We start from the raw sequence: 144,179 nt of genomic DNA on the forward strand, positions 1-144,179 counted from the left end.
AAACGAACTACAGAGGACAGCAGCTGTGGATGATTACAAGACCCTTTCTATGGTATAGATAAATCACTTCACCACATCAAGCCAAGTGAAGAACACTCTCTAGGAGGTAGGCACATCATTTGCCAAGTGGACAAGAGTTCACTACAAGGCGTGAACCAGAAATCACCAGTTTCGAGAACAGAGAGGCCAGAATAGCGTTATTTTGGCTGCACAGAACTCAGAGAAATGGAAAAGGCTTGGAACAGCTCCTGATTCAAAATATATATAACCTTATCTTAAAAAAAAAAAAAAAAACCCACAGTGGAGGCATTATGATTGGCATGCATGATCTCTGTTTATTTCACTGTTTATTGGTGATTTTACAAAAGACAGAAACAGCAGCCATATGAACTGAAAAGTTTATGGAGCGATACTTTCTGCTTACATATAGACAAATGCAATAATTGTGTTTTGACAGCACCTCACAGAGCAGATGGGCAGTCAGTGGATCTCAGCTTGATCGAGCTGCATTTCACTCAGTGAGGACAAAACTAAGGCCGAAAAACCCAGAAACAAACAAGTGAAGTCAGCTGCAGCAAAGGCCTGGAAAGGGGTGCCATAAAATGAATTCATTCTTATTTGATGTGATGGATCACCCCGACAGCCTGCAAAACTTCAATATTATATTTTCAGTTATGTTAATATATCCAATGCGATTTATTCCTTTGAAAAAAAGTGAGCCAGCACTTCAGTTGCATGTTGACTGTTTACTCGTACTAAAACTTGTATCATTGTCCAAAGAAATTCCTGACCTACCAGTGTGTGGAGAGCATGGCATACTACTAAAGAACTAGTACTAGAGAAATCCTCAGAGGTCCTTCTGTGGGGCAAGAAACTGAAACTAAATGAAGAGCTGCATGATATTTCCTGCAGCAGTGGTTGTCAAGGTGAAACATTGCAGTGGTGCTATGTAAAAGAACTTATGGAAATAATAAAAAAAGTGATCCTCAACAGGAAATGTTGCCTGGATGGTAGCACTAAGATTAACTGGTCAGTGGTTGTTGATCAATGGTCATGAGAATTTGCATAATTAAGATTAAGGAACTGACCTCCCAGCCCATTGTTCCTTCACTAGGCTGGTTTCAGTCATTATGCAAATATACTGTTTATAAGATTGAGGAAACCTGCAGTCAGCTGAGACTGAAGAAGTCACTTGGATGAGTGACGAAACATTTCTCCCACAAAACGCTACGTCCAGATGAACAGAATCAACTTTTGGAGATTTACTTACCTGGATGATCGAGCATGCATCAAGACGAAGCCATCCGATGTATATTCTGATTTTCACCCAGTATCATTTTAGGGCCTCACCCCACCCCAGTGAACCTAGTTGGATAAGCAGATAAAAAACTAAATTGACGGATAAATGGAAATACTACAGAAGGAAAAGGATTTAGACGACAGTAATCTGGTTCTGAATGAATGGCATCACCTGCCCAAACACTCAAAAAATGCACATTTCGTGTAAAGATCTCAAGAGTACATACATGTAACTCTCCTCCCTTTTCCCCCTTTGTTCTTATTCCATTAAGAGTCCCAACAGTTGCTTGCACACACAGCCTATTTGTTCTACTGTCTTCATGCATATTGTGGCACGCTGCAGAGGAACAGAGAATAGAAACAGGCTTTGATTCTCTACTATCTGGCAGCTGCTTTCACCCTGGTTCTCTTCTCCAAGCTGCCTGATTGTCTCTGGCACAGCAGCGGTGGGCGTTGCTGACTTGTTCTATTTGTCTGCATACAATTGTGTTAGCTGGGTTCATCACATGATAACAAAAATGAGAATGAGGGAGAAATAATGTTCATCTATTAGAACCATGTCCTTTCAATAAATACTACTACTATATTCTAGCAGAAAATCCTGATTCTACTGCCCAAAGATCCTAAGTCATTGTCTATTTTGTCTGCTCATCGTTCGTCCAAGGACAGAAGAGGCAGTGAAAAGGCAGCTCCGTAGATAAAGACAACATTAGTACTGTAGCGTGCAGCCAAGTGTTCTGAGTCAAAATTCTCTTCTTCTGTAACCTGCTACAATCACACACACAAATATTTCAAGGATTTCTCTCTGCTGCAGCTTGTATTCTGCTGATTATGTGCCATGGAACAAACCTGATACTAGTCAGCACTGACTTTAGCCAGTGACAAACAACAACGAAAAAGCTCCAACTTGGCAGCGTTTGCCAAGTTTGGCTAAAGTGGTTTAAAGTGGTAAATAATGTGCACTTTACTGTCATCACTACTGGCCATTTAAGGCATTGTTGCTTTCCCGTATGCAGCCTTGGCTAAAGAAAATCTACTTGCAAATACTTGAAACTTGCACAAGATGTGTCCATCACAACAGACACCATCTCAGTCCTGTTTTTTGTCATAGTTATGACTTCCAACCTGAAATTTAAACTGGAAGACCTTCTGGTGATACTGTATTTCAGGCCTAATCACACCTAGAGACTTGTTGACAACCATCTTGCAGCCACCTGCTGTGAGGCAAAAACGTGTTTTCCAAGCACCTGCAAGTGGTTGTTGAAGGTTGCTGGCTGTCACTGTGAAATCAATCGCTGAAACCTCATTCATGCAGGCTTAGAGACCAGGTCAGTGTAGCCAAAAGTGTGTATTCTAATACTGGTTATCAAATGGTTTCTAAAAGCTGGTAGCAGTTACTTGGTGAAATTAGTCACAAGGAGATATGCAGTGCTGAGCCCTTTGTGAATGTTTTGGTCACCAGTACTTTTCATGGACTCTTAGTTGTCTGCCTACACTTGTAAACTACTCACCAAGCAGCAGTGAAAATGTGAAAAGTGCAGCTGGAAAAGGAGACCATTTGCCTTCACAGAAATGTGTTGGTTGCAAAGGTAAGGCCCAGATTGTACTTTGAAGTCGTATGTTCTCCATTTCTAGTTTGCAACACACTTTTGTAAGTTTTACTAGAGTTCAGCAAGCAAATGATAAGTGTTTGTATATAAGTCATTCCCGTTCATGCAAACCAAATGCAGCAAGCAAAAAATAACAAGGTGGTTTTCGGTGCAGCATCCGCTGGAGCCAGTTTCACCTGGTAACAGCCAGCAACTTCCAGCCACAAATCACCAACCGGTCAGGAAGTACACATTCTGCCTGAGCGACTGGAGGTTGCCCGGGAGGTTCCTAGTTCCAGTCCTACCCCAGCATTTTCTAACGACCTCTTTCACTCCTTTAGCACATTAGCATAGAAGATCTGCCACATTAAGTGGTGGTTTGACAACGCTCTGTGAAGGCGGTGTTGTGTCTAACATTGAGGAAACCCCATGGACTTACAACAGGAAGTTCTGTGTTTATTTCAGAAATGCTAGCTTTTCACATGTAGACACGTGTAAAAGTCCACTGGACTCACATCATACGCATTGTGGGGAATTTTTCAAAAAACAGTATTAATGATGTGAAAGGATATGTCTGTGAAGGTTCTCAGTCATCCAGGTCATCGTAGTGTAAGGAGCTTAGAAAGAAAAGCGTCAGGACTTCTTTAAGTTGCTTGCAGATGTTTCACCTCTCCTCCGAGAAGCTTCTTCATTTCAGTTCTGGATCATTAGAGGGTCCATTGTCCCTCTTGGGGGGACACTCCCACAGAGCTTAAATCTGGGACTCTCCACCATTTGACCCTAGAACTGGAGAAGCTTCTCAGATGAGAGGTGAAACGTCTTCAGTCAACTTAAAGAAGTTCAGGCGCTTTTCTTTCCAAGCTCCTTAGATGATGTGAAAGGATATATTTTATAAAAGGTCCTTCCTTAACCAAAACCAGGAAGCAAATGAAAACAGTGTGAGGCAAAGTGCAAAACTCTCTGCTGACAAACTTGTGACTTGTACCCATCATTGCCCTGCCAACCTTTATATCTGCATTTTTCAAAGTCGTCCACTTTCGTGCTATTTGATAGAGCGGTATGAGAACACACAGTGTTATGGGATTTAGCTATAGTGTGCTCTAACATGCTGCAAGACTAATATATTATAAGTACCTTGAATTATATGTTATCGCCATAACAATCTGCCCCTTGCTCTCTGCTTCTGATAATTTCTCTTGCAAGCATTATTACTGTGATAGTTTCAGACAGCTGTCAGGGGGTGAGAAAAAAAACAGTGAGTAGTATTCAGCATACGCCGTTTCTTTTATGTAAATTATAATCTTTTTTCTGAGCTGAAGAATCATTTAGTGGCAGTTTGGCTCCTGTACATGAGAGCTGCATTTGGACACCTGCCTGGCGTTCAGGCAACCTGAACAGAATATATAGCATACTGTCTAAATCTGTTAAAAGACGGAAGTGGCGGCAGCATATGTGTCGCCAACAACCAGCAAGGAACTGACTGTTGTACAACAAAGTGCAATTTCTGCTTGTCGCTGTCAAAAAGCTGTTACTCTGTAGCTTCAGTCAGCAGTTTACTCACCCAGGCTGAAGGGGTTTATGAAAATATAACAACAGGCATTTAACTGAGTGACTGCGCTTCAGACAGATGAGGAAAAAAGAACAAAAAGAAAAGCTTTACCCGGAAGAGGTGATGATGAAGAAGGTGTAACACTAATTTTGACTGTATCATATCAAAAGTCGTACTTTAAATGTTTCTGCCAATGACTGTTCCTTTGATTGTTCAGCAATCCACCAACGCAAGACATTTCTATGATTATAGGTGAGAGACACATTCTGGCTTTCATTCAACCATGCACATAAAATAAACTTGGTTTTGGCTTTGTGACATCCGGACGAAAATAGATCCTCTCTCAATATGCAATTAACAAGCAGTTTGTTTTTATTCGGTGTCACATCACCTAAAAAAGCTTTAAGGATGAAACTAATATGTGCTTTTTTGTATTCCAAACAGTCAAGCTTGTGGAGGATTTGGCTCAAAAACATCGCCACCAGGTCCCTGGTGGCCTGAGGGTGCCACTGCAACACTACAGTCTTGACTTTCCATTTGTGTGTGACAGCGGGGCCATTAATAGCAGCAAAGCCCTGTGGGGAAGCAAGTTAGCTGTAATTATTCAGCTATGAGCAGAACTGGTCTGTCACACTTTCCACAGCTCCCTCGCGGAGCAAATCTTAGGCAAGGAGGAGATTTGGGATATTGCAGTCACACTAGACGGAAGTGTTTCCCCACAGAGTAAAACTGCACTTTCGTAAGGGATCATTGCAAGTTTCACTCAAGACTCTCTAAAAGCTTTATCTCCTACATGTGATTAATACATTTATTACCCTGGTTAATACACATCGAAATAAATGCTCCTGACCTAGTTCTGCAAATATATTATCAAGATTGACAAGATATATCTCGACTCTAAAGGAGAAAAATGGTTCTATTCTTTCATCACATTTTTGTTTTAGGGTTTGTCTCTAGCTTGCATCTTTCCGTTTCATGCTGTGCAATATTCATATCACACATCATCAAAAAGCAGTGAGAGCAATTGCAGGGTTATAATATGATAGAGGTGAATGTGAAGCTGAATGTGCTACTGGTTCAAAAGAGTGCATTATAGCTCCAGAATAAGTGGTTGTAAACTTACAAGAAAGATTACTATATTGAAGATTATCTGCCATTTTCTTGTGATCATTTATAGATTTGTGCAGAGTTTGTAATGTCAACATTTCAGTCAGAACAACACCTCTGAAGATAAAGGGAATGAAAGTATTTCAAATGCTATTTTCACATGAGAAAGACCAAAGAGCTTGTCCACTATTTTGTAAAGGTTAGATTGATTACATGGCAAAACAATATAGATTTAACTGACTCAGTCTAAGATATGATACCACTACCTCTGTAAAACAAAATAGATTTTAACTGGCACTGAGAAATATGAACATATTACTCCAGTATCAGCAAATTTATAGTGGCTGCCTGTTCCATTTTGTATTGATCTTAAAATCTTACTAAGCTTTAAATAGCCATGTTCTGATTTATATGAAGAACTTGTTAGTACTATATGCCTGGGTGCTTACTTAGATTGGTGCATGGAGTGCTGGTTATTCCAAGGTCTCAGTTCATAAACAAAGGTCAGTATTTAGTTTTTTTTATGCTTTTAACAAATCTGATATTTTTTATTAAAAAAAAGAAAAACATGGCTTCTGTGAAGCCATTCGTAACTATCAAGAAAAATGCCACCCACCTGTCTTTTGAGTCATTTTAGATATTGGCTGTATACAAACTAATATTTGTGATGTTTGTCATGTTTTTGTAGCAACAGAATCTTCAGTGAACTTCTATTAATAAAACTCCCCTGATTAATCACAGCTGAATTCATCTGCTGGACTCTACAGTATGTGTGTGCTCTAAATTGGTGTAAAAATGTGCATTTTAATATGTCTAATGATGACCATGATATGTTTATTGGACGCTGGGTCTTCAACTCTTCTGCCTAAATTTAAGAATTTGTTCATACTTGTAGTGTTTATATGATTCCGCAGCTGCACACATATGTATTCATGACTGTATTCATGAAGTAAAACTGTTTTGTTTTTTCTCCATGATGAGATAGAATAAGTACATGCCAATGCTAGAAGTTTAATAATTCATCCTAACTTATTCTCCCATTTCTGCTTCATTTTCATCTCATCAATATTACTCTACCCTCACTGCATGCAAAAATCTCCAGGTTAGGGGTATTTCTGCAGTGGCTTGCACTGTTTGTCTGACCTTGATGGCATTAGACAGCCAATAATTTCTCGGGAACCATACTCAGGTATTGGATTTGCCACTCAGGTTGATGACTCACTCTGTCAATAAAAAAGTGAAAGTGCCGAATGAACTTTGGGTCTCAGCAGCTGCTGTCCTTTGCAGATAATTGTTAGCTTGCTGTGCAGGTTTTATCCCCAGACTGAGCAGAGATGATGAGTTTGCGTGACCTCTGTTTTATCAGATTTCCAATAAGATGTTTGCAGACATATACAGGTGCTGAGTCAAGGATCTGCCTGATCATAGGTTATCCATAGGTTGCCTGTTACTCTAGAGTAGCCAGGAACATATTCTCTCTGTTAAAAAATGACTAGTTTCCCACACAGATTGGGTATATCAATGGTATGATTGTTCCTTTCAGTCATATAATTTGTGCAACAATGTTTGCATATTATTTTGGGACACATTTGAATTTGTCCAACAGGTTGAACACAGTGCTTAGTTTTGAGTTGATTTTTTTCTTCTGTTCATTGTGTTTTTATTCAGTTACATGAATGGATTTCTGTTGTTTGTTCTGCCTGTTTTGCATACCATTTATTGGCACCACTGACTGATACGCATTTTATTGACGCACATATTCTGCCTGCAGGCCTGTCTTCTAAAAATGACACTCTTATACAACTATACAATTTTCTCATCTCTGCATGCAATTTCTCATGTGTCACATTTGCAAGTAAATTAGTAATCAGCATATATGTTTTGCATTTCTTTCTTCTCTAAAATGTCATGTTTTTCTGCAGCTGATGGTGGAGACAACTCATCACCATGATAGTTGAGAAAATGGAAGTGAAGCTTCTAACTTAGCCACTGTTGTGATATGATCTATTTCAACCTGAACTATGTGAAATTAAACTGGTGGAAACAGCAAAAGATTTTTTTAAAAGCAGTGCAAAACTGAAACCTTTGCTCCAATAAGTTTTAAAAATAGTTTAGTAAGAAAGACAACTTAACTATGTATAGCACGTATTAAAACCATTTCACAGCTTTATACACAACAAAAACACGCTGATAAACTATAAAAAGAGCAGAGGGTAATAAAACTTACAGTAGAATCATGCGATACACAAGTGCAAAGTCAGTAATAAAATACTGTGTACTTAAGAAAAAAATATTTAAAAAAATAATTAACAATATTTCTTAAAGCTAACTATGTAGCATGCTTCAGTTCGGCTGGTCATTCCACAACTGCAGAGTCCCTTTTAGTCTCCAAGCATGAGGTGAAAACAGTCAGCAGGTCCTTGCATGAGGATCCCAGGCTGTGCACCAGAGTCCTGAAATCCTGAGATTTTGAATCCAGTTTGCAAGAGTTTCCTAGATGAAGTTAGTTATTACTATCGACTAAAAATAGCATATTTTTTGATGATAGAGATCTGAAGAGATTTGAGCTCCTGGAAAAAAAATCTATGCAAGAATGTGGACATCATGCACACTCCATGCAGAGAGGTACAAACCCCAAATCTTTTGCTGTAAACCACTGTGCTGCCAATTCTGGACCTCTCTGACCGAATGATCTGTAGATGTGTTTATGAAAAAATGGCCGCCCCTCCCTGAGCCTGGTTCTGCCGGAGGTTTCTTCCTGTTAAAAGGGAGTTTTTCCTTCCCACTGTCACCAAAGTGCTTGCTCATAGGGGGTCATTTGATTGTTGGGTTTTTCTCTGTATGTATTATTGTAGGGTTGACCTTACAATATAAAGCGCCTTGAGGCGACTGTTGTTGTGATTTGGCGCTATATAAATAAAATTTAATTGAATTGAATTAAAAGAGTGCACACTGGTTTCTTGCATTTTGTTTAGAAATCAACAATAAAATGATAATGAAACTTTTGGGAGACAGGGCTGTACCCTGAGAATTCCTTTAGCTGTTATTGAATTGCCAACACATGCAAACAAGCAAAGTGCAACTTCACTCATGTTTTCTGTAAATGGCATAAATATCTGTTGGTTTACAACTGTTAACCAGTACACATGAGAAAACTGCTTAACTTTGCCTCAGTAGTAGTTTAGCATAGCAGAACATTTAATGAAAATATAATTTTAAAAAAGAAGTTTTTACCTGTAATTTACCAGACAACACAAAATACATTTTGAAATGATGTTCACGTAATATTTAGTTGGTTTATAACATTATACAAAAAAGTTCACTTTAAAGTCTTTGTGCCTTCGAAAAAAGTATATTTTTAGTAAATCTACACACTGTGCAGGATTTTGTCCCTCCTCATTTTCTCAAGTTGTGCCTTTAAAGAACTTGGTGCCATGAGTAAAAAGATGGCATTGACAAAAATATATAAATAAATGAAATAAAAATTGGATAGCTCATCCATTAAATCCAGCAGTATCGGCAGTAGTATCAGTATTTTTACCGCAGTCAAATGAAGTTTTTTCCTTGCAAGTTTTTCCCTCATACATTTTTGAGGTCCAAGTCTTCCATCTTTAAAAGCTCCACATTTTCAGGGTTTCCACAAGGCAGTCAGGTCTCACCATTGTTCTCCCATCCTGACGATAAACAGAATCAAAATATTATCAAAATCACATATTTTATAATAGGCATTTTAAAATGAACTGTGTCTTTGCACTCACTGAGCGTTTCGGGTGCTGGTGCTCAGGCAAGCATGTCCTTCTTTTATCTCCTTTCCCATGACAAGCTTGCGCTTCATGATTGGATTCTGGATGTCACTGCTTGTGGTCCCACCAGCTCTTCAGCTCTCAGGGACTGCACTAGATCACTGTACCACAGGGTATGTCTGGAAAGCTGCGTCTTATTCACTTGTAGCTTTCATTCATACCTTGACAACACTGAAACAAAGGGAAGATATACAGGTTCCATAAATTCTGAGACCATTATAGCTCTATTTAACAGGCTTACTGGGTAATCCTTAAGGAAGTTAAAAACAAAACAAACTAGCAAAACATTAATGATAATTGTAATGGTGGTATCGTGTCTAGTTTCTTCACCGTTGTTAAATATTATTGAAGTTGCATCAGTAAATGTTCATCACATTGGGCGAAATGAAATATAAATATTTTTAAAGGAGTAAACTTCTTTAAAATCAATCATAGGATTAACAAACTGCAGACAACAAAGTCAAAAGTCACGATTTTTACTTTTAGTGTGAACGGCCATGATTTTGGGTTTGCTTCGCACACTTTACAGTTTAACCGTGAAGTTTTGGCAAATGTTTGCAGGCAGATCAGCATCTTCCATGCAAAGTACATAAAACACCAGCATTATGCTAGAGAACAAAGCAACAGTGAAGAGATTTTCGGTACAGCACCGTATCTTTTTGCAACCAATTTCACCTAGTGAATGCCAGCAACCACTTGCAAACTGGTTGGGGAACACACAGGTTCCTTACTGACTGATGGTTGCCCAGGTGCTGCAAGGTCTGTGTGACCAGGGCTTTATGATATAAGAGCATGTTTTCCTTCTGTAGTGAGCCTTGACCCTGTTGCCTTACACCGGTTATGCTGGCTGCAAACATAACTACTGGAAGCAACACATACAACTCTGTATGGTGTTTTATGTTTATCAGCCAGGCAAGGACCACTTTTAACATAAAAGTATACTCTAAAATGCTCTACCAATAATTTCATGAGTCTTCAGGCCACTACAGTAACAGTGTGAGAAATTAAAAAGCAAAGTAATTTGTCCATTTCAAAACAAAATCAAACATCTCTTCCCTCAGAAAGACTCACTTGAACAAAGATGACCTTTGAGTCATGATCGTTCTTTTTGGAAGACGTGTCATCTCACTGTTCAGTAAGCTCAGTTGGTGCCCTGGTTGAAGTGCTCCAGCACAGTGGCGTTGGTTCTTTCAAACAACCACAGCTGGCTGAGAGAGGCAGGGTCACACGTGTTCATGAAGACTCGCCGCTCACTCGGACTGCTATCAATACAGCTGTTACTGACGGGATGATACAGACTCTTATCCTGGAGGAAAGATAAACATATACATATTATACAAGAAGCTAACTTCTTCACAGGACATTTATTTCCTTCTTTATACAAAGAGAAAAATCTAATATTCTGTGATTAATACACATTTTAAAGCCTTATACTCCACAACGATTAAACCTATTTCTCAAACTTGTTGGTGTTCTATATGGCATATGTACGTATTACTACCGGCAGGATGTTACACTTTGCTCCTGCAAAATTTAAAGTGTCTATCGACCTTTTACCAGGCACACACTGAAATACTTGATATTTCATTTTTTTATTTTTTTTTATTTTTACTTTGGTGACTTTTTAAAAAATATAAAACCTTCCTAAGGCCAGGACAGTTGGAGAGCATTGAATAGGATGAATTAGTAAATACACTAATTTTCTACAAGCAGTGAACTCTAGAATTTCTCTATTTCTGTTCATCATACCTTTCTGTACCGCCAAAGCTGGTTTCCCTTCATGCCGTGGCAGTCATACAGGGTGACCGGGCTGCTGTGGGAGACGGCATCAAAGCACAGCTTCCTTGTATGCATGGGGTCACCCACCCGGATATCCTCCCTCCAGCCAAATGTTAACACCTGCAGGGAGCACATCTGAACTGTAACAACATCTGACTGTCCTTCCTTTGTCTACGTAAAATTTCTACCTTTTTTTCTGTCAGATTGATTTTCTTGTTGAAATTGGGGTTATTATGGTAGTGTTGCAGTGTTACATGGTGTAGAGATAGTAAAGCCGATAAAATAAGCATTTTGGATTTATTTGATTTATACAATAGTTTCTCCACATCAGTGTTCAATCAATCTAGCCCAAATAGTTGGAGTTTACATTTACACTCAGGTCCATAAGTTTGTGGATGATGATACATTTTTTAGTAGTAATGCTGTACAAAACCACAGCAGACTTAATCAATTAAGATATACAGTACACATATGAATCACTTCCTTTTGTCACTAAAGTTTTTACTGTCTCACCAATTAAGAGTTCATTTCCTATGATCTGTTACCAAATCCAAGTTCAACATTTGGAATCAAATCCAGTTTTTATTTTTATTGAACTTTTGATATTAAAAGAAAAATGTTTTGTCATCCTAAAACATATGGACTGCACCCTATGACCATACAAGCTGCAAAATTTTATGGATGTGATAACTGTACACATTTGGTCACCACATTCTAATTAGAAGTTTTGAAAAAACAAGCTGTTTTTCCACAGGTAAGCATATCACTTTGCAAAAGTTAGAATGAGGTAACTCATTCTCACTCACTTACTCACTATGTGTTAACAGACCTCTCTGCATTGAATCATATCTGTTATTAACCTCTGTCTCTCTTCCACGGCATGTCTTTTATCCTGTCTTCCTTCTCTCACCCCAACCGGTCACAGCAGATGGCCCCGCCCCTCCCTGAGCCTGGTTCTAACGGAGGTTTCTTCCTGTTAAAAGGGAGTTTTTCCTTCCCACTGTCGCCAAAGTGCTTGCTCATAGGGAGTCATATGATTGTTGGGTTTTTCTCTGTATCTATGAAGCGCCTTGAGGCGACTTTTGTCGTGATTTGGCGCTATATAAATAAAATTGAATTGAATTGAATTAATAGTACTATTAAAATGTATCTCAATTAAGTGATTAGACTTAATTTTGTACAATTATAGGATATAAAAGACAGGGCCAAATATAATTCAAATATAACAATTTAAATAATGGGACAAATGATCCTTCTTTTGACACCGACGTCTTTTCTCCACCTGTTAATTTTCTTTTTTATTTGCTGTTTGTTTAATTTAGCCCAATTATGGTTTGGCTAAAAATGAATAGCATGACATTAAAAAGGTCCACTTTCTGTCTGTCTGTTTAGTTTGTTTTTCCTCCTTAATATACCTTGTTGGTAAAAACACACTTTCATTAACATGCTACTAAAGTAAGAAAACAAATGAAAATAATTTACCTGAAAAAAACAGCTTGTTAACAACCCATCATGTTGCTAGCACATCATCTCAGAGGTTTTAGGATATGAACTGAAAACCCAATAAGCTCATTTAAGAGGGTGCCCTTACCTGTCCGTGACTCCACCCCACCTCACCACGGCCTTTCACACAGTTCTCCAAGCGGATGGGGCTCCCTGACACAAAGTGTTTGACCTCCATACACATTCCACTGCCCACATTCTGTATCTGAAAAGCACATATACAACTATGATAAACTGACATAAACCAGAAACCCATAAACATGCTGAGATTACAATACACAGTATAATCTCCGCTCTTAGTCCTACACAAGTAAATCCATACACTGACTGTAGTCAGCAGATTGATTTTCAGTTTTATCTTTTTTCTTAAGTTCTTTTTTGTGCACTTCACATGTAAAGGCTTGGAGGCATTTTTTGCCTTCCAGGAGTGTAACTAGGCACCGATAGGAGTTGCAGCTTGTTGGAATAGAGGTCAAAAATACTAAAAAATAGTGTGTTATTACAAACGTGTTTCATCACTGCTTCTTGTCTTTTTATACCACTGAGAATTCTTTAGCGAGTACCTTTATACCTTTTTAACAATTCTCATCAGTCATCTATTTTTCGTAAATCAAAAAACCCTGAAAACATTACAAGTTGAAACCAGTAGAAACGATTTTCCTGCCTTAAGCCAGTTTTTCGTGAACTTGTTACACTCACATAATACATTCATGATGAAATTTTACAGTGAAATTATAGATTTTTGTTAAGTCTTTGGTAAAACTTTGGTAATCTGTTCCTAAAAGAAATTATTTTTGGCTTTGGCTGATCATAGGATAGGGTAACTAGAGTTGTTCATATTTCCAACAGCTTTACTTCTGTGGCTTCAGTTTGGGTACATTGAGAGCAGAATCTGAATATTGTGAATACACTAATTTTTCTTTCCATGAAATGAGTTAGCAAAAGAGCCCTAAGGCATGAAACATGATTCCCAGACAACAAACAGGGAACTAGAAGATGATGATATTTTCAAAAGAAAGCTGGAAAAATACTTTTACCTTTTCATTAAGCAGAGTTAACTTTCATACATTTTGTAATAATTTTCATCTTGATTTGATATAATTACTCATCTTGCTTGTGTTTTTCATTTATTTTTTAGTTTGTGTCTCTATGCATATATCTATTTATTTAATTTCTCTACATATATGAAAGCAGTTTCATGAACTAATCCAGCTCTTACCTCTCCCCAAGCAGCAGCAGGAGGTTCTACTGGTGGATAGTGTTTGGGAAGATCCCAGGCCACTTCATTCATAAACCACTTAAAGCTTTTACAGTTTAATCGGGTCCTCAGCTCTTTCTGCGCTGTCATGTCACCTGCAGACAGGTGCCGATACTCAGGTCGACGCTGGTACACATACTCTGCGTATTCGTCCATCCAAACTTCTGCTACACGTTTTAGATTCTGAAATCAAGTTAAAAAGAGTTTTTTAACTTCTTTAAAATAATTCTTTAAAATAGTTTTTTGTTAGCAGACAATTCAAATTTCATACAATAGGAACCTCTAACACATTATCAATAATGGGAATCATAAAAAAGGTTTAAGGGTCCACTTATGAGTAATGCAAACTTCTTCAATATGTTGTGGCTTTATACTTTAATGCAGCGGTCCCCAACCCCCGGGCCTCGGACCGGTACCGGTCCGTGAGTCGTTTGGTACCGGGCCGCGAGAGTTGAGGCTCAGGTGTGAAATGTATGCTTTTCATGGTTTTTATCGGTTTTCAGCGTTATTTTGTTATCGTTTTTATCGTTAACTCGGTTTTCCTGGGTCTTTTCACGTGTGTTATCTTCTTTTTTTCGGTACTGGTACTAGTTTTATTTTGTTGTATTTATCTGCGACACCTTAAAGGCCGGTCCGTGAAAATATTGTCGGGCATAAACCGGTCCGTGGCGCAAAAAAGGTTGGGGACCGCTGCTTTAATGCATCAACTATGTGTTGTGTCAATGGATTCTGCAGCTGTCTGTGTTTCCACCTGCAAACAAGTACCCTAGTATAGGTCCTTTAGTTCCTGACAGTGAGACCATTTATATGGAGAGCTGCCATGGACTGGTGTGAACTATGTTTACCTAGTATGCTGGGGTTTTTTTTTACTGTATATTTGTCTCTAGGAATCTGCCAAGACAACGGCATTTTATTGTTGCCGTTTTTGACCATTGTATTTGAGCTACATATATTGAAATTGACCTATAGAGTGCTCTCTTTGATTCAGCTTTGATTGAAATGATACCTCAACAAACGGGAAAAAAAGAACTATCCGCTTTTATGTAAAGGGTCAGGTGATTCAGGGACATCAACATTTCAATGAAGCTAAGTTAGAGACTGTTCCTCAGAAAAACAAAACAAAGCCAGTTACTTTCAGTTACACAATGAGCTATACCGAGCCATGTTTCAGGCTGAGAGCAGAGGCATACATAATGAATGGTGTTTGGCTACACCTCAGATGATTAAGCACTTTTAGACAATTTCCAATTCTGTGTAGGTGCTGAAAAAAAAACAAAACAAAAGAACTTAAGCTCATTCTTCACAGTAGCACCTGGAAAGGCTATAAGTTGTAGATAGTGGATACCCTGCATATTGCTGCCTCTTGCCTGGTGGTCTTTTATGAGTGAATGCTGAGCAGACTGTAAAGTACACTGAGATGAAAGTAGTGTACTTAGCAGAGGATGCAGAAAATACAAACCCTGCACCACTCTGTGTGTGCATGCAAATGTATAGCATGTGTGTTTACATGCAGGCTTAATGTATGTTTCTGTTTACTTGTTTAATTGAGCTCAATTAGCTAAAGGTTCATTTAAAGGGTAGCTGATGCATGCAGCTTCACTGCTCAGTGGACTTCAGAGGCACAGAAGTTGCTACTGTGTGTGTGTGTGTGTGTGTTTGTACTTTTATGAATACACACTTACACATACACATATCTACTAAAAACATCCCATCTTCCATATAACGTCATAATTAGCAGAGATCCAAAAATCATGTTTCTGTATTGCTTTTAAACCCTGAGTGTGAATACAACAAAACACTAGTTTGTCAAAAGTCTGTTTACCTAAATGTTTACTCTTGTTTGAAGCATGCTGGTTGACAGTTAATCATTCATTCCTTATTAAAAATCTTACTGGCAACAATAAGAATTTTTTTAAAGGGTAGGGGGTGGTGAGTGTGAGCAAGCATGTGATGGATGCACCATAATCCAGATTGAATACTCCTTCTAGTACTTCTTAGGATATTATAGTATAGCATTATACTATCATATACTACTGTAATTCAGTAAAATCAGAATTATTAGTCTTTTAAAAAATGAAAAAAGGAGCTCCTGGAATGGAAAAAAGATTTTCTTTAATTGATCAGGCTTTTTATCTCATTGACTAGTTCTCTACTAGTTTAAAGAATACAATAAATTGTTGCCCTATGACTTAAATGTATCAGAAGTAATGTTAGAGCCTGTGTATTTTGCTTTTATAGTATGCAGAAAATCCATCACTGATCCACTGCACATAGTGAGAAGAATTACCTTTGCCAAGCTTATCCCACCAGGGACTTTGTAGGGGACATACTTCCTATAGATGTGTCCTACCCTGGAGCAAGGGATGTCCTCCATCCGACCACCACACATCCACAGCTTCAGAGACACAAAGAGAGGGAAAGAACGCTTTCATCTGATGAATCTTTATGGTGTTTCGAAGCTTTGTCCATCAAAGAGATGCACAAAGGTAAAGCAAGGTGAGGGAAGGAGATGACGACAGAGATGAGCAGAAGACTGATGGCTGAGCAGAAGGAGGAATAAGGTACAGTGATTCGAAGAGGCTTATAAATCCTGGGAGACCAACAGGAGAGAGAAGATGTAATAAAGATGAGAGGACAGCAGAGGAGGCAGGGGGCACAAAAACAAATTATGCCAAGATGGTGACCTGACTTCACCTAAGAAGGAGGACCAGATGAGAAAAAGTCTTTCTGATAAATCACTGATACAATGCTTATGTTACGACACTATTAAAATATTATTGGTATTCAAAAAACACAACTGATTTACTAAAACTTCTGCCGTTTTATAGGAAAACAACGTTTTTGCTACTTTTTTAATAGCTTTTGAAGTACCTTTGTCTGAAGTGTTGTCTGAAGCAAAAACAAAGCATCATTGCTTCTTTTTCTTTTTAGCTGTCTATCTGACATAACAGAGACATTCAACAGTGTGTCTTCATTTTAATCCTCCAGCAATAACAAAGGCAACTGATGATTTGCTTACTTGGCTTTCAATGAGGAAAACAGACCATGAGAAGAAAGGGAGGCTATGAAAGGGGCGAGAAATAAAAGACTTAAAGACAGCAGGCAGGATGGAAAATGGGTTTTGTTATAGCAAAACTAAATGAATAGAAATGAGAAGCTCATTTGAAACATAAGTAAATACTATCAACAAAAGTTTGAAGACAGCCAAAGAGAGAGGCAGAGAGAAAGAGTGGTTTGGTGCTGCTGGTCCTGCAGAAAAGTCTGTTAATATGAGACTAAACAGGCTAAACGTGGGAAAAGTTTGACAACTTAGACATGAGCGAAGGAAAAGAACATGTTTTATACATCACATCTAGTTATACAGACATACATTTCAATAGTTTGCGTTTTTTAAATCGTTGAAGGATCGCGGCAAACCCTTTGAATGAACTGAGCCGATCTCTAACTGTAAACCTATTACTACACAGCAGTTCATATGTAGATGTGATAGCAACACAAAGAATTTTTTTCTGTAGTTTCCTGAGATGTGTGGCTCAGTGACTCCCACCCTGCAGAGATGATAACATTGAAACTATAGAGGAACGTAGAGCAGATTGCATCTCAAATGCTGAAGACTGAAATATCAGCTAGTTGTCCTTCCAAGTCATCAAGTGCTGTCAATTCATCAAACCCACTGGCATCTCAAAGATATGCACAGTGTCCTTTGGCACTGAGTTATGGTATTACTCAGACATGTCTCAGTAGCAACATGTCACATATGGATGCTTCTAAAGAATCTCTTGCTGTTACATTTAAATGAACTATTTAATGGCTTTTTTCAAAGTTAATGTTAATGCTGCTAAGGTGTTTATGTAATAAACAAAAAGCTGATCTTTTCTTAAACCTAGCCAGCAACTTATGGGGAAGTGAAAACTAAACTTTTAAGCAAATCAAAATAAAACAGAGCAAAAACAGAATTACCTTTGCTGGTGGATCAAAGCACCATGTGCAAATCTGAGATTCTGCCAGATGTTTTTATTGTTGCACAGCTTTTCATATGGCCTGGTCTAGAACCAAAATCAATAAGCTAGCATACACAAACTTTAGATTATGTGAGGAAAAACATTTTTCAAAATGTGGATTTTGAAGTGGCCTCACTCTCACCTTATGATTTTTGCTGAGTTTTTTATTTTTTGTCCTGTCTACATCCCCTCACCCACAACTGGTCACAGCAGATGGCTGCCCCTCCCTGAGCCTGCTGGTGATTTCTTCCTGTCAAAGGGGAGCTTTTCCTTCCCACTGTCGCCACATGCTTGCTCATTGGGGATTGTCTGACTCTGAGGTTTGCAGCTGAATTACTGTACGGTCTTTACCTTGCAAAAACTGCCTTGAGGCAACTGTTCTTGTGATTTGGTGCCATACAAATACAATTTAAGTGAATTTACAGGAGGCAATGAAAAATAGAAGCAGGTAATTGAATCCCAAATGTTCAAGGAATGTTTAGTGTTTAACTTCAAACAAGTTTGATAATAAAATATTATTATTCAAGGATTTTTAGTGATTAAAATACATTAAAAATATTTTTGGTTTCCAATGGATGAATCATTTTCCATGGGCTGCTCTATGAGATTTTTAGCAGTACCTGCATAACAATACTTTTTTTTCTTCTAGCAGTTTTAATATTGCTTTTGCAATACAAGTAGATGAAATACCTATCCTGTAGGAACTGCCATAAAGACATGAATCTATTTGTGTTGGGTTTTAACTTTATGAGACACTAATGTGTGCCAGTGAATTATTGATATACTTTGAATTATTCTGACAGTCTAAAAATATTAAACTGACAATCTGGTTGGCAACAAAAGGTAAATATTTCAGGTTCTGAAAGCAATTAACATAAACCTTGGCACACATGCCTTGAAAGTTATATTTTGCTTTTCATTATGAAGAAGTTCATTAAACATTAACATGTTTAATTGTTTTGCCAACTGCCGTTTCCAAGGGCAGGAATTAACAGTCAAGCTCAAGCCAAAACATAAAACCTACTCTGGCTCTCTATGTCAGGTTCAAATTTTAACCTCCTAAGAACCGAACTCTTCCATGGCATGCATTTTTAATTTCTCTTTGATATTTGGGCTGATTGGGACCCGATAAATGTAAAAATAAAGAATTTCCAGATTTTTCTTTTTTCCTAATTTTTGTTTCTAAGAAAAATGAGCCACATATGAGGATATTCATATAAAATTTAGATAGAACGGTAGCAGTATAATGTCCTTGTAAGTGGATACCAGGCCCTTGTAGAGCAAAATTGATTGTTTTGGTCTAAATAACCCAAAATGTGATGTCCACATATGTGAATGCCAGGTCCTAGGAGGTTAAACACATTCGGAGCTCAAATTTTAATTAAACTTGCAGACTAAGCTTACAGACATTAAAGCAATAAGACAAAACCACTGACTATCTAGAAATCTACAAAGAAAAAGAGCTATCAGGCCAGTTAATGTTCCTCTATAGCTGCTCGACTTTCATTAATGAGGCGTGTAAGATCGTCACATGAAAATGTGTTTCATGGTCCAAGTAACATTAAGCTCATATATCGTCCAGGCATGAAGTTCTCATGACCCTGTGCTGTTATCACTGTCACTCTAGTACAGCTAGAGTCTCTCTGCTCACATGAGTGTTCACAGCTCAGTTCAAGAAAAGAAACTACAGAACCACTGAATTCACTCCAAATGCATAAATAAAATATGTTGCTGCAAGAAAAAAAATCCAGCACTGACTTAAAGTGCAACAAGAACTTGAGCTGTCTGTACTCCTGTCCAAGAATAAATAAAACATGAATGCATACAGTTTGATTTTCTTCTGTGTTTCAGTGGCCTGGTCATGTGTTTTGCTTCCACTGCATGAATAATAATGATCTAACAAAATGCTCGCAGCACTAAATCTAAAGTCAGTATACAATAGCATCAATTGCATTTTAATGCTCTGGGACTAGAACAACAATCTGAACGGACTGACCTTGTGTGGTTTTTTTTGTTTGTGTGTGTGTGTGTGTGTGTGTGTGTCAGTGTTTTCTTTCAACAGGATGTTTTATGAGATGCCTTATGAGTCTGGCGTGACACCTGGACTAGATTTACACTGGATGGCATTACCTTGGCATGCTGAGGAACCTCGGAATCATCTTTGACTGAGATTTGTCCTTTCACTCACACAGCTTCTTTGTTTTTTAGGGTTTTTTTTAAACCTGCACAGCGTTATAAAAATGAGAGCATTCCGTCTCAGGGTAATGCTGAAAAACTAGTCCAAGCATTTGTTACTACTGTAATCTACTTGCCCTAAACACACTCTGAAATGCCTTCACTTGATCCAAAACACTGCAGCAAGAGTCTTAAGAAGACCTAGAAAGAGAGCTATTTCCCCAACAGAAGCTTCTTGTCAAAACCAGAATCAAGTTAAATCTGCCCAATCTTATCCTGAAAACCTCACAGTGAGCAGACAAAACAGAACATCAGCTTTTGACATTATTCTTCAACCAACTAGAGGCTGGACCAGGGTCACCTGAACTATTACTTTGTAGGCCTACTATAGATTGCTACAGGGCATCCTGAGCACTTCTCCATCCCTTCCTTTCTCTTACTCTCCATCCATTAGCTGTATGTTTTCTCTGTTCCAAAGTTTGAGTTTTGTCCTGTTTATCATTTTATTTCTATCTATCACTACATGTTTCCCCAAAGGGATGAGTTATATTTCTGTCTATATTATAGATCTCATCCCTTGAGTTGACTTTTATTGTGATTTTCTGAAATCACAAGTAAATTTAATTGACCAAAGACCAATATAAAAAAAATCTATAATAAGCAGGAAGGGGAAAAATCCACATCAAACACGATATTTAAGAGCAAATACATATTATTTGATGATGTTGCCGTGGAAACAAGAACCAGAAAGCCAATGTACTTTTTATTCTTTCAATAAGATGATTTTATCACAGGCAAGGGTAGAAAAGTTAGTCTGTAGCTGTCTATGTCCATCCAGTGCTAAATCCATAAATATGAAATAACATTCTTTAAACTTTTTTTTTTCAATTTATGTTTTTAGAAAAGTTTTACCCTGCCAACTGTTTGGAAGTTGGCAAATGTTTTCTTTGAACTAATACCCTTTTTCTGGCTCCATCCATGGAGGTTTAATTATTTCTGCCTCCAGAGCAGCTCTGTCTCCAAATGTTTGCATAAATGAAGCTCGTCCGAAGCAATATAAAGACTCCGCAGTCGGTTTTATGCCTGCACTGTCCCTCTCACCCTCCCTGTGAGGTCACATTGCTTCTGCTCTTTGGGCCTTTATGTTCTGACATTATCTTGGTGTGTGAGCTGGAAATGCTTGGTGTTCCCACACCGCTGTCACCAGGATGGAGCTTTAGATTAACTGTACCACTGAGTAAAGTAATTGTGTTTCACATGCAAGCAGGGCCCGGCTGTCTGTGGGAGCAGCAGTTTGGTTGTAAGGATTAGTATGAGAGCCTGTTAATCTTCTCACCTCAGGAGACTGGCTGTCTGCACTATATCAGCTAATGGGGATCTTAATAAAAAGGAAACCAAATTGAATATCTGAGCATATAAAGTAGACTTAAGAGGCACAGCAAGGCGTGCGCTAATAGGAAAAATTAATAGTGATAATCTTGACCAAAATAATAACCTTGGTAAAGGGTATTATCTTAATGATTACTTAAGTTAGACAGAAAACTGTATTAAAACATAAAAGCTGTTCTCACCAGGCTCAGCCCTGGGCCATTGATGGCATTAGTCTAGGCCTATCATTTGTTTCACATGCCCAGCTTCTAATCCTCACCTTTTGTTCAGACCTAAAGACACTCAACTGCAGTACAATCCATCATATTATAGTTTTAAAAATGGATTATACTTTTGCATCATGACCTATGGGTATCCAGGTATAGGTGACCTTGGTTTTTGGAATTAATCAGTCATTCAGAAACCGATTTTATTTCCACCCAGACATCCGTACATCAGTTTTCCTCTTCTTCATCTTCTTATTTTGTATAGTGTTGTCATTTATGGTAAGCATTGGGCAAGTTCCTTCACTTATATTCACAACTTTATATACCTACAGTGACTTCACCCATTGGTTTCTGGAAATTTAGTCCACACACAAAACAACAAAAACAACAAACAACAAAAACAAATGAGCGCACTGCTATAATCTAATTCTAACCAGTAAACCTTAAGTTGAAAGATAAAGCCAGCACAGAAGCGCTAAAAAATCATTGTCTGACATGGCCATTTACAGCTGGCTCCAAAAACAGGTAAGTCTCCCCATTTCAGACTCCCAAGGTACTACACCCAACTCAATCAAGATTAAAAAAGCATGTTTACAGCCTGGTACACACAATGTTGAGGATTTTGTAGATGCTTTCGCCTTTCATAGAAACTATGCAGTGGCTTAGTGTTATTTTTAAAAAATTATGGGCATATAAACAGCACAAAAAGGAAGGAAATATGTGTTTGGTAATTTTGACTCACACGACAACATTGGCGACTTGTGACAAATGCTGACAAAAGCAATCTGTGACCAGCATGAGGATGAAGTGCCAAGCTGTTGTGGCTGTGAATGTTTCTTCCAGATGCTACTGAGTGAATACATAAATGAAAACATTTGTAAATTGCCAGTATGTCTTGTTTCTTAAGAGTTCAATAATCCAATCCAGTAAATGACACCCAACAGGAGTCAATAGAATCTTTGATTTGAAGTTTTTCATGGGTGCAACCCACATATTCAAAGCTGCTTCTCAACCCACAAATGCAATTTTCCAAATGAGGTACCATTTAAGGATAATTAGACTGGCGTTAATCAACCAAACACATATGTCCTTACTTTTGTGCTAAGCTTAGTCAGATGCAGATGTAGTTGAAAGCATAATATATAGTGTATCTATAGACTATATGTTTTATTAGTTATATTTTTATAATTAAATTGATAAAAATGTGAATGAAAACATGAACAAAATCAAGAGGTCCAGTTCAGTGATTGGTTTACACATTCAATTAACAAGGAAGAGAAAACTGATTTGATCCCAGGAGGAGACACAAATACCTTTGGGGTTGCATCAAGATGGGATAAATCAAAAAAGCTACCCGCTGTGGTGATCCCTTGTGTCTAAAGGGGCAGCCGAAAGTAGTTCTCTTTCACTTGAGTGGCTCAATTTACCGTGGTCTGAACTTACTGTGATACTAAATGAAGCTTATGCGTAAATTCACTAAGGAAGATCCCTAATCAGTCATCTGCCTGCTTTCCTGGCTGTCAAGCTGCTTTCTGTTCATTACATCACTACCACTTTCCCACGCTGTCAATCTCAACACAGTCATCATTACTTTAGTCCAATCATCTCCTTGCCCTTGAGCCAATCAGGCTCTGCGTGTGTTCATTTCTTTCTCCCTTTCAAACTCTCATTCATGCAACCCATCTCCACCTCACAAGCACCTCAGTCAGAGCTCCGCCCAAGCCTCAGTCTTCATCTTCACCACCACCACCACCACCATCGTAAATCCTGTAACTGCTGGGATTTTGTTCTGCTATGCCGTGTCTAATTGAGTCTAATCGCCAAATACGTAAATTTCTATATCTCATGTTCAGTTATTCCAAGTGATTTTTGCTCATGAAAATAAGCTCACTTTGCTTCTGTTTCCAAAACAACCAAGTTGGCAGTGATACACAGCTAAATGAAAGCCTCCAAACATAGGACACATCTTTTATAGGCTACAGTCTGTGCTTTGCACCAACTCATCGGCCCCAGTGACCATACTTCTAATAATGCAAACTTTAAGCTTTAATAATAATAATAATAATGGCTGGACTGGTGTAGTGATTCACTGAGCTGGTGTGAGAAACATACTGATGTTATAAATGTCTGTACAACTATTTGTTCTATCTGATTCTGAGAAACACAAAGGGATTTTCTGTGTTTCTGTCTTCTTCTACTATAAATCTGATCACAGAAATGTTTGGTGAGAAGAGAAGAACACTCCCGTGGACATCTTCCTACCACCTCCACCACCCCCCTCTGTCAACAGCGTTGACGCTAAAGTAGACATAAAAGTAAATAGGCATTACGAGTGTTTTCAGTGCTGTCTGAGCTTGTTAAGATGTGTCTGAAGCGTGTTTAAAAGAGTTAAAAGGAAACATTAGAAATACACTCTCAGCTTGACTCCCAAAGCCAGAACAAAAACAACTCCCTTGGTCCTTTTGAAAAAAAAAAAGTTTAGTACTTTATAGATTTGCTGGAGGGCAATGAAAGGGTTATAACATTGTCTGGGAACACCTTTAATTTCCAGGCAATCTTTTATTTAATTTTTTTTTTTTTTGAACTGATGTAATCATGAAAGGCTAAAACTATGGCAGAGTGGCTCCATACAGAACCATTAACAAACAGGTTACAGGCAAGAATATAATCTGGCTTCACATCCTCAATTTAATGTCAAAAACATAATATAATGGATAATATTATCTATACATATTTACCTTAAAGGAGATCTCATACTGCTCTCCTCCCCAGATCTCCAGACCAGTGTCGTATCCTCCCAGCTCCCAGAACCATTTTCTATCCACAGCAAACAGTCCACCTGCCATCACTGGTGACCTAAAAGACCCAATGTAACACAAACAGTCACTGCTTGCGTTGCATTTCGTGAACAGCTTTTACTTAAAACCCTCACTTATCCATAAAGAGTAGAAGCATCACAGTAATATCAATCCTGCCAAGGACAACATCTAAACAGAAAAATCTAACAGCCCTACCTTTTGTGTGAGTTGAAGTGTGGATTTATTCAAAAGGACAAACATGTTATCAACAGTGCATATAAATACAGCGCTACTTCAGACCCGTTTCATGAATAATGTGCAGGTTAGTATGGTACTTAAGGTCAGTTAGGGCAGCTTTGTTGATTAAAATGACATGGTTAAAAGACGTGTATTACACATGTCAATGCTCTATTTAATAGTAACAGCCACAGAGAGTCACATACCCTTATACTGGAACAATTATTGCATATTTACTGTACCTACGAGCAATGTTCCCTCTAATATTTCATGTGTCTGAGCAAACACACCCTTGGACCACTGTGAGCAACATTAGACGTGTGCACTGTGGTCACGCCAGCATCGAATCCATCCAAGTTACATGGTTTATTAAAATAATAAAATTACAGCATTTACATTTATGTTAGACTACTTTTAATTAACTGCTTTAGCCCACTTACAATGAAAATTTAAAAAAAAATCTTGTTCATGACCTGTGTAGTATGGTAACACTATTGGAAGTAAAAATAACTTGAACTCCAATTTTGAAAACACAACTTTATTTATTTTTTTTATAAAGCTCTGACTTGTATTATGAGTCTGTGGTCTGGGAGAGAGTCCTGTAACTCTGTCTGCAAAATACAGTAAATATTGACCAATGTTGGGCAATTAATTATATAGTTACTTCTTTAAAAAAGTAACTGAGTTATGCAAACAGCAGCTGTTTACCTAAAAATGCAGCCAAGGTGTTTTTTTTTTAAATAAACATTTCAAACAATTTACAGAACAATCAGCTGTTCTGCATCAAGTCTGATGCCACACAAATTATTTGTGCCACTCCAAAAAATAATTTCTGTCCACTATGAGATAAAGGAGAACAACAGCCTGATACCTGCAGGCCTGACAGCAGGAGATGTATCACTGCTGTAACACCTGTAACATTCAGCAGTCGCCTCATTGTTCTGACACACACAACAAAACTATTGACTACACTACACACTAACTACACAAGATTTGCGCTAAACGTCACAAATCTCTCACATCTCAAAACACCGCCGTCACTCCTAAAACTTCCCCCTTTCCTAAACAACTAAATGCCATGTTGCCATATCATTTTTTGATTGGTCGACATGGTACATTTTTCGACCAATAGGAAAGGGTTGGGGGGTTTTTTTGGTTTTGTTTGTTCTCACAGTGGAGAGTGCTTTCGAGCATTTTCCTTATTTTTACCGAGCAGCCAGTCAATTACTGACTAACACTGCAAAACAGAATTATTAAAGTTTTCATTTTAATTTCAATTCAGGTTAGATTTTTTTTTGTGTGCACAACGCAGATTTTCTGTGCGCAGAGACCGTGCCAGCAGTGCGCAATTGCGCACACGCGCAGCTTAGAGGGAACATTGCCTACAAGTCCAGGTATGGTTATAAAACATACAGGTTGAAAAGGAATACATCCATAAACCTTCTCAGTGCCTAGCAGGTCCATATTCAACATCCTCTATGTATTACATCCACTATCCCTCCTCTGCACATGTCCAGACCAACTCAGCTTCACCTCACTAACGTTGTCTCCAAAGTTCACAACCAGAGCTCTTGCTCTGATAAACCCGTTTCTATTCCTGTCCTAACCCCAACCCACTCCCAACAAAAATCTACCAGCTCCATCTTTAACTGTTACAAAATAACACTTTTTAAAAAATGAAACTACATGCTTTGGAAGAAAAAAAAAAGAGTTGATTGTATAGGAAAACATGCATCCTTCTAATATGAATAAAGTTCAGCATCTAACTTGATAGTGAATTAAATCTGCAATGGACAGGTAAAGGAAATTTAACATGCTTGAATGTGGCATTAAACGTTTTCTTGTGGAGTCTAGAGAAGGTTTTCAACCAGCCTGACTCCCTCCTTCACCCTTCAGGCCACCCTTAGAGCAAAATCTACAGCTGCTTTTCTTGCAGTGGTGTTGGTATGTAGTATTCATGGGAATCATGAACTCTGACATTTACACAATATTTTTTAATGCAAAACTAAGCAACCTAGTCAACAAATTATACACCGGAAATGGAACTGTTAGAAGTATAATGGCTCGAAGCTCACCATCCACCTGCTAACAGAATATAAGGAGAAAATGACAGTCTTGAAACAGCTCCCCCAGTGCTTGGACCAAAATCACATAAAGTCTGTTTTTGTGGCCTTGAAGAAAAAAAAAATCTAAGCTGGTCATTGCTTTCAATGGTATATGCCTTTTGGAAGCAAAAATAAAAATGAGTGAGAATATTCAGAGGAATACAGACAGTAAGTCAGAGTGCATGTATTCCAAGTGGCACCCATTTCTCACCAGATAATGAAGATGCTCTGCACAGTACAAAACCAATTAACCCACTATAGCACTGTGGCTTCTGTCTGCTGTGTCAAGATCTGTGCTGCTAAGCACGAGACTTGTTAGCTGTTATGTGGCTGCTGTACATGATTGTTGCTGCTGCACACCTGAGGCACAAAAACTGGGGCAGCAGGTACGCACACAAACACAAGAGTACGTCAGATTTCTTGTGAAGAACTTCACCAACTAGATCCGATCTTTAACCCCCAACTTTCCACTCAACGCCTGACCCCAAATGGTGCAGCACTAAATCAATCAAACACTGAAGCGCATCATTCTCATCTTTCTATCCCCCAAACGAGATGCGGTCCACTTCACTGCAGAAATATCACAGCACACACACTCGCGGGTACACGCAGGTTGTCATAGCTACAAGCTTTTTATCAGGTGGAAATCAGAGGGGAGTGAGCCAGCAGGTAGTCTGCTCTTGCCAAAGTCGTCCCTGAGGAGGATCAATTAAAGGCAAACAGTGCAGCTACTGTACTGTCAGCGGTGAGAAACACTCTAGGGCTTCTCACGCCTCGTGAGCAGTGAGCACAGATATGAGTCCCTTGGTGATAACAGCCAGGTTTCTGCAGTTTTCCCTCTTCAAGGGTGAAAATAATTAAATGAATGAATAAGCAGTGATTACAGAAATCTCTGTACTCCTCTCCAACACTGTTTAATGTCTTTAACACATCATAATTACTCTGGGCACACTGTGTCGGGTTTGCCTCTAACACTCGTGCAGCTTGTTTACGGTCCTTCATTTTTAAAATTAAAATAAAAACCATTTGGCGTGATGAAAACATTTATGCTTCCTGTGCCCTCTGTGGGGCACGCTACCCTAAATTAGCACTCACAGCTCCACAATGCACACACATGATAAACGAATGCCTAAGTGCAGTGTAATAAAATTAACAGATTTTCCAATTTACTTTCTCAATGACAGCAATATTAAACGAAATACTGAAAACTTGGTGGTTTACTCGGTCCATCCCTGCTTTGGCCAGCACATCAAGGTCACTTGATGCTTCCTATAGAACACTGGTATGCCTCTTGGGTCTCTAAATTCCCCTTTTGTTGTTTTAATCACATAAACCTATCAGCATAAGAATATTTTGCCTGGAAACTGTCCCTGCACAATCACTTTTTTGTCCTGGGACATTTGTTGTCTATTGCAATGCTGTCAACCCTCTCTTGTCATGTTAGTTTCAGGCCAAAACAATCAACTAGATTTTTAAATTGCTGTTTTGTCATGTTTTACTTTGTCAGAGGTTTCTTCCTATTAAATGGGTGTTTTTCCTCCCCGTGTTCACCAAGTGTTACAGCAAGGTGGGCCAATGTGTTTGAGGAGCGGATCCAAAAGCATACGTATGGAAGACAAAAAAGGGTAACAAAAGGTGAGCCGTTTATTTAGGCTGGTAGTAAAATCTAGAAATCAAATGGACAATGGTGAACTAAGGCAAAGACCAAAAGCTAAACTAAACTGGAAAAACCTAGAGCTAAACATGAATCTGAACAGGGGCATACCAAGAGCACAAACATGAACTTGAGCAGGAGCATGAAGACACAAGAAAGCCAGAGGGATACAGGGGACTTAAATACACAGGAGGGTAATGAGGGAAGTGAAAACACCCGGGGACAAATGAGCCGGAATGCCAGAGATGAAGTACGACTAAACGCACTAAACATGGAACACCAGACTCTTCACAATAAAACAGGAACAAGAAAGGGACGTAGACAAGACAACACGAGCTTGGCAACACGGAACACGCAGACATGAGACACATGTCAGACTGCACGGAAAACAGAAAAGACACATAAACAAGGAGACAGAGAAGAAACATAACTACACCAAAACTTAACTAAACACTAAATAGAATAATAACACAAGAACTTCACAATGTAACCACCAAAAATACAAAATAAACTCAAAATGCTGAGTCGCGGACCCAGCCTCCCACACTAAGTGTTTGGTCAAGCGGAAATTGTTTGGATTCTCTCTGCATTACTTTATATTTGACCTTTAAACAGCCTCGAGTCTCACAGACTTACATATCATGATTTATCATATCACAGATGATATGATATGATGATACTTTTTAGCCCAATACATAACCAGTCTTCTACACACTGACTATATTAGAGGGATTAATAAAAAAGGTGTTTTACACAGTTATTCACACAGTGTTTTACGCCTACATCAATCAAGATTTAAGAGATTCTGTTTGATCCGACAGGGCAAGAAGGAAAAACAACTCAAATTACACAACACTGCCTGAAAAAAAAAGTGTTGCTCCAAACCATTGGTCTAAATCTACATCAATGTAAATATGAGCACAGTCAGTGTGGAAAAATGTGGGGGTAAGGACTTAATTACAGCTGAGACAAAGTGAAGCAAAGGAGCTGAGACGGAGTTACCAGTCTAATTTCAGCTTCTGTCTTAATTAAGAAAGCTCATCTTGTGGTAAAAAACTTCAGCATTTTGTCGTGTCACAATTATCCTCAGAAACACATCTTTCTTTCTCACACTGTCACATTTGGACACATTGGCAACATACAGCAGGGGAAACCAGTGGATTTTTTTTTTTGCTTCAGTCATAAAAGCAGAATTACCAAAAAGCTGCTGCATGCCAACCAGTCAAATTGCATTTTACATGCATGTCTGTGCATGTGTGTAACATGTTACATTTAACATCTAAAACGGTATTTTGTGAGGTCACAATGACCTTGACTTTTTGACATTTAAGCAGAGTTATTCTAATGGTTATTAGTTATCCTTCTAGTTCATCTAATCACTTCATTCTTGTGTCCAAGTGAAACTTTGAGCCAAACTTGCAGAAGCTCCCTCAAGGACTTCCTGAGAAGGGGACAGACAAGTGAAGAACATAACGCCTCAAAAATTGTTTCCTGTTGTTGTTAAAGTGTCCCAAACCTACAAAACACAGATTATACATATTCATAAGGGAAAAACATCACAAATGGGCATCTGGCACCTGTCTCTAGATGTTCTCACTTGTGAAGCGCTGTTCTATAACAGTGTGATCGTACATAAGAGAACCACTAAGCATACGGTTCAGTTCATCTGTTGCTATATTCTGTATAGTTAGATGAGCACTGCAGTGCACCAGTGAAGTGGCTTCTTGGGAGGGTTTGACTTCCAGTGCAGCATCTGATGTGTGAGAGCATGGATTTTGGGAACAGAAATGTAAAAGACAAAAATGTCTGTACATCATTACTAAATACAGAAGGGAAAAGGTGTTGTCAATATTTAAAGAGAGCCAATTGGATAAATGATGGATGAATATGAAGATGTTTTTTCACCTCTCATGTGAAAGGTTTTAGTTCTACAAGCTGATGGAGGTTCTCAGGCATCGTAGCTCTATCTACTTAATATTCAAACCTCTATTTTAGCTATTTTAGAACTACAATGACTGGATGACTCAGAACCCCACACAGACACCTCAAGCATATAAAATACATAAAAAGACTGCGTTAGGCCACCTCTAGAGGTGGAGAGACTGTTCATCAGCATGGCTAAATACACGGACCAGTTTTAGTTAAAGCAAAAACAAAAGTGGAATCAATTTACATTCTACAGTGTTAAAAATGTATACAAAATTATACAAATGTTTTTAACTACAAAAATGAATGTGTTCATAGTTAGGAGTAGTTTGCATTACAGAACTTTGATGTAATTTGTGTTACTTTCATATTCTGCATAAACCGGCTTATCTGATAAACTTAGCCTTGTGGTAAGGTAGCATAATTTAGCAAAGAGCTAGTAGGCCAAAGTACTCCTTGTTAAAAATATTTTACTGTAATCAATACTTATGTTCAAGCAGACAAAAAAATAAGAGCTGATCTCCACTTTAAAAGACATCCAATATATATGCCTGATTCTGCCATTCTTTTTAAAAATCCAACAGTAACATTACTGGAGTAGGAGTGAATGCATCTTACGTAACTGTTTGAACTACAATATTTTGAAAATGAAAATTGTAAACAAATCAAACAAAAGTCATCTTCTTAATGGAAGTATCAACATCCTTATCAATATAGCAAAAATAGTATCAATTTGGTGATGGGAGGCATCCTGCTAAAAATATTATAATTTCTATAAAGACATTCACTCCCCATATCATGTCTACTTTCTGTCTGGGCAGCCCATTGAATGTGTGATTCTGACAACTCACTTACACCAGAGTAGGGAAAAAATAAGCCTCACAAACCAACATCATCTTTACTCACAAGACAAAGTACGACATACGCCTTTATTAGAAAGAGACTTTCAACAGCTCAGCCTGGATAATGAGAAGATTATGCTCAATAAAAGCATTTTAGAGGAGTGGACTTCAATTACTGTCATTTTATCATTCATCATTTAGGTCATTTAAATAAAATCCTTCAAAATCTAAATGCATATTTAAATGAAATAGGCATGCCGTGGATGGAAAGCTTTAAGTCACTGATTAGATTTAAAGTGCACTACTTTTAAACTTGCATTACTCACTCAAAGGGTTCACTGGGGTCATCCCTCTGCATCTCTGGAGGGATTGGAATCCGTTTGTAGTACATTTCCCAGTCAAACGCCCCTCGCATGGCGTCCCCTGCCTGCGTGTCATAGCCAAAGTTGTCGTGGTCGATGACGTCGATCATTGGACATACAATAGCCTTCCTGTTCTGGGCAATTCGATCTGTGAGATGCACATAGAGAGCCATTTGAATAATGTGAGTTAAATAAAAAAAAAAAAATAAGACAAGTTATGTGTTTGTTTGCTGTATGTGTGTACTTTATGTATGTGCTTGTTGGCTTGTGTACAATGCCCCTTTTCTACTGTGCTTTTGACACACGTCAGACTCAAATCGACAGTCATTAATGAGAGATGCCTGTTTGTTGATGGAGGTCACTCAGTGGAAAAGGCCTGACAAGGGATTCACGATTGATGAAATGCTGTCTCCTGTCCTATCCACTGCGTCCTTAAGATAAATTCCTTTTTTACATTTTCATTCAGGCTTACAAATTTAATTTAAAGCTGATGCGCCAGTTTCTGCTCTAATAGTATATTTACAGTAAAGTTTTAACATGATAAGTAAATAAGAGTAACATCTCTTGAAGTTAAAGTTCTGTGTAGCGTGCTGGCAAACCGCAAGGAACAGCACAAAAGTTGTGATATGGACAATAATATATGAAACTCAGTCTTGGTTAACCCTTGTTTTGTTTGGTCCTCTGTTTGTGTTATCATATTTAGTTTTTGTTTAGAGATTCATCCTTTGGTCATAACCTCTCTATCCCCTTTTTCTCTCCTTTGTTTGTATCTAAACTCACCGGCTACTTTACTGGCTTGGACCTCCCTTTGCTTTCACAACCATCTTAATTCTTCACAGCATAGTAGTAGAGTGAATTTTGAACACTGTTATGCTCAAGTAACCAATCTGAGATGATTTGAGCTTTGTGACATGGTGTGTTATCTTGCTGGAAGGAGCCAGCAGAAGATGAGTACAATGTGTTCATAAAGGGATAGAAAATAATCAGCAACAATATTCAGGTAAGGTGCATCACTTATCAGAGTAGGTGATATTTTTCCAGTCCTGATATCCAGTTTGGATGAGCCCATGTGGAGCCCACATTGTTCACATTGTGGACTGTAGCCTCTGTTTCCTGTTCTTGGCTGAGAGGAAGGGTGCCTGGTGCAGTCTTCTGCTGCTGTAGCCCATTTCAAGGTTTGACACATCGTGCATTAAGAGATGCATGTATTATTGTAGGGTCTACCTTACAATATACAGTGCCTTAAGGTTTGTTGTTGTGAGTTGGCGCTGCATAAATAAAACTGAATTGAACAGAATAGAATAGAGATGCTTTTCTGCATACCCTGGTATGTTCCCTATAGACAATAGTGAATCCTCAGCTTGTCTGACATCAACAACCACGCCAAGTCACTTAGATTAACTTTCTTTTCAATTCTGATGCTCGGTTTGAACTTCAGCAGGTCTTCTTGTCCATGTCTACGTGGCTAATGCACAGAGTTGCTGCCATATGAGTGTGAGTGTATGTTTTCTTCCTTTTACTGACTTCCACATAACATTTACATTTGGATACAGCTGCCAAGATTCTTGGCAACAGCACTCCATAAGTTAAGGTCTTTGATGATCCAGAAGGGGATAGGAAAATTGTCCACCATAGATGTAGTTTTTAAAAATGCAGCTTTATACCTGAATTTGAATTTTTTACAGCAAACAATATAACTTTATATTTGGATTCAACAATTATTAAAATCCAAAAAATATTTATAGTTTCCGCTTCTCTTTCAGATGAAAAATCATGTATCATATCAATATTTGTATTCATAATTGCCAATTCAAAGTAATGATACTGCTGCACCTAATGCAAACCTGCAGTGCAACTACAGTATGTTCACTTTTCCACAGCCTCCAGTCCTAGCTCTTTCACTCCTGACAACAATCAAAGTGCCACAGTGGGCTGTAATGAACATGGCTGCTTGTTTATGTTACGCACTGGCAGACACACGTCCTATTCCCGCTTGATGTGTAAACAGCTTGACAGAGAGGTAACATGGGTCATAAGGTTTGCTGTGAAATGGTTCCAACTGGGAATGGCGCCATGCTGGGAAACCGAGTTGAACATGGGTCCTTAATGGAAAAAGGTAATTGATAAAGTGAGAATGAGGTAGTGAGCAAGTCCATCAGCCAGAAGAGGAAGCACTCAGTCTCGCAGCAGGGATAGTGTGAGTGCGTGTGTGTGTGTGTGCATATATTTCCGTGTTTGAGAATCATTGGCTCTCTCTTAGTGAAAGCAATTTTGCAGCAGTAACGTGACTTTGTACATTCCTGTGCTCCGTGACCTTGGGAGTGATCAAGTTTTCCGAGAGCAATGAAATTTGGAAATTGACATTTGTCAGATTTTGACATTTATAGATGTGTCCTTTTTGTTGCAAAAGTGAGGCATTTTTAAAACAAAAAGTTATTTTTTAAGAAAATTTGCATATTTGTGAAAGTAAAGTAATTTAAAAATATTTGAAAATTAAACTGTCAAAAAGGTTGAAATGTTCTTTTGGAAATTAAGTGATATTTTTGGAGCAATTTTTTAAAGTGAAACGTTTTGGAAAACAGAAATTTCAGGACGTTTTTGTTTATTTTATTAATTTGTTTATTACATGAAAATCACAGTGCTACATTTAAACATTCAGCCAATATTCAAATGCTGAATGAATCTAATATGTTGCCTGGTCTGGCTTTCTGTTGGACATCTTTCTACTAAAAGAAAAGTTGTTTACCAGAATGTCTGTAAACATGTTCTTTTTGTTTAATGCAGTAAATGTTATTATTGTGGCCAAAAGAATTTATAATAATACATCTCTGTAGAAAATGTGGAAATTCATCCTTATATTTTTGATATTTTAATGGTTCAAGAGGGCAATGTGAACTGGGAGTGTGCAAGAAGCTGGTGGATACAACTGATGTATAAAGTAAACACCATTACCATAATGATATATGCTGTAGTTAGCTTGTACACAAAATATCATTAGGCTACAAACTGTGGACACAGCTCTGAGTCACGGCGAGGACCCAGTAGTGCACTTTAACAGTGAATGAGAGACAGCAAGAACGGACAAAAACTTGGTGATTAAACTATGAATTTATTTCTCAAACTGCACCTGTGTGGTGTCTCAGTTTTCAGTGGCACTGCTGTGGGAGATGAGTCTCAGTATGTTGAAAAAAATGTGCCAACAGAAAAGTGAATGCCCTCATTTGTAGTCACCTTACTTTAGTCAACCATAAAGAAAGTAGCTGAGGCAGCAGAATATTAGTCACTGGAAATGTGAACGGGAACAAACCTGGATAAACTATTAAGTGAGTCTGAAACTCTACATACGCACTGCAGTGTTTATGATGTACACATTTTATGTATACATGAACTCATTTTTAAACGTAATGTTTATCCTTAGAACCCTATATCATGGCAGCTCTATCATAACTATGTGATCACAATCACATGCATTTGCTATTTTTATTACAAAAATGTGGTCTGATGTCGTACTTTGAAGGAAGCCGTCAGACTGAATTGCTATTGGGTGTGGAAATAACACCCTATCTGGCTTGCAAATTTTGGTATAAGACCTCGTACCGATTTTTGGATGGGAGATATGTCATCGGCACCTCATGATTGCTGGATGGATGTGTGTAAGCGTGTTTCTCACCCAGCAGTGGAGGCAGCCAGTTGACATTAGCTTCACAGTGTGAGTCGAGGAAGGTGATGACTTCTGCCTTGGCAGCAGCAGCTCCAAGAAGACGAGTTCTGATCAGCCCCTCCCTCTTCTTCGTCCTCAAGATGCGAACCTTAGGCATCCGTTTCATGTACTCCTCCAGTGCCACCTTTAGGTGCTCTGCAAAGAGAGGAAGGTAGAGATGATTTGAGGTAAAGGACCACTGTGCTTCAGTAGATTCTTTATCACTTTTAGTCTTTTAAAACCAATCGACTACTTTTTGCTACCAAAAAGTCGTAATTTTTTTTTTATCAATACCAAGAAAGGAAAGACTCTCATATTTTCAGTTTTCTAAATACAATATTTTAATGCCATTTGAACACTGTAACAAGCCGTACATGCTGTAATTATTTTCATTCTTTTCATACTTTACCTTCATATCGATCAAGCTCAACAACAAAATCCTTCATCACCGTGCTTTGTGTAAGAAGCTGATGTATATGCTTGAGCATTTAGTTTTTCAGCACAACACTGTCCTTTGTACTGCAAATGTTTGTTCAGGATTAAAATAAATACTATAGTAGCATTGATCATTTTGTTGGGAGTAGAAATTTACATAGGGACACATGTCCACAATGCATAGACAACGAACTCTCTCAATGTATTTCTTAAGTGTGAAAGAGTTGTGCTGTGTGTATTACCAGTAACAACATTTCAGTGCTCTTAGTTTTTCCTTGGTCCATCCATTGGTGTTACATCTTCTCTGTATCTGTGTGAGTAAATGTGTGAATGTGTGTGTACCAGTCTTGTGATTTTTCTTTTTCTGTCACTTCTTGTTTTGTTTGGTTATCACCCTCATTGTGCATCTTTGTAGTCTTTGTTTTCCAGCTCCTGTGATTGTGTGCTCAGTCCTAATTGATTCGACCTGTCCTTCCTCACCTACTCAGACAGTAACATCCTGTTGCTCCCATCTGTCCTTTGTCAGTTCAACTGCTGACCTTCCTGCATGTCCTCTTTTATTTTTATCTGAATTACTCTTTGGTAGAATCAGCAGCCATCGGATTTGCCTCTGCTACCTTTCACCATTTCCAGTTAGTTTCCCTTTTTTGTTTGTTCAGCCTGTCTGTGTAGTTCTGTCTCTGCAGTTTGGTTCTCCTTGAATCAAGAACTGGCATGTAACACAAAGACTCGCGACCTACTGAGTTTACCTTCCCTCCTGCCCATGCTCCATGCTGGTAGCCGGGATAGACTCCAACCCAGTGCAATTCTGCACACAATAAGCAGTTTATACAACAGCTGTTTTTTTGGGGTTTTTTTTGCAGAGGTACCAAAATAAAGTTTTGGGATAGGAAAGTTTTACTGTTCACTCACTGTGTCTACTTCACAAACCTTCAAAAAGAAGAAGAAAAATCTGTTCTCTGCTTCAGTTTTCTGCCTGTGGGATTTTGCCATTTTAAATGCAGAAATTACAGACAGAACATTTAACCACAGGAGCAACAAATCAGACTGATGAGATGCAGGGCTGTGATGTTTTACCTATGTAGGACAAATATCTGCAAACATGAGTGAAGGTAATCTCAGTTCAGGAAATAGACAAAACAACAACTTTAGCAATCCATTTAATGAGCAAGATCAGACAGCGTTCAAAACCGGCTGCCAGGAGATGCACGAACAATGAAATGTGAAAATCTCATTGTTAAGATCTCATTTGGACAATTGCTTGCACATATGGCTAGAATAGAAGAATAGTTCTTTATAGCTAAAATGTAACAAGCGAATAAAAGCACATTATAACCTGACATTTGGTTAGGTTAAGTTGTGTCACACATTTTTTGCAGAACAATCTGCAATTTGCTAAAAAAGACTGCTGAAACATTTTGGCTGTTAAAATTCAGTCTGTCATTGTAATCATGTCAATGATCTGTAAATGCATAGTTAAGTGTAAGTACCATTATTCATTGAAATGGGCTGGGATAATGGTCTCCCTGAAGAGAGAAGGCTTTGTTTTTTGTTTGTTTTTTTTACATTTTTCGTTGTTACGTTTTAATGCTCTTCATACAAAATTTAAAGGCCTTTAAAAAAATCGAACCTAAAATGTGAGATATTTTATATTATTAGTATGACTGTCTGTGTAGGTGGCCTGGGCTCTTTTGTTTGTATAATAAGTACAATTAATTGCAACATTTTGACAAACCAGAGCATTACAAGTATGAAATACTATTTTACCCAACTGATATCTTGGATTATTCTATGAAAACACTTAATTCTGTTATGGTGTCATGGTCTTGGGGCTGTGGTATTTTTGTGATTATTTAGAGTGTTTCTCTCTGACTTATGTTAATGATTTGAGTTTTTGATTTTCCATTTCTTTAGTGTAAAGCTACTGTGTGTAGGTATATATCTAACCTTTGCATTAGTTATTTCCTGTTTTGTTTTGGTACTAATTTGGCTCGTGTGCTTTGTATCCAGTTTTACTTTCTCCTCTTGGATTGTGTCTGTTGTGTGCTCCCATGTCTCATTTCCCTGATTGGCCCTCATTGTGTCTGTGTGAGTAAAGAGAGTCCTGTCTTCTGCTCGTCCTTTGTAGGTTTCGCTTTCCTGAATAACTAGGAAGTTGGAATTTCTGAGTTCTGAGATTTCCCACTCAACCAAGAGTTAACAATCCATTCAGAATCAGAATCCTTCACTTAATCCCTAAGGAAATTATGTAGAACAAAAACTCTCTAGCCACATAATTGAAAGGAAATCTATTAAACAGACGAACATTAAGAACAAAGTAAAGGACAAGAAATAAGTAAGAAAAAGTAAGTAAAGAGAAAAGGTAAAGAGAAAAGCCGGAGCAACTGTAACAGGCTGCATGCATTGTTGATGCATGCACACTCATGATGGCGCACATCCAAGATGGCGGCCCTGAATGTAAACAATAGCAAATTTGCGAAACTTTCTATATCTATCTATACTGTCACTGTTGTGTATTTGTGACTCACTACATAAGCCATACTGACCACGCTCTATCCAGTGATGTTTTTAAGCGCAAAAAACTTTTTCGTCACTTTATCTGGAACGAGCTAACTTGGACTCCAGAAGCAATACTCTTAAATTCCGACATCAGAGTTTTGAGTAATCTGGAGCATGGAATATATTCTGAAATCCAAATCCAAGCAAAATCAACAAACTACTGTTTTTGTACAGACCTGTTGTGGGCCTTCTGCCAATAAAGCTGCCTTTTTGTTTAACAAGTCTGAATTTAGGTTCTTTTCGTGCAATTTTATGACATGAAGAATCACAGTTGATTTTCCAATGGGTTGGACATCAAATACCTATGCTCTGTCAGATTCTGTTGGTAAAAGATGAGCATAAAATGCGTAGGAGAGAACCAGCCTCACTGAAGATTGGAATTTGAAGCTTTGGGGACGGCAGTTGTGTTAGCCACACATCGTCAGCTAGAAGAAGATGATGCTTAGAGGCCTGTTTGTTAATTTCCTTTTTCTTTGGTTTAGGCTCTAAAATACCATAAACTTTGTTAGTTTGCTAGGTTTGGGATCAGAGTGTAGTTTGGGTCAAAATACACCCTTTCATAGCATTAAACACTGCAGATATGGCATCAACTCTTCACAAGGTTTCTGTCAGTCCCATGATGCACTAGATTTATGCCATTACTAACACTAAAAAGCAGTATTTGATGCCCTGAATGAGGTTGGCATTTCACACCATGAGATGCCCTAACCCTGACCTTATCCCCAATCCTAACCTTTTCACGTTCAAAAAGCCTAAAACACATAGACATTAAACACAAACGATGCTATTTATACACAATCCCTTAACGTCATTTTTTAATGCTAGGTGTTCATTCTTGAGGATAAAAGCAGAAGCCCAGTGGTTTGAATAGAAAACCTTCTTGAAGTACAGAAAACGTGACATATGGTTTTGACAGCTTCTTTACAAACAGTCACAATACTGCCTGTCTAAAGAAGAAGACAGATAGACTAAGAGTAGCTGAAACGTTGACCTTTTAACGTCATCCTTTAGAAACTCTTTGCTTTCATGCCAAATGCAGAAATCGTACTGAGCTGACTTTGATGGAGAGGAAGAGAAATATAAAATTTCTCTGCCTGCTGCCTTTTTTAAATACATGAAGATGACCTGCAGTAGAAGGAAGAATGACTGCAGATGGTTTTATATTTTCAATATGAAGAAAGGTTAAGAAAGAAGAGCTAAACTTTCAACAGACATTAAAAAGACTGTAAATTGGTAAATAAAACAATCTCCACCCAACCCTCATTCTCCCAACTAATATTCCAGGATTTTATTTATTTATCTTTGTTTTGTTTTATTTCCAGAAGATGAAGCACTTTGGAACAGCAGCAGGGAAGTGGAGCAGGAGGTTGACAGATGAATTGGTGTTTCCATCAGTACTGATGCAGACACTGTACTGGTCAATTGTGGCGAAGAGAGAGCTGAGTGAGGCTGTTGATTTTCTAGATGATGTGCGTTCCTACCCTCACCTATCATCATAAGCTCTGGGTAGTGACCAAAAGAATGAGATCGCGGTGGAAATGGGATAGTGGTGGAAATGAACCTAATCCAAATGGTGGTTGGTCATGTGGATAGGGCAAGGAGCTCAGAGTAGAACATTTCAGTTGAGGTGGTTCGGGCAACTAATTAGGATATCACCTGGGTACCTCTTAGGCCCTGGGCACACCTCGGTGTCACCCCGCCCACCAGTGGTGGTGGCAAAGGAGAGGGAGGTCTGGGTACCTCTGCTTAGACTGCTGCTCAGGTGGACCAGCATCAGAGCAGCTGAAAATGGATGGATGGATGGAAAAGCAACAAGTCACATCAACAAACAGCTAGGAGGATGTGACGGGAATCGCACATTCCTTGTCAAGATTTCGTGTTTTTTTTTTTTTAGACACTACTTCTTGCATCTTTTGGCGTCTCACCTATTCACCTTTCCTGAAACAATCCTATTTCCCCCCAAGCTTAAGCTGGGGATCTTTTGCTTGTTAGGCTAATTTGTAAACCACTAGACTATTTTAACACGACTGATTATAAATGGTTATGGATTTTTTACAGAAACTGTATTTCTTCGCAGATGGTCATAGGGTTTAAAAAAAATAAATAAATAAATAAATAAATAAATAAATAAAAATAATAATAATAATAATAATATATAAAATATAAAATATAATATATATTATATTTATTCACCGTTTTATGAGATGTAGGATTTCTTTCCATTTATGAAAGTCTTTGCACCGATCCATATAGCCACCATTTACTGCACGAATGACGCTTTGAATGACACAAACAAGAAGTACTATGTTACTTATTTGAATAGCTAAATGCTATTAGCAAATGAAAAACTGCAGTCCTCACTTGAGGTTGTCTCCAAAAGCAAGTCAATCCAGTTCTGATGAGTGACATTCAGCGAATGGTCACTTCTGAGTGATAGAAACCAACATTTACATCTAACATTGAGGCTTCAGTGGAGAGCTTCACAAGCTAATGGGTAACTATGGCGTATAAAGTCTATGCCTTTATGTTCTATATCCTTTTGGTGAGGACTTTGACTGATCTGCAACTCCAAGCAAATCCTCTTTGCACTGTAACCAATGACAACTAGTGGTTATGCAGTCAGCTTTTGACTGGACAACTGATTAACTACATTTATTCTATTTTTAATACAAATGGATCAAACTAATCTGATGTATACATGCTGCTGTATTTTTTACATTTACTTCATATGTTTTGCCCACATTGATGTTACTGTTTGAAGACTTTTACTTTTTATTATTCCATCAAAAACTAATCCTAAATTAGTTCTCTTTGCCCTTCCTTGAATTTCATGTTGTTGTTTCCCCTTCCTGCCTTCCATTGGACTGCAGTGAAGATCATTACTTTCAGCCCATGTTACACAGCAGCTGACCTACACTCTATAAAATGTGACATTGCAACAAGGGCGGAAGGTCTCTGTAAGGTCAGCATCAAACTGAGAGGAAAAAGCAGAGTCTCCTCACTTTATGCTCATGCAATAAATCAACCCATTAACTACTGACCATTAAAAGGCTGACTCTTGCTCTTTATGAACACTCACCCCGCTCAAAGTAACGTTTACATCATCCTTCCAATGACAGGAACTGAGGCAAAATTAATCAAAGAACACTCACCCCATGTGTGAAGAGAGCTTGTATGGGGAGAGGTGAGGAAGACAGATCAGAGGATTTAATTATGATTGGTTAATTTTCCCTCAATAAATTGTGATACAGCTCGTACTGTTTACCATAACCAAGGAGGCAATTAATCACTCTAATGAGAGTGAGCTGATGTTGGCAAACACATTAGTCTTTATTAGAATGTGAAGCAGAGGAAACTGGAAGGCTGAGGCGTTGGGGCCATTTCACAGTGTATACAGCAGAGGCATGAATCACTCATCATACAGCAGGCTGGTGATAGGAGTCCAGCCTATTTATTTGGCACAGAGTGGATTCCACCTGAACTCCCGTGATATTATCCATCCATTTTTGTTAGTTTACCTCCCTGGAGTCTGTCACTCACATTTTACATGAACAGTCCTGGAGTTATCCCGCCATCTTTCATCATCTCACATAGGGCCAAACTCAAACATGAATATGTGCTTAGAAGTGACATGACAGCAGCCCTCAGGCTTTTGTATGGTGGCCCTGAGAGGTCAAACACACTGCACCTTAAGAAAACACCATGACACAGAAAAATGCTGCAAAAGCACAAAAAAGGAGAGTTTTTTGGGGAGACAATAACGTGACGGAACAACTGTGGAAGTGAGACCAGAGGGTTCATCTGTGAAAAGATACATTTAATGTGTGTTTTATTTGCATGATTCATATAATATTGTAGAAGCATGTTTGCTAACAGCTTGTCACTTCTGCAGCTGCTCCCTCACATTATTTTCTCCCCCAAAAGACTCCCCTTGTGTTTTGTGAGCTTTCTTCTTATTTTGTATTTATTTAATTTTGTTGTGAGCTTTAACAAAAAAAAATCAGTTGTGTTTTGTGTGCTTTTGTAGAATCTATTAGCTGGTGTTTTTTCACGCTGCAGTGCATTTGACCTCTCACAGCCACCGTACCTTTGTCTCAGTGATGACATGAGGTTAAAATGTCAAATGTGTCAGAATAAACTTGTGGTTTATGTTTGTCTTACTTTGGTTCATGAACTCAAACTACACTGACCAAGTGGAGCCTCCTCATAGGACTAGTGAGTCACTGCATTATCCTTTGAATATATTAGCTGTACTGTTATTATTAAAATGCCTTAATTAAATAAAATGATAGCCCACAAATCCATCACTTTGCTGAATTGTTTTATAACATCTGTAAATTCAATTCAATTCAATTTTATTTATATAGCGCCAAATCACAACAAAAGTCGCCTCAAGGCGCTTCATAGATACAGAGAAAAACCCAACAATCATATGACCCCCTATGAGCAAGCACTTTGGCGACAGTGGGAAGGAAAAACTCCCTTTTAACATGAAGAAACCTCCGGCAGAACCAGGCTCAGGGAGGGGCGGCCATCTGCTGCGACTAATCTTTACTCAACTGAAATCCCAGAAATTACAATTACTAACGAGTGTTGTCTCATATATAGATATGGGTTAGGTTGAATTCCAGAAAGGCTGCATTCATTGTTTTAAAGGATACTAACACTTAATGAAACGTAAGAATATCTGACTTTATGTAACCAAGATGTAACACACACACACACACACACACACACACACCCTCCCCGCCCCCCAAAACACAAACCTCTGAAAGCTAAAAATAACTACTATTAAGTAAGGTTACTTTTTTACTGGATATTTTCATTTTAGCACTCTAATATTGTTCTCATGAAGTATATATAAAGAAATAATAAAAAAAATATTTACACCAAAGAGAGATCAGGTTTTAAGTCGTAGGGCCTATGAGCTCAAAGTCAAACACACAACACTGCAGTCCACACACGAGCAACATCCTTTCTAATGGATTAAAAAAAAAAATCAATTAATGCTGAAACACAGCAGGTCCAACATGGCACACTGAGCTGTTTTCAGGGTGGTGGATTAATCCCTAGAAGAGCTGGCACACCACCAAAGACTGGAGCTGCTTGTTTATTCCCCCAGCAAAATATTCCAGTGCCCTTGTGAACTCCATCACACTCTGTCAATTTTCTTTCCGCGATTTCTGGAATTTCTGCAGCTCTCATGAAATAAATTATTCTCAAGGGAGTGGCTGCGCCTATTGTAGGTCAGTGTTTGCCACTCTGTTAGGGACAGGAAGCACGAGGAAGTGCACGGCAAACAAATGATGTCAAGTTTGCGATCAGTGTTTCGCTGATCTGCATGTAATTTCACATTCTGTTTTACTCCGAGGAAAGCCTGATTAATTTCCTTAAGTAATTTCTTGAGTCAGCATTGGCTGGGGCTGAAGTGAGGAAAGTAAGTCAGGAAAATGCACTGAATGAATAAAACAACACCTCTTGTTCTGCTGCAGCAAGTTTGAAAGACTTAAACTGTCTACTGGGATTTCAACCTTTGCTGCAATGCTAAATTGGTGGTGTATGCCTTTAAGAAATTTGAAGAAGCCTCTGTTACCAGTAACAACGAGCAAATAAATTCTCACTGTAAACCAGCTGTTGGCAGCAATCACTGCTTTCAAACAAAGTAGATCAAACAATGTAGACAGACTAACCGGAATACAATTATTAATTTATTTATTTTATATAGTAGGAGCTTGGTCTGGCCTGATGACGTGAGATACATCCTGAACACAGTCTGCGCACAGACAGAAGAATGGCTGCCTTTATACTTCCATTTGTCAAAGGCTGAGGGTGTGGTACACATCTGCACAAGCTGTCCTCTTTTCATTGGGGACCTGACACGCTGGCTGCAGAAAAAGCTAGCAGTCGATATTCAAATGGATGAGGACAGATGGATGGATAGTCCTTATTAGACGGCAGAAGTTTGGTTGTAAGTCAAAGATTTCACAGGCAGGGGAGCACAGATTTTGTCTCATTTGCGAGCTTTGTGCTTTTGCACTTTGTTTTCAGTCACATTTTAGTTTCACATTTTGCTGCTTGGCACCAACAGCTTGCCAACATTAAGTTTTTTCACATTGTAAACTTTGCACATTGAAAATTATTTTCAGAGGTATTCAGTGCCTTTACATGTGATGCCAAAGGGCCCTGATCAAGAAACCACATGTTTTACGTCAGTGGCATAACCCTTTAACAAGTCAGCATAGGACAGTGCATTCTTCTACCAAATACAATTTCAATCTTTATTAAAATCAGTGATCTTAGAGCATAATCACACCAACACACTGTCACACTATCCTGATCACTATCACACTGCAATCAGGAAAGAAACCGATTAAATCAGCACAGAGTCAGGAAAGAATAAAATAACGTAATAGAGGTTCACACAGACAATAATCGGGTATCAAGCTTTTAAACGGCACCTGGGACTGTGAGATAATAACATTGTATTTTGAGAACATTTTTTGTTTCTTTAGGAATTCATAGTTCAGATGCCACAGCGGCAAGAAATCACAAAGGAGCTCAGAACCAGCCTGTTTTCCATTGCAAAACAGTGTCCTTCAAGTCCTTACAAAAACAGAGTTTACTCATGCCACAGGCATGCCATCGAAGTGCATGAACAGCTTTAAAGTACATTGACAATACCGTAACTGTCAGAAATCAGTAAGAAAAAAAGTATACAAATGACCCACTGTGATGTGTAGTTGTTGTTTTTTTAAATTTATTATCTAAGATCAAAATTAAAACAGATAAACACAACAACTTGATTTTTTTCTTTTTTTTTTTCCTTTTCAAAGCACAACCTCACTGAAAGATTGAAAAGATTTGTCAGTAAGAAAAAAAAAGCTTTTATTATAGATGATAACGTACTGAATAAAAAAAAAATACAAATCCTTGTGTAACTGAAAGTAAACACAATAGCATCTTACTAAAAGAAGGTTATATAATAATAATAATAATAATAATACTTTAAGATTATCTTTAATCTGAACCTTTAATTGTGCAAGAGCTGGAAGTCTGCTGGTTTCATAAGCTCCATCTAAATGTGCTACTTTATTGAGTAGATATGAAAAAAATCAGTGGGAATGACAAATGAAAATAAAACTTGTTTAGAATGAGTATCACTCATCTGGAGATTAACAAATATAACAAAAGAAATGTGGGTTTGTGCAAGGAATGGCTTTATCTATATAAAACAAGCAACCCTTGTATCTTGCCACAAGACTCTTGTGTGCATTCATCATATTGTTTCTAAACTCACCATCAGCCTTTTTACTTCCTTCATTTTTGATCGTGTCTTACTTAGATATAAGAAATACACTTTAACGTTTTTTTAATGTCCATGTTATGACAGTACTACTTTGAAAAAGAGAGAACAAACAAAAAAAAATGTATCATGATGGCAAATATTCCTCACCATTGCTTTGTAATGATGGAAATTGTGTTTCTGTACTTGTGTTTTTCAGTTTTTAGAAGAGCTCAATTTAGTTATAGGAAGAACATATCACTTACTCAATCAGCAGCAAAGAAAGGAAGGCACTAAAGGTTGGCTTAAAAAGAAGTGAATATGGTATGCTGCTTTAAAAAAAAGCAGGCCAAGACTACATTTTACAGGTTTATAACTTAACGCAGAGGCCAGTGTATACAATAGCAGCGCTACAGTATAATTCATTTAGTTTGTCTTCACACAGTAAGCATGACTTATCTGGTTGTCTCCTCTTCAGAAAGACGTTTGAATCGATCAGCTCCCAGTGATGGCTCCACATCTCTAAATGGCAACACTCAATTAGCTGCTTTTGTCCTCTGTCGTCTGTCTCCCTCTCAACCTCCCTCTTCATATCACTCTCTCCCGCGTATCTCCGTCACACTTCACTGAGCGCCATTACCTCATTATCTCCCTTCACCCTCATTCACATTCACTCTCTCTCTCACACACACACACACACACACACACACACACACACACACACACACACACACACACACACACTCTGACTTGAATGAATAAACATGGCAAAATTTGTTCTGTGTTTCTGCAATGCCTCCTCTTTCTCCCCCTTTAGTCACCCCCCATCGGTGCCTGTCCCATAAATCATCTCCTATCTCCTCATCACCATTGCTTCCTCTCCCCACTGCTCCATCATGATGGTGAGGCTGCTACTGTTGATAAGACTGTAGCTTGACACTGCTGACAGTAGCTTTCTCAGGCAGCCAAAACAACAAATCTAACTAGACTGTTCCAAAATTTTAACTGATTGTGTATTCAGTAATGTTTATATAATATCCATAGCTAAATCTATATACTGTATCTATAATAATAATAATAAAAATAATAATGGATTGCATTTATATAGCGCTGTACAATTCCACTATTCATTCACTCTCACATTCACACACTGGTGGAGGCAAGGTGTAGCCACAGCTGCCCTGCGGCAGACTGACAGAAGCGAGGCTGCCATATCGCGCCATCGGCCCCTCTGGCCATCACCAGTAGGCGGAGTGTCTTGCCCAAGGACACAACGACAGAGACTGTCCGAGCCAGGGCTCGAACCGGCAACCTTCCGGTTACAAGACAAACTGCCAACTCTTTGAGCCACGATCGCCCCAGTATCTGTCTCTCTTTATATAGCCAAAAAATGTCAGTGGGTCAGAAGGTGCATGACTCAGCCTGTGTGCCAATAATGACCACCTCAAATGTCTTAAAAACTCCAGGACATATTGCTGTGGAATCTAGTGCAAATAATTAAGACCCAAGAAAATAATCACAATTACAATTTTTGACCTTGAGAAAATAGAAAACGGTCCATGATCAAGCACGTAGAATGGCACAGGAAAAAAGGAAAGTTTAAAGCTTTTGATTGGGTGGACTTTTTACAGCCTACCTCTAAAGTCACTCACTCTTTCCTCTTAGCATATACTAGATCATCTGTAACGTGCACAAGTGAAAGTCAAATAGATAGATGGATAATAGATCAAAATAGATGGATTACCATTAAACTGACTGAGCAGAATGACCACTTTCAAACATTATATAATACAAGTTAGTGCTGATTTATCACGTAATCTAATCGGCATACCATAATGAGACTGACTTATTGCACATAGGATAACTTACTTTCTCTACACTTTCCTCCCCTCAGCCCTAACCAGTCATGGCAGATGGACGCCCCTCCCTGAGCCTGCTTCTGCCTCATGTTTCTTCCTGTTAAAAGGGAGTTTTTCCTTTCCACGTTCGCCAAAGCACTTGTACATAGGGGGCCATTTGTTTGTTGGGGTTTTCTCTGTATTACAGTAGGATTGTTACCTTACATTATGAAGCACCTTGAGGCACCTGTTGTTGCGATTTGGTGCAATATAAATAACTGACCTGAATTGAACTACAATTAGCAAAATGCTAATCTGGGCTATAAAAACCTTGAAGAGCAGCTACATGTTATTATTTTTCAGATTTTCAGTCAACTTGCTGAAAAGAAACAATGTTAGAAATTCTGTATGTTTTTGAAAATGGTCCAGTTCATTCTAGCCTGAGTTGGTTCTTGTTTGCTGTTCTGCGCCATGTTTAATAGCTTGCAATATTAGTAACCAACCATGTCAACAAAATATCCAAATACACACAAAAATAAAAACACACACAAGTACTGAGGGAACCCATCCACCACCAGAACGTTCTTATAAAGGAAGAAAAAATGACATAAACAAATCAAATCACAAGAAAACACATTTGAAAGGCTGTTGAATTTTATAACGAAAATAAATAAAGATAGAGGAAAAACTGAGACATGGCGTAAATCTGACAGATTTCAGCACTCAGACTCTATTAGTGTCACATTTTTCTTTGGCTGGACTCACAGTATTAAAAAAACAACATGAAACAGCATCAGATTCTATCTTGTTGTCATCATTCCAGCCGGCAGAAAAATGGGCCTTCTTTTATTTACTGCTTTATCTTGACAACAAGAGCAACTGGGCAGGTGCAAAAATGTTTCTGGTTTCATTCAACAAGCAGCTGAGACTGGCAGGACTGTGGAACCACACTGGCACATTTGGGAATCATTTTCCATCACAACACAATCAAAATCTGTCAGTGACATATTTCCGCAAAATTAGCAGCAGGCTTCTTGTGGTCAGCTCTACAATTGCTGCAGGTTGGAGGCTGTACTGTTGCCTGCTGTGGAAGCCCTGCTGTGTGACCACCAGACCGCCTCAACATCTGACTGGAGATAGATCAAAAGTCGCTCTGCATAGTTACAGAGTACAGGCCACTCCTTATTTGAAATGAAGTATTGCAGTGATTTGCTCAATTGATCCCATCAGGGAGTAGAAAGTGGGGAAATAATTGGACGATCAATCTGCCAATGGCAGGTCTCCATCACAGAGTAGCTGATGTGCAGTGAGATTGTGATACCACTGAATAGAACTCGGGGTTTGATTCTGAGACACAAGTCCTTTTCATTCAGAATGAAAATCAATTTCACTGACAAAAGCAACAGAGTATTAATAAGAGAGCCGAAGAAATTACAGAACAGACTCCTGATGACAACCAACAAGCATTTTCATCAGTTAAAATTTTCTACCTTTAGTTTCACTGTCACTCAAAAAAACCTGCATGTGTTGAATCATCAGTCAAACCTGATAAAGCAGCAAAAAATTTTAAAAAGTGACTCTACCAAAAATTAAAGCGTACTTGCACTGTTCTTCATTTTTATGCTTCATGTTCTCTTTTTTAAATCACGTGTCCTGTATTCCTCTGTTAATCTGCGGTCTTCTTGTACATCTGTCACTTCTTGCATGGTCTTTGTCTTCTTGCCTTGTTAGTCCCCAAACTGTTCACCTGTGTCACATCAACAATCAGGCCTTTCTGTATATCTAGTCTTGTCTGCCCCGCTATATTTTGACACACACCTGACGTAAGGCTTAAAAACGTCCCTGTGTGTTGGCCCTGTGACAGACTGGCGACCTGTCCAGGGTGTACCCCGCCTCTCGCCCCATGACAGCTGGGATAGGCTCCAGCGCCCCCCCGCGACCCTGAAAAGGATAAGCGGAAGCGAATGGATGGATGGAACCTTAAAGTCAATGGGACCAACAGGATGGCAGGCATGACATGGGATATTTACTTTATTTATTTCTGTGCTAAATCTATGTCATAGGTACATGTTAGTGTATGCCACTCTTTTTCAGGTTTCCTGTTTTCCTCTAATGACAAACGTCTATGAAACCCTATGATGCAATCTACACCACAAACTAATGTGTGACTCCAAAGAAATGTAATTACATATGTCGAGATGTTAGCACATCCCACAATGACCTGTTCTATTGCGTACTGTGTACTCCTATGTATTTAAAGCAGCTTCTCCACAGGGGGATCAGTGAGAGAGTAGTAACCACTGCCTCAAAATAAGGACTCACAGATGTCAGCAAATTCCTGGAGGGAGACTGAAAAGTATTGGAATGGGCATGAGGGAATGTGTAAAAAAAAGGAAAAGCTTGAGGGTCAAATATGTTAGCTGCTAAGAGGAAATAAAAAATGATCACAACAAAAACAGGGATCTATGTCCCAGCACTGTACTTCTTTCTTTCATGGCTGACACCATATATTTAATACTGGGGACATAACCACAAGGTCATTAACACATGTTTCATACACAAGCATAAATGCTGGCAATGACATTTTCACTTTAGTTAGATTAAAAAGATTTTTTATAAAGTTTCACTGCAGAAGTCTAAATCAGTCCTGAAGCAGCAGGGAGCTTGGATGAGATGGACAAACGCAATCGAATGTGAAAAGATATCTGGTGAGCAGAGTCCCAGTGCATTAAATTTTTAATCCAAGCTGTAGATGACATCTTACCTTGCCCTACAAACCTTGACTGAAACACTTTCCTGTCCACTCAAACACATCCTGTCCAGCTGCCAAGAAGCCCTAGGGGAGGGTCATTACCGGTTGGACCATCACCAGATGCTAATGGCAATTGCTGGGTCTCTTCTCAGCCATAATAATAATCAGGCCCCACTGTCTCCCCATAAAGTAGGTAATATTAGTCAAGGCAGGAGAAACTGAAACTCCAATCTTGAGCTGCCACTGGTTTTCTTTCCACTACAAAAGAATTGCAGAAAGTGACAGAGACCAAACAACTTATGCTTCTCCCACATATCACATCAACATCCCTGCAACCAGACATTGTAACTTTGTTAGTGGCTTCAAACAGCATGCCCTGATAAAATTAACTATGTGCAAGGAAGATTGTATAGCTGAGGTTTTTGAGAGGAAGCTGGAAAAGTACCAGAGGCTTTTTGCCAAGACAATGTTGGCAAGGATGTTGCCATCCAGTGGAAGTAGACTGGAGAGGCTTTGCAGGTCGCTCTCTCTACAGTTTACAGCTTGCAGAACATGAGCGGAACGCACAGAAGGTCAGTTATTAGGATTTCAACAGAGCATCAGAAAGAGCTTCCAGGTAGACATGGATCAAGAGGGTAGAGGGATAACGCAGTTTTGCTGTAAGGCAATTCAAGGCTAGGTTTTATCTTCTGTATTTTTCACTCATAATCATGCTTAGAGAGTTTTCAGATAGTTTTTTTATTCAAGTTTCTTTGACAGCCATTACTCTCTCTTATAATAATTTCACTTAAAAATTCGAAGCTGCTTTTTTTCTTTGACCATAGAGATTATTTTTGGACCAACAGTGGGAGACCTATTAAAACATGCCAAGTAGTTTACCCAAGGTAGTTGCTAGAATGACATGAAAAGTTTTCTACTACATCTGTTTTTTCCACTCAGTAGTCATCGAAAAATAGGAGAACAAGTGGATGACTAAACTCTAAAAGCAATTCTTTCAAGGTTGTAACAGTTGTTGCTTTTAAAAAAAAAAAAAAAAAAAAAAGGTTGTACATTAGGGGTTTTTATTGTAACAGTTCTTTTATCATATTATTGGAGGCAGTGTTAGCTAAAGGAAAACAACATTAAATACTAAGACTTCTCATAATGTTTTTCCCCATCATGAATATTCTACAATATGGCATTCAGAGAAAAGTTACGACCATATTCAACACAATAGCAAAACAACTCCTGGAAACTTAGCTCCTTTGAAACCGCACTGTGACATGACCAAAGGAGATGAATGCATAAAACTTTACAATGCGTCAACAAATTCAGTGAGCATCCTGAAAAGTTCCACTTCAACTTTGTCTACGTAGGTGGAGTTGGGTTGAGGTTTTAGTACAAGGACACACTCCTCTGCTACAAATGAACATTCAAAGTTTATTAACCCATTATAACCCATTGGTTGTTTGGTTTTAGGTCAAAATAGCGTAACTCATGAACCAGTGGTGCAATTGAAAATTACCAAAAGTTCTTGAAAGCATCAACTCTGTTTTTTCAATGATATTATGGACATTACGGTACTTTGTAACTAAAAACTGAACAGCTATAAACTGAAACTAGAACCACTGACAAACAGTGGGATGTGAGATCAGTTTCTTAAACATTAATATGTAAATTGTCATGACCATTGATGGGGAAACTCAGTTGCACTCAATGTAATTCAGGTAGTTTTTTTTTTTACACAAATGCAAGAAGGAAGAGTTGTTTTCTCATATTCCATCTTCATTCCTCTTGGAGATATGAGTTACATTTGTGGATACATTTTTTATTATTATTCCCAATTTCCATGCTATCAAGTAAAGTCATTCAACACTGTATGTCACCTCTCTTTGTGAGCCAATAAGCCCTTTCCTTACAGGTTGTCTGTCATACAACCCTCCTCATCTCCATCTAAAAATCACACAGGCTATCAGGAGCGTACCATCCAAATTTCCCTTTGGTCACTACCTCCTGCCTTCAAATGGGATTCTGTTCTAAAATGTTACATCGCATCAGATTCCAGTTATCTACTGAAATGTTATATTGATGGATAGTTTTACTTTAAAATAGTCTCTCCTATTGAAATGCTGCCAGATAATAACTTGCATTGATGCACATCCACTTAATCAGAACAGTGTGGCATGTGTAAAGATGATCGATATAGTCTGCATTTATATTCATCAAAAATCTATGTGTATCTGGAGATAGATGTCTCCTGTATATCTGATGAACTCTCCACGAAAGATTCATTTCACCTCTCTAACGATTTGAAACATCTCGGGCCTGTTATTTCTGACTGAAGTAATTATGCTCTCAAAAATGACTATGCAAATTATAAAGAGATATAATTTTTGCTTCACTTACAAAAACAAACATAAAAATAGAACCTAGCCCTAACAAATGCAATCTGTCTTTTTAGAAAGCTTTAGAAAGCCAAATGATGAGTCCAAGAATGAAAAGCAGAGGTGGGGTTTGGTGACTACAGTTGGATATAAAGACAGATTTAGGAGCTTTGTTGATTTGATCTAACAGCTCTACATTGTAATGCTTACATATAGCAGACATACTGTACATGCATTTCCTCTCTTTGTCTTCCATAGATTCTCTTCCTTGATCTGAGGAGAACGGAGGCAGCTCTCTGTTCTTCTCTGCATATGTGTGTGTGTGTGTGTGTGTGTGTGTGTGTGTGTGTGTGTGTGTGTGTGTGTGTGTGTGTGTGTGTGAGAGTGAGAGTGAGAGAGTGTGTGTGTGAGAGAAAGAGGGAGAGAGAGACAAGTTACAGCTACTTTCCCTGCCATGTCTGGCCATAAATCCGTGAAATGACTTGGGCTCCACCACCAGCATTCATCGCTCATGCTCAACCGCAAATGCTAAGCTGCAAGCGACATAATTCAGCCTTTTACTGAGTGAAACCATCTTTACACAGCAGAGGTGAAACTGTTGAACTTTGTTACAGTTGGAGAATGGAATCGATTTCCAATGTTGAAATAATCATGTCAGAATCCATCTGACTCAGTACTTCTAATGATAATGTAACTATATGGACTTTTTATGTTGATTAGCTTTTAGCCTTAGCCACCACCCTTTGGTTACTTAGGTGTGGTTACTTAATCCCAGACATGAGCCACGTGTGGACCTATTCTAGGTGAGTTTTTGTGCTCTGTTGTAGTCTAGTATTTGTTGTGGATTAGCATTGTCCTGATGAAATAAGCAAAGCTTATACTAAAGCAAAACAAAAATACCCCCAAAAAATCAGTGCCGACTGAGGGCCTGACGATCCCGGGCATCCGATTTTGATTTCTGGCCTTGACCCTTGTGTGCAGATATTTCTCCAGATTCTCAGACTCTTTTGCATAAGTCTTCACAATTTTACATTGAAGGACATTATTCAGATATCCTTTAACATTGTTTGGGTGCGCATTCAGATTGGTGAACTTCCGCACACTTTTTCTTCAGAGAAAATCTGCCTGTCAAAGATTCATCTTTTAGATGAATATGTATATGCTCTGCAAATTACTGCATTTTTTTTTTGTCACATTTTATACGATTACAACGATAAATTGGGATTTAACTTCCCACCAGAATAATCCACAGTAAAATCATATCAGTAAACTTTCATATTTCTTTAAATCTTCATACTGTACAACGTAGAAAGACGAAGAAATAAGGTGAAGGCAAGAGTGAAAATAAGGAGATAAAAAAGTGATCTTGTCAGCTCTGATCACAAAACACATTCACCGGCAGTAGGTCAGCGTAATGGTTGAGCTGTTGTCTATAAATCTGACTGCTGGACTTATACTGGACTGGTAACACTGCGAGGTTGAGAGAGGCAGAGGCTGATTTGCGGGGGGGGGGGTCATTTTTGCCCTGTCCTCAACTGAAATCTGAAGAAATGTAAAAAATAGATATAAAAAAAATTAAATTAAAAATTAAATTAAATTAAAAATAAGAAATTCAAGAGAGGAGAGACTGGAGGTTGGCTCCCTCACAATGGGTAAGGCCATATACAAGGAAGGTAACATATGCTTTAGCACAAAATCTGCTTCAGGGCAGAAATTAAGGGAATAAAAAGAAAATGAAGGTGCTGCCTCTTGATGTTTTCACTGCTATTTGATAGCAGGGGGTTATTTCATGGAAATTTACCTTTTCCTTGGAAGACAGTTAAGTTTTGGCAGTTTCAAAAAAGTGAAATGGTGCTTTTCTTCACCCTCACACCCAATTTCTAACCATACCACTGGAGCTCTTGTTGCTATGATACCTCTCCAACATAAATGCCACCTGACAAAAAGAAGTTATTGTGCCATGAAACAGATGGCAGCTAATGCTGGCGTTAGTGCACAACTCGTGAGAGTTGCTTGGAGGTCTTCTTTTATTCTTTATAACTCTAAATGGAAAAATTTCACAAACTGATTGTAACAGTGTTAATAGTCCATAAGCTATTTTGATGTCATATGCTGTTTAGTGATTAGATTAGGGTGGACTATTGCAATTTATCAGTTTTCCTGACAATGCTGGAATGAGAATACTGAGCCTGGAATGAGATTATATTTGTTCTATGTTAGCCTCTATCTACTATAAAAGGCAGAATTAAAAATGAAACTGGTGAATGATGAGGCTCTGTCATATCTTGTAGTGCCTCATAGCAAAATGTTATCCCAATATCATTACTCAAAAAAATAATTATTACATATATTACACAGAACACTTGTTTTAAAAGTAATACATTTGGGTATTTAATTACTCTCAGGATAAGCTAATTCATTATACTATTCACTAAATTACTCTGTAAAATGACCTCAACAAACTGCCTTATAATTACCATTTAGCAATATAAACCTTTAGGCTGTGTTCCTACACACAAGTAAAAATCCTTATTCTAATGAGGACACATATATGATTTTTCTCAGTTTCTGTATTACACAAAACCGACAGCACAAAGCAAAGATGAAAACCAGCACAAAGAGACTTCAAAGCGATCACCACAGTGATTCTACTATGAACAGGTAGAAATGGAGCCTGCAGCCTGACTGCTCATCAGTTTGTTACTTGTTGAAGTTCAGTGTCTGGCTGTTGGGCTTCTCTCAGCATTCACTCAGCTTTGTCACTCTGGGTTCTTGGCTAGCTTAGCATGCTTTCTAGCTACCTTAGCATGTTTGTGATGGTGCTTACAGGGAACTGAAGTTGTGTAACTCTAACTGTTGTGCAACTGTTTGCATTCTCTTCTTTTTGTGCAATTAAAATAAAAGTAATATTGATCTCCACTCTGTCCGGCACTAAAGTCTAACATCACTTCTGGGTCCAAACTCCTCTTCAATTCCCAAACTCAAACACTACGCCATCACTGAGAGAGAGAAAAAAACCCTCTGAATTCTTTCATCTTTAATATATTGATAATATAATAAACACATTAGCATAGTGAAGCTAGATGATGAATGTGTCTGTGAAGGTTCTCAGTCATCCAGGTCATCGTAGTCAAAGGAGCTTGCAAAGAAAAGCATCTGGACTTCTTTAAGTTTACTTGAAGACGTTTCACCTCTCATCCGAGAAGCTTCTTCAGTTCTAAGGTCAAATGGTGGAGAGTCCCAGATATAAACCTAGTGGGAGTATCCCCCCACAGAGGGACAAAAGGACCCCCTGATGATCTTCTAATCGCCTGAGCCAAGGTGTGAAACTGGGTGTGGGTCCCAATCAGCCAGAGTTTCGGGTGTGTTCATTGTGAAACCTGGCCCCACCTTATCATGCGAATTCCTGAGGTCAGATGGCCCAGGATGTGAGTGGGCGTTAAGGCGTCTGGGAAGGGATCTCAAAACTGGATTATAGATGGCAGAGAGTTGGTGTCGTAAACCCCCGCCTCTGTTCAAAGATGGTCGCTCACAGTGGACATAGATGGCTTCTTTCACTCCTCTTTCAAACCATCTGTCCTCTCTGTCCAAAATGTGAACATTGGCATCCTCGAAAGAGTGTCCTTTATCCTTAAGATGCAGATGGACTGCTGAGTCTTGTCCTATGGAGGTGGCTCTTCTATGTTGTGCCATGCGCTTGTGAAGTGGCTGTTTGGTCTCTCCAATGTAGAGGTCTGGGCATTCCTCGCTGCACTGTACAGCATACACCACATTGTTAAGTCTGTGTTTTGGAGTTTTGTCTTTCGGGTGAACCAGTTTTTGTCTGAGCGTGTTGCTGGGTCTGAAATGCACCGGGATGTCATGCTTGGAGAAAACTCTCCTAAGTTTTTCTGATACACCGGCTACATAGGGGATGACAATGTTGTTGCGTCTGTCCTTCTTATCCTCCCTAAACTTCGATGTTGAGTTTGCCGTTCTCTTCAATGTGCACAGCGCAGTCCAGGAAAGGCAAACAGTTGTCCAACTGTTTGCCTTTCCTGAAGACCAGACACCAGCGAGGGAGGATAAGAAGGACAGACGCAACAACATTGTCATCCCCTATGTAGCCGGTGTATCAGAAAAACTTAGGAGAGTTTTCTCCAAGCATGACATCCCGGTGCATTTCAGACCCAGCAACACGCTCAGACAAAAACTGGTTCACCCGAAAGACAAAACGCCAAAACACAGACTTAACAATGTGGTGTATGCTGTACAGTGCAGCGAGGAATGCCCAGACCTCTACATTGGAGAGACCAAACAGCCACTTCACAAGCGCATGGCACAACACAGAAGAGCCACCTCCACAGGACAAGACTCAGCAGTCCATCTGCATCTTAAGGATAAAGGACACTCTTTCGAGGATGCCAATGTTCACATTTTGGACAGAGAGGACAGATGGTTTGAAAGAGGAGTGAAAGAAGCCATCTATGTCCACTGTGAGCGACCATCTTTGAACAGAGGCGGGGGTTTACGACACCAACTCTCTGCCATCTATAATCCAGTTTTGAGATCCCTTCCCAGATGCCTTAACGCCCACTCACATCCTGGGCCATCTGACCTCAGGAATTCGCATGATAAGGTGGGGCCAGGTTTCACAATGAACACACCCGAAACTCTGGCTGATTGGGACCCACACCCAGTTTCACACCTTGGCTCAGGTGATTAGAGGATCATCAGGGGGTCCTTTTGTCCCTCTGTGGGGGGATACTCCCACTAGGTTTATATCTGGGACTCTCCACCATTTGACCTTAGAACTGAAGAAGCTTCTCGGATGAGAGGTGAAACGTCTTCAAGTAACTTAAAGAAGTCCAGACGCTTTTCTTTGCAAGCTCCTTTGACTACGATGACCTGGATGACTGAGAACCTTCACAGACAAAAGCAAACAATACTTTTCTGCAATCATAGTTCCATTTTGATTCCCAAAACAACTGGTCCAAATGCAGCCATGTATCATATTAGAACCTGTGCTGTGGACACCTCTCTCCTGACCTGCTCTAAGGAGGAAGATTTGAGCCAAGTTTCAAATTTGGATTCATCATTCCATAAGACACGTTGCCACTGATTTTCAGTCTAATTCTTGTGTAATATGGCATATCTCAGCCTTTCAGTGAGACCATTTCTGATGAGGCTTCTGCAAACAGTAGATGGATCAACAGAAGGGCCAGATACATCTCTCAGGTCCTGTATCAGGTCTTTGCTGGATTTCAATTATATGACCACGAATTATTTTACCTTTTACTTCTAGTTTCTTCAAATTATATACATATATAAAATATGAGCTTACCACTCATATTTGAAAACTGTTCAACGCAAAAGTGACTTGGAAGACTGTAAACAACTACAAACATCTGCAGCAGACTGATAAGAGAGCGATAATCTCATGTGGAAAATAAGGCTGAGGGAGATCCTTTAATGATTGCATTAATATAAACTGGGGGTCATTTCTACAATTACAACATGTGTAATCTTACACACCTTGCAGGCAAACTTCAAAGTGTTAAAAATAACTGCCTCCTCATGTTTTAATTTGCCTCAGGATAACTGTTACAAGAAATTCTGGTACAGACTGAAGTAACCACATTAGTATGACTGCAGGCTCTGTAGCTGCCGTTAAGCATAGAGAGGTAACTCGGCATCAACAGAACTCACCTGGAGGGTTTCATATCATCTGTTTGTGAGTGTGTATTTTATACCTTCATGCAGACTGATTGGCTACTATTTGGTGAATGAGAATTAGATCCCATTGTATTTCCTATCAATTTTCAAAACAGGAAGCCCTCATAAAGCCGGAAAAAAAAGCTATAAGGATGAGTTAACGTTGCCTTTCTACGTGTCTTAAAGTCATACTTGTGCTATATATGACCTCATTAAACCGGCTAAAAACCCTTAAAGTAGCTCATCCTAATTTTCGTAAACTGCTACCAAAAATAATTTCAGTTTTTAGATAATTGTTATGATTATTTTTAAATGTGTATTATTACTAAAATTATCATTGTTAACCAACAAGTGGACAGAGCTGAACTGTTTTATTCCTTCATTTAGATGAAAATTGGTGATTGGAGAATAACTTCCACATCCTTTCCTCCCACTCAACAAAATCATAAATTATGTATGTGTGTGTTGTTGTAGCCTATGACCCAAATGTGATGGGAAGGATTTGAACATCATTTTAACCTTGTTCAATAATTGCTTTTTTAATTTTACCACACTTAAGTTGGTGAATAAAAAAAGCATATAAAAAGTGACAGATACTGAATCTAGAATATAAAGATAAAGCCACAGAGGGTTTGCTTTATAGTTGCCTCCAGGTGCTTTCCATCTAATCTTATTAGTACAGTACACGTGTCTAAGATCTGGATCTCACAATTAAACCAATGTAATCAGTATTACACTAACTGCACACATTGATTTAAATTTTTTGCGGGGACAAATACAGTTTAATTTTTGTTGAGGGTTAAAATGAGCAAACCTTGCGTGGGGAGTTTGATGTGAACAGGTATCACACACCCCGGACTGTGATTTGGCTCACACTTTTCATTTTTTATTCATTTATGTTTGTGCCTTCTTTAGGAACACTTTCTCTTATTTTTAAGTGCCATGTTTACCACACAAATCCTCAAACTTACTTTATACTCACTTTAACAATAATCAATTGACATTCATCCATATACATGCGATTACAAAACACCTGACGTGGGTATCATTGATTCATCCTCCATTCTTTCTATTTTTAGAGTTATTTTTGAGCTTCATAAAATTAATGTGTGAACCAGAAATTAATAACTACCTTATAAGTCTGAACCACACTTACTTCAGACTAAATGACTTTTCCTCTTCCTCCTCTCCATATTTTTTTATACGAGGGTTTAAAGCTTGACACTGTTTTGTGTGTGCACAGAATCTGTCCAGGATTACTCTCTTTGACATTGTAACACTACTCAACCAGAAACCTGAAGCAACTGAAGTTCACTTTGGCCTCATGCCTCTTAAAACTTAATTGCTGCCAAACTCATTTCTTATCAAATGACAGTAGTGGTTAGAAGGAACGTCAGAGCAGACGGTCTGCAGAGGTTAAAACCCTTCCCCGTGGCTGTGTAATGTTTTCCCATCAATCCTGATGACATGAGCGCTCACACCCATCCCATTTTTTTCCCTTCACAAAACTAAATTTTTTTGCTTCCCACCTGTCAGGTTGTGTGAGGGGAATGATATAGGATGCATTTAAGGTCTTAGCTATACTATGTTTTGTATGTATCTATTACATCTTTTACTTCAAAGTTTACTTCACTGGATTGTTATAAGTCAATTTTAAATTAAAAACCAATTCACAAGGGCTTCTAAGAGACAGTCTTAATGTACTGCTTCACCAATTCAAAAAAAAAATCTTATCATATATTTTTTTCTGAATAGCTGTATCAAAACGAAACACCAGTATGGTTTTTATTGTTTAGCCATATATGTTTTGGAACACAACTTCAACATGTATCAAAACAAATGGATACCGATCCATCAATAGCGTTATACACAATGGAGTTTTTACAGCTGCGCATCTGTAACATTGATTAGCCAGACTACACCAAAAATAAATAAATTAATTAATTAAAATAAAAACACAGGGCCTTGACAGAGGACCTCGTGGAGGGTCTTGTGGGTAGCTTGAACCTGAACATGGAGTGATTGATAAGGTGGGGCCAGGTTTCACAATGAACACACCCGAAACTCTGGCTGATTGGGACCCACACCCAGTTTCACACCTTGGCTCAGGCGATTAGAAGATCATCAGGGGGTCCTTTTGTCCCTCTGTGGGGGGATACTCCCACTAGGTTTATATCTGGGACTCTCCACCATTTGACCTTAGAACTGAAGAAGCTTCTCGGATGAGAGGTGAAACGTCTTCAAGTAAACTTAAAGAAGTCCAGACGCTTTTCTTTGCAAGCTCCTTTGACCATGGAGTGATTCCATTTTCTGTTTGCTTTTTGGATGTTCAGCTGCTCTGGCTTCTTAGGTTACAAGGAAACAGCGCAATCACAAATATGTGTGTTGCATTATTTATGAGGACATCTTGATTTTGTTTGAAAAAACATGTTCCTGCCAAACTGAAATTAGGACTACTGATGATTTTGAATGGTTCTAATTATGTGTCATCTTTTGGAAAACTCGAAGGCTTGAAATCCACTCAACATTTAATTTACCTATACAAATATCTGAGCACAATAACACTTTTGATTGAAATGACTTAAGCGTCCAGAAACGTGAACATTGAAATCGTTATTGTTTCCACACCACTTGGCAGCAGCAGGAGGAGGGTTTAGTCTCGGAGCTCTGATGGGTGGTAACCTTTAAATGAGTCTGAGGCAGCAGAACATCTCATTACCGTGGAGACGAGAGGTAAACACATCCGTCGACGAAGGACCGTCACAAAGAGCGCTAATTAACAAGGAGTTAAACACTTTAAAAGGCCTGATGAAAGAGTGAGAGGAAACACACAGAAATGTGTACACAGACACACACACAGACACCTTAATCTATGCGATGATAAGCAGAACACATTTACCGCAAATAGCTGTTGAAGAAACATTCAAAGCCAAATGTATACTGCTAATCCTGTGCCAATTATAATTTTAAATGAAGACATTCTATAAGAATGTAATCACAATCATGTGTTAACCTTATGTTGTACGGGTGAACCGATTTTCATTAGGAACAGGAACTATTCGGTATTTGCTGGGAACTACATCAATGCATAACTGAGGTAGAGTTATGACGGTAGAACAAATACCAAAACACTGTTTGGTTGATCTTTAAGATGGAGTGTCTTGCTCAAGGAAGCTGCTTTGCAGCCTTAAAATCTTCAGGATATTACCTGAGAAATATGTGAAAACATAACATTTCAGACAGTTGCAAAGTTTGAGGGATATCGTGATCTCTAACCATCTCATCTAACCAGCATCTTTATCATCTGCTTTATCATCTTTATCATCTGGCCTTTCAAAGAAGGCTAGTTAGTGTGCACACTCTGACCAAAAATACAGACTTATAAGAAAGTATCTGTTACATATAGTCTAGAAAAAGGAACTGGGGACAACATCTCGACTCGATACTCCCATTCATGTGTTAAAAAGGTGAAAGATTGTATGTAAACTCCCAAGTTCCATGTTTCATTCCCATGCAGACAAGTAAGATTGAGGGTAGGCTTTTTACCAGATTAGCAAGTTTTACAGACATCTTTTCATAGACAGATTTTTCTCTTCAGTTCTAGAAATATTGCCGGGTTTTCTATTATTTTTTCCATGTGGCACCAGGCAGGTTTCTAGAGCTTTTTTCTCTAAAAGAAAATGAAACCTTCATTAAAATACTGCATTTATATATTTACTCAGGTTATCTTTCCAGAGGTATCCAATCTGTCGCAGAGCGAGTTATCTTTGTCTAGTATTACATTTGATTGATGATCTGAAACATGTTAAGTGTGACAAATATGTAAGAAACAAAGTCAGAAAGAGGGCAAATCCTTTCCCACAGCACGGTATATCTGGCTTTTACAGCTTAGTGTTCTTTGTAACCTTTCAGAGTTTAGAGAAGCTTTCACTGTACCTTTGTCACTGAAGTCATCCACCAGTATGACCTCTGTGATGAGCTGCGGGGGAGAGCGGTTGAGCACACTGTGAACAGTCCTTAGCAGAGATGACCAGCCCTCATTGTGGAAAGGGATGATGATACTGGTGTTGGGAAGCTTTTCTGCATACAGCTTCTGTCTGCAGCTAGACACACACACACGTACACAGACAAAATAGAAATAGATGTAGCACACTTGCAAATAGATATATAAACACAGCGTATTCAAGAAAGGACAATAGCATCTTATTCATATCCTGCATACTGCCTGGAATCATTCTGGTTTTTTTCTTTTTCTTGCACACTTGTCTCTTCAGTACATCTCAGGTCACAAAGAACATGTGTATATATCAGCACTCAAATGAATGTGTATGGGCATGGTGAGCAGATGGCAGCTCTACTCATTTCACTGAAATACAGGTGCAATTTTCTCTGAAAGCTCAATTCAATTCCCTTTCTATCATCTGCTATTACAGAGACAATTGCATTTGTTCACCTCTTAGTAAGAAGAAAACAAAGAACAACAGAAAACAATTTCAAGGACTGCTTTCCAATACACTCCGGACATAGTAGTGGTGGACAAGCAGACGATGACGACCACAGTGATAGACGTAGCAATACCAAAAAACAGCAACATCAGGAAGAAGGAACACGAAAAGCTGGAAAAGTCCCAAGGGCTCAGAGAAGAGCTCAAGAAGATGTGGAGGGCGAAGGTAACAGTGGTCCCAGTGGTATCAAAGCACTCTATGGAGTGACCGCAAAGCTAGACGAGTGGCTCCAGCAGATCCCAGGAACAACATCCGAGACCTCTTTTATGGTTGAATGTCCCTTAGTAAGGAGGCAAGTTTTGTCCAAAACCAGAAATTTTTGCTAGCCATCAACAAGCTGGCATAATTCTGTCTGAATATTTGGCCACTCTTCTTTTCAGAATTGGTAGATTATTTAAATTTGAGGTTGGAGCTTTGAGAAGAGCATTCTAGAAGTGTGATGCTAGCCTGCAAGAATTTGAAGGTAGTCCTTTATTATTCCATTTATGCAATGTACCAGCACTACTGGCAACTAAAATGAGCCCCTTAGCATCATGTTATAACCACCATGCTTGACAGCGGTTACAGTGCTCTTAGGATTGAAAGACTCACATTTACTCCTCCAAACATATCTTCTCACTGGGGCTAAATAACTTAATTTTTTATCTCATCTCATGGCATGTCTCATGACTGTGAAACTTTTCTTCAGAAGGCATTTGGCTTGTTAATGTGGGAAGCTGGACATTTCAGTCAAGCTTGAAGGTGCTGATTTTACTGTATGTCTTCTGTCTCTCGCCTTTCCTGTTAAAAGGGAGTTTTTCCTTCTCACTGGCGCCAAAGTGCTTGCTCATAGGTAGTTATATGATTGTTGGGTTTTTCTGTGTATGTATTATTGTAGGGTCTACCTTATAATATAAAGCACCTTGAGGCGACTGAGGTTGTGATTTGATAGAATAGAATAGAATAGAATGCCTTTATTGTCACTATACAGTTGTACAATGAGATACAGAGCATCTCCTACTCAGTGTAAACATGCTGGGGGGGGGGTACAGTTCTGCAGCGCTATGTACATATGGACAGTATTAACATAGGGAAAAAACACATATATATATATATATATATATATATATATACATATATATATATACATACATATATATATATATATATACACATATATATATATATATATATATACATATATATATAAACATACATATATATATATATATATATATATATATATATATATATATATATATATATATATATATATATATATATATAAAAAATGTACAATATACAAGCCGTAAGTAATATGTAATAAATAGTGTTATGTATATACAGTTGAGTTATTGCACATGGAATTGGTATAAATAGAGTTATGTATATACAGTTGAGTTATTGCACATGGAATTGGTATAAATAGTTATGTATATACAGTTGAGTTGTTGCACATAGAATTGGTATTGCACAGTGGTGGTCCATAGAGGAAGTGGGAAGTGGGGGGGCTGTGTTATCTGTGCATGTGTGAGTTCAGGGTGGTTATCGCTTTGGGGAAGAAACTGTTTTTTAGTCTGTGGGTTTTTGTGTTGATGCACCTGTAGCGCTGATGAAGTACAAATAAAATTTAAATTGAACATTCTGAAGCAGGGGCTTCTTTCTTGGTCTGCACTCTCTCAGTCCATGGTGGTCTAAAACTTGCTTCATTGTGGATAGCGACCCTAGTGTTTCAGCAGCTTCTAGCTTAGCATAGGCTTGAGCTTTGGTGGTTCCTGGGTTGTTCCTGAACATCCTAATTTTCTTTTATCTGAGGGTGACAGTTCACTGAGTTCTGGAAGTCTTCCCAGACATAGTGACACATCCACATAACCTGTAACCTGTACTCAGCAGTTGTTTGAACTGGTGAGCTTGGAATCAGTTGTTTAAAAATGTCTTGAAAAGACCTTCCAACCTCGTGTAAATTCACAATTCTCCTTAGATCTTCACTGAGTTCCTTATGCTTTCTCATTGTTCGAAGTATTAATCAATCCAGTGAGAACTATCAAACAAGTCCTTCTCATGCTTTCAAAGACAAATTAGTTTTTATGGTCATGATCATGATCACTAAGGGGATGTTAATAGGCTTTGGCCTTATCAAAAACACTGTAGAACTTTCAGCACTATTTAATCAAAGATTGAAGTGAAATAAAAGTGTCTAGATTTGTTTACATTTAACAGAAAAATGAGACATCAGTCTATATTGTTACAAAACTAATCTTGATTTTGATTTTTTTTTCTTTTGGAATACTTTAACTGCTGAGTTTAACAGGTGTTAGTCTTTGAAAGAAAAGGGAAACAAAAGACCTAAAGTCATATCATGTGGAACACACAGTATGAATAGGGAAAAACAAGGCTGTGTTCCACTGCCTGTCAGTTATTTTTACCAGCCTTGTTTAGTCAGTGAAACAGAAGCATTAAGAACTAGAAACCTTTCCTTTAACATACCAAGCAGTGACTGTGCAAGTACAATAGTTAGGCACTGTGACAGGAACTCTTTACGTTAGTTACATCTAATAGATTGTGATGAAGCCGGAGCCTCACAAAAGTGACTGGCTGAGCGAATCTGACTATATTCACATGTTTATTTTGTGTTCTTCTTCTTTTTTTGACAGAGAAACTTCAAAGTAAATTTCATGTCTCTACTGTTAAACTTCATCCATCCAATAAGAGCTTCTTTCATCTGCTCAGATTTACAAACATAGAAAATTTGGTCTGCAGTTGGTCTTCAGGAGGTATTGTGGACTTTCCATCAGATAGATTGTAGTGTTATATTCATTTTTTCACATTTATTTTCATGATGTTTTAAAAGTGCAACCATCATTTTAGATCAATTGTTTTTGAAGCTTTATAGTTAAAGCAAATGATCTAATCCTTAATTGAGAGTTGCATAAAAAAGGTTACAAATTTGTTCTCATCATGTATGTTTACATGGTTGTCATGTGTTCCAAGGTAGTCATGTGATCAAAGAGAATAAACTGGGGCTAGGATGACAGCTTTGTGACATTTTCTAAAGCAAAAACCTTCAGATATGCTGCTAAATACATACTTAATTACTCGTGTCAAGAATGTCACCGACACGTTCCTCCTGTATCAGGGACAGTTGAACTTAGAGCAGTTATCAGCTGGCAACATGTGCTCTGACGATGGGCTGCAGCTACCATCTTGTGCATCTTAGCATCGCAGCAAGAGGCAGGACCCCTGCAGAGGTGTTAATCATAAGAGGACAGTTATATTCCTGCTCTGACAGAGAGAAAGTGTAAGTGTGTAGTGAACTGTGTCAGTCGATCAATGTCTGTGTTGAACATCAGCCTGCGTGTTATTCATTCAAATAAGAACACTGGGAGACAGGCAGGCTGACTGATCGACAGGCAGCTGGCCGACGAATCTTAACAAACCTTGTCCAATTCCACAAGGGGAAGGAGCAAGTGTGTGCTTCAATTAAATCTTTTCAGTGTGCAGAAATCGAATGTGTCAGTCTCAGGTCTGGGACTGGGTGACTCTGGGGCAGTGACAACATGCCAATCACTAAGAGGCAGACGGTGCCTATAGGGCAGACCAGGTGGAGGGGTTGGGTACAGGTGTGTCTGTCTGATTGGTCACACAGGAGAGATGAATGATGGCAGCCAGTTTGAGCAACACCAGTCATCAACGACACTCCTTCATTTAAGATATTACCATGCTAATAATTCAATTACAGCCTCACGAAACCAAGATGACTGCAGCAGCTGTCATGTAAACACCTGAAGTTTTTATGACCTTCCTAAATCTAAACACACTTCAAACATAGTGATTTCAAATAGGAAGAGAGTGTTCATGGGTATGAAAGTAAGTGTGAATAGTATCAGACTAAATGTGGTCGCTCAGAATACAGAACCTGTGTAAGGTGTACCTTTACTCGTTCTTTCTTTGAGTGTAGATCCACACCAGTTGGATTTGGAAATAAAGTGCATACTTGCATAAGAAATTAGCTTACTATGCGGGGATGTTTTGTGATGATAGATTCACATTTAGTATGAGCAGGCAAACACAGGTCATCACAAGAGATGCGGCAGGTCAAGGAAAGAACGGCTTCTACAAACACTAAAAGAAAGAAACAGTCCTTGTGGAAAGCAGCTTTGAAAGCTTCCTTTCAAAGCTGCTTTCCACATGAAGGAGGAGGAAGGGTCAAGAGTCAGTAGAAAGTTCTCGTCAGGTAAAAGCAAAGCTGTGATTAAAGGTCTTTCACAATGCCAGTCTATGCTTGAAGGAAGCACACAGTTCACAGGAGTCTGGACAGGTTCTTGTTTCTTTCTCTCTCTTTTTTTAATTCCACTTTTTTCTTGGCGCACCAAAGCCCCAGAAGTAATCCCTGACAAACACTAAACCAAACATGCTCCCTGTGACCTGCTGTTCCTGAGAAGATGAATTGATTCTTTGGGCTTTATTAAATAGGTCAAAATGTTGGCTTCTTATAAACACTTCTGGCGAGACACCAGTTCAAATAATCCATGCAGTGGCATCTGTCATATCTAATCGTAGACAAGCATGTCAGTAACACATAATCATTTTCAGGCTCCTCTTGGACTTGAAGGCATTATAAAAATGGAGGAAAAACACATTATGTTCAAAATTGTTCTTCATTTTCAAAAGTTTCATTGTAGATTTGATACAAGAGGCCCACAAGGTCAGTAATGAGGGCACACATGCTGATTTAACTCTGAACAATTTAGCCTTCAATTCTAAAATAAAATATTGGTTGCTTTTGCTTATTTTCAGAACCCAGTCTAAAAGAAATGGACATTCATGGAAAAACAACATTTGAATGGAGAGGATGACTACATCAGAAATCCAAAGTATTCAATAAAAACTCAGAAGATTAGATTTCTGGCTTTGGAGTGCATCCATTTACCTGAAGTGCACACAGACACACACAGACACGCAACTCACTTTTCATGGCGGATGTCAGGGAGAGAGCGGTTGAGAGAGATTCGGTCGCTGACATAAATGTTGAAGCCGTTTTCCCTGTAGGCTTGGTCGACTCTGTCATTTTCTGTCAGAGGGAACAGCTTCCCCTGCTCACCATTACCTATCAAGCACACATGTATAGGTCAACAAATAAAGAGAAGAAAAAAAACCACATTAAAAACGAAAACACCACAAAGACAGAAGAGAGGTCCAACTCGGTACCTCGAACATGAAACCTCTCAAACAGTTAGCAACCAATTCAGCACATACCTGTCACTCAAAGTGTCCATGTCCAAGTCATAACTTTTCATTTTAAAGGATAAGTTTTTTTTTAACCTCCTAAGACCTGAACTCTTCCATGGCATGCACTTTTAATTTCTCTTTGATATTTGGGCTGATTGGGACCTGATGAATGTAAAAACAAAGAATTACCAGATTTTTTTTTTACCTAATTTTTGTTTCTAAGAAACATGAGAGCTACATATGAGGATATTCGTTTAAAATTTCGATAGAACAGTAGCAGTATAATGTCCTTGTAAGTGGATATCAGGCCCTTGTAGAGCAAAATTGAGTATTTTGGTCTAAATAACCCAAAATGTGATGTCCACATATGTGGATGCCAGGTCCTAGGAGGTTAAAATATCATGCACAGTTGACATAAAAAAGGGAGATTTTTTCTAACAATCAAAATCACCTTTTATAAGATCTAACTAGGCTGTAAACATGTTTATTTCTGCTTTCAAGTTCAGCATTTTAATATGTGGTTCTCTAAGACTGGACTTACTTTTGCAGCTAGCCTCAAGTGGTCGTTTAAGTACTTCCAAAATTTAAGTTGTCATGGTTTATATTTGAAGAATATACATCACTATAGGATTGAGATCTATAAGGTCTATTTATTAATATATATGAATATAGGTACGCAACTCTGGAAGATATTCTTAATAGATAACCAGAACTGTGTTATGTTTCTTTGTTCTTTGGCTTTAAAGGAGTTTTTTACCCCTGTGTCTTGGTTATTCAAATCATTTGAATAACAAAAAAAAACAAACAAAAAAAACACACTTCTCAACACTTGATTTTCCAGCTTGTAACAATAATGTCTGTCTATGTCAGTGTTATCATTTAGGTTGTTGGACAACTAGGACACACAAGTATATATTTGTGTATTAAAGAAAGTAGATTGCTTTTACCTTCATGTCTGATATTACAGTGTTTAACACTTTGCAAAATATTAAAACTTGAACTAAATTTTTAATATTGATGGGAAGACGGCAAGATGTGCTAAAGCTTAAGCCCACACAAAGAACGTAGCAGCTACATTTAAAAAATGATTTGGTACAAGTGAATTCAGAATTACAGTCATCAAAATATAAATAAATGGTAAGCATAATCATTGCATTCGTCTTAGCCTGAAATATACTCAAACCAGGCTCAGCAATCCTGCATAATTAAAAAAAACAAACCAAAAACACACATGAGAAATATTCTGCGGTGTCTATTCGTATCTTTCTGCAGAAAAGACTTTCTTGCATGTTGGGGACTAAAGTGGCAGAACTACCTAAATAAAACTGTAGAAATTATCTGCCATCCAAACATAAAGAAATGTACAGTATTTTCTGAATGTCTGTACAGCAGTGATAAGGTTTACCATATCATATTCACCATATTATATGCCCAAGGCATAATGTTTGCAAAGTAAACAAAAGAAGAAAGAGAACATCGGCACCAAAGTCAAACAGGAAAAAAAAATACAGATTCAGCCTCAGAAAGCATCATATTCAGCAGAAATCCACTGAGATCCAACAGTATCTACAGTCATATTGCATGAGGCTTTCCATCTACTCCTCGTCAAGTTTGAAAAAATAGTTTTAGCTAAAGTTGTTTGGAGAGCAAGGAGTTTGGATTGCTTCAATTCAATTTCAATTCATTTAAATTCAATTAAATGGTAGAAATGGGGATGCCATTTGTTCTGTTGCACCTAATTAATGAGTGGCTAATTATTCGTACTGATGATGTTAGCACCTTGAGTGAAGTGAGTGAAGAAGCACGTAGCAGACATTTATTCAGCATAACTTGGGTCTGCAAAGAAAAATGCAACTCTAACTTGCTGAATCATTTCCAGACGTGGACACTCTCCTCATATTTCATTGTTTATAATTTAAAGAATTTCCAAAGTATGAGAAAAATGCATATTTTCGCCTTGTGTGTTCCCACATAATAGTCTTCAATTTGAATATATTTAGTTCATGGCTGTTGTGTTAACAAGGTGGAACAAGCTGTCAATATCGGCTAATCAGTTAATTGTTTAGAGTATGACACATCAAGTCAGTGTTTGTACAGTAACTATATAATACATACATTCAGCACATAGTTCAGATGTTTGACATGAACACATACATGTGTGCTTAATCGTATTCTGTAATCTTTATCAATGCACAAACATTGTGAAGCTTAAGCTCATTTCAAAAGTGCATCAAATTACACTGTGCTGCTTGTTTCATTAGCCACTTATCAATGCTCTCCACAAAAATATACACACAGGCGCACAGAGGCTCTATAGTCAGAGAAGGGCAACAAATTAAACTGAACTGCCTTGTTACCTTCAGGAATATAGACAGATCATTTCTGCCTAATGGAACAACTGTGGAAAATAACTTTAATGGCTCATTTCAGCGATAAACTCTCTTCTACCTAATTCTGTACTTTTCCCGGTTATTAGAAAGATCTTTGAAATTGGGATTTCTAGCCTTCCTCAGGCAAATACAACTGTGTGTAATTTGTCCACACAGAGACAAATTACTTTTTAATATTTTTTGGGGGGTTGTTTTGTGTGGTTTTTCTGGCATCCGATTTATCGTTTTCATTATTTTCATTATGTTAGCAAATACAGTCACTCAGCTGATCATGGGTCTGCGCTAAGGAGAAGAAGCAAAAAGAAGAAATAGATGGAAGAAAATTGGAAGTGTATTATTCTCTGTTTTAATATTGGTCTTTATTTATTGAGAATTTACATATGAGCTGGAAAAAAAAAAAAAAAAGAGCGTGAATGAGTGACTTGAATGCAATAATGTCAAGCATTGATTGCAAACACTCTGAAGGGTTTCCATTGTATAAGAAGCTTTAATGTGCCCTCCTAAATTGTGCACATATAAGAAGAGGACATTCATGGGGTTCACTGATGTTGTTTGCAGAACAAGGCGCATGAAAGGTTTGAAAATCATCTGTTGGATCTCTTCTTAGGGTACAGTAGATCCAAGGACTTTACGATCTTTTGGTCATGTTCAAGAGTTATGGGAAGGTGGAGCATGAGATGTAGTGTCAGCAATGACACAGGCACTGTAGTGGTCATTAAGATTATAGGAGAGTTGAGCTGAAAAGCAAAGCTTTTGTTTTGTAAATCTACATTTAAACTATATGTAGTCATGAGCTATGGTTAGTGGCCAAAACAATGATATCCAGGATCTCAAATTTCCTCTTTAAGACATCTGGGCTAAGCCTTGGAAATAGTGTGAAGAGTTCAGACACCAAAAGAGAGTAAAGTTGGTTCAGCCTGAACCAACTGAGATCTAATCTAATCACGGTGCCTCCTGAGCACCTTCCTGTGAAGGTTTTCTGGGGATACCTAGCTGAGAGAAAATCTAAGGTAGACCCAGAACTCACCGAGGGGATTATTTATCTCATCTAGCCTGAGAGCATCTCAAGCATTCTCCAGGAGGGACTGAAAATCCCTGATGGGAAGAAGGATATCTGCAAACCTTTCTTAGCCTGCAATTTCATACCCGACTTTGCATAAACTGAAGAAAAAAAAAAAACAGATATAATTCATCTTTTCTTGATCAATATGAAGCACCACATGTCTGTAGGCCAACCAGCTCGAATAAATCACACACACTTGACAATAGGGATGCTGTGCTTTTCTGAGGGACGAACTTAACTGATCTAACTCCCACGTTTTCTTTTCATGCCCATATTATACATCAGATTGCACCTTTATGTCATTCTTTCCTTAAAAATATGTAAGTGCAAGGATTTTCTATTCATTAAAGCTTTAGAATGTATAGACATTTTCCTCAGTGTTAGAACCTTTGGCTTATCAACAATGGCATGTATGAGTTTTAAGCTTGTAGACTAGATGTTTGAAGGTAAACCAGATGCATCTGAGATGTTAGGATGCTTACATTTGTCTTTATTATCAATCCTGTTTTCTCCAAGCTGTTGAGGAGCATCACTGTCTATTGAGAAAATTAATGACTCATTAAATCTGTAAACAAGGGTACCTGAAAAAGCTGAGCTCACTTTGCATATTTCTAATTTCTCTATGTGATGGTTCAAATAAGGCTCAAACAACTGATTTTCTTCCATAATAACTACAATGTAATTCTATAAAAAGATTTCAAAAGGGATGATGATCTATGTTTCCCACTCGAGGTCTTGTTGTACAAGATTAACTGTGTTTAATAATGAACTCAGAACAGCACTTAGAGCATTGATTCGCACTGGTTCTGAGAATGAGTGAGAAATCCACTTCGAGGGAATTAAGAGAAAATCAGCACAACTTTAGAGCTTTAGTGTATGTGTGTGTGGCCTTCTGCTAAAACAGAGCAGATGTTCTGAAAAACAGCAGCATCAGCAAAAAGTTTGTACCTACCCATGCGTGCAGCATCTCTCCTTATTGCCTCGTAGTCGTGCCAGTCGATCCGCCGCACACCGTCAAGTCCCACCTGAGTGACCTTACGCAGCTGGTTCAACCACTGCAGTGGAACAGAAAACATAAAAGCCTTTAAGACTTGCGTCACAACTTTTCAGCTAAACTTACCATGTGGATGTCAAGTTTTTATCACATACAAATGGCTCCAATGATGGATCTTTCCTCAAAATCATTACACAAGTATTCCAAATGAACGTCATTCAAGAAAGCTTGCTGAAGCATATTATTGTTGTCATTATGTTGATATGTTTCCATAGAAAACCGAGTGCTTTCCTAAATATAGACGCAGTGCAACTGATATTAGAGGAAGAGTGGAAAGGATGTTCACTGTATTGGATGTTAAACAGTAATATTGGTATCAAAAACTGCTTAAATACAATATATGGTTAATTCACGCTTTTTATATCTCGCCAGTCTTCCTGTTGTCTTTGCTTCTTAAAGCGTGCTGCTGACAGCTGGGGCTTTATAAAAAGAGGAGGGGGGGGATGTGCTTTATATTTGTATAACACAGAAAATGACATTCAGTTTTCCTGTCATCACACACACACACACACGCATGCACACTCTTATCACCATAAGCCATTATTTTCTACACAGAATTAAAATGCAAAAAACAGCCATTTACAAAATTCTTCCCGCTTTAGAAATGACTTCTCAGTGTCTCGAGATATTACAGGATCACAGCACAATGGTTAATCAATTAGCTCCGTGGGAGGATGCAATTAGTGAATTGTTGTTAATACAAATGATAAGTCTGACTGCATGGAGTATTATTAACCAGGCTGTTAGCTGATACCACAGCAGAGTCAGACAAACAACGATGATGAATGTACAGCTGTTCTTTTATTTCCCCTTTGCTCTTCTGCTCAGTGTTGACACAGTCAGCCAATCAGCCAATCTCCTCTGTATTTCAGTAAGTATACTTTAATAATTTATCCCAAAAATGTAATATAGTATGCAATTTTACAACATCATTTTCAAACAAAGTATATAATCACAGTGGATGGACCAATTTAGACAAAAGCCCAGATGATTACAAAGGTCATGACTAAATATGACTCTCTGACCCCAAATACATGTTTGATCATCCTTAATGCCAGAGTCAGATTGTTAGGGAAAAAAAAATTACAGTTACCAAAATCATTATGATTCATGCTCTTGGCGCTGGGAACCTGATTAGGAGTTGAACTTGGCCGGCTGTGAGACAGGAGAAAAATCGGGTCGTCTACTAATTGAAAGGCCAGTGGTTTGAGTCCTGGCTTCTACAGCCAACATATCAAAGTGTCCTTGGGCAAGGTACTGAAAGCTAAAGACTGCCCTTAATACAATATTGTATGAATTGAGTGTATGAATTTCCATCTAAATATGGCTTGTAGTGTCATGCACATTGAGTGGTCAATTAGACTAGAAAAGCACTACATAAAAGCTTATTTATCTTTTACTGTCACTGAAGTTCTCCAACTTGTGGTGATGACAGGTGGAAAAACCTCAGGGAAGGTTTTCAAGTTAACTGTTTTCAACTGTTCTCTTTCCTCGGGCATCAATTAGGGCTGTTTTCTCAAAGCCGGTCGCATGAGTCATTCACCCACAAGGTGTCCGTTGGCGGCTGAGCTGGACGCATAAGGTTATGGCATTAGTGAGAGGTGTCCGTCTCTTCCAACACGTCATTTTATCAAAGTTTATACACTAACGACGAGAGACTAATCTCAACTTTTTCTCAAGAAATTAAAGGAATTATGAGTGGGAGTGAAAATACTGTTAACATATGACATTCTGTGAAATACACAAGAAGGGGTCTCATACATTAGATCAACGAGACTAAATATCGACCACAAGATTACCAATTCCTATATTTGTGTACAGACTTCACAGCCGAATTAAATGAGTGTAAAGCTTCAATTTAATGCAACAGCTCAGTCATTTCATGTGCTTTTACAATGATAATAAACTATGGTTTTTAGTGACACTGTTAGAGAGGTATTGATTTTTTATTAATACCCATTAATACCTGTTTCCTTAGTCTTTTTTATTGAGGGTGTGGTTTGTAGCAATGTTATATCAGACTGCACATTATGAGATGTGACCAACCCACCTGCAATCAAGCATTCAGTGAATGTATAACTGAGATTTAAGTGTGAATGCAAATAGAACTGCAAATTGCAGGCAAAGTGAAACATGCTGCTAAAGCCAGAATTCGGCCAACCAACAATAATACAGAAAAAGCTAAACACAAGCTAAAGAGAAACCTGCCAAACAAAAGGAAACTACTGGAGCTACTGTTAAACACTGCAGCTGTCCTTCAAGCATTATTTGAGGCAGAGTAAATATTTGAAGCATGATAGTTCCCAGTAAACTGTATTCTCTCTTAAATTTAATACTTGTGATGAAAATATAGGTCCAAATCATGATGCTAATGAAGATGGTCTTAGCCATAGTTGAATCTGGCAAAGTCTGGTGGATACACTGTTGAAAAACCAGCAGCCTGATTGTTTGTGCAATGAGGTTGTTGAATTAAAGACACCATCGCCTCCTTCCAGCTGAAGTTAATGATGGAGCACATCACTAAATTAATTTATTTAGCATCGATTTGGAGCTGCCAGCTAAAACCTCGCATTAACTTTTCTAATTGTCTCAAATTCCATCCTCATTCCTCTTTTTTGGTTCATATTTTCTCCCAGTGTGTCGTGCCAGAACCTGACATGCAGTTAGAGTCCATCTGTGTGTTTCCCACTGAAAAGAAGCGACACTGCGCTGCCCCATTTCCTTTTGATTAAAATTTCAGCACACGTCGGCATGATATTCCACTGGGGCTTTCTGCTCTAACAAGACCTTGAAAAACAAGACAAGGAGAATGAGAAACTTTTGTAATCTGAGTCTCTGTGAGAATCTTAGTGTGACTTTGCCTAGGTGTTATGCTGTTTTTCTCAGCCTCAGCCCAGGCACACCACATAAACACGTGCAAAATAAGAGACAAGATGTGGGTGAGAAGCTGATTGAGATAAACAAAAAGACAGAAAGGAATTTAAAAAAGAAAAAGAAAATCTATTTCTTCTTGCTCCATTTCTTCCCATATCTACCGCTTTCTCACACCTGCACGCGCACTCCAGAAGCAGATGCAGAGGACCACGCAAAGAACAAACAGCCGAGGGAATTTAAATCCCAGAAAAGCTGTCGTAATCGCTCAACACAATAATGCAGGAAATGGAACTGGACACCACATTAACCCAGCTTTCTAGTGGAATATCCATTGCCTTCCCACAATAAAGGTGCATACATTTCAATTTATTTCATTTCAATTGAATATGGTTCAGTTGGAAATCACCATCATTCTGTATATGATGATGATGATGATGATGATGATGATGATGTGCCCACCCAGCTGCAAATACCAGACTGCAATGAGTACAGAATATTCTTGCATGAGCTGCTGGAGACAAGCCAGAAAATGAAAATAATGTACCTTTAGAAGTCAACTGCATTAAAATAAATTTCCCCTGATAGTTTGTAGGGATTTTTTTCCTCTGGCCTGTGGTAATACACATGTAACCTGCTAATGATAAGGTCGCAATCATATTTTGCAACTGTCTATTATTAAGTTTTGATCTCTAATTGGTTTTACTGTTGATTTCATCATGTTTTGATGTTTGTTAAGTATGGTTTCCTGTTTAGCATTCATTTTCATCCTAGTATATTAAGCTTCAATTCTTGTTAAACCGGTTCACTTCTAATTCTTGTTTTACATTAGTGAGTTTTTATTCTTGTTTTAATTTTTTAGTGTTAGAGTTTTGAATTATGTTTCATTGACTTTAATATCTTGCCTTGAGTTTATTTCTGTCAGTGTCTGTGACGTCTTCTTTTTCTGTGTTGTGCTTTTTTCTTTTTCATTTTTGCAGCTTTACTTTAAATACCATTTCTGTCATTTATCATGTCAGTTTTACTTCCTGTCTGTCCTTCTTTTCTTGATTGTTTTCACCTGTGTAATTACTTCCACCTGCATCTCATTTCTCGCCTGTTAGCCATCCTTAATCAGTTCTCATAGTGTTTGCAGTCTTCCCTTTGTCACAATCCGTTAATATATCCTCATTTTAACTTTCTGTATTAACCTAAATAAAGTCCTCTGTTTCTGCGTCCCAGAATTCATAGCGCGGACCAGCTCAGTTGTCAACAATGGCGGCAGCTAGTTAGTGTTAATATTACTCTTATTATTCTTTCTGGGTCACAAAATAAACGTTTAACATATTTTCAGGCATATTTTCATATGTTAAAATCCTCTGTCAATGTGCCCCAGGGTGGCTGTGGCTATAATGTAGCTTGCCATCACCAGTGTGTGAATGGGTGGATGACTGAATGTGTAAAGCGCTTTGGGGTCCTTAGGGACTAGTAAAGCGCTATACAAATACAGGCCATTTTAAAATATGTTAAAAATATGTCAGCTGTGTAAACTTCAAATATCTGCTCACTTTATCAAGACACCACATATTTTCAAAAGCGCTCCGACGTTTTGCGCTCCGACGTGGGTAACAGACGTCTCACCAGCTCGATAGCGAGCCGGTGTTCAAGGCTCACTAGAGCCGATGAGAACACCGGACTCCCGGCAAATCGTTTTCAAACCCACCGCCGTCTTTCGCTACTCAGGTTAAACATGTAATATAAGTCACTGTTATAAGTCACAACAGTCACAGTTTGGCTGAGATTGAAGTTATAGTTTTTACACAGCTGAATGCAACAAATGCAACACGCTACAATTAAATATGTTGTATCATTCTACAATAGCAAAGTACGTACATTAATCTTTGCAATTAAAAGTCAATTAAAAACAATTAAGTCACAATTTATAATTATATATAATAATTCTGATAGAATAGGATTAAAATGCTTGATGTATCATGAATATTTTTATTGCCAATTACAAAATTAAATTCTTCTTCACCAAAACCAACCAGTTTCTGAGCTTTAATCATCCCAAGGCTCCTAAATTACATTTTTTTATCCTTATATTTATGACAACACAACGTCCAGTCACAACACACTGAAATCAGACATGTAGCTGTTTTCTAAAGATTCAAGTAAACCCAACCAGAACTCTCTTGTGTCTCACAGTGCCTCACCTGCTGCTAAGTAACTAAACGCAACCCACAGGGATTTCTGACCTTTGCTTGCCCACGCCAACAGTTGAAAAAGATTCAGTTCAGTTGTATTTTTTAGCATCAAACGCATCAACTGTAGCCATCTCAGACAAGCTGCTATAAGTAGCTCTGTTCAAAAAGAAAAACAGTAAACACAGCTGTCTTTATTCTTCTCAGAGTTTTCGTTGCCTCCCTGCTGTGTGTGCTGCTGCTACTGTTTCTGATGGCTATCATCACAGAGATGAGGTTTCACACTGGCACAAATACTTTTCTGCACTTTCTAACACATAATTATTCAAGGTGCAGTATAAAGTAGCGATCGACCACTGGATTAACCATAGCACTAACACGTAGCTAAGTAAAAAAAAAAAAATTCACATTTTTGTTAAGAGAGGGGAAGAAAGTAAGCTATTTCACATACTGCACTGCTCTCTTCATCGTGTATCTTTTACATACAGCACTTCAAACAGTGCTGTATGCTTCCCAAACACAGTTAAGTCATTACCACACATGCAATGCAGCCTTGCACTTATTTAGACATTACCCAGTGGGGGTGCATGTCAGAACAGTTCAACTCAGTCAAACCAGAAAGGAAACTGGCTTTGACCTGCCAGCTCCTTAGCACAAAGTCCATTTGATGGATGCAGCAGAACAACTTTAGACAATGTCCCAACCTTTTCTCATCACTGGTTACTTTATTTAAGAAAAAAAAAGCTCTGCTAGTCCTGCACTGGTTTGTTGTCATTTTGCAGTTTCTGCCCGAGTCCAGAAGGACCTGAGCTTTATATTTCTCTGAGAACGTTCTAACTGCCTGTGTTAACTCCCGTGTCTTCCTCTATTTCTAGTGTGAGATCCTGTGGCTGAAACATGGATTATGGTGACCCTCTAATGTACTCCTAATGTGTGGAAAAACAAGTCAGTGGCCTCTCCCTCAGGTAATCTCCTTTAGTACCGCGGTCTCACTCACCAACTGGACTTTCCTTGTAGAATCTCCCTGTTTGGACTTCTTGGACTAATAGCTCTCTCCTCTCTTCCAGAGTCAGACCAGCTACTCAGAGTGACCTCAGAATCCTCTCTATTAAACTGATAATCCAGTCTATTTGAGTCTCGTGTCTGAGTTCACCATTACAAATGGGCCGAAGTGTCCTATGACATAAATGTGGTGACTGAGTGGAAAATAAGAGACTGTAAAAGAATGACCAAAATGACAGCTAACAGAAGCAAACTTCCACTCGAGGAGAGAGAGAAACTAAATTGAAACAGTCATTGTATGCATACATTTTAGATGTTTTTAATCAGGATTTATTTAAACTAACCATCACGCGTACAACACAAGACTCCAGTCAAGCTGTTCTTACTTTCTTGACAGCTTTCTGGTGAGAGAGCCAATATTACATTATAATGTAAACAACAGGGTTCTTTGTATTTGCCCTTTAAAAAAAGAAAATCAAAATTGGTACAAGGTTTTGATTTAATGTCCATTTCTGCCAAGAAACGGTGCTGACATTAATTTTACTCTCTTCTCTGCAGTCATACGACATAACAGCCCAGAATATGTACTGATATAGAAACTGGCATACTGAAAGTAATACAAACAATACCAGTGAGGTTTATTCAGATGAGACCTACCAGGGTGCTCTTGAGGAAGACAGCATTCAGAGCAACAACCATTACAGCTGATAAAAAAATAATAAAATGAACCTTGACATTCAAATCTCTTGTGCCAGACCTTTTGATTCGCAAAGTTTTTCACTGTGTTTTAATAGAAAGTTTAGAAAGTACATGCGACCTCACTTCAGACCATCAGTGGCATTTTGTTCTGTCACGTATTTCTCTGGAGAAATGTTTCGGCCCTGTGCCACACAACTTCACCAGAAGAATATAAAACATGCTTCGGTGAGTCTTTGCAGAACATGTGACATCTTGACAGTGACAGTCCACATGCTTAGAATTAGTCTCGCTTTGTGGAGTTTGCATGTTCTCCCCGTGTCTGCGTGGGTTCTCTGCCTTCCTGACACAGTCCAAAGACATACGCAGGGCTGCGTTTATTAGTGATTCTAAACTCACCATAGGTTTGAACACAAACACAGGTTTGCTGTCTGTGTCTTTGTGTTAGCTAACCCCCCCACCCCAACAACTGGGTTATGCTCCTACCCTTAAGAGTAATAAATTTAAAAAAATACAGTATCACCACCACTATCTTAAAACCACTGTTATTTCTAATGGCTTTTTAAGAGCTTGGCAGTTAGACCTTGCTAAAAGTTGGCAATATGTCCCTGAACTCCAGATAAATAACTTCCAACAGATTATATCGGACAGGTTTTCAGAACAAACAACACATTTTGAAATTGTAGCTGCACTGGTGCGCCTAGGCTCTCACCAGCACAAAAGTTAGACGCACCCAAATTTTTCAACCGCATCGCTTAACACCGCAGTTTTACATGTGCACTTCTTTGGGGGGAAAATTGCTGTCCATACAGACAATGATTAACTAACAATCTTGTGCTTGTGCTTAAAGTGCTTTGGCAATATTGTAGACAATGTTAAACGTAATCATCATCTCAGCTTCCTCTGACGACCTGTTTGCTGCTGCCTGCCGCTGAAAGGCAGTGGAGAGAGGGGACACTTGGGCGGTGCATTTATCACGACATATAATGTGTTTTCTGGATACACTGTCCTTTTTAAGCGTTCAAAGATTGATGGCTCCATGTCAGAGCACTGGCTATGAATTTCGGACGGATCAGGCCTTAACGAAAAACATATCAATCATTCTTTTCATCTTTTCTCATTACCCATAGCTACATCCACTTATGTCGGGCCTAGGCTACTCACTAGGGCTGGGTATCATCACTGATTTCTATAATCCATTCGATTCTGATTCACAAGGTCCCGATTTGATTCAATTTAGCCTCAGACAGTCAGAAATATTATAATTCCGATCATTTAACAGTACTGACACTTGTGAGACTTCATCAGAATTGTGAACATCACAGCAGATGCTTTGTGTCAAAGTAACTGAGAATAAAACACAGAGAAACATGGAGGAGATTTTCCTGGCCTGGCTTTTTATAGCAGATAACCTTCAAAATATTCTGCAATTTTGCATAATTTTAAAAAGTTTTCTTCAGTATTGAACAGCAGAAATTAGGCTTTGTCCGAGGTCATTTAAGAGAAAAAAAAAAAAAAAATGACAGCGGCTGACAGCGCTGTAAACAGCGGTAGACTGGTGGGTTATAAGCTAATGAATAATGCAGAAAACAGAGATTTGAGATGCGTAGTTTGCTGCTTCTTTTGCTGGTGTTTCAGTGAATTTTGGTTGGAGAGAGACAAAACCTGCAGCGCAGAATCTAAGGCAAAAAAGACGTATACATGCTCTGTGTTTACGTCTTTGTGTGGAATCCATTTACCTGCTCTCATTTGCTGTTTGGTGGTCGTTGAAATTGTTTTAAGAGCTTTAACCTGAGATTCTGGCATTTCTGGCAAAATACATTTATATTTAAAAGTCGATTTAGGATTTAATGAATCGATATCGCTTTATTCAAACTACTCACCGCTCTCTATCCGCCTGCACTTTCAAACGTACAGACGCACTACATGAATATCTGGACCACGACCAATCAGAGAGGTCCCGCCCCTAATTATCTCTGATTGGTTTACACCACAATAGGGGCATAATGTGTGTCTGTTGTTGACCACACAGAGACTTTCAGAGTTGCAGAGACTTTTTTTCGTTACTCGAACAGTTGGTGGCACTGGTGCGACCTAAGATATTTTTTTTGTCGCACCATTGAAAAAGTTGGTCGCACTCTAGAGCCCTGCCTAATGTGATTGAAAACTACTTCTCTGGCTGTTGACTGTGTCTCTCATGTTTCCAAGTTTGCTTTAAATAGAAATCTGTGCTGAAAATAAATGGATCTAAAGTTGGATGTCCAGGGCAGAAGTTCACCATCATCACTGCTGCTGGCCAGTGTTGTAGGATGATAACTAATCAATGTGTTAGTCAGACAGACACACTACATCACTACAGAGATCTGTGTAAGAACATAAAGAACATGTCTACTGAAACCGAATCAGCAGGAAAAGGGTAAGATTTTTGGTATTGGAAGCTGTGAGCTTGGTTAAATATTGGAAGCTCGGTTTGAGCAGGAATAAATAAATACAAGTGTTGAGATGCAAACTCAAAACGAATCCATATAATCTGATGATGATTTTACTTTTTTTGATTTAAGTTATATATTTGTCAACAATGATCAGCACACAGAACATGAAGACTTAAGCCACATATACAGTGACTGTACCAGAAGTTAACAGATGATAGGCATTCAGTCTAGAGAAACATAGTCTGGTTTGCTGGAGGTAAGTTTTCTAAAGCCCATGTATAGGAATTTATTTTATTTATGTATTAATCACATTATTTTATTGTATGATGCCTTGGTGCCACTGGATTTAAACATGTTTCACACTCATACGTTAAGACAAATGGTGGGGGGCTAGTAAGGAAGTTGGGGGAAGCAGACAACTCCCCAGGAAGAGTCTTTTGTCTCTTCGAGGACTCTGGGAGGTAGCAAGGGAGTGTGAACCTTAAGGTGTGAAACAGCTGTGTACTGCCTTTTGTTCCTGGAGAAGGTATTTAACTGAGAGCCATGTTAGGCACAGGAAGACTCTGCTGACCGTCTGCCACGTGGTCATGCAGGCTCTCCACCAAGCTTGGTTTTTCTGTTCTTTGTGTTTTGATTAATGAATGTTAGGTACCGCTCACCGCTCGTCTGCAGGCTTTATTTAATGGAAAACGTCCACAACACCCAACAGCCACTTATTTTACTTTATTTACTCTTAAATATTCACAGTCTGGTTCCCATAGTGGATGTATTTGTCCTGAACAAGCATTCTGAAATATATTTCATACTTCATGATAGCATTCATTAGTTTTGGAAATATACATTGTGCTTTATTGTTTAAATTAGTTAGAAAGGCAAACATACATATAATACATCTCAGTTGTAAAAGACAACATAACGACTTCCTGCTACTATGTTTAGGAGAAACCAGTATCAAAAAGTATAGCTTTAAAGGTCTTCCTGCAGCTGGTTATTTTGTTATCATATAAAACAAGAATATAAACAAGCCGTCCCTGAGCGAGACCTCAATCTCACCTTCCTACCTCTGGCTAGACACTGGAGAGTCCTGTGATCAAACCAAGCTGCACAAAAAGCACAGGAAGGAGGCAAATCAATATACAACTCCAAGCGTATGTCTAGTCCCGCTAAACATAGAAATGGAAGGGAAGTGAGTTTTTGTCTGACTTCACCATCAGAGACACTTAACTCTGTGACTGTGTGTTTGAATGACTCAGAACCAGCTTCCTCCATCTTTGTTCTCTGTCACAAATGCATACAGTTTAGAGGAATATTAAGAAATTATGAACTTGAATAATGTTTACCCACAAACATGGGAAAAATACTTTATAAGCAGCAAATATTAGGTGCAAGATGAATGTTTTGATGCTATAGTTGCTATCTATCCAAAAAAATATAACCGACTTCCTCCCAGAGGGCAATTTATATTGTTCATATTGTTACCATTTTCAGTTTTTTGTGCAAAAGTAAAAAAAAAAAAGAAAAAAAAGAAAGAAAAAGATGCGTCAGAAAGACTAGTACAATCGTGTGTGAACTGGGGTTAAACCTTTGAGTTCGGGGAAAAATGGCCTCCTCCAATGTCACAAACTTCAGGCTATATTCAGGCTTTCAGGTATTTTCATGTCCCTCTAGTAATAAAGATTATAAATATCAAAAGTGGTTCCTAGTTTTATTATAAGCTTTATGCTTCCTTTTTCATAAGATGGCTCAAGATTACCATCAGTACCAGAGGCTCCTCCAACTTGAAAACAGATTGTTTAGAACAGATCAGAAAGTGGTAGAAAATCAGCAAACAAAGAGTCAGCGGGAAAAATGAAAGACAGATAAACGCTATCGGACTGCTTTTGTCTGGCATTAAGAAAAATAAAGTATTACCAGCTGAGCAGTGCATCTGATAAAAAACAGTGCTGGCAATTCAATGTGCGAGGTCAATACTCCCCTCATGTGATACAATTACCTGCTTTTCCTGTTTTGCTTTACCCTCTTCTTCTCCTCCATCATATTTAGGCACTTGACAGACAAGTTGATCTGAGCTAGAGGGTCAAAATCCCTTTTTCCGTCTTCTAAGAAAGCGCAACTTCTCTGTTCACTTAAAAATCCATTTCCATCTTACAATTGTACAACTGTACAATCAGAAGTACGAAAAGTAATTAATGGGTCACGATTCTGTGTATAAAGTATCTTTGTGCTTGTTTTTTCTTTGCCAGCTAACACACTCTACAAAACTCACAGCCTTTAAACAACACTTTTAGCAACACTTCAGGTATCCACCGAGTAATACTGTTATGTTACTTGAGTCATGAGAGCCATAGTTACAAAATCGTACTCTGTTATTTCAGGTAAGTTGCAAAAGATCTAGACTATGCTTCTGGCTGATTAACCTCATTGTGACTCACATGCAAATCCCTCTAGGCTTCTGCTCTCTGTCTCATCTGAGCTAGACATGAGCTTGAGGCAGAGGACCTCCCGACAGTGGTCCCTGCAGCGAGGCACTCCAAACTCCCCTTGCAGAGGAGCTCAGCAAGGCCACTGCACAGTCCATTATCTCCCAAAAGGAGTCATTATCCAAAGTCCTGCTGAGATGGAGAGAGCAGGCAGAGGACCACAGAGAGGCCAGGACTCATGGAGTTCTCTGCTTCCTGTGGTTTCAAACTTTCTGCTCAGATATTGATGGATTACGACACAAACACTGGTCTTACAGAATGTTTTTGGACCGCCTGCTGCTCCCACCAAGCAACATGAAGACCAAATAAAGTCTCGTGCTCCTTTCTTTGGTCAAATCAGAGAGAAATCAAAGATGAAAATATGTGGAATGTAGACAAAGGTTGGTTGTTTTTCCCAAAAGTAACATGGAAAAATTGGCAGGGACTTACTTTACTCTTTCAAAAAGTGCTTCAGTCGGTGGCTTCGTTTGCAAAGAACAGTTATTTTTCTCATTATCAGAGCCTAATCTCACAAATATTATCATGGCTAAATGGACATACTGTAGGCTGTAAGAAAGCCTTAAAACAACAGACTCATTGTAGAATTACATTTCCAATCACCACAGGGGTCTTCCTGTATTGTCTACTACTTATTTCAGTGTGTAGAATTTGTATCGGCTCATGTTTCATATTACAATGCAACAAAGAACAGAAAAAGGACACACTAGGAGATTCAAACTAAGATACAACGTCAGCTGGATATTTGTACACAGAAAAATGACTTCCATAGTCCTCATTAAGAAACAGTTTAAAACTGTTCTGATATCACCAAAGAGCTGAATGCAGTGTTTTCCCCACACAGCTTAAAGGATGTTAATGTAAGCTGCTGGCAGATCCAGCTGGTAAACATTTCGGATATCTGATTTTAAACTGCTCTTAATACTACTGAGCAAGTTAATATATTTTATGCATACACTACTACTAAAAGGCATTTGCTTGTTCCAGTGCTTGCTTCCATTCTGCTGTAAGCAGATGGAACTCTGGGCCAAATCAACGCTGCAGGTTTTTTTGGCTCTTTGACTTCAGAATCAGCAAAAATCTAAACAAACCGAGATGCATTACAGCAGCTGCCATCCACTGAACTAAGCTAGACAAGTCACTCTAACTGTGAGGTTCTATTGTATTAATGGGACTTCAGTGTGATCAGTCTGGTGCTTTGCAGTCTTGTCATTTTTTCTTAGCCGTTTTGCCCTTTCAGGGCTGCAGGGTAGCTGGAGCTGAAACCAAGGCTAACACATAGAGACATACAGTCATTCACACTCACATTTATACCTACAACCAATTTAAAACCATAAGTTAACCTATGAAACTGGAGTCTGTTCACCTTCAAAGTAAAAGTGGTGCCTTACTACTAGAACCAAAAAGGTACCACTACTACTCTGAAGGTAAATGTTCTCTTCCCAGTTTGTATCACACTTTCACCAAGTTCAATGCAAACCACAGGTGACTTTGACAATCTGCTAGCGACAACTTCACAACAACATTTTTGGTCTAGCACCCTTTTTGTAACCAGTTCCACCCAGGGACAGCCACCAATCACTCCCCAAGGATTAGACACATTTTTCCCTAACAACCAGAGATTGCCAGCAGGCCATCTAGGCCTGTGTAACTGAGGCCTAACATGAGACATAACTAGAGAGAACCCACATAGGCACAGAAAGAATATAAAAAACTGTACACAAAAAGGTATCCACTAGCCCGCTCTGGATTCAAACCCTTGATCTTGGTGTAGTGGGATGGCAAGGCTAACCACTACTTTACAAAACAGTGGTTAAAAGTAATTCAATGAGTAATCAATTCAGTTTTATATATGTAAATCCAAATCACAACAAACATCATCTCCGGGTGATATAAGGTACAAACAATAAAAGATAATTTAATGTCGTTTGTTATTTTTAACAGGATGAACTAAACTGTATTTATTTCCAATGGTTTCGGTTATTTCAAAACCCGTTAGTTTTTCAAAAAGTACAAGACAGATACCACAAAAATACACCCTGCATAATATGTTGGAAATGCTGGGATTGCAGCCTTCACTGGTTGTTGTGTAAATTCACATCAGCTGTTCATATAAGCTCCTTATTAAAATGTCTGAGGGAGACGAAAGCAGCAAAGAAGCAGTACTTAATGGTCACCGCACAGAATTTCTGGTGCTGCAAGCTCAAAGAGCAGCTTCCTGTCGCGTCTATAGCCAGAGGCAAAGCTGGCAGAAAGGCCCCAGTATCAGCCCCCAAGCACAGAACAGCGCTAAGCTTCAGAAGTACACTACAATGGAGAGCAGGTTTACCTCCAGGTGAGAAAACAAATGAATGTTCAACAACAACTGAAGAATTTCCACTACATTAAAGCTTAAATAATCACTGAGGTGAGTCCGTAACTCCGTTCTCACTACAAACTGGAATCTGTGATGTTTCATATCACAGAGGAAACAAGCAATAATTCAGCAATAAATAAGGAATGACACATGCATCAACTTTCCTGAAATATGCAAAGTGTTACACTGATAAAGAAAGAAAATTATTTTCATGGATGCATAGCACATCTGCAGTAATGACTGAGCTCAGGTTCAGTTAAAATGCCACAATAAACTGAACCTCTTTGTCTTTGGTTATGAAGCTCAACATTAGATGACCATCAGCTGCAGTGGCAACCCTGCAGTCCTCCATTCCACACCATCCTAAATATCACCCTGTCAGCAGAACTCGGACTACAGATGAGTAACTTTGCTTTGCGTGTTGCCTTTCAGCTTTGCTGCCACTAACTAAAGAAACAGATGTGATTTGCACTGGCTTCCCTAATCCCACATGCTCTCTATCTGCCCCATTGAAAGCATCGACTTAGGCTGATTTGCAGGGCCACAGTCATGCTGGGTTGTCTTTTTTGAGCAGAGAACACAGAGACAGGTTGTTCCTTCCTTCACTACAACGATCAATGCTCGGTATGGTTAAGAGGAGCAAATCAATTGGTTTAATAGAAAGAGCTGTCACTGTGCTGCTGAAAGGCATTTAGCCACACTGGTGAGTACAGTTATCTCAAGGCCATTTTGTTTTTAAATCAAACAGTGGATTTTTTGTTTCTTTTCAGAATAAAACTTTTTCAGTATAGTAATAAAATGAAAATTCAACACTACGCAACAAAGCATAGACAAAGTGCTGAAGTGCGGAACAACAGGTGCAGCCAAAGCTTTCAGTCGGGTTAAGTGATTAGTCTCATTCAGCGCTCGGTGAAAGTAGGGCTGACGGTTCAAACACAGAGCATTCGTTCACACTGCATTCATATTGCATTTAAACATATTGCTTACATCCCAGTTTGGAAGAGTTTGCCTCATTCTCCTTGAAAACCACTCAGGTTCTCATGTATCAGTTTAGGTCACTGGTCAAGCAGGTGACCACATGTTACATGGCTGAAATGTAGCAGCCCTTTGCTACATGCCCTCTCCCGCTCTCTCTTCCTCTCTTTCCTGCCCACTCTTCACTACTAAACTAGTAAATAAGAACAGGCTACATATTACTGCATTGACAACCAAATCTATAGGGAATAAAAATCAACATATCGCAAAAAAAATGTTTTCAGAGTCAGTGTTGAGAATTTTTAGGTTAAGTCACATCAGTGTGCCTCAGCTTCCCCAAGTGTCTTTCAGTGACAGAGCCCAAGGTTGTCCATTTTTTACCTTACATTTTTACTTTCAGTTGTTATTGACAAAATTCTGGGATATTTTCAAGCGAATAATAAGCCAGGGTTTGAGAGGTTAAGAACTGACTAAGAGATAAAAATAAGGGAAGAAGACCCACAGTAAGCATGTCAGTAATTTACTGTTCAGTGTAAATCAAATGTAAGGCATGCTCCTTAAGTGGAAATGCTTAACCTTGGTGGTGCAAAGCTGTGGAAAGACTGTTGGCTTTAATTGTACCAGTTTGAGATATTATAGCTGTGACTGAATCTACACATAAATTGTGGAAATGAGTCCTGGGTCCTGGTAGTGGTTTGACAATTCCCAAATGATGTTTTGTTACTCTTTATGATTTCATGACTGAGGGTCAAGCAGAAATGCAAAGTTCAAAGGCTAATCGCAGTAATGTGGATATGAAAAAGTGCAAATGAGAACATAGCATCAGAAAAGCCTTCTATGTCCGGCTCCCTGGGTAAATCCATCTAAAAACAAAACAAAACAATAAATGTTGTTCATTTATATCCTGTTATATCTAATACAGCAGTGGGACAGATTGGTTATGAATGAGACTGGTTATGAATGAGAATGTGGCTCACCCTTTTTGTATTGAATACACTCTGATCTCATTCTGATGGTTTAAGCGATGTGTAGTCTACAAGTGAAGCAGACAGAAACCAACAAGGGGAAGAAAATATCAGCTACAAACGTCTCTAACAAGACTTATGTGGGAAAAGCCTGAATGGGATTAGAGTATTGATTTTTATCTACTTCAGTGAAGCCATAACAGCCCACAGGGAGCACTCAGACGCCGAGCACAGACACACATATTGTTCCTTCGTTTTGCCCTTATTTGTTTTTTGTTCCATTTGTCTTTAGCTATTAAAAGTTTACAAGAAACAAACAGAAGACAAGATGAATGTCTGCAGCCGGTTTCCAACAGTGTAAAGGAGTTTCTGTGCCATTAGAGGTTAAAATGAGATAAATGTTAGGGTTGGATGATGATGTGCTGGCAGCCTAACCCGTTTGTCTCCCTCCTTTTTCGCTCAGTCCATGCCTTTCAGTACACATGATACAGAAATAATGGCACTTTATGTCAAGTGGGAGTAAACTGGCTTCCTAATTCACAACAGCGAGCGTGTTCGATGACTCAGATTTTTCTGCTAGCTCCAATACATCAAATGCATAAAAAGAAAAACAATAAGACAGCTCACATTAACTAAAATCCCTGATGAAGGGAATTAAATGCACAATTAACACTTTATGCGCCTCTCTGCGTATTCAGAGTGTTGTTTAACATTCACACTACCAAATCTATAACTGCACAAACCTCTTAAGTTTCCTGATGTTGTAAATTCATCTAAGTGGCAAATGACAAGCTTTTCCATCTCTAACTTCAATCCCACATGACATGAACGCAGCACAAGTGAGTGAATCAGAAAGCAATATTGTTCTGATGTTGATGTTCTCGCAGCATGATATGAAATGAAATTTGTTTTGGATCAAGAAAACTTACTTCAGCTTTTTTACAGAGGAAATACATTTTGTGAAAAAACCACCACAAAGAGATTCATATATCTAAATTACATAAAAATTGCAAATCAATATCAATCAATATTTTATTCCTATAGCACATTTTAAAAGGACAGTGTCCATCAAAGTGCTTCACACAAGGTAGCAAAGCAGATTAAAACAAAGGCAACAAAAAAAGTTAAAAACAATTATAGTTACAGTTACTGTGACAGTTACAGTTACATAGCACAACTGCAGACCAGGTGGAAGTCCAAACTAATTTGTGTCAAAAGCTAGCTGGAACAGGTGAGTTTTTAAGCATGATTTAAACGATTGAATGGAATCTGATATGCGGACATCGATAGGAAGATTATTCCAGAGTTTGGGTGCAGCAATTGCAAAAGCTCGGTCCCCTCTAGTCTTTCGTCGGGGCCTTTGTTGCACTAAGAGCAGTTGGTTAGAGGATCTGAGCGCTCTCTTGGGGCTATACACGTCAAGAAGGTCTGTTGGGTAACTGGGCGCCAGTTAAGAGGCGTGCTGCGGCATTTTGAACTAATTGCAAATGCTGGAGGAGAGAGAATTGCAATAGTCCAGTCTCGAAGTAATGAAGGCATGGATACGCTTTTCAAGGTCTTTATGTGGAATGTAGGGCTTTGACTTGGAGATTTGACGTAGCTGGTTTTTACCACACTATATTAATGCACAAATATTCCCCATTAACTTGTTGCTTACATAGTTGCATATTACATTTTCCTTAGATGAATATATTTTATAGGTCAGGAATTCCCTTAAATTAAATTAATTCCCTTAAATTACAATGCTGTGATTGCAGCCATTCCCCAACTCTCTGTGAATGGTACTCATGGCCATTGATCAGTGGTCTTTGATCAGTGGTTGTTGATCAATGGTCATGAGAATTTGCATAATTAAGATTAAGGAACTGACCTCCCAGCCCATTGTTCCTTCAGTGGGCTGGTTTCAGTCATTATGCAAATATACTGTTTATAAGATTGGGGAAACCTGCAGTCAGCTGAGACTGAAGAAGTCACGTGAATGAGTGACGAAACGTTTCTCCCACAAAACGCTACGTCCAGATGAACAGAATCAACTTTTGGAGATCCCTTAAATTAAATTCTCTTTTTTTCAACGGAGACATGATTAGGAAAGCACACTATTGATATTTATGTACGGAATATTTATGTACAGAACGTGTGATTAATATATTTCATTTTGTATTGCTGTTATAAGGTGTAGAAACATGAAAGGTGTCATGGATGTTTATATACAGGGGTGCACATAAGTGGTCCGCATGTGCGCATCCGTTGGAGGTGGAGGAACACCAAAGTAATTGCTTAAAGGAGCTTGCTTCTTCGACATCTTTAAGAATTCTAAACAAATGTCTGTCCTCCTCCAGAAAATCTTATGTACCCAAACGCACATTGCAACTTCTTATCTGGTGCGCATCTTTTATTTTGACAGCGCATGCGCACCTGCGGACCATTCATGTGCACCCTGTTTATATAAATATTCCTGGGTTTCCCCGTTTTCTCCTGTCTTGCCTATGTTACTCCCTATTTCCATTTCCTGTTTTATTTTGGTAATTGCCTTTCCTTGCATTGCTCCAGGTCCCCGACTTCCTGTCTTTATTTCCCTCAGGTTCTCTAATTGTTTCCAGCGGTGTCAGATTTCAATCCATGTGATTGTTTTCACCTGTGTTCTGTATGTGTGTGTGTGTTATCTTTCCTCTCCCCTTGTCGCTATCACATCGCCTGTTTGCCTTCCTATGTCCTGTGTTATTTTCCTTGTGTTCCAATTCTGTTCTTTTGGAGTTTGTTAGTATCCTGATTACCTTCATTCTGGATATCCTGCCATTGTCCTGTAGCTCTTTTTGTTTAATTTCAGTGAATTATTATTATCCACCTTCATGGTATCCTGCATTCAGGTTTATTTTGTCCTAACAAAAACTCTGTCCTAACTCAACATCCCATAAATACATTTAATAATCATAGTTTATTGTATTAAAAACTTTTAATTGTCTAAAGATACTAAACTAACTCTTTCTAAGAATATATTCTTGTCTATATCTAATGAAGCTTGTGCGCAAGTTCATAAAGAAGATCTGTGATCAGTCATCTGGCTGCTTTCCTGGGTGTTTGTCTGTGTTCTCTACATTACTACCTCTTTCCCACGCTGTCAATCTCAACACCATCATCATTACTGTAGTCCACTCATCTTCTTGCCCACCTTCTTTGAGCCAATCAGCCTCTGCTTCGAGTAGTTTAAATCTTTGCTCTATGTCATTCTCCCTTTCAGACTTTCATTTACGCAACCAACCTTCTCCACATCTCCGCTTCACAGGCACCTCAGTCCGAGCTCCATTCATCAAGCCTCAGTCTTCATCTTCACCACCACCACCAACCACTCCAGGGAGTCCTGTCCTAAAATCTTATCACCGCTGCAATGTTGTTCTTCCAAGATGGGTTATTAGAGTCTAATCGCCAAATACATTAATTCCTCTATCTCAATAAATAATGTTCAATTCTTCCAAGTGATCTCTCCTTATTGAAATAGGGGTCTGGCTCTCTGTGTTCAGTCACTGGGAGGTTACTAAGTAAAAGCTGTTTCTACTAAGTTCAGCATATGAATCCTTGAGTGAAAAATAAAAACTCATTTTTTTTTCTTAAGTAATTATTTTCATAAGTTTACAACTTGAATCTCTAAAATTCAGGGTTATAACTCATGTTATTATTATTATTTTAATCTTCAGTAGCCCTAATATTTCCCCTACTGTTTAGCTGTTAAACTGAAAAATGGAAAGGAAGCCTTTTCTGTCATAGGCACTATATAAAATGGACTGAGCTACTGTGAGATCACCCACTAGTTTTGAATTAGCAGTTTTGCCCCTGACATGTTGTTTTGTGAAGACAAAAGTCATGCTGCATCTACAAAATGCATAGGCACAATGCAGAGGACCTACTGATCATTGTTGCAAACTAATAAAATACTACATTTTCACTGAGTAAAACTGAAGCTCAGATTTCTTTGACTATAATATGAGACAGATAAGTCCATTAAAAGGCTTCAACAGGTACCAACAGCACAGACGTGGAAGAAACATCCAGTTTATTCATTCATGTATCGGGACGGCTATCGGTAAAATGAGCCACAGCCCGCACTGCAGCATCCAGGTGGATGAGTTATAAAATTCACACCAGTCAGAGTTCTTATGAAGGGGGAAATATGCAGACAGGCCAAACTCTTTTTAGAGCCAGACAGTAAACAAGTGTTTTTAATGCTAAAAAAAGGGAACTTGCTCAGTTTTACAGCTACTATGTGAACTTCAAATTTTCATAATTTGCACTGGCTACAGCCCAAGAGGTAGATTTCTCTGTTCAGTCAAAGGGAACTGAATACGTCAGGCAGTAGATGATCAATTCTAATCACTGGCTCTCATCTACTCCATTGCAACAGTGGGAATGGAACAGAAATCAATGCAAGCATCAATAACAGGAAAGCTGTGATTGGGCACCTTACACTGATGACTGAATGCAAAAACATCAAAAACATTAACGCAGGCTGGCAATCCACAAATCTACACATAAATCATGCTTAAGTGGTAATTTTTACTTCATGGTTTTGAATGTCGTTTAATCCCTCAGAGAAACTGAGCTGATATATCTTCATCACTGAGGGAATGTTAAAGAAAAAAAAAATTCATGCTTTCAGTGTAAATTTGACGCTGAACATGTGGCTTTTCTTCTCACACATCAAGGAGGAATGAATGGTTTTGTCAAAGTATTATGTACAGAGACGCTGGATATGTTGAGTCTAAATACAATGAAAAAGTTTTAAATGGATTTGCAATGTTGAAGCTTTTTTTATGACAGCCACTTCTTCTCACTTAAAGGACTACCAATCAAGAGAAAATTAATTCGAGCCAAAAATTTCATTGGACTGATTTTAAATTCCAAAAGCCTGTCAGCAGTATGAGCATTAGCAGCCTTCCTCTGTTTTCATTTTATAATTTACAGGAAAGAAAAAGAGAACCTCCTTGACACTACTGGAAGCTTGCTGCATAAACATTCGTCTTGTCTCTCTTATTAGAGGTGAGGCGCATCGAAGCGTTTGCCAATGACTGACGGGCAGGAAGCCAGTGTTGCTGTGCTCTTCACTCGATACATGCCTTCTACATATGATTCTCAAATAAAGGCACCTCAATGTCAAAGAGGAATGAAAAACAGTTTTTAAATTTACAACATCCTCCATGTTTATAACTTTACAACAATGCTGAATTGTAATGGAAGTGCCTGAAATGTCAAGCAGATGCCTCACGCCAGCCACATACCCTTATTATTTTATTTTATTTTTGTACACTGCCTCTCAGGTGTGGAAGCCTTAGTAAAATAAATATTGCATTTTCTTTTAAATAGAGTACAGTACAGACACTACAGCAACCAGGATCATCATGGTTTTAAAAGACAAAGCACTTTCACACCACCAATCAGAAAGAATAGTCATGAATATAATTTTACGATCTGGTAGATGCTCCTTATTATTCTTCACATGACATGCCAACAAATTAGTTCTTTAATATTAATCAATAATGAGGGATTCGAAGCTGACTGCCAGGAAGCTCATGCTGAAGCACGTATAATCCCACAATGAAAGCATCTACATTTGTTCATCATAAAGAAAACTCTCAGTTCCACTACACTAAAACCAAGCTAAGCACAGACAAAAATCAATATCCAGACAGTGAAGATGATTAACTCTGAATGCCAGACTGTTGCACATCTCATTGTTTAATGTGTTGAAATAAAGCAATAGTGCTGAAATCGTCTTAACACCCAACATACTTTGTCTTGCGATCCTTTAGGTGCCTTGGCTCTGTCCATGGTGCTGAACCTGAGCAACGGTTGGACGCTCTCCATGGTGCTGAACCTGGGAACACCTGGGTTTCTCTATTCTGTTTCTTTTTTAGATAGTGGTAAAAGAATGTGTCTTATTCTCAATAGTTTTCTAGTTTTTTGTTTTTTGTTTTTCATATTGCCCACTTTTAAAGTCGCCTATATGAATATTTTCTCTGTTTCAGATTTCCCTTTCTCAACCAGTCTACTGAAGCTACGCTCTGTCCACACTTTACAAGGCTTTAAAGTAAGGACAGGGTTGCTTTGTAATCTCACTCTTCTGCAAATTCTACTGCACGTCTTACTATTTTGAGTGAATGACGGCTACCTTAAGCAACACTGTGCTACACTGTGTTTCACGTCTCACTACATTATCCTGAACCTGATCCTGATTTTATAACATATACGGAAGATTGGATTACATATTTTCCTTACTTGAAGTGAATTCTTACGTGTTTTCTGTAGTTTAAAAGTCTCCTGTATGAGAGTGTGGTCTTTGTTTCAGATGTCCCAGTCTCAACGAGAATAAACCGAAGCTATACCGTCTTCCTGCTTGTCTTTTAAACTGAGAACAAGCGGACACAGTGAGGAAACACGATGCATGTATGTTTTTTAAGACTGCCTTTAAAGTCTTAGCACCCCTGCGTGACACGGGGAGCGTTAAATCCGAGCTTCTCTTACCTGTATCGGTGCATCCACTGTGTAGAGAGAGTTGTCAAACACTCGGTCCCTGTACAAAGACCACAACCCGACGTTAGGGAGGAATAACAGAACCGCTATGAGCAGCCCAGCGAACTGCAGCAGCCTCTTCTCCTTCCGCCTCATCTCTGCGGGAGAAAGCGCGGGAAGCAACGGCGGTGCGAACAGCAGGGTCCCGTCTCACCACTTTTCCAAGCGGAGACAACTTTCGCTCTGACTCGAGGAGCGAGCTGCTTTTAAGCTAACTCTAATACCCCACCAGCCGGGACATCCGGGCGAGAGTTTCAAAATAAAAGCCCACGACTTACGAAACGCTTTCACTTTGGTCTAACGACAAAAATTAACTTTCAAAGAGCGACGAATGGTGGCATTTGAAGATTATATCAAATGAATCCCTTCTCTTCTATTATACTCTGTCTTGAAAGTCAAACCACTTTCAAGATTTCAGCGTCAGAAAGCCATATTTCTCTTTCTAGTTCATTCCATCTCTCAATGATGCACTCACAACACAACATTAAAGGTCACATTGTTGGATCTGAAAACGGTTATGTAGATGGCTTCTTGTGCCTTTGTAGTTTCCTGTGTGAAACGTGGACACAGGCATTTTATATCTGACATCAAATCACATCTTTAGTTTGTAAGCAGCAGATATGAATGTGACCTGACATTTAATGAGCATTTATGTCAGGAGTCTTTCAAGCTTGAGCACAAATGGTGTTTTTCTCTACAAAAGTCATAGTTTTTAGTGGAAAAACATAGATGCTAGAGCAGCTTGAGGAAACGTCTACTGCCTCAAAAGTCTCGTCTTTTTTTTTTTAACCTTTTTTTTTTTACCTTTTTAACCTGAAGCTGTTGAACAATTGTTCCTGCAAGCTGAAAAATGGGGGTTGACTGGTGTTAAAAAAAATCCACCAAATTGCACAGTGTGAACACTCTCCGTGTGCGGTGTAAAATTACACAGCAGGAAGTCACACAGAAAATGTTCCACCTTGCATTTCTGAATGACTCGGCTAAGCTTTCTTCTGACATTTCGTCCAGACTCTGCAGTCTTTATGAATCGCTGCGATATGTAGAAATATTTTCTTTGTATTTCTTTTTTTAAGTTTATGAGTATTATATTTAATTGGTCATCAAGGTTAACAAAAGTATAGCAATCGGACTCAGTAGGTCTTTTCCATACAGTAGATATGAATGTAGCAGAGCAGTAAACAATTAGCTTAATTCTCATTGACTGGATTGATGCTTTTGTTTTGAAAGGCTAATTAGCAATTTTCCAGTGGTTTCCTGCTCTGTAAAACCTGCTACACTTTATAAACCACGGCTTGGTGGGAAACCACTGGTTGCTCATGTTTGACTGTGTTTTAATAATAATGTATGCAATAAAACATAAAACAAAAGATAAAACATCAAGAGCCATTTCAATTCTTCTTTTTGATAAATGCAGCAATTTCTTTTTCTCACAGTGACCCTCTTATGTCCTGCCTGCTGAACTCACCCAGCAAACAAACTGGAAAGTCCCACTAAAAGGGGAGCGCAGCCTTTAGGACTCATGTTATGATGTTCTTCAAAGACAATGGAAACTAAAGACCAGTAGTGACAGTAGTGAAGGATTTTTTTATTCTGTATCACTGGAGTGGCTATAAATAGAAAGTCACTTCAGGCATACTTCATGTTCACATGCCATGTAATACATAGAAAATGACTAAAGCCTGGGGCAGGGTTCAGGTTATTTTCATGGTTTCGTAAAAGTGTGAAATGGCAGATGAAAAGGAAAAAAAATGCATAGCGTTAACATGTAGGGTGACTTCATGTGTACTGTTACACTATTTCATGGTATCATTTTTACCTGCTTCTGCTTTCCAACATGTACTGTGTTTTTGTCATTTTAAAGTCCTGTTAATTCTATCAGTCAAACAATAGAAACACAGGGCTGCTGCTATGTTAGTGATTTCCTTTGCAAACTCTTCCCGTATTCTTTCTTCCATTTATCCTTTTTTCTTAGTGCTGCATTTGCAGACAGAGGAAGTCAATGTACATAATTAATGCACTATGAACAATGTCAGTCCCTCATCAATTTTCATTAATTAACACAAATGATGATTGAGCCTGGCCTGGTAATGAGACATTCCACCAGGCTATTCTAGTTGAGCTCATGCAGAAGGTGACAGTTTTTTGTTCTTTTTTGTTTTACCAATTACAGCAACCACAATCAAGAAACATGATCCCAGATCACTTTATGAAGCCGCATGAGATGAAATTAGATGAGATGTGATGAGATCTTGCCACTCTGTGTTTATCAAATATCCTGTATGATCTCATATTTAACTGTTTTGGTCTAATCAAACTAAAATGAGAGCACATTGCCTGTATTTTACAGTCTTCTTTAGCCCTTTAAAACCAGAACAATAAAATAACTGCCAGAAATCTTTAATTTCTTGATAATGGAGTTTTTGTTGAACCTTTAGACAAAATATATAATAATATATTAAATTTTAATCTGCATATATAAGTTTTAATTAGTATCACATTTGCTAGATAAGACATATTTTTGCAATTTAGTCATTAAAAATGTGCCATGCAATTGACATAATTTTTCGGGGGTAAAAAACAAAAAACAGTGCCAAACAACTGTGTGACCTGTGTAGCTCCACATTGAGCTACATGTCTGCTCTTTTTATATGTTTTATGGTATCTGCTTTGACTTTTTTTCTCCCTCTTTACAACATTTCTTTTTGTCAGAATTTTATTGTTAAGCTGAGTACACCATTTTTTTCTGTTTTCACTTAAGGCAGATCCTATTCAATCAACAACTTCCACTGCATATAGCATACAATAAATGCATAAATAATTAAATGTACTGATTTTGAAGTAATTTTTTTAAACACTCAAGTATCATTTTTGGGTGGCTGTAGCTCAGGAGGTCCTCTACTAATTGGAAGGCTGGAGTTTTGATTCCTGGCTGCTCCAGTGTGCATGCTAAATATCCTTGGGCAAGATACTAATGCCAAGTTGCTCTCCTATGCATCTGTAACACACCCCAAGCAAGAGGGCGGCTGACAGATTATGTCTGGTTCTGAAAAAAACAGATAAATCATGAGATGGACGACAGGTAGTGTGTTTCCTCTCTCGCTTCTGCCAGATCTTTATTTAAACACATTCATGTGTTCACAACAGGTTGCAAAAACTTCTTAACATCTCTGTCTCACATTCCCAAAGCCCAAAATCAGAATAAACTAAAATAGTATAAACAAAAATCTAAACAGTCATCTCTGTTGTTTGTTACTAAGAGCTATAAATCACACTTTTTTCCACACATAGTTTGATAAAGCAAACATTCTAGTACTGTACCATATACTAATGGCATATCTGTATAGTGGAAATCTCCACATCAACATTGCAGAGTTATTATAGGTTATTACACTAACTTTAGACAATAACAGTGACAACACATCAAACTGTCTCTGCGAACACATTAACTCAAATATACAGGAGCCGTGGTGTACTTTTGTTACAAGAGGGTGCCTTAAGTTTAGAAAACAACAAAGCTGACAGCTACTCCAGGATGTGGCGAGCTAAGCTAGCTCCTACTCTCGATCGTAACACATTTCAATGAGCAAAACAGACGAATACAGATCTCAGCAAAATAAACTGCTGGTCGGGTTTTACCCTTATTTGGCATGTAAATTATGTGGACCACATGTGTGGCCTTATTACTTACTAACCTGAAAAAAACAGATAAATCATGAGATGGACGACAGGTAGTGTGTTTCCTCTCTCGCTTCTGCCAGATCTGAAGACGAGCAGTAGCGTCACACTAAACCATCTCACTGGGGCGGAGGTGCCCCCTTGTGGCGTAACTAGGGATCACACCACATGTTGGATCTCCAACAAAAATCACAAGATTAAGGCCCTTCCTTAACAAAACTACACCTAAAAGCTTATACAATATACAAAAATTAAATCACATAATGTGACCACACATTACAGTGTGTCACACGCTCCCTGACAAAATAAGAATGGCTCCTGGCATTCAAACCTCAATTTTTCTCAAAAACATTGACACATACACTTATTCAATATAACAAAGGTGTGTATATGTAAGGTGTGTAAGCATATGGAAGGTGAGGTGTAAAGCCTGTGGGTGTTGGAATATGATAAGGAACTGTCCATGGTGGCATGTAGGGTGAGGAGAGCGTTGCAACTGTAGGATGAGGCTGGTACGATGGTTCACCCAGTGTTTGGTATGTCAGCATCTGCCTTGGTTTCCTCTCCCTAATCGACCTTCTCATGTCGCTAGTAGAACATCGTGGAGAGGTGCGTGCGGACAGTTCGTCCTCATTTGGAATTGACAGTTCATCATCTGCGCTTTCTGATGGGACTGGGTCATGTAGTGAAAGCACCTCTGGAAAGTTGTCTCCTAGACTGACTTGATCTTGGCTGACTGGCCGGCCAATACAGCTTTCTTCCCTGACAGGTACCTTCGCATGACTGTTTTCTTCACCGGAGGCTGGGTCGGGCTGTTCTGCAGTAGATATCCTATGGTAAGTCTTTCCTTTGATGGGCTCTCTTTCTTTTACAGGAAGCCTCAACCAGAATTTTCCAGTACTCTCTTCAGAGTCTGAGTCACTTGTTTCAGTCTGTTGCCTTCTCCTGCCTCTGTCCCCTGGCAGGTTGTTTGATTTTGTTTGTCTCTTTGGTGTAGGTCCAGGAATGTGCTGTGGAGCCTCAACTGGTAAGTCATTCACAAGTAGTAACAAGTTACGGTGAAGCACTCTAGTCTTATCCTTATCTCCTGCTTCTCGGTAGACGACATACACGGGGTTGTCGGCTACTTGTGCTTTGACTACGTAGATACTCTTTTCCCAGTATGACTTGAGTTTTCCAGGCCCACCTCTTTCACCAAGATTTCTAATGAGGACCCTGTCCCCAGGATGCAAGACGACACCCCTGAGTTTTTTGTCATAGTAGGATTTGCCTCGTGCACTGGACAGTTTACTATTGTCACTGGCTATCTTGTACGCCTCAGTCATCTTTTCTGCCCACTTCTCAGCATAATGTTTGTGAGACACAGTTTTTTTCTCCCCAACCAGGCCAAACAACAAGTCTATTGGGAGACGGGGGTGATGCCCATACAACAGAAAGTAAGGGGAATACCCTGTTGACTCATGCCGCGTACAATTGTAAGCGTGCACTGTTTGCTGAAGGTGATCTTTCCAGCATTGCTTTTCTTTGTCGCCGAGTGTCCTAAGCATCTGCAAGAGAGTCCGATTAAATCTCTCGGCGGGATTACATTGGGGGTGATACGGTGTGGTCCTTGAGTGTCCAATTCCAGCTTTCTCTCTTAAAGTCCTAAGGAGCTCGTTTTCAAACTCACGACCCTGATCGTGATGCAGCCTGCCGGGATATCCACAACGCTGGATGAAATCACCAAAGATGCGCTCAGCTGCTGTCTTGCCTGACTTATTTTTGGTCGGGTATGCTTGAGCAAACCTTGTAGAATGATCTACTATGACCAGGATATATTCATATCCACCTCGGCTGGGCTCTAGGTGCAGGTAATCTATGCATACAAGATCCAAAGGTGAGTTTGAAGTGATTGTACCCATTGGGGCACGGACATGTCCAACCGGTTTTTTTTGTTTTATGCAGGGACACTTCTTTGTGACATAGTTTTCAACTTCCCGTTTCATAAATGGCCAGTAGAACCTCTCTCTAGCTAGGGCCAGTACTCGGTCAGTACCAATGTGTCCCATGTCGTCATGGAGGTATTTTAGTACCTTGGCCTTGTAAACTGCTGGGAGGACAAGTTGCTGTCTTTCAGTAGTACGTCGATACAAAAGTCCATTGTCAAGGCACAGTTTGCTCCATTCATGAAGCAATCTCCTTGCAGCTTTACCTACTGTTTGTCGTATCTCGTTTGTCATTACAGCATTTGTCTCTTTTAGCCGAATGATTTCTCCCACTGCTGGGTCTTCCCTTTGAGCCTTCACCAACTCCTCACTGCTTATGGTTGGAAGTGAAGTTGGGGGGTCTTGGTTCGTGTTAGCAGTAAGAGCCAGGATGGCAACCCAAGCTACATCCTGTTCCTGGGCTGCTTTGGCCCCACCCCATGTGGTTTGCACAACTTCATGAGAGAGCCCCTCAGTACATGCTGTCACGTACTTCTCAATGTCAAGGGGCATGCGGGACAATGTGTCAGCATCTATATTTACCCTTCCTGGTCTGTATTTTATCTCAAACCGGAAATCTGACAACTCCCCAACCCAGCGATGCCCAACAGCATTAAGCTTAGCAGTGCTCATTATGTAAGTCAGAGGGTTGTTGTCAGTATAGATGGTGAAGTGTGGGGCATAATAGAGGTAGTCTCTAAACTTTTCACACACCGCCCATTTAAGTGCCAGAAATTCTAATTTCCCACTGTGCAGGCAATAGTTTTTCTCAGCTGGAGACAGCGTTCTGGAGCCATACCCAATAACCCGTAGCTTACCATCTTGCTGCTGATAGAGTACAGCGCCAAGGCCTTGCTCTGAGGCATCTGTGTGTAGCAAGAAAGGTAAGTGGAAGTCTGGGTAGGCCAGGACTGGAGGGTGGGTGAGCATGTCAATGAGTTGCTCCAGTGCCCCCTGGTGTTCACCAGTCCACACCACAGGAGTATTGGAAGACAGCTGACTGCCTTTGGGTTTCCTCTGGTGAGATGGTGCTTGTGACATGTCAGACTTGGCTTGGAGAAGCTCATACATAGGCTTTGCAATACGTGAGAAGTCCTGAATATAGCTACGGTAATAGCTGAGGAAGCCCAGGAGCCGCCTCACATCGCCAACAGTCTGTGGTGTTTTGGCCCTGAGTGACTGCACAGCCTCTAGATCCTTTGGGTCAATTTGCACACCCTCTGCTGATACGAGGCGACCCAAATATCTTACTTGTCTGCGAAAGAGTTCGCACTTTTCAGGCCTTAGCTTCACACCGTGATGCTGAAGTGCTTTCAAAACTTTGCGGACGCCCTCAACATGCTCCTCAAAGGTTTTGGCATAGCAGAGGATGTCATCTAGGTAGGGAATGCAACATTCATCCCTAAATGCATCCAGCATCTCCTCCATACTCCTCTGAAAGGCTGCCGGTGCATTGGAGAGGCCAAAGGGTATTCTGACCCACTCATACAACCCCCAGGGAGTTACAAAGGCTGTGAGGTGCCTTGAGCCCTCTGCCATAAATCCCTGGTGGTACGCCTTTCCTTGGTCAAGAATACTGAACCAGCAATGGCCCCCCAGCGTATCGATAAGATCTTGGATACGGGGCAGTGGGTGCCTATCAGGTATGGTTTTCTGGTTTAGTAACCGGTAGTCGATGCACAGGCGTAATGTGCCATCCTTTTTGCGGACACATACAACAGGGGCAGCATAAGGAGATTTTGATTTAATTATCCAGCCCTTTGCTAAAAGGTCCTGGATGTACTCCTTTACTTCATTGAATAATGGCTTTGGAACTGAGCTGTAGGCTTTTTGCACAGGGATGTCATCTTTAAGATTTAGTGACAGCTCTAGACTTGTAATACAGCCTATATCATTAGCATCCTTTGCAAAAGCAGCTGACTCCTCAAACAGCATTTTCCTTACAACTCCCTGCTGCTCCTCTGTGAGATGATGTACATCAACGGGTGGATGCCACAATAGAGTGGAACAACTTGGAGTAGGTGGTGCGGTGGTAGGACTCTGAATCTCCAGGTCTCTGTTTGGGAGTGAGTCAGTCTCAACAATTTTCTTGATAGGCTGGATACTGCCAATCAAAGCTTTTCGAGGTAGAATAATGTCATGTTTTGTCTGGTTTCCGAAAGGCAAATTTACATGTGGAGTTCTGCCCATCTGAACTTCTAAGAGGCCCTCACCCACATCTAGCTGTTGTAACTGTGGGCAATTTTCCTCAGGTTCGAACAGCACTAGAGGGTCGCCAGAGTCAAACTGTGGTGGTACTTTACATTTTACCCAGGTTACGCTACCAGCTGGGATGACTTTGTCTTTCTGACCTGTTCTCAAGCGCCCCTGAGCAGAAACAGGTTTTTTTGTCTGCACAAAATGGACAATGGTCTTTGCTGTGTCATCAGGGATGGACATTGCCCCACCTAGGAGGCGACTTAAAGTGGAAGCTAGCCTTTCTGGTTTTCCCTGAATCACTACTTCAACCACATTGAATCCCAAAAGTGGCATTTCTAAGGGCAACGAGCTCACCGGGAAGGGTATACTGATTGATAAATCTGGGTCCTCATTTCCTGGTAAGTTCAGGGTTATGATCACCCAGCCATCAAAGGGGATTAGCCCTCCATTGACTGCATACACTTCCAGTGTCTTTTTATCCTCCATGAGCTCAATTAGCTCAGTCAGGGGACGAACGTCAAGATCAGGTAAGTACTTGTCTCTCCAATGGCGGTTTATTATGCTGACTTGGGCCCCAGTGTCCAAGAGAGCATTGACTGCGAGGCCATTGAGAATACACTTAGTCAAAGCTTTCCTACCTATTAATTTGGCAACAGGTTCATTGGTAGGCATCGTGTCTTTTAGGGGGTCAGCAGCAGTTCTCTCACGGCTATGCCTTTTGTTAACAGCAGCTGTTTCAATAGTCGTTTTGAACCTACTGTTCCCCGTCACATTGTGGGTGGTGTCTGTTTCAGCTCCTCTGTCTGTGAATTGGGACTTGGGAAGGACTCCAGTTACTGTTTGTCCCCCCACAGCAACCGGTTCACGTTTCCCTGCTGCTTAGGGTTTTTTAGGCAACCCACAGCTCTGTGTCCCTGTTCGCCACAAGAGAAGCAGTGTTTACAATCTTGTAACCCCTCCTGCACACATTTTGGACAACCATAACGGCTTCCTCTTCTGGTTGCTTGTGGCTTGGGGGGTAGACAGCTGTATGACTGGCTCCTCTCCACTTTCTCTGCTAGGGTGTCTACTAATTTGGTGAGCACATCTATTTTCTCTGCAAGCTTCTGTACTTCATCTGATTTAGCTCTATGCTCTGTCATCTCTTTCTTTGTATTTGCCTGCTTAACCTGTTCTCCCTCAACCTGTAGACTATGTGCAGCAGCTTGTCTTGAGCGTTGTGTTGACCCCAAACGCCTTTGTCGTTCACTTTCATCACTTGTTACCCTCATGACATGCTTTAGGATTGTCTCATCTGTAACTGTGTTGTCTGAAAGTAAAGGTTTAAGCTCCCTGCGAATATCATTGTACTTGTGTCCTATTCCCTGATACACTGTGTGTAGGAAGACATCTTGTACTGTGTCTGGGCTATACCTGATATCAGTCCCTGGCTGTTTTGACCCAAACAATATTCTTTGCTTCAGTCCAATAACACGGTAGAGGAACTGCTGAGGGGTTTCATGCTCATTTTGTTTGGCACACATTAGTTCTTGGAATAGTTCTGTGCTATTCCTCTCACCTAAGTGCGACTGGAGGAATCCCCTGAGCTCAGCCACAGTCATGTCTTCTTTATTGACCAGCATGTCCTTGAAATCTCCTGGCTTTATTATCCTTAGCACACCTCTCACGATCTCAGACTCAGTGAAATTGTCCTTTATCCCCTCCTCTATCTGTCTGCAAACACTGTTAAAGCTGATATCAGATGAGTGATCTCCAATTTGGCCTCCTTGAACTTTGAATTCACGGCGATGAATGTAGGACAGATCCTTCAATGACACTACTTGTTCGGGTCCTCTGTGTCTGGAAACGTCCATCTGTGCCTCAGAGTGAGGTGGGACTGAGAGTGTAGGTTGTGCTGTGGCTTGCGGTGTGGGAAGGTGCATCAGCCTACCAAGCTTTCGGCTCAAATCCTCATAGTCTAACAGCATCTTTTGGACATTCTCTGGTGAAACGTCACAGCTGAGTTCATTAGTTGTCTCAGTGATTAGCTTGGCGTTTGCTGTTACAGGAGTGGTTACATTTGTTACATCAGAAAATAGTACATCAGTGTTAGCTGGTTGGGCTGATGCAGTAGGTGGGACAGTGATAAGTGGGGACATTGGCTTTGTATTTACACTTGACCCAGCAGGCAAGATTACACTACTTTGAGACTGAACAACCTCATCGACAACATCTTTTAGGGCTAGCAGTTCTCCCATGCCCCTATCCTCAGCATCTAGCAAGTTCTTACTGTACATAAAGGCGTGGATGTACTCGAAACATCCCTCTGCGTCTCCGCTGGAAAGCTCTGCAGCATCTTTGCCTGGAACAGGGCCGACTGTAGAAGCAATCTGGAAAAGTTCGTTGGATGACAGCGACAGTAGGCTTTTCCTGATGTCCCATACCAGGCTTTTCCTCTCTTGGTCTGCCATGACGACGTCTTCCCCAGTCTCTCGTAGTAGGTTGCTTTTGGGTCCAGCCCTCTTCCTCACTTGGTCTCAGCTTGTCTCACACAGACAGCTCACTTTGGGGCAGCCGGCATCCCGCTGTCAGCTTTACCAGCACGAGGTGTTGTAGGTTGTGGGATTAGCTCATGGCAATGTGGAGAGCCAATCCCGGACGAGCCCCCAAGAATCTGTAACACACCCCAAGCAAGAGGGCGGCTGACAGATTATGTCTGGTTCTGAAAAAAACAGATAAATCATGAGATGGACGACAGGTAGTGTGTTTCCTCTCTCGCTTCTGCCAGATCTTTATTTAAACACATTCATGTGTTCACAACAGGTTGCAAAAACTTCTTAACATCTCTGTCTCACATTCCCAAAGCCCAAAATCAGAATAAACTAAAATAGTATAAACAAAAATCTAAACAGTCATCTCTGTTGTTTGTTACTAAGAGCTATAAATCACACTTTTTTCCACACATAGTTTGATAAAGCAAACATTCTAGTACTGTACCATATACTAATGGCATATCTGTATAGTGGAAATCTCCACATCAACATTGCAGAGCGATCAGAATTATTATAGGTTATTACACTAACTTTAGACAATAACAGTGACAACACATCAAACTGTCTCTGCGAACACATTAACTCAAATATACAGGAGCCGTGGTGTACTTTTGTTACAAGAGGGTGCCTTAAGTTTAGAAAATAACAAAGCTGACAGCTACTCCAGGATGTGGCGAGCTAAGCTAGCTCCTACTCTCGATCGTAACACATTTCAATGAGCAAAACAGACGAATACAGATCTCAGCAAAATAAACTGCTGGTCGGGTTTTACCCTTATTTGGCATGTAAATTATGTGGACCACATGTGTGGCCTTATTACTTACTAACCTGAAAAAAACAGATAAATCATGAGATGGACGACAGGTAGTGTGTTTCCTCTCTGGCTTCTGCCAGATCTGAAGACGAGCAGTAGCGTCACACTAAACCATCTCACTGGGGCGGAGGTGCCCCCTTGTGGCGTAACTAGGGATCACACCACATGTTGGATCTCCAACAAAAATCACAAGATTAAGGCCCTTCCTTAACAAAACTACACCTAAAAGCTTATACAATATACAAAAATTAAATCACATAATGTGACCACACATTACAGTGTGTCACACATCCATCGGAGTGTGAATTGAGCATTGAAAAATGTGCTTGTGTGTGAATGAGGCATGGTGTAGGCTATAGAGTCCTTTGAGTGCTCAGCTAGATTAGAAGGGCACTATATAAGAACCAGTCTGTTTTATACATTTGAGTTCACGTGACCATAGACTGTTTGTTAAAGATGCATACAGTAGCCATCACAGATTGATTTCTCACACCTTGACTTGAGATGGCAAATGCTCCATGTGAGACTTGGACTGAATAGAATTCGATGTCCTTAAGCAGTCAGAATAATCGCCAGTTGCTAGATATTAGAAAGAATGCACTTTGTTGACAGTCCCTTCCTGTCATGTTTATTTATTTATGCATTATTTATTTCAAATGCATATGATGGTGACCGATGAAGGCAAGGAATGAAAAGAAAGACTTCTGCATGTGCCCCCCCCCCCCCCCAGGTTTGCCCTGCTTTGTTTTCTAACCACGTACGATTGTACAATAGTTAGTCCATTAAAGCCTCTCGACCCAACTCAACCAGCTAAACAGTGAAAAAAGCTGGTCAGTACAGAAGTGAGAGTAAAGGTTTGCTTTTCAGTTGATAAACACTGAAATCACCTCTTCCTGACCTTAAACTGCCCCATGATCCCTTCTTATTTCAAACGTCAGTTGATGCTCCCTTTTTTAACCTCTGACACACACGATGAACAAATCCTCATTTCTAAGCTACTCTAATCTCCTATAACCCCCAAATTTGACAGGCACAGACAGAGCATACACAGACTGGAAAGAGCTAGTTTAAGTTAAATGAAGATTAGCTACATTCTTTAACAGAGTGGACTTGAACCCAGGAGTTTGACCCTCTCCGCCCGCTAATCGCGTCCTTTGTATTCCTGATCTGGACGCTGAGAAAAAGGAGAACAGCTCATTCCTCTCTCGTTCTCTCCATCTGTACTGGCCGGAGTTGTGACAATTCAATCTGTTCTCCATCTTCCTGCATGAATTATGGATGAACCTTGCAACCTCTCAATGTGGTGGGGATTTAGGCTTAATAACCCCTCCTGCTCATGTCACTCTCTCGGTGTGGATTTGAAAGAGGTTGGGGGGAAAAAATCAAGGTAATTTGGAGAGCATCAAAGCAGAGGAAATGGGGGTATTATTATCCTCTAATGGCACACCACTGATTGACTCTTCCTTGCTGAAAGCCATTAACAAGGCCCATTCAGAAAGGGCTGGGCTATGACTTCCTTGATAAGCAATTACCGATGCATCATTCTTTTCCAAGGAACTGAGCCATGAAATCCGAACCCACAGGTCAAATAAACAGAACATTTTCAGCTAGATTTTTTTCCCCCATTGGAGCAACAACAAACAAAAGCCTCAATTACAAAATGGCACTACAGTCTTCCACCTTGTTATCAAAGTATAGGAAATTCTGCCCACAATTCCTCACTAATATAGTAGTGTTAAAGTGAGTTAACCTCCTAAGACCCGAACTCTTCCACGGCATGCATTTTTAATTATTATTTGATATTTGGGCTGATTGGGACCTGATGAATGTAAAAACAAACAATTACCAGATTTTTTTTTTTACCTATTTTTTGTTTCTAAGAAAAATGAGAGCCACAAATGAGGATATTCGTTTAAAATTTCGATAGAACAGTAGCAGTATAATGTCCTCGTAAGTGGATATCAGGCCCTTGTAGAGCAAAATTGAGTATTTTGGTCTAAATAACCCAAAATGTGATGTCCACATATGTGGACGCCAGGTCCTAGGAGGTTAAAATATTATCACAGCAATGTAGTATGCAAGATAAAAGAAACTGTTGGTGTAGTTTTCAGAAGCTAGACATAAAATTATATTTTTTTTATTGACAAATAGAGCTGGCAGTCATTTACTGTAACCAAATAAAGCCAAACCGAAATTGCTAAAAACCAAAAGTGCAGTTCCTCAAATGGCCACTTGAGGCTGACTTTAAAGGTGCATTGGTTGCTGTAGACTCCCATGATAAACCATTAGAGGAAAAACATATATTTGTTGCCTGGGATTTTTTTTTTAAAAAAAGTCTCTGTGACAAATATATTTTATAAAACTATTTCTTTGAAATTTTACACACGATTAAAGTGACGCATTATCAGGTGCATCATCATCGCTTGTGGTGTTGGCGTCTTTTGGCAGTTTGCTTTTCAATTGCCTGACAAATAATAATGTGGCTCATTCTCTGCTGAATTTTACTACAGACTATCCAAGAAGTACATTTCAATGCACACATCTCTTGGATAATCTTGTTGGATAGTTACATACTTCTGGTATTTTAATCATCATCATTGTATGCTATATGCAGTAGAAGCAATTGCAGGGAGGTTTTTGGTGCAGCATCCTGTTTGTGACTGATTTTAAGTGGCAACAAGCAGGAACCTCACCCTTGTCAGGTGTTGAGGAATACACATTTCCCTCTAGAAACCCAACAGAAAGGGTCCCTGACTGATCTGAAGGCCATATTTCTTTTATTTATTTATTTATTTTTGCCCAAGTTGGATTGCATTAACTGATAGCCAATTAAACCAAATAACAATAATGATAATAATAAAGATGTCAAGGACCTAAATGCTAAAGTAGAGGTTTCCAAACAAAGTTTAAAAAACAAATGAGTTGCATCCCATTGGCATCTTTTGTATGCAGTCTTTGTTTTTCATTCACTGTAGTTTTTTTTCTTTTCAGTCACTGTAGTTCATTAAAATAGCAACTATGTTTCATGAGGACAATAAATTGCAGGCAAGCATTGCTGCCTGCAATTTATTGCTCCTGCATGAAAGACTACATTTACAGCACATAAAGAGAAGTCTTCCTCAGCTGCTCAGTTTTGGGTGACATTTGAGTCTTAAGCTCCATTTGAATCCAGTTAACCTCTAGTGGGATTTTGTGGTAGCTGATGATTTAAGTCATTGATCTGTATGTGATCTCAGCCTTGCCAAAATTACAGGATTTGGTCTGTGACAGAATTTCCACAGGAAAGTTATGTAACCTTTCACGGTTGTCATTTCTAATTTGATTGAGTAGTGAGTCTCATCCAGCATGAAGAAGAAGACTATAAAGACACTGGAGGGAAGATGAAAGTGAATGTCTCAACGCTGTTTGCTCTGTTTAACCCCACGTTTCTCTCTTTTTTTCTCAAAAAAAATCTCTGTTTTATATGCTTTTTTCACCTGTCATCACAAGCTGTGGGTAGTGACCAAAAGAATGAGATTGCAGAAACAAGTGGCGGAAATGAGCTTCCTCTGATGGGTGGCTGGCCTACTGAAAAGCGGGCATACACTGTGTGATTTTTTTTTAGTTGCGTTATTCAGCTCCTGCTCAAACTGTACGACTGGATTTCAGGGGTTAGACGTTCGTAGGTCACGATGCATGTTCTCACACTATACGGCCCAATGCTCTGATGTGACCTGAGTGCTCACCATGTCCATGACATGAAGTGATATCATGAAGGTTGTAGCACAAAATCTGTCTCTCGCTCTCGCTCTCTCTCCCTCTCTGTCTTCCACACACACACACACACACGCACGCACGCACACACACACGCACGCACGCACACACACACACACACACGCACACACACACACACACACACACACACACACACACACACACACACACACACTTTTCACAGTTGTTGCTGTCGTGATAATTTTAGGAGGCCACATCAAAAAGCCTCAGATGAGTTTGCCAAAGTTCTACAAGTAGGGCCTCCATCATTTGTGTCCAGATCACATGCTGCACTGCTAGTTGTGAGGTGTTAATCGCTTTTCATTACCCCATGTATACTACACGATGCACGACCCACAATTAAGGCGAAACTCGGGCTGATCCCCAAAATGGTTGCACAAGTGAAAAATGGTCTCAAAATGGGCCAAAAATCCCACAGTTTATGCTCAGCTTTAGAGATAGGGTGAGAAGTTCAGCCATCCTTGAGGGGCTCAGAGTAGAGCTGCTGCTCCTCCACATCAAAAGGAACCAGTTGAGGTGGTTCGGGCATCTGACAAGGATGCCCCCTGGGTGCCTCCTGGATAAGGTGTTCCGGGCATGTCCCACTAGGAGGAGGCCCTGGGGGAGATCCAGGACATGCTGGAGAGATTATATCTCTCTGCAGGCCCCGGACAAGCTGGAGGAGGTGGCTGGGGAGAAAGAGGTCTGGGCTTCTCTGCTTAGGCTGCTGCCCCACGACCGGCCCTGGATAAGCGGAAGAAGATATTGAACCACCAACCTTCCAATTAGTAGATGACTTGTTCTACCTCCTGAGGTCGTATCTGAGAAGGATAGGCGAAGGAAGGTAGGAAGGATGGATGGATGGATGGATGGATGGATACTTTTGTTTTCACAAGCCATATCTGACCCACAGTTGGTAAAATGAAGGAGGACAGAAAACATTTTTTACCGGTAAAAAACCCCCAAAATACCACAGAGGCTGTGTTTGTTAAAATACACCTTCCTCTTATGAGATTTAAAGTACAGAAGGACCAGAGAACAGGAACACATTAAACAAATTGGGCTGCAGTTGTTCGTGAGAGGTAGTGAAAAGCATACAAACATAATCACAAACCAGAGCAGGTAACATTAAAATCACCCCATTGTTTGTTAAAATATAAATCCTGTATTTGTAGTAGTAGTCATGGACAGTAAGATCTATCAACAGCATCTGGTTCGAACTCCATTATCACGATCCATGCACATGAATCAAGGACAGTTTGTCTTTTTATATTTAATGATTACAAAAACAGAATGCAAGACGTTAAAAAAACATTACAGTATAATGCGGCTTGGCAGCGTGTGTTTTTAATTCTATTTCATGCACATTGCATCCATCAGCTTATATTTTTATAGTTTATGCATCCTATTAGATTAGTGTATCTTTGTGAAATTGTGGGATTCCAACGATGCAGAGTGTTTGACCTTCAGAGATATAAACATTTCACACACACATTATGGCTTTTTACATAGATTTCATACCTATACTATTTATTTGTTTCACTCTATTCAGTTATAGTGTAAAGAACCGTGTTTCATGACCTGCAAAACAAATGAATAGGTGGTTACTTTTGACAAAGTTGTAGCACAAATATAAAACATAAGGGCACACACTGTTGACAAAACAAGCTCTCTCTTTTCTATAGTAGCTGTGTGTATGCATGTGTGTTAGGTCATTAATACAGCTATCGAACCACAATATTTCAAATGATGAATGCTGCCTCTTGTGCCATGTGTGTACTATTTTTGTGTTTGCCTTTGGAATTGACAGTGCTGTTTTTACTCGAGCCCAACAGTGATTAGCCGAGCATTACTGCTGGCGCTGTTCTCCGGGAGACAAAAGCAGATAAATGTAGGCAATTATTTCTGCTTCAGCAGCTTTAGCTAAAGTACCATCTCACCTTTCTGTAAGTGAGAAACTGAAATCCTACCTGGGGAAAATTAAAGATGATCCATTCACTCGCTCCCTCTCTTTCCCTGCAATGCACACTATCTGCAGGGATTCGATAAGATTGTTGAGTGATACAAGTGATTCAAAAACTGCTTTTTTTGGGTAATGAGTCATCAGCTTTACTACCTCACTGTCTCCAGTCTGCAAAGTGCATCCTATTGTCAGCTGTTTACAATGTCTGCAGGCAAGCCAGTCTCACATTAAGATGTGTAATAGCTACATTAGTCCACAGGGTAAAACATATTAGTTCTATAATTGTTGCATCCCTGCAGTTTTTTTAATTGTCATTGTTACTTCACTACATCAACTTTTTAGTGACTGCCAAGATTATTTTGCTTTATAGATGGAAAGAGTCACAACCTTCAGTTTAGGAGTTGATGATGAGCCATCGGTCAAATCAGAACCGTGGGACCACATACTATACCACCACCAAGTCTGAAAACTCTGAAGAGCTCAGGAAATTTAATGTTTGAATTTAAATTTTAATGCCTAGATGTTAAAGGACCCTGTGGCAGACTCGTTAGAAAGGCTCCAGCATTCCCCACTGTGATCGCATCATTTATCCAACCCTGAATTGGACAAGCAGTCAAGAAAATAGTTCTCATTTATAATGTAACGGTTCTAATATAGAACTATTATTTATTTATTTATTTATTTTCACTGTTTATTTTAAAACCTGCTCTTTCGTTAGATTTAAGCACCAAAAAGTAAGATAGCTTACATAATAATAATAGTAAATAAAAGCTATTACAAATTTAGGTGTGACTGGAGCTCATCTGCCAGCTCAGCTTGAAATCGATCGAATCAAAACTTTCAGCAAACCTCCTTAAAAACAGACAAATGTACAAAGACACAGTAGCACGTATTGGCAGCAGGTATTACATTCGTTATATTTATCTACATTTTTATTGCCATCTGGTTAGCGAATGTTTGCCTTGCCTGTAACAGTCAGTCACAGTGCTATTCCTTTTCTACCCCTTTATGCATCATAGTTGTTAGCCTAGTTGTGTGTTTATAGCGTCAAACTTTAAATCACTGTTAAAATGCACATCATGACAATGTCAATACTACATTTCACTGCATCTTTGCATTCTGCTAATCAGCATTTCACTGCAATGACATGAATTTGAATCAAATCTAGCTTTCATATCAGAAGCAAAATCCATTGTATTTTATACATGTACAGTACAGAAAATGTCAAAGGCAAAGCTATTCAGTTTCTTGTGTGAGTGTATGTAAATGGGCAGAGGAATTTATTTCTCTTGCAATGGAGAGCCACCTAAAATCTTGCCTAGGGCACCAAAGTGGTTAGAGGCAGGACTGATGTAGGATATAGATGTAGGAGGACATCAAGCACCCATGAGTGCCTTGAAAACTGCCACTATTCCATTCCATTCTGTCCATTCAATCAAACTCTATTGGTCTATTAACCATGTACTAACTCTGTTGCCATTTCAGACCTGCCACTCCCACCTCTCTGCTTTCCCTCCAGTATGATCACCATTGGGCTTTTAAACCATCTCCAAATCCTGGAGTTTGATTTTGTCTCATCCTTCAGCCCTGGTGGTTACATAGAACAGCACATATAAATATAAAAAAGGCAAAAAAAACAAACAAACAAGAGACACAAGTAGTGAGACTGTCCATTAATCAGCAGATGCTCTAATGATCCATTGACTGTTAGCTTATTTTCAAGCAAAGGTGCAAAGCAACAATTATCACGTAAGGTGCCTGGCTACTTGAACCAGGGTTATCAGTTATGGGAATGTTTGGGGTTTTTCTCATATTTCTCTTTTTTTTTTACCTTTATATATACACAAGCAGTCCCAGTGAGAGTCTATGTCTCATTTACATGAGGGACTATTTACAAGGGAGACCTGAGAGAGTGTATTATTTATATTTGTGTTTCATGTTTTCTTGTTTGACTGTGTTTGATTCTTTTATTTCATGTCCGTGTTACTCATTAGGTCATGTAATCTTTATTTGTCATCTTATGTGTTCCCATCTGTCTGCCCAGTCAGTCATGTCTCAATGTTTGTTTATCTCCTGACATGTGTCAAGTTCATATTTTTTAGTCCTGGTCTTTGTGTTTGCCACTTCCTGTTTCCTTTTGATAGTCCCTCATCTCATGTGTACCATGGCTGTGTCCCAATCCAGCGACCGCACGCTTCGGAGTACGCGCACTTCTCGTACTAGGAAGTACGAGAAGTGCGGAAGTGAGAGGCTTGTGAAATGGGACAGTCTGGCCTTCGTCGCGCTGCTCAGGTTGCCTAGCAACCATGATACTAACCGCGAGAAACGTTTCATACAGCATTGTTTGACGGAAATGAAGGAGAAAAAGTTTTTTTTTTGTTCATTTTTTTATGACATCACTTTGATTAGTTGAGTATCTGAGGCTGAGACCACCGGACTGTAAAAACATGATTGTTGGGCTTCATTTCTGTACTGAGCAGTCATTTTAAGATTAGTTAGTAAATAACAATTAGCTAATGTTGTTCATGAAACTAAAGTCATCTCACTTTGGTAATGTAAATATAATATGGCCAATATTATATTTATTGTCAGATTATTATGATGTATTACAGCAGTGAGCTTGAACTCTGTGTCAAAGATTCAAGTTGCAGTTATTTATATTTCCTATCACCTTAAATCTTCAGTCAAAGACAAGTATCTTTGACAGTGTATATATAGATGTATTATATATAAGAGTCAAATATTGTTTGTTTAATTTGTTGGCATTTTTACATTTGGCTCAATGCTTACATAAATGTGTAAAAAGAAAATGTATGAGCTGTGAAAACTGTTTCTGATAGAATGAAGAGTAGATAGAACTGAAACAAACATTTATTTTTAGGTCCATTCTGCTGCTGATACATACTTTTCTGAATATTAAACTTGTTGCTGCCTTTCATAGTGTTTAACTTGAAGGCCCTGAGTACTTTCTCCCACACTGAAAACACTGGAATGATAAAATTATTTGAACATTACCTAATAAGACTGATTCAGGACAGACAATTAGTTATTCTAAACTTTCCTAGCAGTCCTTCACAAACAGGGAACAGTCTGTCTATTCTCTCCATCTGTCAGCTGCTGCTGCTGGCTCTTCCTCCTCCTCTTCCTCACACACTGCTGAGTTTGTCCTGGTGGATCATCAGGGGTGCAAAGCCTCACAGATGATGTGCAGCAGTGGGTCCCTCAGTCTGTCCTCACTCTGGACACTTGCAGTTGTCACACATGGAAATCAAAGGTGTGATAAGCTGCAGGATTCAAACACAAGCGTAACTTATAAATACATGTTCATACTTTTATTACACAATCAGAGAGAAAGACAAAGAGAGAGAGTGCAGGACAGACAGACAGGTGACAGTCTCAGGTGTAAACACTGCTACAAAACAGCACAAGAGAAGGAGGATTTAGTGTTTATGTTATTACGAAACAAAAAGAGTTCCCAGATGGTCCAGTGGACACATGTGTGACTCCTGTGATTAAAGCATCTTTCTTTCAGCTTAACGAGTGAACCGTCAGCTCGTTCAAACACACGTTAAAGTCCATTTGTCTCGACACCACCGAACAGAGGCAGCAATATAACATAGCTAACATTAACAGTGCAGTGAATCCTGCTTGATATTCAGTACTGCAAACCGAGCAGCATCACTGACTTTCAGCTTGTTGTGTTTGTGGATATATGACTGACTTTAATTATCCATAAAATCATCACATCTCTGTAAGATTAAGGTCAACTACTGAACGGTGTATATTTTAAAGTAAAGGCTTCAAAACCAAGTTAACGCTGAAAGTACAAACATCACTAATGTCACATAACTTTGCCGACATGTGGCCAACAGTAATGTTTTAATGTTCTTCATTATTAAACATTCGCACATAAATAAGTGACACAATATTCATTACTTACTTTTGAAAGTTAACTCTTCGGCCGCTCCGCTTCAGCCATCCACCGCTTTTTTCGGCAAAATTATCCACACCCACCGCCGCACTATGAATTGTGGGATATATGGGACCACGAAGTCTACACCGGACAACACTTCAAATTTGGGGAAATCGACGGCGCATTTGGCGACCGCATTTGGAGTACACTTCGGATTGGGGGAGTGTCTAAATTCATGGGCTGCATCCTCCTGAGGCTGCATTTGTAGGCCGATTACGTCACAGCGACGCGACGAAGGCTGTCCATATTCGTAGAGTCCTCCGAATACAGCTGACAAATGCGTCCTTCTTTTCCCCAAATTTGAAGGATGGGTCGGGCGTGTGCTTCATGGCCCACCATATCCCAGAATTCATAGCGCGGCTCAGCCAATTCCAGTTTTCAACAATGGCGGCCGCTACTATGTTTTTAATATTACTCTTATTACTCTTTCTGGGGTCGTGTCCAAATTCATCGGTTGCATCCTCCTGAGGACCCGGCCTTCACAGTCTACGTGGGCCATATTAAGTCAAATTGTTGAATGTTGTCATTGTGTTTCTTAAATTTGTAAAGTCTTAGTTCAAGCAGTAGGATCAAAGACATTCCTTTGATCCTGACCACCTCTCCAGCCACTCTGTGCTGGGGGAGGTTTTATTGTAGATACATTCTATCTGAAAGATCTGTTTCTTGTGTTGTAAATGTCCTGCTTTTATGATCCTTTTGGTGAGCGGGAGGCTACACACACACACACACACACACACACACACAGTGCCTTGTCTTTTGTAACCAAGGGGGTTCTACGGTGGGAGGTGCTTGTGTTGTATTGTGTAAACTGTAACTGGGAATAAATAGCTGCGAGGAGAGCTGCTCTTTGAAAGACTAAGGACAGGTGAGCGTTAAGCTCCACGAGCCAGCAGCCTTCCCTCGCTAGCGAATAAAAGACCGGTTGAAGATGTTCTGTCTTGTTTTGTCCTTCACGAGAATACGTTTCTAAACTAGCGGAGCCTGTGGAAGCACAGACTCAACAGGCCGGGTCCTCAGAAGGTCGGGTAGGCCGGAAGTAAATGGCTGTGAAATTGGACAGTCTAGCCTTCAGATTTGCATCACCGCTGTCTCGGTGGAGTTTAATAAACTTAGCTGTCTGCTCCTTGCTATCTAAAATATAACAGTTTTCAACATTGACGGCTGCTACTAAGTTTTTAATATTACTCTTTCTCGGTCACAAAATAAACTTTTAACATATTTTCAGGCGAGAATGTAGCTGTGTAAACTTCAGATATCTGCTCGGTTTATCAAAATATCGCATATTTGCAAAAGTGCTCCGACGTTTTCGGAGACGTCTGTTACCCACCAGCTCGATAGCTAGCCGGGAGCTCGAGGGTCACTGAAGCCGCCAAGAAACTCCCAGCACATAATTTTTCAGATCACCGCGGTCTTTCGCTACTCAGGTTAAACGTGATATATAAGTCACTTAGATAACCTAAAAATGTTATTGTTTGGCTTTTTTCAGTGTTTTATTTTTTCATGAGTAAATTGGTTTGGCTGAGATTAAAGTTAATAGATTAGATAAATACGTTAACAATTCTGTTTTGCAGTGTTAGTCAGTAAGTGACTGGCTCCTCCAGTATGGGATTAGAACGATGCCACCTTATCCCATAGTCCAGCCACTGATGCGATTCACATTCGTATATGCGCAGCTAATTAACGTCGTTGACAGGCTATGACAGCATCCTTATACACACATACAAATCTTTTTTACGCACACACAAATTCTTTTTACACATACAAATCCTGATTTACAAGTACAAAATATTTATGACCACATTTTGAGCCCATAGAAGCCACGTTAATGACAACGTGTACAACCATTGGAGATGTGAGCAGGACAGACGGAAAAAGTGTGGATTATACCACAAATTAAAAACTATAACAGTTTGTTTTCTTCCTGAATACTATCGTTGTTTATATTTACTACAGGAAGAAACGGTAAAAACTGTGTTTTATAAGGAAAACGCTCAAAAGCACTCTTTGCCTGTGAGCAAAAACACCCCCCCCCCCCCCCCCCCCCTCCCGCCCCAGCCTTTCCTATTGGTCAAAAAATGTACCATGTCGACCAATCAAAAAATGATATGGCAACATGGCATTTAGTTGTTTAGGAAAGGGGGAAGTTTTAGGAGTGACGGCGGCGTTTTGAGATGTGAGAGATTTGCGACGTTTAGCGCAAATCTTGTGTAGTTAGTGTGTAGTGTAGTCAATAGTTTTGTTGTGTGTGTCAGAACAATGAGGCGACTGCTGAATGTTACAGGTGTTACAGCAGTGATACATCTGCTGCTGTCAGGCCTGCAGGTATCAGGCTGTTGTTCTCCTTTATCTCATAGTGGACAGAAATTATTTTTTGGAGTGGCACAAATGATTTGTGTGGCATCAGACTTGATGCAGAACAGCTGATTGTTCTGTAAATAGTTTGAAATGTTTATTTAAAAAAAGTCTTGGCAGCATTTTTAGGTAAACAGCTGCAAAACTCAGTAACTTTTTTGAAGAAGTAACAATTTATTAATTGCCCAACATTGGTCATTATATACTGTATTTTGCAGACAGAGAGTTACAGGACTCTCTCCCAGACCACAGACTCATACTTATAATACAAGTCAGAGCAAAAAATAATTAAATAAAGTTGTGTTTTCAAAATTGGAGTTCAAGTTATTTTTTACTTCCAATAGTGTTAACATACTACACAGATCATGAACAAGATTTTTTTTTAAATTTTCATTGTAGCAGTTAATTAAAAGTAGTCTAACATAAATGTAAATGCTGTAATTTGATTATTTTAATAAACCATGTAACTTGGATGGATTCGATGCTGGCGTGACCACAGTGCACACGTCTGCTGTCGCTCACAGTGGTCCAGGGGACCGCTCGGGGAGTTTGTGTGTTCGCTCAGACATGTGAAAAATTAGAGGGAACATTGGACACAGCCCATGTTTACTCTTGCTCCCCCTCTTGTTGTTAACCTGATTCTGTTCAGCTGTGTTCCCTGGTGTGTCCTCTCGCCCTAATTACCTGGTGTGTATATTTTGTCTGAGTTTCCCTTTATCCTCTGTCACACTGTCCCTCATGGTTGTGTTCGCCCTTGCAGTATGGTTTAACTGAACGTCATAGATTTGGGTTTTCCAGGTTTTCTGGCTCACATTAGTTTACCACCTAGTTTAAGTTAAATAAAACCACTTTTAGTTTACTCCCTTGTGTTTCCAAGTCTTGTGGCTCCAACTCGGTCAGTCAGACTGTTGGTTAACCGTTAACACAATGGCATTTCTACACAAGTCAAACCCAAAGCAACATTATAAGTTGGCTAAAATTTGAGCAGCATATGAGTTTTGATTATTTAAAAATAATTAAATATATACAGCACCTGAGTCAGGAGGATTTGAAGAACTGATAATATTTTCTTTAAACAAAATGTATTTCGTCCATGTAAACACAACTAATGAATGTCAGTGGTGCTATTGTAAATATTGTTTTACCATTTGTTGTAGGCACATTAAAGGAAAAAAAAAAAAAGATGAACCCAATGGTGAATTTAATCATTAATATTGCCTACATGACCAGAGCAAAATTTCCAGACTAAAACTGTCTTGCTGCCTTTGCTTTTTTTTCTATCAGTGATAAAGAGGCTGGATGGAATACTCCATACACAATTTATGAAAGTGCCCTTTCTTAATGCCGTGAAAGGTCAAGAAGTGGTAATTCACTAGAGAAATTACCGTTGCACATGGCAAGACTGGCGAAATAATATCAGGCACTACTGGTATCCTGAGTGGAAGAGTAGAACTGAAGCAGAATTGTTTTATGGTTCCACTTTACTATTCTCATCTGATGCTTTCTATATAATTGCACAGCTTCCCCAGCGAAATCTGCACAGTGCAGCAATCTATCATGTGGGGAAGCTCAGAAGACATTAGGAAGAAGAATCTCTCCACAGAGGAAGCCATAAAACCTATACATACTTTAAAATGCACTATTTAGTTTGAAACTATCTGTCCTTTACACCGGAACAAGGAGGGAAGGGACAAAGTCATCCACAAGATCTTAAACTCAGACAAGTGCAAAGAAATATACTGTGTATATAGTGTGTGACAAAGTCTAACCATTTGCAAATGAGATTTCCAAAACTGTCTTGATGACGTGCAACAATGAAATACAGCCAGAATAATTGACAAATTATTTAAACCGATTTAATAGAAAATGGTAAAAAGACAACATGTCACATTTTGAAGCATGAATTGTATTTATATTATTTTAAAACAGTGATTTTGAACTTGATCCAAAGCTTTCAAAAAAGTTGGGGCAGGTGTATGATTTCAACAGGATTGCATCACCACTTTTTTCACTCTGTAAGAGTTGAAGGCTGAATGTTTTCCTATTCTGGCCTGATATAAGGCAGGTCAGTTTATCACTTGGTACCATGCTGCTGGTATACATGCAGAATGCAATGAAGTACTGTTGTCATGCTGTAACAAGCAAAAGGTATTTCTGTAAAAACCTTCTACAGAGTTCTAGTGTTGTTGTCCACTCCAGTCAGTATTGCATTTTTCTACATGTTTTACTTTAATTCTATTTTGCATTGCTATCTTTAAAAAGTGATTCTAATTTCAGGTTCATGATATTTAAAACGCCATCATCCGTATAAGCTTCCCATATGAGTCGCTAAGTACGATATCAACACTTACACTAGTTTGAAAAATGCAGGAACTTGGAACTACCAAAATGCAATAAAAAGGGAAAAAGTGCTGTTCTCAGTGTGCGAGCTGTTAATTTTCTGGCCCAGTACCTGCCCCATTATTTGGCGTGTAATATGCTTTTTTTTTTTTTTCTCACTCATATGTGCGTCTTTGGAATCAGAGCAGATGGAAGTTCTCCATGTTATGTAATGTAATATATACCTCTAATACCCTCATAGATGCTAGTTTTTGAACTGTGAGTTGATATCAAGTCAGGTCATTGGACAGACCACAGATCAGTTTTCTACTTCGTTTTAGTTCATCTTTAAGGTGTTTGCACTTTTTTTTTCCCTTAAATGCATCATCGAGTTTTAACTTATATTTGTGGATCTTCTGCCACTGGTTTTCAAAAGCAACTTCTGCCAGTTATTTTCAAAAGCAGTTTTGAAAACCATGCTGTGATTTCGTGGAGGCTGTGGTGTCCCAAAGATTGCAGCTGTTTGATATCAGGTTTCAGCCTCATGTTCTGTGTACAGAGATTTCCCCAGATTTTCTTAATCTTAATTAAACCCCACAGGCCTGCTGTGCCAGGCCTGTGTTGCTCAAAAAGCAGTGGATGAGGGGTGTTATCGGTGGCGCTACTACCAGGTGCTGAGAGTTATTGCAAAGGCTATCAGAACAAGGATCTTTTTCCAGCAATGCTGATTTTATCAAGGCTGGGGAGAAGATGCAACAAGACACAAACCCTACAGAGGTTTCAGCACAGGACTGACAGCTTAAGGTCGACCTGAGGACATCATAGCAAGGCTACCCTCAGGCCTGACATGGTTCTAATGTCAAACTTCCAGGCAGGTGGTCCTGGTGGAAGTGAGTGCACCCTGGGAAAACTGGATGGGAGAAGCGCTTGAGGAGAAAGTGGCCAATTACGAGATGGAAGACCAATTGTTACCCCACTGATTTTGGTTGCTGAGATTTTTCCAACCTATCACTCTACCAGGCCCTCAAGTTGCTGAGGATCAGAGGAATATATAGCAAGAGATCCATCAGGTACATCACTGGTATAGCTGGGGAGGCATCAAGATGAACATGAGACAAACAAGCTAGTGATTGATCACCCTAAGCTGGCTCACCTGACCAGGTGTGTGATGTTGAAAAGACCGAAAACACCTGATAACTCATAGGGTATGTCACTGATGACGTGCGTAAATTCAATTTCACTGACATGCATTCACGAATGAATATGACCGTTGTACAGAAGCAAATTGATGGAAAGTTCAATAAAGTGGCCTACAACATTAAATTATGCCACAACTCTTGGATTGCACTGAATTCTATAAAAAAAAAAAAAACAAATTTGTTGCTTTAACGGATTCATTTAGGCACTAAAAATCTTCCAGCTGGACTTTTTGTTTTATTAAAACATTATCACTTTTGTTCAGTGGCGTGTGCCAGCCAAATTAAACATTTTCCATGCAGGGATCCTTCTGTGTTGACAATAATGGAGTCTGCTCTCTTTGTGTTAAAATAATTATCTGCTATGTGTGTTTCCTCAGGCTCATGGTGTAACTGGCAGACAAAAAAAAGATGAGATTGTTTCCTTCCTAGAGCTTCTCCTGGACCGGTGCCCTCTATATTCTTTGGTCCCTCATCACTTACATCCCTTACATCACATTAAGTCTCTCAGTGTTTGTTTATATACCCTTATTTATAGCTCTGGCTGTAGTTCTCCTACCTTCTTTGGAAATATCACAGGTGCTACCAGGCAGTCATATATCTGTCTCTCCTAGTAGCTTCTGTTCAATGCCAGCTGTGGGATCAGAGGAGAGATCATCAACTGCAGCTTCTGTTATTCCCATTCTCACACTTCTGTTGCCTGTAGTTGTTTTTTGGGGCTCTCCTGTGAGTCACTTCTGGACTCCAACCCAGTCATAAAGTGGTTCTCTCACCATGCAGTGTTGTCCAATGTTTATGTATTTCTATATTAATGTATTCCAGTATTTCCAGCTTCTTTTTTGCCAAATAGTTTTTGGTTTGTCCAGTCTTTGTTTTACATCATTGTGTGTTTGCATCATCTCTTTTCCATCTTTTTTATGTTGTCTCACCGATTCATTAAAAAAAAAAAAAAAAAAGCATTATCAGAATGTGTAACCTTTTTATTCCACATCATTATTTCTAGTAAGGCGAGTACTTTTGCAAAGAAGCTTCTGCCTCCTGCTGCCAGTTATTCCCACATTTACAAACCTGCGTAAAAGGAGACAAACTCCTGTCACTTGGCCTACCCAGCTCTTATTTCCCTCTCAGCATGCGTTCATGTACCTGTCATTTGTCTGTCTTAGAAATAATCTTTTCTTGATTTCACACTTCCACCTTTGTCATCTACAGCCAAGTACACCTTGTTCTTGTAGATGGGGGAGAGCCCGCTGTGTCTTTAGACCCTATCCTAAAAGTGAATGTAAATGGTAGAATAGGTGATGGGGAAAAAAACAGAAATGTGTGAAGCTTGAAGAATCTTCGACAAGTCCCAGGAATCCAGTGATTTAGTCCTTTGCTCTGGCGCTGTTTTCTGGTGTAGGTGCAGGCCCACTGAGGGGATGATGATATTTTTTGAGCTAGTGGGTATTTGAGTTAACAAAATCTGCTTTCTGGTGTCATGGCTGATCACTGAAATGATAGTGTGCATTGGTTTTGGCTCAGTGTACATATATTAATAACAGCTTCAGAAGCTTCAAATCAGAACCTGACTTCTCAGCTAAAGAGTCTAAAGCTAGCCCCCTTACGGAGTGACAGGTGGAACCTCTGACATTGAGGATCAGGGCTGGTTCCTGTCTACTATAGTCAACCAGAACAAAAATAGGTTTGCAGGGCTCACACTGATTCTTTAAAAGAATAACATGATTAATATACACACCGAGAGGCAGTCTCTTTAAACCCTCAGAACAAAACCTTTCCAGCCTTTTGTGTCCAAATTCTTGCAAATACTGCTTTCATCAATGCTACTACAGCTGCAGTAAAAGCAAGGTGATAGTCAATGTTTAAATTTTATATTCACCCTCCAGTTCACATAGAAACATAAGCATCTCTCCATGAGGGAAAATCAAGGTTCTCGTTAGAAAAGCTCATTTTCATATTGTTACACAAAAAACATTGCTTACATAAAAGTACACGAGAATATAATGAATAACAGTTCAGCGCCATAATGCACATTTAATTGACACAAAGGGTTTCCTCTCAGTGGCTTCAGCACAGTCAGAAAAAATGTAAATGAGGAAAAATCTCTGACTGATTTTTAAAGAGCTCGTTTGTTTTTCTGACCACAACAGTAATGATCTACTGTTTCATGAGAAATGTTAACCCAGGGAGAGAGAGCACTGCAACACATCTTACAGCAACACAACTGCTACACAGGTAGACTGGTTCTAGACTGCACAAAGGAGAGTGAAAAATGAAATGATCTGACTCAGCTGCTGGAGTTACAGCAGGTTAGACGTTTAAGTGTGTGATTTTATTTATTTTTTAATGCATTTATTTATTTTTTACAAGCCATATGTCTGTGCTTTTCTGGTCTTGCTCTGAGCTGATAGCAGAACACCTCCACACGCTCAGACACACAACAGTCTGTTTTGGACCTCTTTGTGTTTGTACCTCTGATCACGTAAGAGAGTGGGCGGCGGGATACTCCAGAGGAGGGAGTAGGCTGGCTGCCCAGTCGGGAGATTTTTATGTTTAGTTTTCTCAATTGGGTGGACACGACACCCTGTTTGGGTGGGCTGAAATAACTGTGTTCTCCTAAAACCTCCCTTGTCTGGTATTCTCTTTGCTACCAGAGTGCCTGTTGTCTTCATTCCTGAACCTTAAGAAAACAAACAAACAAAAAAACAGACGAGGTGGGGAAGTGATTTAAATATAAATAATTATTATTGTTACTATTATTGTAGCAACTGTTGTTATCAAAAAGGGAAAAACTCATTTCTCACTGACCATATCTGCCACAAAGATATGAAAACACCGTTTTCATATCTTTGTGGGGACATCTAATTGACATAATGCTTTCCCTAGCCACTTACCCTAACCCTAAACATCAAAATTGAAGGCCTAACCCTAACCCTTAGCCTAAACAAAACCTGCCCAAACAGGTGGAAAAGAAGTAGGGGAGATGACGATAGAGGTCCTGCAACAGCAGGACCAAGCGGGCAATATGAGCTGTGACTCATTGGACCGCGCAGATCCCCACCATTACAATCTTAAAAGTAATTTCCACCTGAGCGAGGAGGTCAGTGAAAGCAATGACTCTGCTGACGAATTTAAAACCGTGGGGCCGAAGAAGCGAGCGGAGGGACGCAGCCGGTGCGAGTCCACAAGAGATGAGGAAGTGATCGGGGCGGGGGCCGTAGCGGAGACTGTGGGGGGGGTGTGGCACACGCCATCATACCACCGAGCGCGAACGAGCCGTAAGCTACAAGATTGGAAAATCAGGGTTAACAAACCTGTAGCTTTCCTGGGAGATTCGAACTTAAATAGGATACCCCCCTTTAAAAATAGCCAGATTCAAATTGAGAGCTATCCGGGAGCGAACTTTTATCATTTCTTTAACTTGCTGGAGACGGCGCCGGTCTGCGAGGACACGGGAGTGGTGGTGCTTTCGGTGGGTTTAAATAATAAGGATCAGGACCCTCAAAAAACCTCGATTAAACAGTTACGTAGGGTGGTGCATGGCGCGCAAGCTGCGTTCCCAAATGCAGACATTTTTGTCGCGCAGATTCATTTTTCTAAATCGCTGTCGAAAATCCAACAATACGGAGTGGGGAGAGGAATCCCGCTCCCCCGCCGGATTTGAGTTGGTCGTCTTCCTCTAATGTTTTAAATCTGTCCAGGCTATTTTTTCCATCAGTAGCACAGATAAATTTACTGGAGAAAGGTCTCACTTTTATTCCAGCGCCGCAAAATTTCTCCCGTGAGGAGCTCCGTCGTGATTTACACTGGTACCACAGACGTCTTAAGTTGAGAGACTATTTTGAGAATGAGGATTTTTGTAGGGAGCCCTTTATTTTGCCATCCGTGTGGGAGCCAGAGTGGGGAGCTTTGAGCGAGCCGCTCAGGGACTTAATAAAGAAAGATATCTGTTCGTTTCACTCGTTCTGGCCGCGGGTGGGTGATGAGGGCAGCCTCTCGGAGGAAGAACGGCAGGCTTTTGAAGATTTAAAGGAGAATAAGAATATCATCATTAAACCGGCGGACAAAGGGTCAAAAATTGTGATTATGGATAAACATCAGTATAGACTGGAGGCCCAAAGACAACTGGGTAATGTAAAATATTATAAATGTATTCCACACTCGATCCAGCCTGAGGTGCAACTGAAAATCAGGAAGATTGTTTACTCATTATATCACAACAAATATATTTCCGCAAAACAGCGGGATTACTTGCTAGGCCCTGATGATCCCCGCCCACGCTTATTCTACCTACTTCCTAAAATCCATAAACCCGAAACGTGGACTGTTAAATTTGAAATCCCACCGGGGAGACCGATAGTCTCGGATTGCAACAGTGTAACATACAACGTCTCTCAGTATATTGACTCCTTTCTCGGGCCGCTTTCCAACAAACACCCGAGTTACCTTAAGGATACCTATCATTTTTTTGTACATCATTCGCTCTATGTCAGTGCCCAAGAATGCATTTCTGTTTACAATAGACATTGATAGTTTGTACACTAATATTAACACAGAGATGGGTCTGAGAGCAGTGGGTAACATCTTTCGTCGGTACCCGGATGCTGCGCGTCCGGATGAGGAGGTCCTGCGGCTCTTGGAGATCTGCCTGACTAACAATGATTTTCAATTCGACAACAAGGCCTATTTGCAGATGGAGGGCACAGCAATGGGCCAGAGATACGCTCCGTCGTATGCGAACATATATATGAGTGAGTGGGAGAGAGAGGCGCTGGCTAAGTGCCCGCTACAGCCGGTGTTTTATCTGCGCTTTCTGGATGACATCATAGGTGCGTGGGCGCACGGGGAAGACGCGTTTCAACAGTTTGTACATATATTAAATACACATCATTCTTCAATAAAATTGAAATACGAACACAGCGACTCTGAGATTAACTTTTTAGATACCACTGTCTTTTTTGAGGAGGAGAAAGAGGATAAGAGGTTACACGCTAAGGTTTATTTTAAGCCCACTGATACCCATGCGCTACTCCATAAATCAAGCTATCATCCGCCGCACACGTTTCGCGGGATAGTTAAATCTCAAATATTAAGATTCCACAGAATATGCAGCAGGAAGGAAGATTTTTATAATGCAACCCATATATTGTTCAGGAGCTTGAGGAAGAGGGGCTACTCACGCTCTTTTTTGAGGAGAACATATAAGGAGACGCTTTCCAATCTTCGTACTCCGAATGTGTGCACAGGGGATGATTCTTGGGGGGGAGGGGTAATGCGGGAAAGCGGAGGGATACTGAACGGGGGACTTTTTGTAATCCAAGTACCATCGAGGATGAAAATAGAGGGGAGAATCTCTTACCCTTTGTTAGCACGTTTCATGATAAATATATACCTTTCTTTGTCAGCATTCAACAGAACCTTTCTGAAATGCAAACTCGGGGACGGGCGTTTGAGGCGCGCATGATTAGGGCCTTTAGAAAAAACCGAAGTTTAGGTGACCTTCTGGTTAGGGCCAAATTGGAGGGGAGGGAAACTGAACCACCTGATGCACTTCAGCACTTTATGGTACACAGACACATGATTAATAATCCACATAGTGGGGTCTCTTGGGCAGTTCTAGGAAGATTCTCCTTAGCGATAAAGAATGTGGTATATGCCATTCAGTGTACATGTTGTGGGTTGATTTATGTGGGGGAAACTGGGGCCCGTTTAAGAGCACGTTTACAGCAACATCTGTATGCCGTGCGGGCAGTGGAGCCACGCTCATTGGTGGCCATCCACTTTAGGGAGCATGCAGAGGGGGCATTGAGCATTATGGGCCTGCAGGTGAATCCGGGCTGGTCAGTCGGTCAGCGGAGGAGGATGGAGAGGATCTGGATAGACAGATTAAATACTTATGTGCCACTAGGTTTGAACGCACCTACGTGAGATGTTTTTTGAAAAATGTGGTATTTTTGCGCCTTCACCTCTAGATATATGGTTTGGGTGGCCGGTTTTAACAATTGCTTGTACTCCAGAGGTGTTGTTAATGTGAAGTATAAGGAGTATATGGTTTAAATGAATCCATCAGGACCCCGATGGGTGAGGGAGGGTGGGGCAAAAAGATTTTGGATGTCCGTGTGTGAATTTCCAGGAGCCAAGGTCGGAGGACTTGCCCGTACACCGTGATCTCCGCCTTCTTTATGAGGAAGATTGAATAAAGTGTGATATTACATCTATAGAGGCATGGTTAAGGTGGAAAGTGAATAAAGAGAGCTTCAATAAAGGAAATGGACTGACGATCTGCTGTTTTCTGTTAAGAGCATAGAAATGATGGAAAATGGTGTGTAAATACTCTTGTGTCGGGGAACAGTTCTCACTTTCTGCACTGCATAAATTGTCACAAAAAATAAATAAATAAATAAATAAATAAATAAATTTTAAAGACTAATGGTCTAGGTTAAGTATTATATGTAGCCCTGAATGCTATAAGCTCCCGTAACAGAATTGCATGAACACCGGTTTGGACAGAGTGAAATACTAACAGTACACTGTCTTATTGTGATTACTAATTGCATGTGGTTGGAAATTATTTTTGATTTGAAAAAGGAAAATTAAAATGAAAAAAGTTTTTTTTTTTTTCTCTTGGAGGCGACATCTCCTCCAGAGAGTGATGGGAGACTTATGGCATTGGGGCTATTAATATTTAGAAATATGAGTGACATTTTAGTTTGTAGTGTGTTCTTAACCATACCTCCTTGGAGATCACGGGATACTGTGGGATTAGGGTAGTTGGGGTGATGGTTTTAAATTAACAATGCATAAAAAAGGATGTACAAGAGAGGCCGAAGAAGAGGAGGATGCCTTTGAGAAGAAGAGGAGCCAAAAGGGGAAGTAGGATGTTGCAGCCGATACCTAGGACCGTGCAACAAAGTTTCAGATGAAATAAACTAAGCCAAAACTCTAAATACCTAACCTTAATCTAATTGTAACCCTGAAACTAAAACCACATTTAGTCTGAAAAATGCTTTCAAACTCGTGGGGACCGGGATTTTGGCCCCATAAGGGCTTTTGGCCCCACAAGCATAGTAAACTTCCAATGTGTGGTCCCCACAAAGTGATGTGTGTACACACACACACACACACACACACACACACACACACACACACACACACACAACACTGGTACTTTTTTGGGCTCTGCATCTTTACCAATGACATTTCAACACGTGGGCAGGAATCATCCCAAGCCACAGCTGCACCCTTGGCCTCATCAAGAAGGAGAGAAAGAAAAAAAATTGAATCGAATTGAAAAGTTCTAAACAGGTTTTAAAAAGGGGCAGTACATGCAAAGTAGCCTTCAAAGATGCTCCAAATGAAAGAATGTTGTGGTGATCCAAGCGATTGGTGAATAATTGTGCAAAACATCTACAAGAAGTTGTTTCTCTCCAAGTGAGCGTTGTTACTTTTGGTTTAGCGTTGGAATGTTGAATGTTGTAGAAAGCATCATTGATTGTAGTGTTTGAATTGAACTATCTGCTTCATAGCTCATAGTAATGCATGGGCTGTGAAATAAGAGTATCAGTGCAACCATCAAACAGATGCTTCTTTTACTATTGTCTCTTGGAGCTTTTCAGTGAAACAGCCTCACAATTACACTGAGAGCTTTTCCTGCTTTTTACTCCATAATACAGGCACCACTGAAAGTGATGCTCCCATTATGGGGGCTTGAGTTTCACCTTTGACAATAGAGGACCTAGAGTTTGATGTGAACAATTTCATCTTCCTCCATTAGGAACAAAAGTGAGAGTGCCTGCATTCAGCAACGTGGTTCTTCACTGACTTTTTGCAGCTCTTTTTCTCTGTGCTGTAAATCCTCACAATGCACTTCAGCCACGCATCCCCATTTTCAAAATTATAACCACCGGGGAAAAAAAGTGCAATTTCAACCGTGCAGCTCTAATACTTTGATCTTGCTGTGTTTGGAAGGCTGTCTCTCTCCCTCTGTTTGTTCATCTCTGTCTCCTTTGTTTGTCTCCTTCTAATTCTTCATGAACCACATTGAGTGTTGATCATACAGCCAAACAAATATGTCTACTTCGCTGCACTCCAAACACCCTTGAAAAGCCTCCCACTCTTCTGTCGATCATCTGCTTTGTCTTTCATTTCAAGTCTTTTTTTTCTTCCAAGTGCTACCTTAATACTTTAATCATCTGAAGAATCCGTGGCCTTAATGTGACTGGCATATAGTGCCGTTTGTCAACTTCAGAACTGTGAATTTCCATAAAATGGAAAGATGCAAAGAGTTCTAACGCTTTAGATTAAGTCGACCTTAAAACAAAATGGATGCACAGATAAGAAAGCATTGCATGGTTCTTTATCTGCACATTTATTGCTGTTGAAGGATGATTGATTGTCTGTTTATCATATTACCTCACCATATACATAAAAGAACATTTATATTTGTGGGCACCAAATTTTGAACAGGCCTGACATCAGCAGTCTGGGGGGAAACATTGTAAAATTTGAATTTTACCGAGCTGAAGATGTCATGTTAATTTAAGTGTGTGTGTGTGTGTGTGTGTGTGTGTGTGTGTGTGTGTGAGTGAGAGAGAGAGAGAGAGAGAGAGAGAGACTTAATTGAAACCAAATTAAAAATGGTGCGCCTTGATAAAACCCCGCTTTGTTTTTTGAAATAAATGAACACATAGTGAAAATCCACTGACTCCCTGTTCTCTGTGAAACGTCCTCCTGAAAGCAACTATTGACGCCATGTCAACTTAAATAAGACATTTTCCATGCCAAATAAGGTGGCGATAATCAATAAACTGACATCCACATACAATACTGCTTAAAGTACCCATCATTTCTTTATATCATTCATCTTTTGTTCTACAAAAATTGGAAATAGTTGAAGTGATTTATTGAAACATGTGCAAGCATACATTGAAATCAGTAAATAAGGCACAAAAGGAAATTTCACATTTCTAATGAGGATGAAAATCAGTATTTGCCTGAATTTTCTCAGACAAGCTTCGTACATTTCTTTTTTCTTTTTCTTTTTTTAGCCTTCAGGGATAGTTCTCCCATCCCAATCTTTGGATGTTAGCAGACTTGTCTCTGTCAAGATGATCCTGATGGTGTGATACTGCATGTGTTGTTGTTCATCTGAGGCTGTATTTGGCTAGTTTTAACACCAGTTAGTGATCTGATCTGTTTTTGTAAAATATATTTATTACATCGTGATAGTCCCCGCTCCTTCCATTCTAAGGGTTTAACTTTCTCTTTGCTGAGACTGCATACAGCACATTTAAACATCCCAGGCATCATCCTGTGCTGCACAGCAAACAAATATAGAATAACACAGAACTAAAATATCTATGAAATAGGTTTAAAGATAAGACTTCACAGGTCCTTGCATTGTGTAAACTGATGTGTAAAATCAGCCAAGTGCCCTTTAACTAGATGGAGGAGCCAGTGTACCTGCATACAGCGAAATGAGGTAAATGAAGTGTTGGACATTTAAGAATCAAGATAATTAATTATCAAACCAATAATTGACTTTTCAGTCATGAATAACACCTCATTACTCACTTTAGACAGTGTGTACACCTCATGCGCTTCACAAACAGATCATGAAGAGCTCTTAGTGAATGAATAAAAGAGCATTATCAAACCTTTATTCATCACCACTTGTAGGTGAGAAAATCTGGGTTTAAAAATAATAGACTCAATAGATTTCTTTTTTTATCCCACAGTAAATTCTACAATACATAATTGATTATTCAGTGTGTAAGAGATGGTGCTGCTTCTTGTATTGTTATACTTTCATAAGCTCGACAAGTTACCAGCTTCATTTTAAAGCCCAGAGTGACTGTGATTTGCAGTGCAGCTCTCTGGCATGTGGCTGTGTTTGCTCTCCGGCTGTCAACATATTTTAAAAAACAGCTGCGGTATAGGGCAACAGATCTTTCATTGATTCATTGACAGGTGGAGGTACACATAATGCGAACCCTGACTGGGCATGTGACACAAGCACTGACAGGCTCGCACACTCAGGGAGAGAGACAAGCCGATTAAATGACATGTTTAAAAGGTATAACTGATTCGAGATTCAGCAATGGCATTGTGACTGTTTCTCATCGATTTCACATGCTTTTAACCACCGCCTGGCTGTTACTAGCCATTTTCAATCCCATACATATCAACAGTTGGTGGCCTCCTCCACCTACTAGAAGTACATTATATAACGATTAAATGGAGGCTGTGTCACCTTGCTGAGTGGAAATAGTACTGTACAATGTATTCTCTTGTTTTAAGTGTTACTGGTTAGGTGAAGTACTTTGTTGAGTTTAGGAAAATAAATGGAAACAAAATACAGCTGTTACCTGTTGTTTTTAAATGCTTTCACAATCTTGCCCTGCCTTACTCCTCTGAGCTTCTTCTTCCCTAAACACTCTGTCGGTCTGTTAGGTCAGCTGACCAGCTGCTCCTGGAAGTACCGAGATCCAGGAGGAAGCTCAGAGGGGACACGGCATTTTCTAGTGGAATAACTTGCCCTTGCACATTAGAGAGGCCCCTCCAATGTCCACTTTTAAAACACGCCTTAAAAACCACTTTTAATCTTTGGCTTTGACCTCAGTGACACTTGGTTTTTTCTTGTAACTTAGTTAATAACTAATTGATTATTTTACTTTTTTCTTTTATTTGGGTTTTATTTATATCTTATGTAATTGTATTATTTAGTTCCAATATAAACTAGTTTGCATCAGGTGTGGTTGTTTTAAAGAGAGATGGAACACGGGATAGCAATAATTTTTTACTGAATGAGCAAGAGCGACCCGGTGATACTATGTATGTCACTGATAACAACCATTATGCTATTTGTTAATCGTAAATTCTATTTAGCTAAAGTATTTCTTTATATATTATTTGCATTTGTATTTATTGACTGTTTGTTTGTAAAATTTCTACTAACAGTGCATTTACCCACTTACTGTCTCTGTGTTTGCAGGGACACTAAATAGTGATATATATATGCAAACATATATTCCATTCCATCTGGCAAAATTCCCATCATATCTTATTTTTTACTTGAATTGACGTCTTTACAGGCGCTCCTAAATCCTCTTCTTCTTTTTGATTGAGCATGAGAATGAAACTCATACTATCTTTTTTCTCTCGTGGAGCTTCTTTTGCATTTAACAGCTTTAGATCCCCATCTGCATGAAACCACATTAGGGCAGAGATTTGAATTGCTCAAGCGAGGGAAGATATGGTCAGAATGAGTTCATGAATAAGGGAATTCTCCCATTCCGCCCTCTTCTTTCTGCCTCTATTTCCTTTGTGACTTTTTCTCATGAAAAATGAGCAAAGTGATCGTTTCCATATTGATTGGCAAGGAACGATTTAGCTTCTTATTCCAGTGGCTTTCATGTGCATGTGGAGAAGGGGCTGAAAATTACTTTGTGGAATTCGTGCCACAGACACAAGAATCCCTGCTGCTCTATCAGAAGTATTTTCACAATGTCTTTTCCATGTGTGTTCCTCTGTATTTTCCAGTGATGTGATTTTAAACATGACTAGATGTGTTTGTAAAGTAAAACATGTATGCATGTGTGCCTCCGTCTATGCATTTACATTTTTGCATACATAGTAAAGTGAGTTTCTTGCTTCAGTCCTGCAATCAGTGGAATGACATTTCAAGGAACAACTGCATTGACCAATGTTGGTCATTTTTAAAATGCTGCCTTTATTTTACCGAGTTTAGAAAAAAAAAAAAACTTTTTCAAGGTTGATTTAAATTCAGTAAAATGTGAGTCCAATTAAAATCCCACAGTATAAAACTATTCCTCAAAACTTTGGGTTACGCAGGCTAAAATTTTGTTTTCTGTCCTTCCCTGAAGGTTTTCACTTGTCTTATTTTCTGTTTACCCAAGCGTGTGTGTATATAGTTTTCTTCTCCCTTTGTATTTTTCAGATTGTCTTGGTCTTTGTACCTCATGTCTGATTTTCTGTTTGGGACTCTTCATGACCAAATATTGCTTGCTAGTATCTTGGAGAATGAAAAGCTTTAAGAAATATCACAAGTTGGCATTTTGGCATCAGTGTTATTGTTTCATCACATATGAATGTTTCTTAAATGCTGCTTGGCAACTCAGTTGGTAATTGTAGGTGTGTGCAGTATTCATTTCATTAAGTGGCATATTTTAACCCAATTATGATCATTTGTCCCAGAGACAAATGTAAATGTAATAGTTTTGGTGAATGAAAGCACAATTTAAATTCAAGTGAAAACCACTGAAAGTGGAAAATTGGAAAGTGGTCCAGATCAATCCCAGACAAGCCCCCATTCGTTACAGCAGGCTTAAATACTGCTACAAGTAGGGGGAGATGTGACAAGGTGGTAACTTGATAAATTAATGTATTTATTATTTATGTTCTAAATTAAAAAACAAACAAATGTTGAACAAGACTCAACACTGAAGTATGTGGATGACTGGCAGCGTAGGCATATGATAAAACAGAACCCAAAGAGCTTGCTGTACTGTCGCGTGTTCAGAATATTGAGGATGAGAACAAAACAACACTGGTCCAGGAGGGTTAGGTCAAACGATGATTTTAATGAACACACGCGTGGGGAGATGAACACATCATTATCATTATTTCAACTTTCAATTCTCATGAGACTTTCACCAAAATCAAAACAGACATTCACCAGCAATTTTACTGAATAAACATTTAATTTTGTCGTCCAATTCAGCACACTTCGGATAAAATCAACAGGCCTGTGCCTACCTCTCTATATAAAGGCGCCTGTCCACTCAGCTCGATTGCCGGATCATGCCTGTACGTCTGACCACCCTCGGACCCCGGATTTCTCCGTCTACACCTCCAAAATCCCCTCCTCAATATCACGTCGGGGTCACCAAAACTGTCGCGTGTTCAGAATATTAAGAATGAGAACAAAACAACACTGGTCCAGGAGGGTTAGGTCAAATGATGATTTTAATGAACACACGCGTGGGGAGATGAACACCGTTACACACTCAGCATCGATCTCCACCTAACAATACACAAGCAGTTGTTTTTATAGCATCAGGGTATTCTTACGCCCCCTCATGCGTCAAGCAGATACATCAGGTGGAAATCACAGCCATTTTTGCCCTTCCCCTTTACTCTGCATTTATTCATTGCCCAGAACAGAAAAAAAATGTCTCAAGCCAAACATCAGTCAACTTATTGATAATACGGTAGATTATTGGATCTAATTGATGGGCTACCTTTATAGTGTGTCTTCAGTCCCAACTTGTTCCATTTTAGCCTTTAAGCTGTATTGACTCCTTGAACAAATTTGCTTTCACTGTCAGATGTAACTTTACCAATGAATCTGACCAGGACCAGACAGAAATCAAGTAATTGATAATAAATTAGACTCTAGGATGATTCAATTCTGGCCCTTATAGGTTATACAAAGCAACACAATGTGACAAGCCCAGACCAGGTTTGATTCACGGCAAATGTGGGTTAATGCTTTGAAGTAAATATTTTACAAAAAGCTGTGGACATAAAAACAGTTAACAGCTTTGACAACATTAACTGAAGACATTTAATAGTCGTGTTCAAACTAATAAAGTCGGCCTTGTTGACAAAAAATAAATATATATGGTGTATATATGGTTTATAAACCCATTGTAGTTGTTTCTTAAATGAAAATATGGAGCATTTAGTTTATTTTCTGTTGATTGTATTGGGTCAAGCACATATAGTGACTAAAAGAAGCACTCCATCCCCAGTTAAACATTTTGATATTCTGGGAAATAAGCTGGTTGGTTCTCTTTCAGAGTCCTAGATAACTATATTGTCTCCATTCATCATATTTAATTATGATGAATGGAGTCATATTTGTCCCATATAGTCTAGATAAAAGATGGATGAAGCTACCAACATGCCAGCCATTGGCTTTTGGACTCAAAATAAGCATTTTGATTCTCGCCACTTTTTAAAAATTGGACACAATAGGCAAAGAATTTTGCTAAAGCATACCATGTTTCATGATCTATTTTACACTACATGGATCCATCATTTACAAAATAAACATTATGTTGTAATAAATGAGACATCAGACCATGTCTCTCAGGAAAGTGTTTATTGAGGTCATAAATCATGACAGAAGTAGGTCTCTGTGTCATGGAGTCAGTCCATCCATTCGTCCATCCACTTCAGGAACATCCCAACTCTCACTGAGAAACATGCAGATACACCGTGATTGGTTGCTAGCCTATTGCAGACAATATAAATGGTCTTCTTTTCTAAACCCAGGACTCACAGGAAGAGTCACATCCTGCCAGCCATTAAAAGGAATGAATTTTCAAGGCACTTGGTATTGGCTGAACTTTTCAGACCTGTAGATGTTCTATCTTTTATATATAGTCAATAATGTGTCCATTAAATATAAGGCTACATCTTGACTCAGCACAAACACTAGAAAATTGGGAGACAACCAGTCTTTACCTGTCCAAAGTCTGCATCTGATGGTTGCCAGCCAATCTTTGGTGACCTTTAGAAGTGCTTAGACAGGTTTTATTACCTTGTGACTGACGATGAGAGCGTACGGTCATTATTCACGGTGCCAGCTGTGTTTTTAAATTTGTGTCCCTTTGCAGAATTTCCAACACATTTTGAAGGAACAGGAGAAAAACAATTTCAAACCCAACATGAAGAGCACTGCATCACTTTGAATGAACAACGTGGAGCTGTTCAGCATGACAGATGGAGCAACCATAGAAAACACTTTACTTCCACAGCTGTACCCTCTTCAATAAAATGCAAAAATAAACCTTTGATGGAAGAGAGTGATGGAGTTGGGGGGAAAAAATATGATGGCATATTTCAAGTCGTGGATAAATTCAGGCTTTTGTGGTCAGAATGTGCCCAGGTGTCTCTTTAGAGTCTCTCCTGTTGACTCAGATCTTAATTGCAGCAACATTTACTTAACTTATTGACACATCTGTGAAGGCAGCACAGACTGTAACTAGACTGTGTTTATAGCTTATTCCTTTAGTGTGCATTATGCACACATGTCTACCTTCTGCCAAATTTCTGACAATCCATTTTAGTTCAGCTTCCATGCACATATTAGATTGTGTTTGTCACACAGTATGTAATCTGTTTGCAGAAATTTAGGTACTGCTGCTGTTTGTACTGTAGTTTCATGTATATTTGAGTGTTTCCTGTTGTGTGGTAGTGTATAGCCTGTCTGATTCTAGCATGGCCCTGTGCTGTGATGAAGGGCCAGCTGCCACCTCAGCTCTCTGCCATATGGAGGCAGACCAAGGCTGCTCCTGGATGGAGAGATTAGAGAATAAATGACAAGGGCCAGAGGAGCTCTGAAAGAAAAGATGTAAATCGCAGCCGAAAACCACTAGGGGAAGAAATAAGTAAAAGTGTGGAGGTAATTGACAGATAGTGATGGGGTTGGTGTTGCATCAGCAAAAACTGCATTGTGAATTTAATTATTATGCATTGATATGGAGGCTGTAAATAACAAGGTTGTCTCCATAGACCTGGTTGATGCAAATGTTTATTTGATACATCTAAGTCTGCAACATGCTGAGCAGTCACTGCTGTATTGTCTAATTAATTGTGATAACGTAGTATACAGAACACTAAATTAGTTCTGTGTATATCTTCACTGATTGCTAGCTGCAGATGATGAAGGGAGAACGATCAAGACTGCTGAAAGGTCTCAACTGCCTCACTCTTACTTCACGTTCTGCATATTTTTACGAATAAAGACCAGCTGGCACAAGAACAGCACCTAAAAAAATTACTGGGCCTCACGCTGGAACCAGCACAACAGTTGTTATGGAAGGTGGCCACCCCAAAATGTAAAAGGATTCTCACATGTAGCCTGCAGACTCTGTCAGCCATGACCAAAGCTTTTGTTATTGCTTGACAAACTAGCTTTATAGCTTTATGGTCATTTTAATTGATGGGACTATGTATACAAATGTCTCCAATTCCTAAACAATTATTGCAATTTTTGTGTTACATTTACGCTGAAAGTGTGCACTTCAATCGCATCTCAGTTGACTGATTTAAAAAATCTAGTGCAGTGGCACAAAGATGATCTTTTTATCCAAAAATATTTATGGACATTTGTTAACTGTGGTATTTATAGGGACTGAAATTCATTTTTAAATTTATCTTAACATTTATTTTTATTTGTCATAGTTGGTGCTTGGTTCATTGTTCAGCTTCGGTGGTTGCTACTGATGGCAATAAAGACAAGCGCGAGCTGTGAGAAACTTTTTAGTTCAAATAAAACCAAGAGCTGGCGAGGTAGTAATATTATTGCATGTCTTAGCTTTGTATTTAGTCAACAGCACAGTTTCTACACTGAGTCAGGAACTACAAGGGCATGCTTTCCACACAGACAGCAATATAACAGTCCCTGCTCCATTCATGCTTGCCACTTCTCTCTGCTTCTGTGCTATAGAAGGAGAGAGAGCTGGCAAACTGCAATTTCTATTCTATTTGTTTTTCATTTCCTCAGATTTATCTTGTTAGCCTGTTTCCTAGATCAGCTCTTGTTGATTTTTAATCGCTGTAATTGCAGAAGAAGAAATCCAGGACTTAAAAGGGAGTTTTTCCTTCCCACTGTCATCAACTGCTTGCTTAAAAGTGGTCGTTTGATTGTTGTTGGCTATTTTCTGAGTTACACGCCACTGAATTACATACAATTCTTAATTTTCCTTGTTTTTTCCGAGCATTTGTCAGAGTTGGAAAACACATTTAAATGCCATATAAAACCAGTATATCCAGTATACTGGTTCAAATCAGAATTTAACGTTGGGGAACAGAAACAGTCCTATCACCATAAGGGACTTTTAAAAATAGATTCCAAGCTCAGTTTCTTCTGATTCCTTCTGTGTCTAAATATCCCCCAAATGTTAAATGTGAGATTCTTTTTGCTAAGACATCTGAAAAAGTTCCCTCTGATGCTTCAACCAAGGTTCAGCAGCCTGCCTGCTTGTCTGCAGGCTGCGACAGGCGAAGTCAACATTTGTCCAATAATTTGTTGTCCATTAAGTTTTTTTGGAGCTGAAATGCTAGCCTGTAAATGTTACAACCCAGTGGATTTGTTTTTCAAGTTCTTTATGTTTTACACTGGCCTTCAAGCTTCAGATTTACATCCAGTCAACAAGTACTTGGCTGAGCACTGATTATTTAGAGCCAAGCAAAGATTTGTTTGTAGGACACAGAAAAACGTTATTTTTCTTTTATTGTTTCATTTTCCAATCTAGCAATGGCAGCACATTACGCCAGAAAGCATTACTTTAATTGGACCATCACAGAGAGATGTATGAGTGGGTGTGTATGTCAGCTGGTCATTGCCATAATGGAATGGAGATATCTTTTTAGAGCCATCAGATTGCAGTGTTTAAGTGGCTGCTATTTTCAGGCTGATGTTTGCTGCCATGTAAAAAGCTTCATTTAACTGATGGACACAAAAGCAATGTACTGCTGAGTATTCAGTTTCCTCATTTAATCCTGTGCTTCGCCTGTGATTGGTAGATCCATAGTAAGCTGCCAGCATCAGCTTGTTGTAGTTTAGTGTGTCTTTTTGTTTTTTAAAGAAATGAAGCCTCCAGTTTTGCTTCCAGCATTGAACTGCAATTTTTAAAATCTGCTCTGTAATGGAGAGGTGACCTCGGTTCAAATGTCTTTACCCAGTGAGGCTCAGTTTGCATCCCTTTTAGAATGTTTGTGGGACTATTAGAGTAGCTTTACACATTTCCCTGTCCAAAACTCTCCTTATTTATACAGGACCGTATTTAAACTGGTTCCCAGTTCATCCACTATATGGATGTAGCCACTATGACATCACTTCTTGAGTCCTCATTTTAAAGATTTACTGTTAGCGTTTTGGCCATCATCGTGCTGTTTTTATTTTAATTGCAGAAGCTGTCTCAGTAAAACTGAAGGACAAACCTCTTAGTCTGTGCCTCACAGCCATACTATCGGTCATTTAATTGAACAAAACACTCGTAACTAAAATATCTATTTGGATGAGTTTTAAAATCACAGAGTTGTTTAGGTGGCGACCATCCATAGAGACTCAATCCAGTGTTTAAACTAAGTTAAAAATATGATTTTAATGCTGTAAAGTTAGCCATTTTAACATGAGTGTCCATGTGGAGACTATTGGGATAGACTTCAATTTGCAGACAGCCTCAAGTGGCATCCAGAGGAACTGCAGTTTTTGCCACTTCTACATTGACTTTATTACTTTTTACTATTATACTTTAACTCCAGGCCTCAGAGGCCAGTGTCTGCAGGTTTTTGATGTTTCCTTGATCCAACACAGCTGATTTAAATGCTTAAATTATGTCCTCAACATGTCTTGAAGTTCTCCAGAGGCCTGGTAATGAACTAATCATTCGGTTCACGTGCACTGACCCAGGGTGATATCTAAAACTTGCAGGACACTGGCTCTTGAGGCCTGAAGTTCCCAAGCCCTGCTCTAGAAGGTGTTTCTTATACCATAGGCAAGGGGTCTCGAACTCCAGGCCTCAAGGGCCGGTGTCCTGCAGGTTTTAGATGTGTCCTTGATCCAACACAGCTGATTTAAATGTCTAAACGACCTCCTCAACATGTCTTGAAGTTCTCCAGAGGCCTGGTAATAAACTAATCATTTGATTCAGGTGTGTTGACCCAGGGTGAGATCTAAAACCTGCAGGACACCGGCCCTCGAGGCCTGGAGTTCGAGACCCCTGCCATAGGCTAACGTCTGACCAAGTCTTTGTCCAGCTCTTTATCTATGGCAGTCCTTCTACCCGAACACATTTTCATGTTTCATTCAGGGCAAACTCACACTAGCCTGTTGTAACCATGCCAGAATGTGTTTGATCTCCAAGGTTTATCTATCCATTTATCTATCCCAGCTGCTTTATTAGATTAGAAATTACATTCACAGCCTGCTTTGTGCCACAGAAGAAATCAGCCACTGAATCAAACCAAAGCTTCGTCACAAACTTGTCCACTTGACTAATTAACATGTAGGACTTCAGTGATACGTTTTTCACATGCCGATACCCATTTCTCAAGATTTCAATGTAAATCAATGCTGACATTAGCAGAGTAATATACACACACAATAAAAAAATGAATGGCGCATTTTAGAACATTTCTATTTAATATAAATAAATAATCTGGGTCCTTGAGAAAAGTGTTCAATTCATTTTAACATTACAGCACATTATTATGGACCCCCAGGGTGACCTTAATTCCACAGTCATTCCCATTTGCAATTCAGAGATAAAATTCCACGCCTTTTCACAGAGAAGATACAGAATGACCTTCATTACTCAGCAAACCTATTTAGAAAGCACAAAATAACCTCTATTTTACAGCAAAACCCATCTGAGTTGTACTGATAGAACTTAATTCTCTTAAAACGGCACAAGGCTCAGCTCTGGACCGACAGAATGACCTTCACATTAAAACTCTGCGGCCCTGCAGACAGAAATCTGGTACATAACTAACACATCTGAAGAAACAAAAAAGACGGAAAGTCGTTTCAGTCTTTGGTCTAACAGCTGGTTCTCAGGGTGTAAAATAAAATATGCTGGTTTGTCAAAACCAGCAACATCTAAGAGATACGCACAAGTTGTCCTTTAGAGTTTATGACTCTCTGGTTTCACATTTAAATGTTCTGAGCACCCTTAAGCATATTTTTTTTTAACATATAGGGTTAATAAAAGAGGGATGTTTTAAACCAAACAACCTTTGCTAACTAGCTTAGCCCTAACCTTTGTTGTGCTTTCATCTAACCAAGCTCCTGCCTTAGAGCCCTGTCACTTCCCTCTTCCATCCTCTTATTTGATTTTTGTTACACTTTCAAACAGCCTGAAAATTAAGACGGTGCAAAAGTGCAGACAAGTGGAGCTTCTTAGATAGTCACTAGTGGCAGGCTCTGAATGATATACAATATAAATGATTGAAGTAGCTGTGGAGGCTGAAAATTTAGGCTTTTGTGAAAGTGGATGTTTTTTAATGGCTACCAGGAGACCCTCTTGTGGCTGCATGATAACTTCCAATTATATAGAATATGGATAAAAATCTTTCATCAGTTACTTTTGTCTGTGACCTTAGGAAACACTTTGAGTTTATGGGCACAATTGCTCGTTGGGGATTTTTATAATAAATTAAAAATTTTGTTTTGTCACACAGGGGAATTATTTAGAGTTATATTAGCCGGTTCACCCTCAGATCCAACCCATCCAGTTTCAAAACGCCAAGATAATGAGAGCAAGAAGTGAGTGCCTCAAAAGTGGATTAGTCCCCACTCAGTTTTGTAGAATTAAATTCTATTTTGGATGTTAGCTTACAAATAAGCAGTCTGTTAACCTAGTTCTTCATGCCACTTTCACACTTTTAGCTCCAAACAAAAACCCCAATATGGTAGCAACTAAAACACAGAGGCCTCAAAGTCTGGAATCCGAAAAATATTGGATGATGTCAAGTTGTCCTTCTTTTAGTCTGTAGTATTGAGGCTTACTTCAAGGACCAAAATGCAGTAAAACATCAAAAAGTTTAGCAGTTTTAATTAGTCTTTAGAGAATGTATATATTCAGCTAATCGGGTGGGTAAGAGTGGGTGAGGCCCAGGTGGGTAAGTACACAGCAGGCTTTCCAACAGGCAGTGTTGGGGAGTAACGGAATACATGTACCGCCGTTACGTATTTAAAATACAAAATATGAGTAACTGTATTCCGTTACAGTTACCGTTTAAAAAGGTGGTATTCAGAATACAGTTACTTTGTTGAAATAAATGGATTACACTGCGGTACTTTCCTGTTTCATTTTGTCGCGGGTCAGGACTGTTTGAGTTTTGTTTGACAGCTACGTTCTGTTGTTCCAGGCGGCAGCGTTACGGTTGCCATGGTTACAGGGCGACGCTCTCTCTCTCTCTGCGACTGTGTGTTTCCTGGGTGAGAGAGCGCCTTTTCGTTGTTGTTGTTGTTGTGCTAAGCTAACAGGCAGAATGCTACAAGCATAGCTCTAAAGAATGTAGCATCATGGGCAGTGTAGTCCGTGCTGCTGGGAGAATGGACTGCCATACACGTTATGGGTCTGTGAGCGCGAGGAGGGAGAAAAAGGGGAGTTATGGGTCTGTGAGCGCGAGGAGGGAGAAAAAGGGGAGTGGAAAGGTACGAGTTGTCATCGAGCAAAAACGGGAGCTGGAAGCATGTAAATATAATAATAACCACTGTAGCCAAGAAGAGAGCCTGACGAGCCCAGCTGTAAGTAAGCTATTAAGACTCGACTGTACACTGTGTTCGTGTTTTCCTCCGAAAACAATAAGTTCCGTTGCAGCAGTCTTTCAACGCCTCTCTCTGTCTCTCGCAAGAAAAGTTGACCCACACAACAAAGTAAAGCTATTTTTCGGCTACGAGCCGACAGGGACCCCGCCGTATTAGTCAGAGGTCCCTTTACTACAGTTCGGAGTCGCGGACCTTCAGTAATAGTAATAAATCACACAGCAATAGTACATTCACGTTGTTGTAAAAAGCATGATAATATATTAAGTATTCCAAAGTATTCAGAATACGTTACTGTCATTGAGTAACGTAACGGAATACGTTACAGAATACATTTTGGGGCATGTATTCTGTATTCTGTAATGGAATACATTTTAAAAGTAACCTTCCCAACACTGCCAACAGGCAAATAAGTACAAGGTCAACAATGACACAAAGTAGAGGCACAGTAAGAGGACTGTCACTACACGGCCTTAAAACTAACATAACAATCTGGCAACGATTGGAGTTGGAAGCCAGTTTAAAATGCTGTTGATTGTAGATCAGGGGTCTCGAACTCCAGGCCTCGAGGGCCGGTGTCCTGCAGGTTTTAGATGTGTCCTTGATCCAACGCAGCTGATTTAAATGGCTAAATTACCTCCTCAACATGTCTTGAAGTTCTCCAGAGGCCTGGTAATAAACTAATCATTTGATTCAGGTGTGTTGACCCAGGGTGAGATCTAAAACCTGCAGGACACCGGCCCTCGAGGCCTGGAGTTCGAGACCCCTGTTGTAGATGATAATCACTAAACAGTGTCTGCTTAGGGTTTCCTGAGACCACACCCATCGCTCAAAGCTATTGGTCAGCTTCCATGCGCACCACCCACAACACTCACACAGACAGAGAAGATAAAGAAATAACCAGATAGATACATAGAGTTATAGATATATATAATTCAGACATATACAATAAAGATGATTACATTTATATTTTCAGCTCGAACATGATGTTTGGTACCAGCATTTATTATCATTATTATTATTGATTACATTTTCTTCTTTTTGCCTTTGCTGACACAATTAGGAATGGATTTAATGAGCTTCTGAAAACAATCCAACTGCCTGTTATACATATCTAGTCGGGGGGATATCATTGTTATGGTTAATTGAAAACATTGTCACCAGCTGACACAGACTACCCTAATTCTGGTGCA

General features: G+C 39.3%; 1 protein-coding gene across 1 annotated transcript; it reads right to left on the reverse strand.

The window, feature by feature from the left end:
• Positions 1–7,638: 7,638 nt before the first annotated feature.
• Positions 7,639–95,141, reverse strand: LOC146379646 (polypeptide N-acetylgalactosaminyltransferase 10-like). The gene is made up of 14 exons (XM_084940958.1): positions 94,896–95,141; positions 72,324–72,426; positions 67,658–67,796; positions 62,142–62,308; positions 35,253–35,438; positions 31,547–31,730; positions 24,397–24,514; positions 16,175–16,282; positions 13,849–14,070; positions 12,718–12,834; positions 11,097–11,246; positions 10,419–10,653; positions 9,303–9,518; positions 7,639–9,218 (listed from the first exon to the last, which is right to left on the reverse strand). The coding sequence occupies exons 1-12, from the start codon at positions 95,037–95,039 to the stop codon at positions 10,489–10,491; spliced, it is 1,803 nt and encodes a 600-aa protein (XP_084797084.1). The 5' UTR covers positions 95,040–95,141; the 3' UTR covers positions 7,639–9,218; positions 9,303–9,518; positions 10,419–10,488.
• Between the last annotated feature and the right edge of the window lie 49,038 nt (positions 95,142–144,179).

Source organism: Perissodus microlepis, chromosome 10 (genome assembly GCF_051167445.1).
Source record: "Perissodus microlepis isolate ML-2025 ecotype Zambia chromosome 10, ASM5116744v1, whole genome shotgun sequence".
NCBI lineage: Eukaryota > Metazoa > Chordata > Actinopteri > Cichliformes > Cichlidae > Perissodus > Perissodus microlepis.

What these genes read in the sequence shown, in the direction of transcription:
- LOC146379646 (XM_084940958.1), bottom strand. Translation starts at nt 95,039, where the DNA reads ATGAGGCGGAAGGAGAAGAGGCTGCTGCAGTTCGCTGGGCTGCTCATA. An exon ending in GGATGACTTCAGTGACAAAG is followed by an intron (nt 35,439 to 62,141) that starts GTACAGTGAAAG and finishes CTCTCTTTGCAG; the next exon opens with AGCACCTAAAGGTGGCACTG. An exon ending in TGGGGTGGAGTCACGGACAG is followed by an intron (nt 11,247 to 12,717) that starts GTAAGGGCACCC and finishes TGCTCCCTGCAG; the next exon opens with GTGTTAACATTTGGCTGGAG.